Source organism: Rhea pennata, chromosome 10 (genome assembly GCF_028389875.1).
Source record: "Rhea pennata isolate bPtePen1 chromosome 10, bPtePen1.pri, whole genome shotgun sequence".
Classification (NCBI taxonomy): domain Eukaryota; kingdom Metazoa; phylum Chordata; class Aves; order Rheiformes; family Rheidae; genus Rhea; species Rhea pennata.
The window spans coordinates 9,051,835-9,171,437 of NC_084672.1; the positions used below are offsets into that span (position 1 = coordinate 9,051,835).

The following is a 119,603-nucleotide window of genomic DNA, read 5'->3' on the forward strand; positions in this document are numbered from 1 at the left end:
AGTGTGAAGAACTGTTTCAAATTTGTCTTTGTGCTCCACAGGGAAAATTGGATCACAAGAGAGATAATAGGAAAGCAATGTAGTAAGTCATCTATAATAACACTTAAGTCTGTTATGAATAACAGAACATTGTATTTATTTGTCTGAAGGACTGATTTCCTGAAGCAAGATGCACTTCAGGACCATGTGCTTCCCCAAGGCCCAAATTTCACTGCCAGTCACGTACAGGAATCTTGAGGGGTGACTGAAAGCATTATGCAAATGTGTTAGCTGCTCCCTTAGCAGCATCCACATCACCCTATTCTATGCTGCTGTGGTCATACAGCTGTCTTAAAACCTTTCTCTCTGTGTTTCTTGCAGGTAAACTATGACCACTTTACTATTAGTGTTCGTGTGTTTGCGAGTCGTCGCTGCAGCCGTCTCTGTGGAGCTCTCAGGTACGTGCTTCTAGGAGCAAGACACTGGAAGTGAGCAATGCGCTGGCACTCTGGTCGGCTGTGAATGACTACCATAGATAAGCATACCCAAGATTTGCTCTGTACATATACAGGGGCTCTGTCTTTGGATGGCTGTTACACCATAATCTGTCACTGCTCTTGTGCTCGGGGAGCAAGGGAGACACCAGACAAGGGTATATTTATAGGGAAGCTAAGGGAGCTGAAGCTTTCCCCTTTCTTAAACACTATCAGGTGTGATATCATATCATATTGTGTAGTAGCTATACTGCAGCAGAACCCTTCACTCCCTTCATGTCTGTGTCTAGGACTGTTCCCAACTCTGGAGGGTAGCCATGGTACAAGGGTCACTGTTGCAGCTTCCATTTATGCTAATTATCCAAATAAAAAAAGGCTACATCTGAATGCAGGCGCAAGCTTTCAAACTGGATAGAGGCACTGGAACATTGAAAGCAGTGGAGATTTTGGATGAAGTGTGTTACTGATGTAACCATTGCTTTGTTTGGGCACTGGCAGACAATAGTGATGGCCTGGAAGTGAAGATACCTGAGCAGTCTCCCCTGCGTGTTGTCCTGGGAAGCTCCCTGAACATCCCCTGTTACTTCAACATCCCAGAGGAAGATGACACCAGTGCTCTGCTGACCCCACGGATCAAATGGAGCAAACTCTCAAATGGGACAGAAGTTGTCTTGCTAGTGGCTACCGGTGGGAAAGTCCGACTCAACACTGAGTACAGGGAGGTGATCTCTTTGCCCAATTACCCTGCCATCCCCACAGATGCCACCTTGGAAATCAAGGCACTAAGATCCAACCACACTGGGATTTATCGCTGTGAAGTGATGTATGGGATTGAGGACAGACAAGACACAATAGAGGTCCTAGTGAAAGGTGAGATCTTGCCTTTGCTGTTTCCTTTTAGGATTAGACTGTCTGGATTGGGCAGAAAGAAGTAAGGAACTATGGGAACAAGAAAGGTGCTGTTGTCTCCATAGGTCTAAACCCTTTCAGTCAGCTCACAGACAAGGCCACAGTTAGGTGAGCAGAAGCCATGGGCCAGGCATTTGATTTAGCAGGCTGGGGCCAGACTAAACAAAGCAATAAAATGACTCAGTTGGGCAGAAGCTGAGTTACAGAGTCTGCAAGGCCACACTCTTGGCAGGAGGTGCTGCTGGATAGGCCATGTTATTGCTCAAGGAGGTGAAACATGCACAGGGCTATTATGAGAACTTTTTGTTTCTCCAACCATTTTAGGAGATGGGATGCCCTCAGCTGGAGTACTGGTCCGTTTTCCCCATAGTCTTGCAAGGCCTGTCCTAGTAGTAGATGGATAAAATAACAGCAGTTATGTTTCCTACAATCTTTATCAAGGTTTTTACTTTCAGTATAGGTATTGAAGGAGAGGCAAGGGAGACAGCTTTCACTACAACCTTTAACCAGGAGGCTTTTTTGCTGGTCATGTGCACTGGAGGATATATCTCCTAGAGGGGGGGTGTGAGGCCCCTTCATTGTCTCCTGGTGAATTTTCACCTTGACTTAAGCCTGCTCATACCAGACCTGAGTGTACAGATAGCTATCCTTTATTTGGTTTGATTTGCCTTGGTACAAAATATCATTATTGTCTCCTGGGTGTTTGTATGGTGGCTAACATGCTGCAGGCCTTGGTCATGAGCGGGACCTTGGAGCATTGCAGCTTTAAAACCTGCACAACAGCACAGTCCCTGCCTGTTGACCCCATTGGCCAGTTTCTGCACGTTGCTACATCAGGAAAGTATTGGAGCCTTCTGACAGTGATATAGTCTGTGTTCTGGATGATGCATTTCCTCCCCCTATTTGCACTATCTAGTATTCGAATACTAGATATTAATAACTAATAAATATTAATGCACCATGATTTTGTTCCAGCATCACGGGAGAGCAGTTTCTATCCTAGGCCACCATTGTGTTCCACAGGGCAAGTGTGTGCTGTGAAGGGAGCCCACCAAATCGCCCTTGGCTTGAGATGTTCAGATAAAGATAATCACCATAAATAGTTCATTGTTCCTAGTTGAAATGCTAGGAATTCCCTTGCTTATGTGGAAGGAAAAGAGCTTATTCTTCTCTGGCAGACGTGTAGATCTGATGGCCTTTGTGTTTTTCAGGCATCGTATTCCACTACAGAGCAATCTCCACAAGGTATACCTTGAACTTCGAGAAGGCAAAGCAGGCCTGCATCCAGAACAGTGCTGTCATAGCTACTCCTGAACAGCTGCAAGCAGCCTATGAAGATGGGTATGAGCAGTGTGATGCCGGCTGGCTGGCTGATCAGACTGTCAGGTAATAAGCTGTGGAAGGGAAAGGAAAACCGCAGGACGGATGAGAAATAAATTGTTAGATAAGGACTCTTGTAATGAGGACACTGCTTGAGGACAGTTACTAAATAACAGTTGTTGTAATTAGTGTGTGAAGGGAGCTGGTGTATTTCAAGCCATTTTCTGCCTGGAAGGAATGCATGGTAGGAAAACACTGTGACCACTGTCCTCCTCACCTGGTAGTGATAGCTGAGTGGTCAGTGGTTTAATCCTGATCTTTCAACCTCCGCAAATGAAATGAACGCTATGCCAATATCAAAAAATGTGGCTTGACTATACTGTGCTGTTTGTCCCCCCATTAGGGAAGCTCTTGCCCTGATGTCTTTGGCTGGTACTCTCAGGGACCTACTGTGCTTGGGACCATGAGAGGAGAGACAGGATAGATCTTCTAGCCCTTCTCCATAACCCAAGAAAACACATAAAGTATTGCCCCACCTGTTTCCTCCTCGTTGCAAGAGCTGCACTGTGATCTGTGGCTCTCACCAAGCTTTGGATTTGGATGCGAGAGTCCTGCCCACCCCACGCTCCCTATGCACTCTCTTTCTCCCCATCTCAGGTACCCCATCCACCGTCCCCGAGAGCGTTGCTATGGTGACAAAGATGAATTTCCTGGAGTGAGGACCTATGGTGTCCGGGAGACAGATGAAACCTATGATGTTTACTGCTACGCAGAGCAAATGCGAGGTGATTTGGGGCTTTTCTTACTAGACACAGAAGCGGACAAAGCTCTGATGATATCCAGACTAGATAACAGTAAATACAGAGGAAGACAGGTTGAAGATGGAAAAGCAGATCCCCCAGCAAGGCCAGGCAATCTCTATAGTCTCTTTGTTAGACCAAGGACAATTTTCATGTCAAATGACTAACACATTGCAGAAGGTGGTGTCAGTCTAACCTACACCAGAGGACATGCTACCATACGTGTCACTAATCATCCATTCAAGGGTGTGATATTCAGAGGTGTCTGTCACCTATGCTTACAGCAGAGATCCATTGAAATATTAAGCACATCATAACTGAAGTTGTCCTTTATCTTCCTGTCTTGTGACTCCAGCTAGTTTTGTGTTTTGCTCCAGTTGATTCACTCTGTAAAATTCCCTTTCATCTGGTCTTTATAGACTGTCACCAACATAGAGTTGAAGTTCATCTGTAATATACAGGATTTTTCATCCTAGTCAGGCCCTTGAGAGAAAGGGAAGGGGAGAGAAAGGGAGTTGGGATTAAACTCTACAGCTAATTCTTGTGCTAATGGATTGTGTGGTTACAGGCAAAGTCTTCTATGCCACCTCCCCGGAGAAATTCACCTTCCAGGAAGCTTTTGACAAATGCCGCAGTTTGGGAGCCCGTTTGGCCACCACAGGGGAGCTATACTTGGCATGGAAGGATGGCATGGACGTGTGCAGTGCAGGCTGGCTGGCAGATCGCAGCGTCCGGTACCCCATTTCAAAAGCACGGCCCAACTGTGGAGGAAACCTGGTGGGCGTGCGGACAGTGTACCTGTATGTCAACCAAACAGGGTACCCTCACCCCCACTCTCGCTACGATGCCATCTGCTATAGTGGTGAGTGTATTACAGTTATGGGACTAAGCAACAGGTCTCTATACATGTAAGCAAGTAGGAGCTTCTAGTCCAGAGAACTTGTCCTAAAAGTGTCCTCTATTATACAATGCATGCTGCTTTGTCGGTGTTCACTAGCATTTTCTTTACTCTGATTTAAAAATGTCAGATGAAAAAATGGGACTACACAAATTTCCTTGCAAAGCTGTTCACCAGTCTAGTCTAGGAGCATGAATTAAATTCATAATAATTCACACAGAGTAGAGAATTTTCCACTTCTGGTTATTATTTCTTCTCAGGCACTTTGAGGTAAGAAATTCCAGCATAAAAGGCAGATCCACAATTATTGTTTGAGCTGCTTTCATCAACTGGTGCCTTTGAACACTTGCGTTGTTTGTCTCTCTCAGCGGTACTTACCTGTGTGATAGCCCTATTCCAAACTAACATGGAAAGGGGCCTTTATTTAAAAAGGAGAAAAAAGCAGAACTAGTAAAGGTGCCTGTACTTAGTCCCCACATTCATGCTCACATAGGAAGCAAAGAGTTCAGAATGTGCATGAACGCCTGCCCTGGAAGTGAGGCTCTGATAAGGGGCAGGGGGCGTAATACCACCCCCTTATCTCCAGTTCTCCCACACTTTCCACCTTTGATAGCTCTCCAGAAAGCAAGGAGCAGAGCTGAGGTGATTTATATGCAGGACTTTGAATGTTGAGGATGGAAGAGAAGGAAAAAGAGGAGAGATTTGACCCTGAAGATGTGTGTAGAATTGAACTAGCTAGAAAATGTTACTGGAAATAAATAGAGAGGGAAAAGCAGTATTAGGTGGAAGGCCTAGCTTTGTCTCCCTGTCTCTTCTCACCCCAGCTAAGACCTGTCTTGCAGCATTTGCAGGAGGTTCCCTCCCTTCCTGATCTGTTCAATTCTGTTTTATGCTGCTCTTTAAACTGCATTCCTTGTAGGATAATCTGTTCAGTAAGGTACAGAGGACTGCCCCATGTTCTCGTAGCTGCACGGGATGAGACTAAAGCAGGAAAGTGATTTGAGAGGAGGAAGGCAGGAGTAATGTATTTATTAGAATTTATTTATGACTGAAAGAGGCCTCAGCCACCGGTGAAGAACCGATTGTTTTTCTGTACCTCACTCAATGTCTCAGATCTGCTGTGGAGGTTATCCAAGTACCCCAACTTTCCTCTGGCCATTTTGAATTCCTTATAGCAGGCACTAGAGGTCAGTGCAGACTTGGATTTGGGCAAGGTGTTTCTGGGAACGAGTGCTGGGAGAACAGGGAAAGTCCTCCTCTCTAATTTACCAATTCTGTACGTGATGACTCACTGCCTCTAACTTCTGAATACGCCCTGGCATTGGGGTGTTTTAGAGAGCTACAGTGGAATAAGGAATAACATTTATTTTACAAAAATATGATTTTCGTGCTTCCTGTAGAGCCAGCAAATGCCCAGCTTCTTCTCTGAGACAGCAACCAGTCCAGTATATCTAGACCTTGCTAGACTGACCATATCCCCTGTAATCATTTCTTTGTCTCCTGATTTAGGTGATGATTTTGAATCTCTAGTCCCAGTGCAATTTACTGATGAGATAGGAAGCGAACTGGGCAGTGCATTCACAGTCCAGACTGTCACCCAAACTGAAGTTGAGCTACCTCTGCCAAGCAATGTCACAGAAGAGGAGGCTCGTGGCAGCATTGCTACTCTGGAGCCCGTTGAGATCACACCCACTGCCACTGAGCTGTATGAAGGCTTCACAGTTGTGCCCGATCTCTTCACCACCAGTGTCACAGTAGAGACAGCTTTCCCTGAAGAGGTAGAGAACGTGACCAGTGAAGAAGTCACAGAAGTGTGGGCTATGCCTGAAGTTGTCACAACCTCAGTTTCAGGCACTGCCTTCCCCACTGGAACAGCAGAAGTGAGCTCAGTGGAAGAGACCTTGGGGGTGACTGCCACACCAGAACTAGAGTCTGCCTCGGTGTTCACAGTGGAAGATCAGATTGTACGAGTGACAGCTTCCCCTGATGTCGCTCTCCTCCCTGAGAGGCCCACTTCTCCCACCGGTAAGTCACCAGGACTCCAAGAAGCCTGAAGATCTCTTTCTTCTAGGCTCAGCCATTCAGCTGAAAGCAGTCTGAGATTCCTCCATCTCAGAGTGCATCCAGCGCTCTGGCTGTTTGGGAGGTTGCTGTCAGAGACGGACTGAATGCTTTCTCCTGCAATGGAACAGGAATAGTGGGGAGGCTATGGGCTGCCTCATCATGTGGTAGAAAGAGTTCAGCTGACTGATGCTTGGAGCAGCAGAAGTCACACTCTAAAATCACATGTACATCCTGCTATAGGAAAGGGGATAATCAAGATAGTAAGATCCTAAAGGAGAGCTAAAGAGATGTGTAGAACATTGCCCTTGTGAGAACAGAGCTCAGTGAATAACAGATCTCCATCAAAGTGGGTTTGACAGACTCTCATCCTTGCAGGGGAAGATCCTTTCTGGTCACCAGCCTTAGGCATGTGGGGAGAAGTGTTCATGTATCCTCTGTCTCAGTGTTGCTTCTCTTCCCCCCAGGTGTGGTGTTTCACTATCGTGCTGCCACCAGCAGATATGCCCTCTCTTTCACCCAAGCCCAGCAGGCCTGCCTGGATAACAACGCAGTTATTGCCACCCCTGAACAGCTCCAGGCTGCCTACGAGGCTGGCCTTGATCAATGTGATGCCGGCTGGCTGCGGGACCAGACAGTCAGGTAAAACTATAGTGAATTGGGGAAAATGCACCTTTGAAATGAGTATTCAGCCATGAGCATGAGGCTTTACCCTGGTATACCCTGCTGTTCTGTTCATCAGCAACTAAGATTTTCCTTACCTGAGATCATCTACACACCATCATATTTAACAGTGACCGGTAGAACTGTTCTCATTAACACATCTAACCTCTTTCTTAATCTATATTTACATCCTGAAGTGGTCAATTCTACAGTGCAGTTTTGTGTTGTAGAAAAAAGAGGGAAAAGTTTGTATTCACTGTCCAGGTTGTAGGTGCAGATTAAACTTGTTTCCAAGTCATGCTAAGGGCTCTGAGCACCTCAAAATGCCAAAGTTTTACATCCTGTTCCCAAGTACACCACTGAGATTCTTCAGTTAAGAGTGCGTTAGGTTGAACCTCCACTTTTCTTTTCTTAGGTATCCCATTGTGAATCCGCGAAGTAACTGTGTAGGAGACGGAGAAAGCTCTCCAGGAGTGCGGTCATATGGCATGCGTCCAGCCTCAGAGACCTATGATGTATACTGTTACATTGACGGATTAAAGGGTACATTCTTCCCCTTCTGAGGATTGCTGCTAATCTTTACACTTGCATGACTCTGCGCGTATGTGTAAGGGTGTGTGTGCGTGTATGCGTGCGTGTGTATCAATAGCAAATATGTCCCCCAGGTGCCAGGCATGGAGAGGTTTGGGGGCTCATACAGGCTTTTTCTGTTTTCCCTCAGGTGAGGTGTTCTTTGCAACCCAGCCAAATCTATTCACTTTCCAAGAAGCTCGGGAGTATTGTGAGAACCAAAATGCCACTTTGGCCTCTGTTGGGCAACTCCATGCTGCCTGGAAGCAGGGTCTGGACAGATGCTATGCTGGCTGGTTAGCTGATGGCAGCCTCCGATACCCAATTGTGACCCCGCGACCTGCCTGTGGGGGAAATGAGCCTGGTGTGAGAACCATCTACCTGCACGATAACCAGACAGGCTTTCCTGACCCACTATCACGGCATCATGCATTCTGTTTCAGAGGTACCATCCCACCCTCTTTAATGTCCATGTTGTATAGACCTGCCCCCTCAGGAACATGATTTCACGAGGGAGGTTGGTCACCTAGGGATTCCAGTTCACACTAAGCAGGATTCACCAAAAAAAGCTGCTGCTTCTAGGGACTCCAAGGGGCATCCTCCTATTTTTCATAACTGTGCATTTATTTTATTGTCTTAAGAAACTCTCAAATGGAAATTCTTACTCAGTTCCCTCTGTCTTCCCATTCTTCTATTTAGCTTGTTTCCCAATGAGAGGCATTTTTTTGTCATAGCTCATTATCTTGATATCTAGAACGTTCGTGGAGCCATGTCATATGCATCTGAGAGAGATTATGAGTTCTTAGAAACTCTCTATAATATCTTTCTGTCCCAGCTCTGCCATCTGTGGAGGAGGAAGGGGTTACCTCGTTTTTTGAAGAAGAAATGATTGTAACCCAAGTGATTCCTGGAGTAGAGGGAGTACCTTCTGGGGAAGAAACAACTGTGGAGATGGAGTTTGCCACTGAACTCGAAAATCGAACAGCCTGGGGAACAGAAGTCTTTCCAACTGACATATCGCTGCTCTCAGGTGAGTCACTTTTCCCTGCCTCTCAAGTCACGCTTGGCTGGTGTTGAGCAAACTTAGGGCTATGGACACTCCTAATACAAATGGACTGTATCTTTGCTGAAGAAAAGTCCCTCTGAATCCAGCTGAGGAGGAGGGAGGAAGCTTACAGGACTATCTTTGCACAGAGTTAGTTCTTCAGCGTTGTAGCCTCACATGCACTTTCCAGTGGAGCATGCTGGGAAGTGTGGAGGCACACAGGCAATACATAGTGTTTTTTAGGGACACCTCACTCTTCACAGGCTACTCTGCAGCTGGATATAATGTGAAGAGGAAGGACGTACTGAGACTCAGAGGAAATGTGAGACTGAGGACCTTCAGTTACTTAAATTAAGGGAAGGACTTCTTGGTTTCCTAGCTTTACACTTTGCTGTATAAAAGGCCTTGAACTGAAGCACAGTCTCACTTTGGGAAACTGGGATGATTTTTGTTCTTTTGTTTTGTAGTTTTTCACTATATTAACAAAGTCTTGGAATTATCCTGTGATCTGGATAAACAAAGCTGCACGTCTTGGGCATGTAGCACAGTTACCAGAGGAGGAGCTGTGTATATTATTGAGCTTCTTTCTGAAATTGAACTAGATTAATAATCATCCTACCAGGATGGCACTTGGCAGCATAGTTCCTGCAGACCAGCACAGAGCATTGGCACCTCACACTAATATATGATTACATGTCTGAGTGGGGGTAGACAGGCTAGAGACACATTTCAGGTTCTGCATTCCAATGAGGATGGAGTAGGAGGATGTGGTGTGCTCAGAACAGTACTATTCTTCAACATGTTGTCTCCAAGGAAGCAGTAAATCTTTTTTAGCATCTGGGAATTAGTGTCACCATTGTCCTATATCAGAAGTTCATACATTCTGTCAGTTTCTCAAAGAAATTTAAGACATTAACATTATTTAAGATATAATCCTCAAATTTTGAAGGGATCAAAGGATTACTGCAAGCCCATAGAACTTTGTACCTTTATCTCAAAGGTTGTTTTATTTGATGTCAGTTTGGATGTAAAGTTGATCAGGGAATTTTTAATAACTTCTTTAAAATAGTTTAGTAAATCATTTTTCCATCTCCCTCTCTTTGTTCCCTTTTTCTTTTCTAGTGAGTCCATCTGCATTTCCTCCAGCTACTGTAATACCAGAAGAAACAAGTACTGACACTTCCATTGGTGTGTCAGGGGAGATCACTGAATCTGGAGAGCATCAAGTCAGTGGTGAATCTTCGGCATCTGGGTGGGTATCTGGAGTCCCAGATATAAGTGGAGAATCGACTTCTGGAATTTTTGAAATTAGTGGAGAACACTCAGGGATTGGAGAGAGTGGATTACCATCAGTAGACCTGCATACCAGTGGCTTTCTATCTGGAGAAAGTGGGCTATCATCAGGGGACCTAAGTGGGGTTCCTTCTGGCATTGTTGATATTAGTGGCTTACCTTCTGGAGAGGAAGAGGTATCAGTGTCTACTTCAAGGATACCAGAAATTAGTGGGATGCCCTCTGGAGTGGAAAGTAGTGGGCTGAGTTCTGGATTCAGTGGAGAAATCTCTGGAACTGAGCTAATTGGTGGCCTACCATCAGGCGAAGAAACTGAACTGCCATCTGGTTTTCCTACTGTGTCTCTTGTGGATTCCACACTGGTAGAAGTTGTAACAGCAGCACTGGAAAGGCAAGAGGAAGGAAAAGGATCGATTGGAGTCAGTGGTGAAGGAGATCTTTCAGGGCTTCCATCTGCTGAGTGGGACATAAGTGGGGAAGCCAGAGGGCTACCCTCAGGAGCTGAGCTCAGTGGAGAGCTGTCTGGAGTGCCTGAGCTCAGTGGAGAGCTGTCTGGAGTGCCTGAGCTTAGTGGGTTACCCTCAGGACTGGATATCAGTGGAGAATCGTCTGGAATACCTGAGATCAGTGGTCTGGTGGATATAAGTGGCCTTATTTCTGGTGTTGATGAAAGTGGTGAGGCCTCAGGCATTACCTTTATGAACGCCAGTTTGGTGGAAGTGACAACCCCCTCAGTTACAGAAGTGGAAGCAAAGGAGATCGTGGAGATTAGTGGCTTACCTTCAGGAAGTGAAGACACATCAGGCATGGTATCTGGCAGTTTAGACATTAGTGGTTCTGGGCATATAGATTTCAGTGGGAGCGTTTCTGGAGTGCTTGAGATGAGTGGACTTCCGAGTGGAGTGATTGACAGCAGTGGAGAAGTCTCTGGGGTGGAAGTCACGAGTGGCCTAACGTCTGGAGAGGAAAGTGGACTCACATCTGGCTTTCCTACAATCTCTCTTGTGGATACCACATTGGTTGAAGTTGTTACACCAGTGTCAGTTGCACAAGAGGTGGGAGAGGGGCCATCTGGGATGATAGAAATCAGTGGCTTTACCTCTGGAGACAGAGCAATATCTGGAGAAGGGCCTGGAGCTGTGGAGACTAGTGGGTTACCTTCAGGAACAGAAGACTTCAGTGGAGAGCCATCCGGGATCCCATATTTCAGTGGAGAAGTTTCTGGAGTCACAGACCTAAGTGGACAGTCTTCAGCAGTGACTGATATTAGTGGCGAGGTCTCAGGGTTTCCAGAAGTCACTTTAGTCACTTCTGATTTAGTTGAAGTGGTGACAAAGCCAACAGTTTCACAGGAACTGGGTGGGGAAACAGCTGTCACATTTCCCTATAGTTTTGGGCCAAGTGGTGAGACCTCTGCATCTGGTGAACTAAGTGGGGAAACATCTGCATTGCCAGAAACTGGCATAGAAACATCCACAGTTCAAGAAATCAGTGGGGAAACCTCTGCATTGCCAGAAACTGGCATAGAAATATCCACAGTTCAAGAAATCAGTGGGGAAACATCTGCATTGCCAGAAACTGGCATAGAAACATCGGCAACTTATGAAATCAGTGGGGAAACATCTGCATTGCCAGAAACTGGCATAGAAACATCCACAGTTCAAGAAATCAGTGGGGAAACATCTGCATTGCCAGAAACTGGCATAGAAACATCCACAGTTCAAGAAATCAGTGGGGAAACATCTGCATTGCCAGAAACTGGCATAGAAACATCCACAGTTCAAGAAATCAGTGGGGAAACATCTGCATTTCCTGAAATTGGCATAGAAACATCCACAGTTCAAGAAATCAGTGGGGAAACATCTGCATTGCCAGAAACTGGCATAGAAACATCGGCAACTTATGAAATCAGTGGGGAAACATCTGCATTGCCAGAAACTGGCATAGAAACATCCACAGTTCAAGAAATCAGTGGGGAAACATCTGCATTGCCAGAAACTGGCATAGAAACATCGGCAACTTATGAAATCAGTGGGGAAACATCTGCATTGCCAGAAACTGGCATAGAAACATCCACAGTTCAAGAAATCAGTGGGGAAACATCGGCATTTCCTGAAATTGGCATAGAAACATCCACAGTTCAAGAAATCAGTGGGGAAACATCTGCATTGCCAGAAACCGGCATAGAAACATCGGCAACTTATGAAATCAGTGGGGAAACATCTGCATTTCCTGAAATTGGCATAGAAACATCCACAGTTCAAGAAATCAGTGGGGAAACATCTGCATTTCCTGAAATTGGCATAGAAACATCCACAGTTCAAGAAATCAGTGGGGAAACATCTGCATTTCCTGAAATTGGCATAGAAACATCCACAGTTCAAGAAGCCAGAGGTGAAACTTCTGCCTATCCTGAAATTGGCATAGAAACATCCGCAGTTCAAGAAATCAGTGGGGAAACATCTGCATTTCCTGAAATTGGCATAGAAACATCCACAGTCCACAAAATCAGTGGAGAAACTTCAGCTTTTCCTGAAATTAGCATAGAAACTTCGACGGTCCACGAAATCAGTGGAGAAACTTCAGCTTTTCCTGAAATTAGCATAGAAACTTCGACGGTCCACGAAATCAGTGGGGAAACTTCTGCATTTCCTGAAATCAGCATAGAAACTTCAGTCCATGAAATCAGTGGGGAAACCTCTGCGTTTCCTGAAATTAGCATAGAAACTTCCACAACTCAAGAAGCTAGGGGTGAAACCTCTGCATTTCCTGAAATTAGCATAGAAACTTCAGTCCATGAAACCAGTGGGGAAGCTTCTGCATTTCCTGAAATTAGCATAGAAACTTCGACGGTCCACGAAACCAGTGGGGAAACCTCTGCATTTCCTGAAATTAGCATAGAAACTTCCACAACTCAAGAAGCTAGGGGTGAAGTATCTGCATTTCCTGAAATTAGCATAGAAACTTCAGTCCATGAAACCAGTGGGGAAGCTTCTGCATTTCCTGAAATTAGCATAGAAACTTCCACAGTCCATGAAACCAGTGGGGAAACATCTGCGTTTCCTGAAATTAGCATAGAAACTTCAACAGTCCATGAAACCAGTGGGGAAACATCTGCGTTTCCTGAAATTAGCATAGAAACATCCATAACTCAAGAAGCCAGGGGTGAAACATCTGCATTCCCTGAAATTAATATAGAAACATCCACAGTTCAGGAAGTAAGTGGAGACGTTTCTGTGTACCCTGGAATTAGCACAGAAACTTCAACAATGCATGAACTCAGTGGTGATACATCTGCATTTCCTGCAATTAAAACTGAAACATCTACAAGTCAAGAAGTCAGGGGTGAAATATCTGCATTTCCTGAAATCAGCATAGAAACATCCTCAGTCCATGAAACCAGTAGTGAAACTTCTGCATTGCCTGCTATTCATATTGAAACAGCTACCACATCTTTAGTTGGTGCCGAGTCCTCTGGAGCTCCTGAGGAAAAGGAAATTCCTGAAGTAACAGCTGAAACTCTGACACACTCGGTCACAAACATTCCAGGGGAAACCTCTGTCCCAGACATTGTAATTAATACCAGTATTCCAGACATTGAATTAACACAGGAACCCAAGAATCCTGAAGAAGCTCAGCTTGAAACAGAGTTCTCCACTCCCACGGTGTCAGGACAAGAGACAGAAACAGCTGTTGTTCTAGACCCTCCACATCTGTCAGCCACCGCTACTGCTATCCTGCCTCAAGTATCGCAAGAAGCAGTAGAAGCATTAAGACCCACTACTGAAGGTACTGTGCCTTGTTCTTCTAATCCTCACACACTATAAAAGGGAAGGCAGGGAGGGGGCATAGCTGTTACTTTTTACATGTGGCAAAAAATAAACACAGAAATAGGCTTGGAAAGAACTATATCTTAGTAGGAAACCATAAACATATGGAGTTTTCCACCTTACAGTAAAAGCTGAAACCTCAGGGTTTCAGTTCACCAAGCATTGATAAATGACATCCCTGGAGAAAGCCATGTTTACTGCCCTTGGCCCTTAGGGCAGGTCTACACTGGGAATATTCCAGTGTCACCTGTATTAAGACAAGTAGACAGGGCCCTAAAACAGGTCATGTTCAATAGATTCTATCCTAACAAATGTCTGTGTGTGTGTAGGTAATGCAATTATTCAGCCACTGTAACAGCATCCCCAGAAGCCTTCTAGGCTTCCCATCTCCCTGCCCATGGCAGTTACATTTACCTGGGGAGAGCAGCAGAGGAAGACAACAAGGGAAGCACCAGGCAATGCATAGTTGGACTCCCTGCCACTGAGCTGTAGTAATAGGCATCAAGTCACTACTCTAAATTACTGTCCTTGGCGGTTGCAGCTGCACCCCAGACATGTGATGGGCAGCCCTGTGGAGCTGGCACCTGCCAGGAACGAGATGGGGATATCGTCTGCTTGTGCCCACTGGGGTACACAGGTGACCGCTGTTATGTAGGTGAGCTCTGTCTTCTGCTGCTGGAGATAGGGGGCTAGAAAAAGAGAGTAGTTTGTTAGTTCTCAGTGAGTGCTACTGTGACCAGGTCCCTGTGTGAGATACATCTGGGGAAGGCATTCACTCTCCTTCTAAAATTGGTCTTAGCCATTGCTCCAGTCTAAAGAAGGCAACACATATTTCTTTTGCTGTGGAAACAAGGACAAAGTCAGCTGTACCTGCCAGAAACATTCACTGTGGCTAGAGAACATGGCTGAGAAGTTGGATAAGACAGGTTGCAAGTCTCTGCTGTTTTGTTTCTCCTTTCTGTGGTGTGTTCACTTGCTACCTGTATCCCCGAGTGTTTCATAGCACTCGCTAGGGAGTAGAGAACTGGCCACTAGCACCTTCTGCAAGCCAAGGGGCTAAAGGGGCAGGGGGGAATCCAGCCTTGGAGAAAACTCTCTGCTCTCACTGTTGCTTGTATTGAGTGCAATGTTTGCACAGGGCAAACTGTGTGTCAGTCTTTGTGTTGCCTTTTGGCATACAGCTTGGACATCCTCAAGTCAACGTTGTGCTACTGTCTGCAGCTAGAATTAGCTAAAAGATCATATGTTTGAGACAATGCTCAGAGCAAGCGAACTCTACCTTTTGTCAGCTCTGCTGATAAATGCCATTCCTTCCATCCTGTCCCTTTTTGGTGCATTAGCACTCTCTGCTTTGGTACTCCATTGCTGCTAAGTATAAACAGATACAGTATTTAAATTTGAGTAACCTTTTATGGTGAAAATGCTCTGCTAGCTTTCTGACAAGCCTCCCCCTGAGCAGTGTTCACATGCCGTGGAGGCAATAGGGTACTATAATAAGAAAAAAATGAGATGGGGTGTTGTTTTGCTTGACAGCTACTGCTTCTTGGCCAGGGAAAGAACCCAGTCCCAAGTAACATAGGATGTCCCATGACACCCCAGGCCACGGCTTGCTTTCACTTTGCTGCAATTAGGAGCAGGCTCCACACACTCTGGATGGATAGACTTAGTTTCAGAACTGTTAAAGCTTGTGCCATTGTGAAAAGGTCCTACATAAGCTTTTGGGTGCATCACAGTTCTGAACAGGCTACACATTCACATAGCCCTGTTACTTCGCTCAGCTCCTAGCAAAAAAGTGGTATTATTTCCAGGTTCCTTCCCATGTTACTTCCTGATCTGCTGCTTCTTGCGTTAATTTACACTATTCCGCACAGGTTACACTGGATTTGGTAATAGTCTTTAAGTGCAGGTCTTTGTGAAGCTCAGCCTGGTTTCTAACTTCATTTCTATTCCCAAGTGTTTTGAATGAGTCACTGTATTTCTCTCTGCGTCACTTCTCTCACCGAGAAAACAGGGGTAAGCGTAAACCTTTATTCGTTCCTGCTTAGAATACATTTGAGGTCCGTCCTTTCTCTCTTAAGCCTCTGTACAGTGGACGTCACAGGAGAGCAAGTCAGCAGGGTTATTACTGCAAAGCTATTCCAGCTTTGTACTGGGCTTGGGGCTCGGCAGTATGCTGCGGGAGTTAACTGCGCTGCCCAGTTAAATACCCGAAGGCCACCTTTGCACCAGGAACAGGCTTTGCTTTGGGGCCACGCTTGCTGCCACGTCCTAGCCTGAAGGTAAAGACAATTCAGTGAAGGCAGGGAGCAGGAAGGGAGGAAACTAGCCAGTAAGGCTCAGCAAAAAAAGAAAAATTGGCCCCAAGTGTGGTTTGATTTCACTACTTTTTCTTTTTATAAATTACCCCCAAGAATATTGCCAGATTCTTCAGAGCATTTGTTAGCCAACATTCTTGTGAAGTATTTTGAGAGAAAAGCATATGTTTGTGAGCTCATGTGTGAAGTTTGAAAAATGTTCTAAAATTGGGACATGCTTTGTATGAGTGAGTCGCAGAAATAGAAGTGTAGCAGTCAGGGTTTCTTAGCAGGTAACAGAAAGAGGTAACTGCATAAAGCTTAAGCGTAGATTCATTATAAGCTTGAGATGGACCTCAGAATTTATGCTTGGTGGATGTTCTCACCAAGGAAGGTATTCCAAGGTAAAACAGCTTTTATCTTGCTATCTTCTTTATCTTCTTTGCACAGTACTCCCATGAAATGCAGTCTTAATCAGGGTCAGAACAAGGCTCATCCGGGCTCTAAAATGTGTATGGACCATCAATGTGCAACACCATTGCAATGAGGTGAACTTCATCTAGAAAATCAGAGCAAAGTAATAAAAAAAAAAAGAAAAATAAAAGTGCTCACAGATTTGGGGGTTGGGATTTTCACTCTGATTCTACTGGAGAGAAAGTCTTCGAAGTGCTCTGTGAATTGGGAACTTGAAAAGTCTACAAGGAAAAATTTTATAGATTCTTTATAAAAAATCTATAGAACCAAAAAAGAGATTTCCTAGTTTTTGACTGCCGTCCTTAGAAACTTTCTAGTCTATAAATCTAGCTCTTGCAGAAACATCAGTTAAACATCAGTTAAAATATGTGTGCCTTGCTCTGTGCTCAGTCTTTGCAAGGTGTAACAAATGCCTTTTAAAGGAAATTAATTTAGACTAACAGTAAAGCAGGAGTGAAACTAGTTCAGCTTATGAGAGGAGCCTGAAGTGAGGAGCAGGGAGGCATGTGGCTGTTGTGCCCTAGTCCTGCCAGTCAGATTCTTAAGAAGAAGGATATTTGTCCTCTTTGCTATAGGATCTACTTCTCTCTGAAAGACAGAGCCAGAAGCACAAGAGGCATGAAGATTAACCCTTGGAATGCTAGTATTTTTTGGTTTTAACCAAACTGAAGGCTCTTTCATCAGCAGTTTGAGTACTCCACAGGGACAGAAACGTTGCAAGCCTACAGCTTGAAAAATTGTCCATAGACTTGGCCTCTTCATCCAGAGATTTGTCAGCCCACTGGGACTTTTTTACTTCTAGTAACATTTGAAAACAAATTATTATTATCTGAAAATAAGTATGCTGGCATTTCAGTGAAAAGCTGTGGTTTGGAGCACTGTAACCAGCTGATGACTTAAAAATCTCACTCAGGTCAGGGGAGAAAAACAGAAATGTGCTGAAATGGCAGCAATCTTTGCTAAGTTTTGCTCGTCTCTGGTGGAATGAGTCCATGAGTTCTGCTGCCTATGGCCCCAAAACAGCTAAAAGTTAGAATCCAGATGGGAAAAGGTCTTTATAGGGTTTCATGCTTCTTCCTACCCTATCCAAGCGAGTGGTGTTTTTTTTTTTTTTTTTTTTTTTTTTTTTTTTGGTTCAAAGTAGATAAACAGAATAAAGCAATCTCAAAAAAAAAAAAAAACACTATTTCATAATGTTTCACTTAGCATGGCTTGGAGAGTACTTTCTGAAGAAGGCAATGAAGGCAGCAGTCCTGCTGAGAGCCAGGCAAAAACAGAAAACATTTCTGGCTGATCTGATTATTTATCTCCTGAGTTTTCTGTGCATTTTGCATCAGAAGTTACTTGCTTAATAAAAACTTCTACATAAAGAGGCAATCTACAGTCCTGGACTCGTGTTTACTTCTTATCAGTTTACTTCTACACATAATATTTTGGAGGTAGAGATGTCCAGATTTCCTGAGCTCTCCCTCTAGGAGAGTGTTGAACAAATAGAAGATCCCTCCAGATCAGTAGGTCTTCTTGAGGACTGACTGTTCTCAAGATTAATAGAAATTTTTAAGGCTATGGCAAAATCTGCCCCTTCTGCTGCATGAAGGATGTGATTAAATTATTTTCGTAGTGTTAAGTCATTAAAATAATTAATTGTTCATTGGAACTCACTAGTTGGCTATGCAATGGCCAATACTAGTAATTTTATTTAAATGTAAGAGAATTGTTTTCTTAGACTCCTCCTATTCTTTTCTTGTAGTAATCAGTCTAATTGCTGAAATGTTTTTCTCCTCCGTCTGAGCTATCATCTTGGCAGTTCAAAATTCCCAGGAGTCTCTGAAAAGCAAAATTAATTTCTAGTTAGATTTTTTTTTTCCTGCAGTCTCTATAAGACAATTATCTAAGTGGTCATCTGAGACCCTGTTTTGATAATCACATTTGTAAGAATGCCTGTTTAAAAAAAAAAAAAAAAAAAGAGAGAGAGAGAGAAAAAGAAAAGGAAGAGTGAGTGACACAACATGGACTGTTGTGTATCCTGAAAATGTCTTGCTTTTCAGTCTTAGCTTTTCCACTTTGCAGGGGAGAAGCAAGAATTTGGAAGCTAAAATAAATTTCTAAGCTAGTTACTCACAGCTTCCATAAAACTATACAGTTTGTTCAGTGTTTGGGTGATGGCATCCTGTCTGTTTGCAAGCTGCTTCTCCTCCGTAAATATTCTCAGCACAAAGCTAACCTTGTTTAATGGATATTCTTACTCATCATTGATACAGGCTGTCATGGACAGAAATGCATAGACTATATTGTTTTGAAAAGCATTAGCTCTGTTTCTAGTATTCTCGGTTTGGGATGAAGGGTTTCAAAAGTATTTACTTTTCACTGTGTTCGCTTTTGAGTGTCATTTGCCTTTTGAGCAAAACCAGGACCAATCTATTTCTCTTTCATTTTCAGTTGATTTCTCATACCAGTTTTCGTGATCACAGGTATTACCTACAGAGGCTACAGAGGCTCTGTGCAGAGGTACAGCACGTTGCCTTCCAAGGTTTTGGGAGAACACTTACGTTGTGTTTAGCTGCACAAAATAAAATAGTACTACTGAGTAATGTAGGGTGTATTTGACGATGTAAGAGAAAGCTTAGGAAGCAAATGGTGAAACATATTCAAGACTTGCGTTGTAGCTCTGTAACTGCCTTTGCTTTCTCCAGCCAATAGTTTACATTTCCCTGATGCAAGACCCTGTTTACACTGGGTTTTTTGTTTGTTTGTTTTACTTTTTGGTTATGAACTTTAAAAAGCTTTTCTTCCTAAAAGTTAGACTTCAGGTCATGTTAATAACATAAGTGAAAAATGTTGTGACAATAGAATAATCTTTTACAACTTCTAAGTGATATTAACTGAAGTACACATTGCTGGGTTTGCTTTACCCCCGAGAAGTGAGTTAATACATTTTGCAAGGGCTTCCTATGCTTAACACTGCAAGGCTTTTTTTTTTTTTCCTGGCTCTGCTTTGGAGCTGAAGCTCTTGAAAGCAAGGGCTGCCTCTGTTCCGCATCCCACAGCACCTCACCTGTCCTTTGTTAGCACGCGTAGTAGTAGTAATCGTCTTTTCTTCTTGTCTTTTGACAAATGCTTGAGTTGCAGGATCGCCACAGTGCTGTGAGAGAGCAAAGCTGACTTTTTGAATGACTGTTTACCCAAACAAATAAACAGCTCATGCATGCGTAAGAGTCTTCGGTGTTAAGGAACGTGGCAGCCGGCTGCTGTGGAAGTGGGGGCTTACTCCGTGCTGCGCGTAGTGCACAGGGCTGAGGAGTGCCTCTAGGATGTTGTGCTCGGAGAAGCTGAGCAGAGCTATCCCATCTAGGGTGCTGCAGGCTTTTAGACTGGATGAAGATGTGTACAATGATTTACTAACTCTCAACTCTGTGGGTGTATACATTTATGGTGTCTAAAAGGTTAAGAAGAGAAAAACTCAGCTTTGAGTGATAGACAGGATTTTTTGTTTGTTTGTTTTACTGGAGTTCTCACCCCCTGTAAATCCTATGGCTGTGATGTGATATCCTAGAAATACCTGCAAACCTTCTTGCCAGGGTTTCCAGAGCCAGCATCATCACCAGTTTTACCTTTAGGACTTAATTTTAGACAAGTCCTCTAAGACTCAGATTTTCTGGGAGGAACAGAACCGGCAAGACTTCCTCCAAACAGGCTGATGTGTATGAGTTTCCTGGTGATTGGCTCAGTGAAGCAATTCCTACATCCAGTCAGAGGCACAGCCATGGCCCAAAAAACCAATAGGCTGAAGGGAAAGTTTGGTATTTATGATCGTTATGTGTTTAAAATGTCATCTTTCCAGCAATTTTCAGCGTGCTTCTGGGAAAAATATGTCTATGTTTTTCTGTACACCAATGCACGCAGCATGGGGAACCAACAGGAGGAGCTGGAGATCTGTGTGCAATCGCAGGGCCATGATCTCATTGCAGTCACAGAGACATGGTGGGATAGCTCACATGACTGGAATGCTGTCATGGATGGCTATGTGCTTTTTAGGAGAGACAGGCCAGGAAGGCGAGGTGGTGGAGTTGCTCTTTATGTGAGAGAGCAACTGGAATGCATCGAGCTCTGCCTGGGGATGGAGGAGCAGGAGGCAACTGAGAGCTTATGGGTAAAGATCAAAGGGCAGGCTAACATGGGGGACACTGTTGTGGGTGTCTACTACAGGCCACCTGACCGGGAAGAGAAGGTTGATGAGGCCTTCTGTAGACAGGTGGAGGTAGCCTCAAGATCACAGGCCCTGGTTCTCATGGGGGACTTCAACCACCCTCAATGTGTACAAGTACCTGAAGGGAGGGTGTCAAGGGGACGAGGACAAACTCTTTTCAGTTGCCCCATGTGACAGGACAAGAGGCAATGGGCAGAAATTGAAGCACAGGAAGTTCTGCCTGAACGTGAGGGGGAATTTCTTCACTGTGAGAGTGACAGAGCACTGGACAAGGTTGCCCAGAGAGGTTGTGGAGTCTTCCTCTCTGGAAGGCCTGTCTGGATGCAACCCTGTCTAACATGCTCTAGGTGACCCTGCTGAGCGGGGAGGTTGGACTAGATGATCTCCAGAAGTCCCCTCCAACCTTACTGATTCTATGATTCTATGTCTCATTTGTCTTTGTTGTCTGTTTTTCCAACAGTGTCTTCAAGTACACACCCTTTCTCTTTGTGAGATATTTATATATATGTATGTATATGTATGAGTACATATATAATACATACACACACACACACACACACACACACACACACAGATTTATTTTTAGAGCATATGTAATATGTGCAGTCATATTATATACAATATCTGTAAAAGGAAATCCTGTTCCAGTGTTATTTCCAGATGGAGATTTTAGCAATAAATTTGCATGTGTTTGCTCCATCTTCCTCCAAGATTGAGAATGGCAACTCACAGCAGGTCTCGTCCATCACAGAAGAGATCTTGGATGCACCAAGTTTTAGGCTACATTGCCGAAGATGACTGAAGACTCTCTATTCACTGCTAAACATTCTGCTTTAACTCTTTTATGTGGTTTATTTCTGTGGTGTACTTTCCACTTCATGAAAGCTAATGGACAAAGGGGAGAGCCTTTCCTTACTTGTTCAGCAGGAGCCCACTGGAATCAATACGAACTTCTGCTGCTACTGCTGTTGGGAAGCCTGGGGGAGCCTCTACGGTTGTAATCAACCATCAGGACGCTTCATTTTTCTTTATGCTTTAAACCTTCTAAGAATTCCAAATGTGACTTATAAGCGGTTGCCCCCCTCTTTTACTAGATCTGCGACTCCAGTTTTGTTCTGGAAAGTCTCAAAGTATTTATGAGTGTCAATGGAAGCAAGATCTCTGATTTCCTTCATGTTGCGGTGAATATAGTAATCCAGAAAACATTCAGGAATACTTAGAAGGGCAACTTAGAGGAAAAAAATCCTTTTCTCAGTGAAAAACTAATTGCGAAACTGATGTAAGTGGTTCATCAGCCAGTTATGGAATAATCGCATTTCTCACAGTGATACAGCCTAGAATAACGATGATAATGCTCATGCTCCAAAGCACGAACTGATCCAAGGTCAGGAAATTTTTTTTCCTGACCAGCATGTTACCGAGCATTTCTACTTTTTGTTGACATATCAGACATTGGCCACTGTGTGATAGTCACATGAGGTAAAACACATTCATGCTCTAATGTGTCTCGAGATATTGAACAGCTGGGCCACTGTTCTGCAGGAGATAATATCAGGCTGAACATACGCTCATCAGAAGAATACAGAACTTGAGGAGTCACTGTCTGCTCTGCTCTGGTATGTGTATTTCCATGGCCAGCACTCTCATCATCTGTGAATGTTTTCTCACTAACTTCTCTCAGCTACAAGAAGAGCACTGAGTGTTAGCCAGCATCTGTAAAACCTTACATTTCTTCCAGGCTCTGGGGCAAGAGTGTGAAAGACAGAAGCATTTTCTCACACAAGGATCTAACCTAACCTGCATGAATTTGTTTCCGGTTGCTTCCTTAGTCTTGTTCCTCGTTTCTTGAGTTGAACATCTCTGAAATCTTTTCATTCTAAATGATTTTTCTTCTGATTCCAAAGTTCCATAATAGGATTAAGATTCAAGCTGGAGAGATGCGAAGAAAACATCTTTTCCTTCCAGCAAGAGCTGGATTTTACCATATATAGCTACAAACTGGCTATCTGTGGCCCTCTTTAAAGAATCCATGCTTCCTTCCTTCTGTCCCCAAGATGATAGCTGATGGAAGTGCTACCAAACAATGGCATTTACTACCCACTGTGGTGCTAATTAGCAAGTTGAAAAACACTGGAGAGTTGTGGGTCAAACTCTTCCCATCCCAACTTCTCTTTTTATCTCTGGAAATTCAGAAAGATGCTTTAGGCCTACTCAAGATGGGAAACTAAGAATAAATTCTTCCACCATGAGGGAATCACAAGTAAAAGAGCACATGGCGAGGACATGTCTGGATAAAATGGCACTGCACTCCGGCATTCTTTGCCAAGGAAGAGGCTCCTATGGCCCACCCTAAAATCTTCAAAAGGAAAAGGTTGAGGGTCTTTGAACCATCTTTGACCTACTTCTTTTCTCCCTTGCAATTAGCTTCACCAAGGTGAGGTGTCTGCCCTGGACCTTCATCTGAAACTCGTAAGGAGCTTTGGCCCCAAGCAAGAGATAAAGCTTTACTTCAGGATGTTTCCCTCACTTGCGAGAAGCCCGCATTCTTCCTTGTAGACACAGCCTCAAGTTTGCATATTTGATCCACCAGGCAGAGACAGTCGACAAGGAAGAGTCACCACAGATGTTAAAGATACTGTGTAGTGGAAATGTTTCTGCTGAGGTTGTCCTGATATCTCCAGAGGGACGTTCAGCCATCAAATGGCAGAACAACATCTTCCTCATAGGGTGGATCTGGTCTCTTGCCTTCATTCCTCCAGCAGCAGCAGTGGCAGTACGTTTCAAAATAAGACCGTAACAACGCCCAAGTTTCCTCCAAACGACTGATATGCCCTTCTAAACAAGCAAGGAAACAAGTTCTCCTGTTGGTGGACTTCTCTGCCCAGAGCCCTAATGGAAGCCCTTGATTTCTTGCAGACATTGATGCGTGCCACTCAAGCCCCTGTCTGAATGGAGCTACCTGCGTTGATGGCATCGACTCTTTCAAATGCTTATGCCTTCCCAGCTACGGAGGGGACCTGTGTGAGATCGGTACGGCCTCCTTGGCTTCAGCTAATCTTACTAACAGCTGCATTACCTTGTCCCCACCCTACACCCCAAAAAACTGATCCCAAGTGCACCCATCAGTCATGTCCTCATCTCAGTAAGCTAACCTCTAACAGCAGATTTAAATACATCACAGTAGGGAAAAGCTTTGAGTCTTTTACTTATATATTTTGGCTATTTTGTTCATCGCAGCACTATATCCTGTAAGATTCCTAAGCAGGAGCTTCCAGGGTCATCTTCAGCTTTCTCTTTGTTTGTAAGTTTCTCTTGTGAAGCTCCATGCAGAATGCAATAGTGTTGATCACAGAAGTCACTATCTCTTTGGATACAGGGTCTCTTCGTTCATCTGTAGCAGTAGCAAAATGTCTAAGCGAATCTTCACCCCAGGCAAACTTTCTCTGCTAGACTGGAATTTCATGAAAAGATGCTTGAACTGAGCCGTGTAAAATGATTGTGTTTCACTCTGTGAAGATGCAGCTGAGAGAAGCTTCATTCACTCCAGGCATCCCCACCGACTGGACTCAGCATGACGTTTTTGTCATCTCTTGAACACGAGTTCTTGTGGCAAAATCAGCAGGGAATGTCTATCTTTGAGGAAATATGAAGTGACCTATTTTTCCATCAAGATAAGGTACTTTGACCCACACTAATACTTATTTTTGTTTCTACAAGAAAAGAAAAAAGTATTTTTTTCTTCTTAAAGCTTATGAAAGCCCAGACTTCTATCAGCTTAGCAGTGAGGGTAAGCTCTCCTGCCTTGCTCAAACAAAAAAGGAATAAGATTACAATTTCTTCTTTACTTTGACATGGTAATATGTATTGGCTTCTCCCCTTTTCTTTCTTTACATGTCTCTCTCTGCTTTTAGTACAAACATACAGCATAGATCACATGAAAAAGGATGTGGATTGTTGGACTTGTCTGAGCAGAAATTGTGCTGTCTTCGCTTCTCTTTGCTAATGCAACCTAATCAACTCCTGATTTCCCCATCCATGCCACCTGTTGCTCTCCCTGTAATAGAAAAAGAGATTTTCTACCCTGTGGTTGCTCATGACCTTGCTTGGTCCAAGCCAAACTTAATTTCCTCTTTTCTATTATTAATGGTCTCATGACAGCTAGAGCCTATAGCCTAGGAAATATGAGAGGAAGTCAGTACCCTAAATTCTGTGGCAAATGTAAATCTTTATTCCCATGGGGCAGATTTTGCCTTCTCTAACATCTATCACTCTCCAGGAACAGCAGGGACACTGTAAGTGAACTCTGCTGTCTGTGGATACAGTCAGTCCATCTTTTCACTACAGAAGTGTCAGTGCCAAGGACAGGCTTTTTGTGAAATGATCCCTGCCATATTTCTTCATAAGTAAAAGCTATGTAAGAAAGAGTGGCGTTTCTACTAAGCAGTGTCCTGCTGAGGTTCTACAGCATGTTCCATCCACTCCACATCCCTGTGATGACAAGGGGTGACATTCAAACAGCAGGAGAAAAAAATTAGACCTCAAAAAACAGGGCATGTTCTCTGCTTATCTTGTGTAAGTGGTCTGCATATAGAGAGGAACAAGGATCCTTAAAGCTTCAGCTGCTTCAGGATAACCCATTTAATGGGTATAAGAAAATGACAGAAAAAGGTTTAAATGCCTCGCCGAACTATGTACCCCTCCAACAGCTATGAGATGTTGGTAGTCTCTAGCTGGAAGAATATCAGACAGGTGGATTAGGAGGAATTTATGTGACTGAAGGTGACCTACCAAGTTTTAACAGTGAAAGAAAGAAATGGAGTACAGAAAATCTTACTAGAAAGTGAGAGAGGCATAAGCACTAATGAAAAAAGCACCACTGCAAAACAGCACCACTGCAAAAACAGCAAGTGACTGAGAAAAGGTGGTAAATTGAGTCTCTGAAGGGCTGAGCTTAAACACATTTCAATGTGTCCTAGAATTCTGCTTTCACCTGTACTGGGTCTCTCTCCCCACACACAGTTTTAGTGTTCTAGTGTTCTGTTCCCCACTCATAGACTACAGAGAGAAACTTGCCCCTGTGACTTTATGCCTGAGCCCTCGCGAGTACACGTGGTGCTGGAAGAGCTAATGTGAGAGAGCAAACTCATGGCCCTGAAAATACAGTAGCTCCAACAGGCGGCTGATCCAGCCCAAACAGTAAGTTCAATCACATGTGCCACCATGGTGCCATTTCTGTATCTGCCTCAGTTTCCTTCCAGCACATGAAGCAAATGTGTGTGGTACCATGTAGCATGAGAGTTGCTGAAGGCCTTTTTTGATGATTTCTGCATATGGCTCTGCTGTACCCCATCCGTGGTTTTGTTTTTTTAATTAATGGGTTCAAATCAGCATTTCTCAGGTAGTAAAAATGTTTTTACAAGTTGAAATATTTTTGTACTTTTCTAGTAGTTTCTAAGACCTTTCCTTGAGATTTATTTTTGTGTTTCCCCATGGTAAGTTTCTGCCCTCATCTCTTTTCGCTTGTCTCACTGAGTTTACTTTTCCTTCCAGAAGCCTCAGAATCACACTACGCCAGCTGTAACCAGCTGAACCCTAGCCTCTCCTTCCCCTCTTTCTTTTGTAAACATGAGTGTTAATTCTGGGCATCTGAATGCAGGTTTCAAGATTGCTTTCCAGAGCAAGAAAATCCTACAAGACAGCACAAGTGAGAAGAGAAGGATTGTTGCTTGGGTCAGTTTCTCAGAAACAGAGTCCTAGAAAACCACTTGGGGCCTGAATTGCTCAGGAGTCTGTCCGTCTTACTCAAGTTTTCCAATAGCGTTGATGATCTTACTATAAACATATGGTCTTCAGAGCAGCCTCCTCCCTCTGAATGTTTCTTGGATGCCTTCTGATCGTTTTCCTGGGATGTAGCAGACAATATCAGCGTTTGGTTTTTTAGTGGATGTGACTATGTGTCATCCTCTGTGCCATGAGTGTGTGAACAACCAGGAGGTGAGTTGGAAGGCTTCCAGCCAAATGCAGCAAACTCCTTTTCATTCCTCCTTTGTGTGTTCCAGACCTGGAAAACTGTGAGGAAGGGTGGACCAAGTTCCAGGGCCACTGTTACAGGCACTTCGAAGAGAGGGAGACTTGGGTGGATGCAGAGACCAGATGCCGAGAACATCAAGCCCACTTGAGCAGTATCATCACCCCAGAAGAACAAGACTTTGTGAACAGTGAGTGTTGAGGGCAGCCTTGAAGATGTGAGGATGGGCAGAGTCAATCAACCAAACTGCAAGTCTATTGGCAGATATTTCTTGTCAAATGATGCCCTACCTTTGTGTAGGAGAGGAAGAACTATCAGGCTATAGGATAGGAGAGGGCCTGTTAATGACCAGGACAGATCTGTGATCCTGCCACATTGCTAGTGTGGTTTGCAAAATGTTCACTTGGTATAATAAGCCCAGAGACTCATGGCAGTGTAGACGGCATGAAAGATCTTGTGTTCATGGCAAGGTTAGCAGGAAGAGAGATGAACAAGCATAATATGGGGGGGAAAGGTGGATGGCAGGGACTAGTGACTGAGATGGAGCGAAATGAGCCCAAGGTATCCTGGGGGGAGAGACTCCAAGGCCCAAAGCAGCTGCGACGAGAGAGAGAAACCTGCGTGAAGGGGGGGGAAGCCACAACAAGGTGGGCCTGCTCCTTCTCAATCTTCTCTCCCTATCCGGCTTTTCTAGACCACGCGCAGGATTACCAGTGGATTGGTCTCAGTGACAGAACTGTTGAGAATGACTTCCGCTGGTCTGACGGGCACTCCCTGGTGAGTCAGTGAGGAAGGACGTGGGGTGCTGAACCTGGGAGAATGGAAAGGAGGGGAGATACCTCTGTGCAGACAGGTGTTAGCTTTGTGGGCAAGGAGAGAGACTGCTCTTGCGGGGCAGAGCTGTGCAAGTTTTGTACCGAGAGCTTGGAACAGGTGTTGAGTGGAGCCACTCAAAACTCTCTGGAGTAAGGGCTCTTGGTTTCTCCCAGTTTTTCCAGCCTCTAATAAAATAGGGCCTGACTTGTGACTAAGCTACTAGGCATCATCGCAATACAAGTAACAACTGTAGTAGCACTGCTGTTAATATATGCTGGTGAAGGGACCGGAGAGGCAAGAAGAGGCACAGAGGAGGGGGAGAGGGAAGGACTCAGTCTTAGGGGAAGGGCTTTTCTCTCTCAACAGCAATTTGAGAACTGGCGGCCCAATCAGCCCGATAACTTCTTTGCTGCCGGTGAAGACTGTGTTGTGATGATCTGGCATGAGCAAGGCGAATGGAACGATGTCCCGTGCAACTATCATCTCCCTTTCACGTGCAAGAAAGGAACAGGTGAGCCCTCCCCCAGGTACCAGTAAAAATGGGGAGAGTCGATATAGGCTCAGGCAAAGGCTGCAGGGCGGGACTGTGCGAGCAGCGAGCTTTCGTCTTCAGAAGCCGTCGTGCTCTCTGGGGAAACGCTCAGGGCACATAAGCAGGAGCTTGTTGGTGACAAGTCCCAGAATGTAGTGGGGTTTTACAGCTTGCACAGAGGTATTTTGCATGTTAGCCTGTGCTGTGACCCTAGCAGGTTCCTGGAAATCTCCCTCATCCCTTAGCTGTTCTTACTGGAAGTTTAATTTCTGCACAAGAAAATTAATAGAGGGAGCAAAGATGACATAGATTTGTCACTGCAAAGGGCACTTAAGGATGTGGGATTAGCGTTAGAATTTGGCTAAGGCTCTGGGAAAAAGGTCTCTGAGGTCTTGAAAATGAGTAACACAAGTCACCAAGATCCAGGGGTCATGTTCCCAGTGATTGAGAGCAAGGCAGATGCGCCAGTATGGCCTTCCTCCCGCTCGCCCCGCTCCCTGCCGTGCGGCTGCTGTTCACTGTCACAGCCAGAGCTGTGCCATCCCCTCGATGCCACCCTCCCCGGAGCTACTCCCAGCCCCTGCTAACTGGAGCTTCTCTGCCTCTGCCTGCCTTCTCCATGCACATGCTGGCTGCACCCCAGCATGGCCTGACCGCAGAGGCAGGGGAATACTGTGGCAGATGTGCAAATGGGTAATGCCCTTGCTTCCATGCTGTGAAGCAGCAGTTCCTCTCCTTCCTTCCCTCTCCCACCAAAATGTACTCGCTCTCTTCACAGCCCCACCTAAGACACATTTCTTCTGCCATCAGCTCCCACATCTACATCTTTTCCAGCCTTGTAAAAACCAATTTTCATTATTTTCTTCCAGGTGAGCCAGTAGCCCTGAGAAAAAGCCCAGCCCTGACCGCGGCCTTGCTCTTGCGTACCAGCTCCCTGCCCTCCCCAGGCAGCGGGTGGCAGTTCTGATGCCCGGGCTCCAGTGCCCAGCTCTTGCTGTGAACCTGCTTCTCTGGAAGGCAGAGATGGAGCCTGAAGCAGACAGACAGAGGCAAACACAGCAGATTTTGCTGTGGGGAGGGAATTCAAGCTTTTAATCACAATTTATTTTGTATTACCTCCATCAAAGGCAATGATCCCTCCATTGTCAGCTGCTTCTGTAGCCGCGGACCTGACTCAGGGATGTGGCAAAAAAAAGTTCGTCAGCTTAGGTGATGGTGCTTGCCCAAATGGGACCTGGAAACCTTCTGCCTCAGAGAGTTATTACTGGTGGGGGGGGGGATCGCTCCCACTGCATCTCAGGGATGGGCAAAGATGGCTCTGTACACGGCTGCCTCCTTCCCCTTCGAAAGGGGCTGCATTTCCAGGGCAGACTCAGCAGCCGTCGCGCGTTCTCTCTCTCCAGCGCTCGGAGGTCCTACGGGACACAGTGCTGGGGAAGGGTGAGTGAGCGAGGACGTCTGCGTGCCCAGCCTGCCCCGCGGCGGCAGGGCCAGCCAGGGGCTGTGCGGGCTGTGCGGGCTGTCGCCCTGGGCAGCTGCCTGCTCAGCCAAGCAGGAGCCTTCAGGCTCTCCCTGTTTTTTGCCTATCTCGCACAGTTGCCTGTGGGGACCCCCCTGTGGTGGAGAACGCCAGGACCTTTGGCAGGAAGAAGGACCGCTATGAAATAAACTCCATGGTGCGGTACCAGTGTAACCATGGCTACATCCAGCGCCACGTGCCCACGATTCGGTGCCAGCCCAATGGGCAGTGGGAGGAGCCACGGATATCCTGCATAAACCGTAAGTCTCGGCCCTTCCGCTTTCATGTTCGCACCTCGGTGTTAGCCAAGGGCACCACGCTCTGTTCCTGTCTGGGATGAGGAAAGAGAAAGTTTGGTGCTGGCAGCCCGAGGCAGGAAATCCTGCAGGCCCAAGCAGAGGTTTGGGCTCAGAAGAGCTCTGGAAAGGGATGTCCATGCCCAAATCCTTCTCCTCACCCAGATTTCCTGGCTATGGAGGTTTAGGACTGAGGCATCTCTGCATCTGGGAGGAGGAGCTGGGAATGAGGGTGGAACAAATCATCCAAAGCATGGAAGTGAGAGAGGCTGGGAGCGGGGAGGGGTCCTGCATCGCCCTGCACCACCCAAGCTCCTTAGGGCACAGGTTAGCTGTGAGCCAGGCAGAAGGGGCCTTTTGCCTCGCTTAAAGCTTCCTTGTGATGGGGCCATAGAAGCTGGCATCTTCTGGGTAAGTCTGGACCATTAGGACCTGCTGGAGGGCCAGCCTGAGCAATTCCTGACATGGAGCCATGCCAAGATGCCAGGGGTCTTCTCCAAACACCCACCTCCCTGCTGAGCCCAAGGCTCCTCCATCTAGGCAGGGCAGCACAGCCAGTAAAGTGCAGAAAAGAGCTTAATATAACAACCCAAACAACTTAAACAAAGGAAACGAAAAGAAATAATTTCTGAAATGGTGAGTTTGGGCACTACCTGCAGGACAAGGAAAAGAAAAAAAGGATAGGAGGGAGGGAGCTATGTGGTTTCCCCCAAGTCCTACCAGGGTCCACCTGTGTTTCCCTGCCCTGGTGAACTGCAGAGAAGACAGAAAACCCTGAAGAAGAGTTAACCTGAGAGACAACACTGGACTCTTGACCCTTCTTCTGTCAGGCCTCCAGCTGAGAGCAGCCAGCCCTCTCAGCAAGGCGTCCCAACCCATTCCCAGGCCTGCCTACACCCCTGTCCCATCCCTGCTTGCCTGGAGCTTTCCATTAGTTTTATCTGCCTTAGCCAAATCACATCTGTCAAGTGTCATCAGCCTCCTTGCCAGGGTCTGGTCCAGCTGGGTAATTCCAACTAAATTAACAGTCCTACAGCCAGAGGAGATTGATGCTGACTATAGGGACAAAACTCTGAGCCAGGGAAGAGCTGGGAAGAAGGAGAGATGGAAGGAGGTGTCAAAGGGCAGCCACGGTTAGACGCTGTGTTGCGCGGACCAGGCTGCTGACTCCCTTGGCTCTGCTACGGATCCTGAAAGCTGCAGGCTGCTTCCAGCATCGCTGAACCAGCAGTGATCATAGCACGAGACTTAGGCTGTTCCCCAAAGCTTTTGCTGCTTCCATCAGATGCCTCCTTGTAAGCAATGCACAAAAGTGATACCAGGTTAAAAGGAGATTTGCAGCAGAGAACAGGAAGAAATCTTGTCCACCACCACCCCAGGTGAAAAAGTTTTTTTGTCTCCTCCTGCACATCCCACCTCAAAGCATGGCCCACCACCGATTTATATTTCCCTCCCCATCCCTGCGGGGACCAGCCAAAGTTGGCTCCTCTCGGCAGACAGGCAGAGCAATGGGACGGGACCAGCAGGGCAGCGAAGGCTGAGCCGGACCGCTGTCCCCTGCCTCTGCCTTCGGAGCAGGGCACCTCGGTGCCGCGGGGAGACGGAGGAAAGCAGCTTCCCGCATTCATCCCGGTAGCGGGGCCGCCCGCCCGGCTGCGCGCGACGCAAGGGAGGCACAAAGTGCACTGAAAAAAAAAAAAAAGGAAAAAAAAAAAAAAAAAGAAAAGCCCACTCCCAGCCGGGCGAGCGGGTGGCGGCGCAGCGGGGGCGAGAGAAGGCACGACTGTGCGTCGGCGAGCGGCCGGCGCCACGGCCCGCGCCGGGCGCCCCGCGGGCTGCGCTCCCCTGCTGCCACCCCCGTGTTTTTCCAGGGAGCGCGAGGCCGGGAGCCAGCCAGGCCGGGACAAGCAGCGGCTCTGTACCCTGTTCCCGCTAACAAGGTGTCTTTTCTTCTCCTCCTTCTTCCACAGCCTCCACCTACCAGCGCAGACTATACAAGAGGAGCCCCAGGACTCGGTCGAGACCCAGCGGCAGAGCCGTGCACAGACCCACCCATTAGAGCGGGGCCAGAGAGACAGAGGGGAAAAAGAGAGAGAGAGAGAGAGATTTTACAGAACAGTTATATTAACAGAGTTGATTTCTTCTTCTTGTTGTTGTTGCTTCTTGTCATATAAGGAAAAAAAATTATATTAAAGAAAACCCACCTTTGTGTATATATAATATATATATATATATACAAAAAAATTAATGTTTTTTTTTCCAAGCACCAAAGCAAAGCAAATTAGAATTCAGCATTTTTACTAACCGTCCGGTTCCAATTATCTTTGTGCCTTCGGGGACAGGGAGGGGGGGTGGGTTTGCAGAGGGCAGGGGGTTAAGTTAAATAATAAAGATGATTATTTTTTCCTGATTTTATCCACGAACAATGTAATTATTTCTGTTATTTAATCTCCGGGCTGGACAGCACCTTTAGGGGTTTATTTTGTTTTACTTTATTATTTTTTTTTCCAGAATCCTCCTACCGCTGCAGCGCGTCAGGGCGGTCGGGCAGTTAGGGGCAGTGAACGTACCGGCGGCGCGGGAGGGCCGCAGGGCTCCCCTGGGAGGAGGGACGAGGCGGGAGGCTAAAACCGGGGGCTCGGGGCCGCGGCTCCTGCTCCGCCTCGGCTGGTTCCCGACCGCCGGCTCTCCCCGCCGCCCTGCGACGCAGCTCCCATCCCGGGACGACGTGCTCTTTCCAGGGGACCGTGCGGGGCACCAGCGTTCCCTGCACCTATTTATATTTTTGAACATATCCTATTTTGAAAGAGTAATAAATAATAAAGAGAGTGAAATCGGAACGGTCACTTTTTTTTTTGGGGGGGGGGTTGTTTCTTTGGAGAAGGAGGGGAGATACGTGGCCTCATGGCATCCAGCCTGGGCCCGGCCCAGCACCCAGAGGTGCTGCCAGCGGCGCCTGACGGGGTTCTCGAGTCTTCGCCACCCCAGGAAGGACCTCAAGGCAGGACACTGCTCTCAAGGGCCAGGTCCTCAGCGGGGCACACCAGGAGCCCTCTCCCTGCCCCGCGGCCTGCCGGCACCCCTTCCTTTGCCTGCTCCCCTTGCGACTCCGGCAGGAATGCCCTCCGGCATTTTTTAGCGTTTAGCAGCCAGGGCTCAGCGCGGACGTGCCGGGCAGTGCTGCTCCAGGATGGAAACTGCCCGTCCTGCTCGCGTGCCGCGCCGTGGCCATCCCGGGCATCCGGCTGGGGCACCCCACCGCGTTCCTGCTCCTCGGTCCTCTCTCCGGGGCAGACCAGGCTCTTGCACCAGGACAGAGATGGGGGCAGAGCCACATCGCTCCAGGCCTTTCTCCAACGCTTTATTAGAAGAGGTCCAGGAAAATCTATCTTTTCATAACAAAACATTGGAAGAACAAGGCACCAGTGTTCAAGTGGCATCCAGGCAAAGGGCACGTGGTGAGTAAGGCACTGGGTGCTCCCGCCTGGTCCCCCCGCCGCAGGACCGGGGCAGTCAGCGGGGCTGGGATGAAGCGGACAACACCTGCTCCCACGAGTCCCAGCCTGCGTCCAAAGCCAAATGCGCCTCGCTGCACCCTGCGAGCTCCTGCCAGGGTTCCTGGGAAGCCGGTGAGGGCCAGCAGTGGGGCTGGGGCCCCCCATATATGTCTGGGGACAGGCATGAGTGGGGCTCGGTCAGGTGGGCTGCCGCAGCGGGGACTGGGCCACCAGTCCATGTGGGTGGAGGTGGCCAAGGTGGGGAGGAAGGGGAAATAGCCCCCACTGGGGGCTGTCTGGTGGGACCAGGCACCGGCACTGCCAGTGCCACCCGCTCGCGCCCAGCCCCATGGGCCCCCGCTGCGCTTGAGAAGTGTGAAAACGTAAAGCAAGAAAACAAAAATGAAACAAAAAAGAAGTCTCCTCTCCCCTCCCCCCCCAAACACACATCCCCTCCCCAGTCCAGTCACCCCAGAAACGGCCCCGGGAGACACCCGACGCCGGGCACCGTCAGGCTGAAACATCCTCCGGCCGAGCGGGCGCCGAGCGGCTCCTTATCTCGCCTGGTAGCAGAAGACCCCAAAGCGGCCCGTGGTGGGGAAGCCGAAGCTGCGGACGCCGGGCTCCGCGGGGCCGCAGTTGGCCCTGGGCTTGGCGATGGGGTAGCGGACGCTGCCGTCCGCCAGCCAGCCGGCGTCGCAGCGGTCCAGCCCCAGGAACTTCCAGGCGGCGTAGAGCTGTCCCACGCGGGCGATCTCGGCACCGGTGTCCTGGCAGGCCTGCTTGGCTTCCTCCAGGGTCATCCCGGCCGGGCGATCCAGGTAGTACACCTCCCCTAGGAGGGAGAGGGCAGCCTCAGGCGGGGAGCCCCCAGCCCGGGGCATCGCCCGGAGCGTCCCCGCCTGGGACGAGCAGGACGAGCCCGTGAGGGGCGGCAGGGCACGCGGAACCGGCCGGCCGGCCCCGGACCCACCTCTGAGCGCGGAGGAGAAGCAGAAGACGTCAAAGCGGTGCAGGTGCCGGTGGCGCTGGCCGTAGCTGCGGATGCCGGGGGCGAGGTGCAGCCCGCCGCAGGGCTTGCGGGGCAGCCGGATGGGATACTGCACCGTGCCGTCGGCCAGCCAGCCCGCGTTGCACCAGTCCAGCCCCTCGCTCCAGGCCTGCAGGAGCTGGCTGAAGGTGGCCACGACGGCGCCCTGCTCCTGGCAGGCCCGCTCGGCCTCGTGGAAGTTGAGCCGGTACTGGCCGCGCGGAGGCTGGTAGGGGAAGACGATGCCTGGGGAGGAGGCGGACGGGCAGCTGAGCTGGCACGGAGGGATATACACTCCCCTGCCCATAGCCAGGCCCACCATCACCCTGGCAGGAGTTGTGGGGGTCCCCACATCTCATCCCAAATTCCTGCTGCTGGGACAGGAGACGAGCCCCAAGGCCCCCAGCGCAGCCCTGGGCTCTGTGCCAGAGATGCTCAGGAGGGAGCAGCCTCCAAACTCCTGCACCAGGGCAGCTCCAGGTGCTGGAGCAGCTGCCAGGGCAGAGCAGCCGCCAACGGCGAGTTGCCAGCGACATCTGGTGGCACAGAGACACATGGTCCTGGGGACATGCAGACTGCCGCTGATCAGGAAGAACGCACCACTGTCATGGGGACACAGGGACTGTGGTCCCCAAGACACAGGCACCCTGTCACAGGGACACGAGGGCCATCATCACAGGGGGGATGTAGTGACCATCATCCCAGGGACACAGAGACAGCAGTCCTAGGGACATATGGACCACCATCCTGGAGATGCAGGGACCACCATCCTGGGGACACTGAGGGATGCCCAGACTATGCTAAGAGGGCCACAAGGACCACAACCATGGGCACATGTGGATCACAGCCACCGGGACCAGCAAGGACAATCCACCGTGGGACACAGGGGCCCAAAGTGGCCAGGGGCACCTGGATAGGAAAGCTCCTCCAGCTCCAAACTTGTCAGCAGAGCTGAGGTCTGAACAGGGAGCTCCCAGCCAGCAGCAACAAGTCACACAGTGCCCTGCAGCATGGCTCGACAGCTCCAGCACACCACAAGGTGCCCAGAGCAATCTGAGCTGGGAGGCCAGAGCTGGGTTTTGGACCATTCACTGAGAGACAGACGAGAGGAGCCAGCAGCAGGGAAACAGCCCTGCAAGGAGGGGGACCTGGCCCTGCTCAGCCCAGGCAGGTTTCGCCAGTGGGCACTGCACCAGAAAGACTGGGATGGAGATGCTGGTGCAGGGGGCGATGCAGTCCCCACTGAGTCCTACCTTGCAACCGCAGGTCCACCACGTCGCTCTCATCCTCCAGCCCATCGATCACCTCGCAGCGGTACTTGCCATCGTCCTGCAGGCGCAGGTCACTGACCACCAGCGAGGCCTCCCGCCGGCCGGCCTGCCGCAGGCTTGCGCGGCCCTGGAAGTCCCCAAAGGCCACGTAGGTCTTGCCGATGGCCACCAGCACGTCCTGCTCCTTGGTGTAGTCATCCCGCAGTTTAGACCACTTGATGCGGATCTTGCGCTTGGCCTCCTGGTCAGGCTCATAGTGGTAGTGGCAGGGCAAGGTGACGTTGGCACCATTAAAGCTGTAGACAGGGTCTTTGGGGGTCTCCACCACCAGCTTGGCCCCATTGAAGTAAACTGCTGGGGACAGGGAGGGAAGGGCTGTGACAGGCAGGCTGGGAGCCCCAAAGCCAGCAGCATCCCCCCTTTTGCTCCTCCTAGCCCCAATCCCCCCCCACCAAGGCGGGCCCTGGCCCAGGGGCCGGTGGGACGTTCAGCCCCCGGCGCCCACCCGCCATGCCGCCCACCCCTGCCAGTCCCCGCTATACTTTTCTCGTGGCCGTCGCCCTCGTCGCTCATGACGCGGTTGTAGTAGAAGCCGTTGTAGAAGGGGTGACGGGAGGAGCCGCCGCCAAGGCGCAGCAGGGCGGCCCCGAGGAGCAGCGGGAGCAGGAGCATGGCGGGGCAGCGAGGGTCCGGCCCCAGCCCGGGCTGCGGGCAGCGAAACCTGTGTTAATGCCCGGCCTCGACCCCCCCCCCCCGGCCCGGCCGCGGGGTAACAGCCCCTTCTTGCCCAGCCCGGCCGCCCCCCGCACGGCAGGGCGATGCCCGAAACGCCCCGGCCCTCCCCACCGAGAGGCTCGCAAGCGCCCTGGCGGCGTCCCGGCCGCTGGGAGAGGAGGGCGCAGGGGCCCGGTCCCCCCCCCCCCCGCGCGCTCCTTCCTCATCCTCGACGGCAAAGGCGGCCAGCGCGGCCGCAGCGGGCCCGCTTGCAGGCCTTCCCCGAGCCGGCAGAGGGGGCCCGGAGAGCCGCCGGAGCGCCCCGCACTCCCGAGAGCGAGCTGACACCGCTGCCCCCCGCCCGGGCACGGGTTACGGGCGCGCCGGGGCCGTGCCAGGCAGCCGGGGGACGCGGCCGCCCGCCCTCGCCGGGGGGACGTGCTGCCGGGCCCGGCTGCCGCCCCCTCGACGCGCCGCTCGCCTCTCCCCATCCCCGCTCGCCCCGCAAAGACCCGCGACGCGACGCGCCAGGCCGGGCGGCGAGCGCGGCCCCGGGCGCCCGGCGCCCCTCGACGCCGCGGGAGCCGCGCGCGTGCGGCCGGCGCCGTCGGGGCTGCGCGCCCGGCTCGACGCCGCGGCCGCCTCCCCGCGCCGAAGGCAGCCGGCGCCCGCGCCGTCGCCGCGGCTCCCGCCGCCTCCCCGTCCGCCCGCCGAAGCGCCGCGCCCGGCGAGCGCGCCGAGCCGCGGGCTCCCCCGACGGCGGCGGGGGCGAGCGGGGCGCCGGCAGCAGCGGGGGTCGCGGCCCCCCCCGCCCGCCCCCGCGGCGACTCACGCGGCAGCGCGGGCTGCGGGCGGACGCGCTGTGCCGCGGGCTGCGGCCGCCTGGGAGGGACCGCGCTGGCGCCGGCCTCTTAAAGGGGAACGCGCGGCCGGGCGGCCCCCGCCCGCCGACCGGCCCCGGCCCCGGCCCCGGCCCCGGCCGTGCCCTCGCGCTTCTTCCGCCTGGCCCCGGCGGGGGTCGGCGGGGAAGAGCCGGGCGCCCCGTCGGGGCTGTTGGCGACGAGCAGGGCGCCCCATCGGAGCTGGTGGGAATGAGCAGGGCGCCCCGTCGGGGACTGGCAGGGAAGAGCCGGGCGCCCCATCGGGGTCGGTGGGGACAAGCAGGGCACCCCGTTGGGGCTGGTGGGGACAAGCTGGGCGCCCCGTCGGGGACTGGCAGGGAAGAGCCAGGTGCCCTGTCGGGGCCGGTGGGGACCAGCCGGGCGCCCCGCTGGGGACTGGCAGGGAAGAGCAGGGCGCCCCATCGGGGCCAGTGGGGCGAGCCAGGCACCCCGTCGGGGCTGGTGGGGACAAGCAGGGCACCCCTGTCGGGGGTCCGTGGGGCGTCACGCTCGGAGCCCCATGTGAGCTGCCCGGGAAGCTGCACCAGGAGCCGGGGCGCCAGCTCGGCCACCTTCGGGGCTGCCAGCACGAAGCCGGGAAGGCAAAGCCGAGCTGGGGGAGGGCGGCCGAGAGCTGCTCTTGCAGCAACGGGGGGACAGAAACCGGGGGCAGGGGGGACCAGCCCCGGGGGCGGGGTACCCGCCGGCCAGGGTGTGGGCAGCCGCTCGCACCCGGGGACATGCAGCCCCAGCTCTCGTGGCTCCGAAAGCCCCAGATTGGGCGCTCGGGGACCCCCTTGGCCGCCGGCGAGGCCGGGCGCGCGGAGGAACTGCCGAGCGGCGGCGTGCGCCCTGACCCGGCGCCCCCGGGGCCGTCGGCCGGCCGCCCCACGCCGCGGCTTTGTTTTTTCCCGGTGAGGAAATGAGGCACCGGGGCCCAGACCCGGCTCCGGTCGCTGCGCAGGAAAGAAAACAACCGGTGCAAAAATAAACCCCTCGCTCTTCCCGGCCGGCCACGCGCGCCCGCGGCTCCGGCTGCAGGCAGGAGGGAGCAGGGCAGGATCCAGGGGCAGGATCGCGGGCGGCACGCGCTAGCCGCGGCCTCGCTCGCCCGCCACCGCGACGCCGACGATAGCGAGGAGCCGGCAGCTCCCCAGCCCGGAAACGCCTCTATCTGCCAGCCCAGCCTGGCCGGCTCCGCGCAGGGCCGGGGCCCCCGGCCCGTCCCCGGGGGGGGGTGAGCAGGGACGGCGGCGGTGCTGCCCAGCACCGATTTCCCTCTGCAGCGAGCCACGCAAGAAAGTAACGGAGGGGCCGAAAGCGGCCAGGCGCTCGCGCTGCCGCTCTCGAGGCGGCCGGGCTCTGCCCCGGCCCCGAGCGCACGTGGCGTCGGGCGCCCCAGGGTGCCGTGCCGACCGAGGGCCGCGGTGCGTCATGGCCCGGCGCGCCGCCCGCTTTCATCGCCGGAGCACGCTGCTCCGCAGCCCACAATGCGGCGGCGATTACATCTGCCGGCGCGACACGGCGCGGCGGCGCGGGGCCGTCACGCTGGCTGCCTCCCGGCGGGGCAGCACGGCGGGACGCGGCTCGGCCGCGGGGGCGGCACGGCTGCACCCCAGGCGCTCTGCGGCCCGGCGAGCTGCTGGGCGCGATGGTTTCCCATCCACCCACCCCCCCACCCTCCGGGCCAGGCTCGCTGCACCCTCGCCCGGCACCGAAGGGGCCGCCACGTCGCTCCGGAGGCAAGGAAAAAGCTTGCCCGGGCCTGGCGCGAGGAGGAAACGACGGTCCCCGGAGCAGTGGAGGCCGCGACGGGCGCAGGGTCAGTCTGGAGGTGCCCGGGGAAGGGGCAGGAGGGGGCTCTGCCCGCGCCGGGGGTGGCAGCGGGCAGCAGGAGCCGTGGCCGGGGACGTGTCCCCGCTGGTGCGCGGCAGCTCCCCGTCCTGCCCCCCGCTCGGGGCGCTTCTGGCTCCACGCTGAGTGAGCCGCTCTTATCGCTGCCTCCGCTTGCCCCGGATAAGGACGGCACGTCTGGACGCGAACAGAGCCGGGCGTCCCTCCCCGCTCGGATGCTGCTTGTCACCCGGCAGCGGCAGCGCAAGGAGTTTGGTCTTTGGGAGCAGCCCGGCTGGCGGCCGGGGCACGAACCCCATGGGGCCGGGGGCAGAGCGCACCGCCCCGCGAAGGGCTGCGCCTGGCACCGGCACCGGCGGCAGCAGTCCTCCTCCTCCTCCGGCACGGCCGCCTCGGCGCCCCTTCCCTCGCCGCGAGGGCAGGGATGCGGCGGGGACGCGGCCGCAGGCCCCGGCGCTGGTTTGCCGGTGGGGAAGCGGGCGAGGGCAGGTTGCGCCGGGTGAGCGCGGGCGGCCCTCGGCCGAGCCTCGTGCAGGACGGGGCGCCCGGCGGCGGCACCGCGGCTCTCCCCGGCGGTGCCCGTCCCCAGCGCCCGTCCCCCAGCCCATCCCTCCAGGCCACGAAACCGCCGCCGGCCCCGTTTCTAATCCCAGTTACTCCAGGCCCAGAGCAGGAGTTTCAGGAGGTACCGGGAACTGGGAAGGGAAGGGGGCAGCGCAGCAATAGGGATGGGAGAGGGGCTGGCAAGGACGGGGCTCCGCGGGGGACGGCTGCCGCACAAACAGCGCGTCCCCGGTGTCAGCGCGCGGCAGGGACGAAGCCAGCAGCGCACAGCAGCGAGCCGACAGCCCCAAGTTTTCAGCTGGTTTTAATACTGCCAGAGACCCCCCCGGATGGGGGCCGCCCGCCGCCGAGCCGCGCTGCCCCCCGGCCGTCGCACTTTCCAGAGTGAACCCATCGCCGCCGCGGGCACTTTGCACGCCAGCAGCTCGGGCGAGACGCGTCGCCGGCAGCGCTGCCCTTGGCGCCGGGGCCGGGGCACAAACGGCGGCGCCGCGGGCTGCCGGCACACCCGGGCCGTGCTCTCACGCGCCGCGGGGACCGGCTCTCCTACCGCTATTCCCAGCTGCTCAAGCGTCGCGGGAGGCTCCCCTCCACGCCCCCCCAAAAAGAAAAGTCAGGTTACAGAAAGATCAGCGATTGGGCTATTTGCCTACTGCATTTGGGTTACTTCACCGCTTTTTCAAGTTTTTCTCCCTCTTTCCTTCCAGCAGCAGCTGGCAGCCCCTGGCCGCCCCTTCACCACCCCCATCGCAGCAAGGTCGGGAGGGCTGGTGGCAACGCAGACACGTGGAGGAACTGGTGCTGGCACGAAGGCAACGCGAGGGGGAGCGTCTGCCTCAAGAGCGGCCAAAAGAAAGGGAAAAAATGCCCCCGAGGTGCCCGCCCCCCCCCCGGCCGCACTGCGCCCCGGGCCTGGCGCGAGGCACGGAGAGGATGGGGGCACGCCGTCCTCGGCAGAGCCCCAGCTGGAGCGCGGGGCCGGACCTCCGTCCGGCTGCGAGACTGGGGGTAGCCCCACGGCAAGCGCCCGCAGGGCAGGTCTGCGCCCAGCTCCCCGCGGGTGAACCTCCGCTGGGGTCTGCGGGAGCCGGGACGGGCTCTCGGCTGCCAAAAAATCCCAGAGGCGCGGGGCAGCGCCGAAGGCCCGGCAGCGCTCGCTACGTGCCGCAGCCCCAGCCCCTCTCATCACTCCCCTCGCACTATGCGGAGCTGACACCAGCAGCGCGCGGGGCCAGTGCCTGGGAAAGGGGGCTGGGGAGGCTGCCGAAGGGGTTTCAGCGCCCCTGATCGCAGCAAAGCAGGGAGCAGGAGGGAAGGTGGAGGCCGCGAGCCCCGGGGACCCACCCTAGGCCCCCCAGAATCAGCCGAAACGGTGAAGGCAGCAGACTGCCACCGGCCCTGGCTGCTCTGCTGAAAGTAGAAGCGAAAAGGGGGAGATAATTTGTTCCCAGGCTCGGCTCGAGGCTGCAGCGAAGCCCAGTTTGCAGGAGGGCATCCCACAACGAAGCCCCTTTTGCAGGAAGAGGCCTCGCCGCTGGCTCGTGGGGCGACTGGGCAGGAGGCGCCGCCGTCCCCCACCCCGGACGGCCCCATAAAGTGCAGGTCTGCAGCCCCCACGGGCAGCCCCCGTTCCGGCTGCGACTGCCGCCAAGGCAAGGCGGTGCCGGGGGGGCCAGAGCCTCCCTCCGCCTTTCTCCCGGTCGCGGCAGGGACGGAGGCGCGAGGTTGCAGCAGGAGGTGCGCGGGGAGGGCAGGGAGCGGGCACACGACGGGGAGGAGCAGTCCCGGCCTCGATCTCCGCGCCGGCCCGGGCGCCTACTCGTCGCAGCCCAGCAGCTCCACGCGCAGCGTGATGCGGTTGTGCCAGGCCACAGGCAGGATGCGGACGAAGCGGGCATAGAAGGGCACATCGAACACGTTCTTCTTGTGCGAGTAGTTGTCGCTGTTGCCGTGGAAGATCTGCGGAGAGGCCGGGGTTAGCGTGCGAGGAGCACGGCAGAGAGCCCATGAGCCATACATATCCCTGCCCACCCCTTCCCCGTGGACCAGCTGGTACCCGGGCACCCCAACCTCCCCGAGAGAGCTCTCGGGGCTCCCTGCCCTCCCCGCGCACCCTGCAGCGCTGGACGCCCCTGCCCTTCCCCGCACACCTTGGTGCTGTTCGTCCGGCTGTCCCTGTACACGGTCCAGGACGTGCCGTTGTCGCTGTAGGCCACCTTGTAGGCTGCCACGTACTGGATGTGCCCAAAGTCGCGGGCGCCTTGCGTGACGATGCCCGTCACCTTCTTCTGGTCCCGGAGGTCGATCTGGCATAGAGATGAGGCTCGTAGCCAGGGGCGGCGCCGCGGGCTGGCCGGGCTCCTCGCAGGAGCGGCCGCCGCGCGGGGCCAGCAGAGCCCTCCCGGTGACGGCTCGCAGCGCGGAAGCCCCTTTCCCCACCGCCGAGCCGGCCCGGAGCATCCCTGGAGGCAGCCGGGACGCGCTGCCGCTCGGGGTCCCGCGTGCCTGCAGCTCGCCCAGGCATGAAAACGCGCTGCCAGGACTACAGTCCCGGGAGAGCGGAGCAACTGCTGCTGTCCTGGGCAACCCCCAGCCCTGAAGGCACAGGGACTAATAAAACATGCCGGCGAGGAAACATTTGACCCTTTAACACTTGTGGCAGCCCCCAAAGCAATTCAAAGTCAGAGCGGCTGAAAGGAGACCTTCGGCACCAGAGAGGCACAGCGCAAAGCCGGCTGCCGCTCAGGGAGGGCCCCCTCCCCGCTCCCCACCGAAGGCACTTCAACGCCTTTCGCCAAAAAGGCCAATGTGGGAACAACACGAAAAAAATCCCAACTCAAGAAAACGACTCCCAGAGAAAATGCATTTCAAAAGGGAAGAGATTCTGGCAGAGAAAATACACAGATCAGAGTCTGGCATTGGGTTATAGCTGAGATGGTTTCTATTACATTTATTGTACTCCCTGCCTTGCCACGCTGCACTATCGCTACTCATGTGTCGCAGGATAAACTAGCTAATGACCTGAAAGTCTCTTATTTTAGTTTTTATTTTATATTTGTACTAGCTATATATGTGTGTGTATATACATATTTATATAAATGTATAAATATACACTATATACACACACACACACACACACACACACACACACACACACACACACACATACACAAGCATGCAGTCTTCAATACAACAGCCTGACTCCATGTGTCATCATGACCCCATCAGGAGACGTTGTGATAAGCTGGTTTATTTAGGGCCAAGGAGCAGCTGCTTTTAATCATTTCCCAAATAAAATAAAAAAATGGGACAAATAACTAAACTGCTTTGTCTTATTATGTCATGAAATCATGTGAAAAGTATAAAAACAGGGGAGGAAAGGAAATTGAGAAGGAAATTTCAAAAGTATTTGTTTCCATTCCAGACTGAGGAGAAAAAACACAAAAGTGATTTTTTCCTGTAAAACAAAAATGTGGCGTTCTGGGCAGCCAGAGGACTTGTGTCCTTGGCACAGGTCTGGGATGGTCACCCTGGCTGGAGCTGGAGGTTACCACAGAGGTGGCACAGAGCCAGGGGTGCTGCAGCCTCAGGGTACCCCACAAATGAATGTCATGCCAGCAGGGAGCAACAGCTTTTGGACCATCTGATTTGGAAAAAAAAAAAAAAAAAAAAAACACCTGGCAGAAAAAACAACCCAACCCAAAGCCCGCTGTGGCTGGCGTTCAGCCGGAGCAGTCCCCCAGCCTCGCTCGCGCCGCAATCCTACAGCCCTTTGAGCCAGCACAGCAGGGAGAGGGATGGGGAAAGGGGAGGGAGGAAAAGCTTGAGGGGAAAGAGCTCCCAAATTTAGGGAATCCCCTGTAATCCCAGCTAGCGAAGAGCACTTGCAGAGCTGCTTGCCAACAGCAAGGTTCCCACTGCCACCTCCACACACTCAGTGCTGAGAAATCAGGTCACAGAGGCAGCGAGGGATGTGTCTGGGTTCTCCTATGTCCTCCCCGCCTCCAGGGAGGGCCCCGGGCGCCAGCACCCACCTGCAGCCACTCAGACTGGTCGTTGTTGAGCGCCGTCCAGGCGTTGGTTTTGCCCGTCTTGTCCAGGCGAGCGTAATGAGGGTGCCAGGTAAAGGCGTCGATGCCCCAGGTCTTGAAGACGCTGGAGGCTGTGATCTGCTGGTCAGAGATGAGGCGGGATTTCATGCCCAGAGGCTCCGAGCAACCTGCCGTGTTGAAATACACTGTAACACAACGGTTTATACACACAGTGAAAGGGAAAGAGTCCACAGCACCATCATCCCCGATCAGACACGGACCCCCGAACCCCAGCAGTTAGGGTCCCTGATATTCCGAGATGGATTAGCAGACACAGACAGCACCGCTTCCCAGAGCAGAGAGCAGGACCAGAGAAGGACCCAGAACGGTGCAGGGGATTCCTGAACCGCTCGCTGCTCCGGGAGGCCGGCGGCAGGACTGTGCCAACAGTATTTTTATCCGCAAGTCATTCCTTGCCTCACAGTGCCTCCTGCTGCAGGGACTGCACTGACATCTCTGCAATGCAGCCCGAGCACAGACCAGGAAATACATTTCTAAACCCAGAGCTGGCTTGCCAAGAGGGACACACCGGCAGCCCCCGCAGCGGCAGCGAAGATGAGGGCTACCCTCCCGACAGCCACATGCCCCCCTCACCCAGCACGCGGCCTAGAGAGGCCGAGCGGCGTTCCCGCAGGAGGCCGCTTTCACGGATGCGGCGTGCAATGAGGAGACCTCCCCAGCCGATGTCACTGTGCTCCCAGCAGCAGCAGGATGCGGCCCAGGCTCGCGCCCCGGCCGGCCGGTCCCGGCCTGCCTGGCCCAGGCGCGCTCCCCTCCCCGCAGGGCCTCTCGCATCCGTGCTTCCCCTGAGCCGGCGTCCCGCTCGGCGGCCGGAGCGCGCCGGGGCTCCCGCGCCAAGCGCAGCCTGGGACGAGCCATGGGCAGGAATGCAGCAAGGGAAGGGGAAAGCCCAAGGGCTCACTAATCATCCCTCACGGTGCCCAGAGGACTTTGATCCTCAGGCATTTTTCAAGCTCTCCCGCAGTAAAAGCAGTTGTTTCACAGCTCAGATCAGGGTGGGAGCACAACGAAAAACTCTAGCCATGAACGGGGACGGCTTAAAGGTGTTAGGAGGGCGAGCCGGTGGCATCAACGGCCTGCTCTCCCCCAAAACACCCATGGGTATTTCCAGTCATCACTAGATGCAATGAGAAAAACAACAAGCCCTCACAGGACAGAAATCCCGTGCCCCAGGGATCAGAACTGGTCACAGGGGGGATATCGCATCCTGTGTCACCTGTACCAACCCCGGACGGCCACGGGGTCAGCCCCGGGTGGCGAGACTCACGTTACCTCACCTCAGTAGAAGATCTGGACTCGTCACACCCACACCCAGGCCAGCCCTGATCCAAGAGCGATCCCTGGGGAGGCGACAGTGCCCTGCACCCAGGTGCAGCCCCCGGAGGTCACAGCATGCAGCGGGCATTTACCGTTCATCTCACAGCCAATAAGCTCAAAGCGGAGGGTGCAGGCCCGGCGGCACATCACGGGGTAGATACGGATGAACTGGGCTGTGATGGGAGGGTTGAACATATTGGTTTGCATGGTGCCATAATCCACGTTCCCCGGGAAAACCTGCAACAGCAAACAGGGCTGAGGTCCACAAGCATCCCGCAGCCTTTTGCAGAAAAGTCCCTTGCCCATCAGACGGGCAGACTTCAAGCAAGCGTCAAGCAGCCTGGACGCTCACGTTGTACCCCGGAGGCAGCACGAGCTCGCTGCGGCCCTAACACTCTCAACCCAGCTGCACAATGCTCTGTGCTGTTCCTCACCCCACACAGCTGTGCACACAGCAACTTCCATTCCTTCCACGACACTGACTCAAAAAACAGAGACATACCTTGCTTTTTTGTTTCTTACGCAGCAAATACAGAATATAGGCAAGTCACGTGCGCGTGCATTTTTTCCACCACTGCATAGATGCAAAACTTTTCCCTTTTTTAAAAAAGCAAGGCAGATAATCCTCAGCCATTCCCCGAATGCACAAAAACAACCAGGGGACACTTGCAATAAAAAAATGAGATTGAAGAGTGCCGTATTCAGTGACTACACACACCCTGAGGATCAGACGCTGTAGCTTCATACCTGCTACAGATACAACACAGAGCCTTGTAAGCCACCAGCAGTTCCAGACCGTGCCCAATTCCTACAATGCCACAACTGCAAAGATGTTATCTCAGTGACCTAAATAAATCAGCGCTGCTTCTTTGGTTATGCTTATTATGGTCAATTAAACAGAGCCAGAGAACACTGCCTGGCACTAGAACCGTCCACGTTGTGACACTGTCATACAGTCCCTGACATGCCTTTGACCCAAGTCAAAAGCACTCTCCCAAACATGGGCACAGCTCAGGACTCGGCACACAACCACCCCCTGCGCGCACACAACACCCTTCTCCAGGAACGCAGATGTCAGCCAGCAGGGTACAGGTCTTTCTCTGCCCCTGGGCCAGAGACCAGCCCAGGCATGTCTAATTTACCAGCATGAACACAGCCCAGGAGAGTTTGAGTCTCTGTTTTTTCATCTGGTACACAGGGTGTCTGCTCCTGCATGGGCAGTACTAGTGTTTTAAGGCAGATGAGCAATGGACAGCCCATCTGAAGGATGTGCAGCATGTTCTCCAGGCATGCTGGAACCGCGATGCACAGGATGGAGGTCAGCACTGGCACGCAGAGCCCACCAGGAATAACAGCAGCAAAGCCTAGCGGGAGCTGTCACTGTGCAAGGACACTGCACGCAGCCATGCTGGGGGCTCCTATACGGTAGTGTTGTTGGTCACCACTGTGAAGCCCCTACAGTCAAGCTCTTCCAGGCAGAGAGCAGCCTGTGCTCAGGTCCCACCGGCCGCCTCCCTCTCGCCAGTCGATGCCCACCACACGGCCTCAAGGAACACAGCCCCACGCACAGCCAGCACAGCCCACCTTGTCCGTGTCCTGCTTTTCATCCTTGCAGAAGACGAACTCCCGTCCATCCAGGCTGTAGGCCACTTTGAAGGCACGGACATACTCTGCCTGGCCCACGCGGCGAGCACCTTGTGTGATGACCCCACTCAGCCTCATCTTCCTCAGCAGGTTGGCCTGCGGCAGAGAGCAGGAGCAGGACACAGTGAGGCTGGAGGTGCGCAGCACCCTGCGAGCACACCCACCAGCTGCAAGCATGGGCTCACGGTCAGCATCAGGCCTAGGAAAGGGGCTGTCTCGTCTGTCCTGCCTCGTCTGTCCTGCTATATCCTCAGTGCTGAAGCCCTCCATCCCTCTGGCCTTTGACCCTGGTCCCATGGGCTGGGAAGGGAGGAGGACTTGTGGTTTCTGTCTCCCTTCAGGGATCTCACCAGCTCTAGGGCCACAGCTGACATCCCCTGCTCACAGCAAGAGGCCACCCCAGGGCAGGACACTGGCTCCATGCAGAGATTCAGCCCTTCTTTTACTGACAGAGGCAGAGCAATCCCACAAGAACAGCCCAGCCAGATCAGCACCAGCTAATGGTGGCTGCCTGCTTCACCAGTGCTCCCACGGGTACCTGGATCCATGGGCTCTTGTCGTAATTGCTGGAGGTCCAGGCGTTGACGATGCCATGATTGTTGAGGCGGGCAAGCTCCGGCCCCCAGCGCTGCAGGCCAAGGAAGCCATAGTGGACAGAGGAGGCGGAGAGCTGAGCATCGGAGATGGCCCTCCCTTCCATGCCCAGGAGAACAGCACAGCCTGGAGGGATGGGCCAAGGAAGGCACAGTGGGGACATGAGTGTCAAGGAAGAAGACAACGCGGGAGTAAAACCAGGGCGGGAACCAGCCGCTCACCCAGGACTGTTTCCTCATTCTCCCCACAAAAAACTCCACTTGTCTTGAGGAAAGGCATGAAATGGAGGACAACATTGGGACCTCTCTCACGGATCTGGCTGTTCACAGAACAAAATGCCAGGCATTTCCCTCCTCAGCCTTTAGCCAAAAATCACATTATCAATCAGCACCTCTCACAGCACAGAGGTACGAAGGAGGGAAAGGGCTGCCCTGTGGCCCTCCAGAAAGGAGGCAGTGCCTTCCCAGTGATGCTCTCTCCACCACACCAAGGCTCATGGGCATCAGCCGCCAGCCAGCACACAGATACCTGTGGCTGTCTTCAGGTGGCTTTGCCTTCCAGCAAGACCTCTTTTGCACTCACTAGTGGAGGCAGACAGGACAGGATGGTGGGCAAAGGGAAGGAAAGGGATCTTTCTACATTATTGGCGTCAGGGACTTACGGACGTGACAAGTCTTCCCCAAGAATGGAGAAGGGCATTTGCAGGTGTAGTCGCCATCCAGGTCTAGGCATGTGCCTCCATTTTTGCAAGGCTGGGAGTAGCACTCATTCTTGTCTAGGAGCAAAGAGAGAAGGTGGGCTCAGGAAGAGACCTCAGAGCCATTCCCTAGAGAAGAAACTCCTTGCTCAGTACTGTGTGAGGAGGAGAGAGGCACCTTCTGAGCAAGGGCCATAGCAGGATCCTTGCTGATAACAGCAGTACTGGCTGAAACTAATCCAAGAAGCGGCGTAGCTGCATCCCCTCTGACTGGAGCTGTGTGTGGAGCATATCAAGACATGCAGCTTCAGCAAGGTTAAGAGCCCATCAAGCAGACCAGGCTTTGAGGTATCCATTCTCCCATTCCTCCACGCCTTCCAGGCCACAAAGGAAGCACCATGCCCCTTCCAGTGCAGGCACAACAGGCCCCGAGGAGATGCAGAGCAAGACTCAGGCATGGTCTTGCTTGCACTAGCCTCCCATTCATACCATAGTCCTTTCCTTGTCCTTTCAACATGGTCCAAACCAGCCCCAAGCCCCTAGTACACGATGCTACCACAGCCACAGGTGCACACATCCCCAGGCTGCCCTGCAGGGCTGCCTCCAGTACCCTCCAGCCCTCTGGGGCAGAGCAGACTAAAGGGATCGTGAATCTTTGGCTTCGTCCCTCCTGGCCTCTTGAGTGTGTACTCACTGTTCTGGCAATGGATCCCATCATACCCCACAGGGCACTTGCAGATGTATTCAGTGAAGACATCCCCTCGATTAGGGACCAACTGGCACTCGCCGTTGTTGTGGCATGGATTAGGGTGGCAGGGGCCTGGGGAAGAGGAAAAAAGGAGATACAATTCTAATAGGACACAAGTGGAAAATAAGAGCATCCAGTAGGTCTTCACTCCCCAAGGATGGGACACAGATTGTCCCAAGCAATGCAGGTCACCATGTCCCTGTTTGCACACACATTCTACACATCCAGGAGCAGGGCTGGATCCCCAGGCCAGCCATGCAAGCCACCATAAGGGCATGTTGCCATACCACAAGGCTTGTGAGGACTTAGTAGCTGCCTGCACTTCACTAAGCCGTTGTTGATATCTCCCCTGTGATGAGGGACTCAGGTCCCTCCCCAGCACCTCACCTTTCTCAGTCTCATTGCAGTCAATCCCAACGTAGCCTTCAGGGCAGATGCAGAAGAAGGGGGTCTCATTAATGCCAGTCAGGCACGTGCCTCCATTCTGACAGTGGTTGACATCGCAAAAGTCACCTGGAATCAAAACTACATGTCACTGCAAGACATCACAGAAGTGGCATCTGCCACAGCCCTGGCTGCACACACAGAGCTGGCATCAGGCCTGCCCCAGCAGGAAAGGTCCAGTCCAGCCAGCCCAGTCCAACCACATTTACTCCTCTCTTGGGGATGTCTCAAGAAGGGGAGTGCCTGGGCAGAGCCGGGTACAGGAGCAGTGGGCTGTACCCAGGGGCCAGGCAGGACAGGCCAGCAGAGTCATGCACAGGACTGCAGATGTTCAAGAGCAAAGATTGAGACCAGGAGCATGAGAGAGCAGTCAGAAGCTGCCCTGCCCCAGCCTCGCAACCTGCCTCCCCATCTCTCCCATGTTCTGCTTCTGCCAGGGTTATGGAAATGTCATGAATTGACCCTGCTGGCTCAGAAAGAAGTTGGTTTGATGGAGTCTGGACATCACACCAAAGCCCAGGGAAGTCCCAGGTCTTCCAGTGCACCAAATGTTTTAGCTGCTCTTTTGGGAAGCAGGGGTTGGCCAGGCTGGGGCACACTCAGGAGTGAGCAGTACAGGATTATTGTAAGGAATCAGGCTGGTCACGTTGATGGGTTTTGCTGAAGAAAGTATTTGCGGGGAGACAAAAAAAACATTGTAGGGGGAACCCACGTGCCTTGGCTCAAAGATTCTTGGGACAGGAAAAGAGTATGGGCTCTACTCATGCATGGTAACACCCTGCCTCAAGAAAACCTTTCCAGCCTGAACAAACTCTCAAATACATCCTGTCTCAGTTTGCCACGTACACGAGAAATGCCCTTATGAGGGGCTTTCAGAGAGTGCAGGGGAGCAAACACTCACAGGACCCATTTCTTGGTGAGACCAGTCTGCCCAGTGTTATCTTCAACATTCTCTAAGCAACTTCCAGGGAGCAGCCCTGGCCGACAGGGCAGGTCCCCCCAGTGCCGCTGGTGGGACTGGGGCTGGCCTGTCCTCCCCGTCTATGCACCCACTTTCAAGGTCAAGAGCAGATTCTCTTATTAACCTTCTGCTCCCTTCTCCTGTGATCACCCAGACTTTAAGAGATTCCTCCCACCACTGGTTTACTCTACCCAAACAGCTGCAAGATGGCAAAACCCTCTCCATAAGCCTAAACCTGATTCCCCACAGACCTGGCTGAAAGTCTTAATAACTCCTCACCAAGCACTGGGACAGCACATCTCCTGATGTTAGGCTCTTCTCTGCCATGTTGGAGGAGTTGCAGCAAGGGCTGAACTCAGGCGAACAGAAATAACCCCCCACCACCTGCATACCTGGGAGAAGGTGGAAGTTGATGAGCTGCAGGCTTGCTGCCTGGACTCACACCAAACAGTAAGGCTCTCATTCGCCTAAGCTACTACTCAGAAAGCTCCTACTCATTAGTCTTTTAATAGCAGGGCTCCTTCAAGTTAATCCTCCTCTTCCTGATGTTCTGTATCTGTAGGGTATGCACTGGTGACAGATAGGCCAGGCAGGGCCCCCTGTTAAATGAGGGTTTCCAAAAAGATGCTGGAGTTGCCTCAGCCCAGCCTGAGGAGGCAAAAAAACTTGGGCACCAGTTCAAACTGCTGGCTGCACTGCCCAGCCTGTTCTGCATGACCTCATGCTCCATCAATGCGCTGCCATGAGCTACCGCGCGGGAGGAGCGAGCTCATGCTGATAGCATGGGCATGCCTCTGCCCCACGCTCCTCCACAGGTCCCAAGCACATCCAGGGGCTCCATCCCGAGGATCCCGGCCAGCTGCTGGCCAAGGCCCTCTGCACAGAGCTGCTTCTGTACAGCAGCAGGAGCTGTCTGCTCCCAGAGGCACGGAGGCCGAGCAAATTTGCTCCCCGGCATCTGCCGCTATGCTGCTTCCAGCACAGGAGTTTCTGGGGTTGGGAGATGGAGGCAGGAGCATAGGCTGTAAATCCCTCTGCATTTCTTCCCAGGGTTGGCCCAGCAGGGGTACCAGCATAAGCTTTGCATTTTCACTGTCCCAAGTAACCGGACTGCCTCTTACGCCCTCTCAGGAATAATTTCTTGTATGGTGGTCACAAAATGGTCACATTTTCCACTGCGGCAAGTAGTTTCGGATGTCCCATTTCTTGGATGTTTCGGGTCTGGTGTCAGAGCAGTTCAGTATCTCCATCCTCCCCCCACATGCACCTCTCCAGTCAGGGGCAGAGCTGTCACAGGCTGGACAGTCAGAAACCAAGGCAACAACGAGCAGCCACCGTTTTTGGAAATGTTTGCTTATATGAACCCACAGACTGGCTGAAAGGCAAAAATAACATCCTCTGAAAACCGTCAGGGCTTGTCCCTGCAGGGCCGGGGGAGGTCGGGTCAAGCCTGCCTCTGTGGGGCAAAATGGGAACCTCTCCCCATGGAGAGCAAACACAGACAGAGCCTTCCTCTCCAGCACACCTCCTCACTGCCCTTTGTCCCCTGGCCCCGGGCCTGCACTTGGGTTTTGCTTTCCTTTTTCTGTTCCTTTTGGGGTGACCCACAGATTCCCCAAATACGGCCCACTGGGTGATGGAGTTGTGAGTTCTCCCGGGGCTCCCTCAGCCGTGCCAGCTCCTAGTGCCTGGCGTGCTGTGTCAGCCCATCCCAGGGAAGCTGTTTACATCTTGGGCTGGGTTATCTAAGCCTGAAAGCACGGGACAGCCTCGCTGAGCTATTCCCAGCTTGGGAGTAAGGACAGGCAGATCCAAGCTGCACTGTCCTGTCGGCCAGCCCCTCTGCTCCTGGGGGGGGGGGGGGGCCACGCTGGGGGCTGCACCCTAGCACCCCCAGCCCTCTACCTCAGCGCTCTTTGCCTTTTACCCCGGTACCTTACAGCCCTGCACCCGGCTCCCCTCGCTCTGCACCCCGCCTCCCCTCGCTCTGCACCCCCGCTCGCCCGCAGCCCGACTCACCGGCCGCGGTCAACAGCAGCGACAGCCCCAGCCCCAGGGACAGCAGCGCCCGCCACGGCCTCGCCACCTCCATGGTGCACGCCGAGCCGAGCCGAGCCGAGCCGAGCCGAGCCGAGCCGCGCCGAGCCGAGCCGCGCCGCGCCGCTCCTCCGCGGGGCTCGGGGCGGGACTGAGCGCGCCCGGCGCGGCGCGGCGCGGCCCCACGTGCTCCCGCCGCCCGCCCACGGGGCGGGAGCCCGGCGCGGCCCGGCCCCCGCGCCGCCGCCGCCGCCCGCCGCGCCTCGGGGCAGCTGCGAGGGCGCTGCGGGGTGGCGAGCGGGAGCCGCGGCGGGGTGCGGGGCGCCCCGCGGGGGCTGGCGCGGCTGCGAGGCACACGCCGGCCGCGGAGGGCAGCCAGCGCGAAGAGGCTGGCGAGACAGCCCCAGCCGCTTCCGAGCCGCGGGAAGGGAGAGGAGCCGGGCGGAGAGGCGCCGCGGGCAGCGCACGCCGCTGGGGCAGCCGCCGCTCCGCGCTGCTCCCGCCGGGCCCCGCTTCCCCTGCTCGCCCCACCTGGCAGAGGAGGCGCCGGGACAGGCTGGTCGCGAGCACCTTCCCGACCCTGGCAGCGCCCACGGCCCGTGCCCCTCGCTGGCTGCCGCGCGCCAGCTGGCTGGGGATGCCAGCCCTCGGCAGGAGGAAGGGCCTTTGCACAGCCTGAAACTCCTTTTTCTCTCCCTGCGAGGGGTGAAAGCAGGAAAGGGCTTCACTACTCCTCCAAGCTGGGGCAAACTGCTCAGGCACGTCTGCTCCCCAGCCCTGCTGGCACAGCGGGGAGGGATGCTGCAACCCAGAGCACTGCCATGCACAAACAGCGCCTGGCATGCCAGCGGCGCAGGGCTATCTGCAAGGAGAGCAGCATCTCCTAACCAGCCTGGGGGCAAGCAGCTTGCAGCAAGGTTGGGTTTGTGGCTGTTGGAAGAGCTGCTCAGCAAGATGCTGTGAGCAAAGCTAAGAGGGGACCCACAGCTCTCTACCAAAAGCAAAACACTACATATCTGTTGGGTCAGTCCCAAAAAGCTCCCCTTTGAGTTGTGTCCATTTTGGCCTCCAGGCCCCAAGGGAGTCTACTCCGGAGGGCTGGCAGCAGAAAAACCCAGCCATGCTCTTGAGAAGAGCCAGTGCCACGTGAGGAGCCTTGGATCACAGAAACTGTTGCACTAAAGCATGTGCAGCTAAGTTCATATTCAGCAGCAAAGGGGACAGGAAACCATGCAGCAAATGAATGTAAGATAATTTGCCTCCCCACTGGAAATCTCCTAAACCCTCCTCCTAAATATACAGTTGATTTTATCTCTTCTTGCAAAACCTTCCATTTTAGTATTAACTAATCTACCTCAGATATTCCTGTTGCTCATAGTTAAATGTTGACTCTTTCTCAGTGTTGCTACATTTCTGGTTTTGGCAACATGGCAACCCCAGAAGGCAGCGAGTGCCACAGTCCAAACATGCACTGCGAGCTTTGTTCAGTCTTTCCACCTCATTTTCCATCTCTGCTCAAGCATCCAACTACCAGTTTTCTTGGACAAAATCAGTCAATCCCTGCAAAAGCACTTAGGGCAGTGACAACCTCAAGGACTGACCTGTGGGCCAGGTCTAGCCATCCCAGCAGAGCAGCGTGACAGTTATTTGTGGGGTTATGAGGTTGTCTTCCTTGCCCCTGTCTAGCTGCAGTCTGATCCCTGTGTGGTTTATGAGGTGCAGCCAAGGCCCCTCCCCAAACGCTGCCCATCTCCCAGGGGACCTGCTGTCTCCCCAGCTCTGCAGAGCAGAACATGGAGCAAGCTTGCCCACACCAGTGAATAAATCCATTAACTTATCCCCAAACCACAAGCGCAGAAAGAACACAGCGAGCTGGTCCCATATTGTCCGGTCAGATCCTCCATCCTCATTGCTGGTTATTTCCTTCTGTTAGTGTCAACAGAAGCTAATGCCAGAAGGTATTCAACTCCAGCTAATGGAGAGACAACTAGAAAGGAGGGAGTGAACAAGGCACAGCATTGCTTTCAAGTAACCCTTCCACCTCAGGGTAATTGCTGCTGTTGTGTTCAGCGGAAAACAAGGTCAGGAAGAGGAGCAAGCAGGGAAAGATTCCCAGGACTGTGCACAGGCAGCTAGGGCAAGGGTGTTTGTTTTGCATTTTGAGGGGCTACTGCCTGGATTTGTGTCAGAGAGGATGCAAGACCCAGAGGGACCTTCACAAAAATAAGCAGTCTCTCTAAAAACAGAAAGCAGAATATTTTCCTTCTGTCCCTAGAGGCATACATGCCGATGTCCCTGGTAATGTGCATGGGAAGGGATATTAAAAACTACGACGTGGAAGCTAGGCTGAGCTATGTTCTACTCGGAAACTCAGTCTCCTGGCGGCACCAATAGCACTTTAAATGGAGACCTGCAAAAGAATGAGGGATCCCAGGACAGCTAGGAAATTTGAGCTGAGAAGATCCCACATTGTCCTAGCTGAAAGAGGTAAAATCTTGCTGCAAGAGACACAAGAGAGAGAAAAACAACCTGTTAAACACAAGGAAGCAGCAATGAATGGAGAGAGCCCTCACAAGCGTTACACCACACCCGGGTTTCATATAGCCGCCAAGTTTTTGCAAGGGATGGCTCTACTTAAAAGAGTTTGGTAGGTCGAAGGTCAGGGATAATTTCACTCCCTTCTGCAGGGACTATTTAGACCTAGCAAGATTTACCACTGGGCTTGGTTTCTGCTGCATGAAGGTCTGCCAGGCCAAACTATGCTGTAACTCTTTCCGAGCCGTGCTGATAGCCAAGATCCTGAGTCCCATGGGTAGGGTGATAAAGAGGAAAATATGTGATGGGGCTGCATGTTTCTGGGATACAATCCTCTTTATTTCCCAGCTTATACAAAGTTGTTGTCCCTTGAAGGAGGGAAGTGAACAATGCATGGCCTTCCTCTTGCTCAAGTCTAAAGCCCCCTTCAGCGAGCTCTCAGACCATAAAGCACTCTAGGTTTTGTCCCGCGGACAATGTATTTGCAATGACTGCTCTGTTATCTCTGTGGTTTTGTGCTCCTCCTCTCCACTCCCTCTCTTGCACAGACTCTCACCTCTGATCCACAGGATCTCTCCCCACATCAGAGAGCAAGGACCCCTCCACGACCAACTCCCACTCAGCTCTTGCACAGATCTTTATTTGTGTGGCAGCCCCTATTGTTTCACCTATCTGTTCCATAAAGAAGCTCAATAGTTCAGGTTTATCTTGAAAGAAAGGCAGTCATTACACCCAGGAGGGACTCAACACTCCCATAATCCTCCCTATGACATGGTTTTCTTCCCTCAGCCCACTCTGTTTTAAAAAGACAAGAGTCTGTCTCAGAGCTTGAGAGCTCCATCCCCTCCGGGCACACGTCTTTCTCAGGGCGGCACCACACTAAATTGTGGTTCTGGCCACAGTCCGGGTCCCAGGAAGGTTTCCTGCCCCATAGGATTAAGCCTCCCATACTGCCACCCGTGCCACACACGTGTCTCTTACTCCAAATGGGGAGGGGAGGCTGTCTGTCTGCAGCACTGCCTCAGAGGATTAAGCCCAAGTCTGCTCCTAATCTTTCTAACAGGATAACCAAGCTCTCATTGCCAGTATCTCTAAGCAGTCACCTCCTATGGCCCTATTTGCCTGATGTAGTCATTGCCAGCTCATGGTTTCTGACGGCTGCAGAATATATCCAAGGGTCAGGACAATCCTCACACAAGGCTTGACTCTTCTGTTTCTATTCTGAAAAAAAAGAGCTTCTTAAATTCTCTGCCCCTTCCACCAAAAGCGCCATAGTTTCTCTAAATTAAGGCTTCACAGAGATGCTAGGTACCAGGAATTTCAAGACTGAAGAAGTTTTTAAAGAAACCTAGACACTGAATATCCTCAGGGCACGGAAAGCTCTTTATATCTATCAAGTTCCCTTCAGGGTATGTAAAAGCATGTGATTTAAAAGGAAGAAAGCAAGGGCCAGCACATTCCCCCAGTTTTGCTCTGTTCCCACTACTGATTGTTTCAGAGCTCAGATGAGATCCCAGCCAGTTTAACTTAAAATCCTTTGCTCTAACCTCAATAAACAAGATTATATCCAGATTAGAGCTGATGTGTCTGTGTAAGGTGCTTACTATAAGCACCTTTATATAACTCCCTTTTCTGAATTTGAGTGCTGTATCTCTAAGAAAAAAAGGTGTTGCTTTTCACCTCCATTTTACAAATGGGGAATCAAGGTCTGCAGGGGCTCGGGGGAAGGGCAGATCTCCTCTTACTTTGCCCATCTACAAGATAGGCATGTGGGCTTAGCCTCTTGCACACACATCCTCAGCAGTCAATGGCAAGAAAATTATTTCCAGAGGTCATTCATGTCTGCTGCAGGAGGAATTACCCTGGGAAATACCTGTCTCTCCATTCATGACAGGTAAGCACAGACTAGCCAAGACAAAAGCAACTGTTGGTGGTTCCAGTTTGGTGAGGTCAATCTCTCATAGAGTTGTCCAGGAAGGAAAGAGCAGAGCCCACATCCCAGACTTGTATTGCCCCACTCTAGTCTGGTGGTTGAAAGCACCAACCCTACAACAAGAACTGACACTCAGTGGTACACCATAATGCACAATCGAAACTGGTTATTGATTAGCAGCGGTGAGTGGCCCAAACATGCTCAAACACAGAGCAGATGCCACAGGCAGATATGCTGTGGCTCTTTTCTTGTTTTTAAGGAAGCTTTCAGCAAGCTTCTGCCTTGACACAAAACACTAAATTGTTTTCTCGATAACTTTATCCTCAAGGTTCCTGATAATTGAGGGTTTCCTGGTAAGGGACAGATCCTCATCCTCTTGTTAGGTACATAAGAGCCCTTCTTTCTCAAACCATTCATCTAACGCATGTGCCTCCAGATTACACCAGATCAAAGGTTTTTCTACCCTTTTGAGAAGAATGTAGGGCCCAAGACATGCTTTCAATCTGATTAAACATCCAGGGCCTCATAGAGCTATATGATTACTAACAGTAAGAATGAACTCTAATGCGCTGGCCCAAGGGTTTTCAAGGAGCCCAGAACCTGTCTTACCGGCTAAATAAGAAGAGGCAGATTGCTCGTTACAGCATGCTCCCCTTCGCACTCCCCTCCCTCCATCCCTCCCTCCCGTCCGTGCCAAGGAGAGGCACTGCCTAGGCCTTGGCCTTATTAATTTGTGAAGTTCCCTTTTGATCTCTGTATCTTGGAGCGTAATTAGAAGGTGCCTCAGCCCCCCTGTCTGTGCCTCCCACTTGCTCTGATCTCCCAGAACCTGGTAGGTAAGGTGAGATTTGCCACAGCTCTGAGATCTGTTTATTCCTGAAGAGAGACATATTTGGGGCCTTTTAAGTTACATTTAAGTAGCCACATCTGTGGCTGGTTGTAGCTGGAGAACATATGCTGTTCAGATCCCTGCACACCTGCCCTCTCTGGCACACACACCTGACCTTGCAGGGGGGCATCTAGGGCGATCAGACCTCAAACCTGGTTCATCATTGCTTTGTTTTCTGGAACCCAAAGTGGCTCTTGGAGGCCTCCTGGAGCTAGTTATGTCCCTATGTCAGGTAGCTGTTGACTGCTGATGCAGTCTGAGGGCATGACATTCCCCCCCAGCCCACCTCACAGCCCACCTCACAGCCATCCCACGCTGCCGGGGGGGAGGCACAGCGTCCTGGCAGGGGGCTGCTGTAGCACCTCTGCCCTGAGGGGCAATTTTTGCAAGCTATCGGCCTGATGCCTTCAGCGGGAACCCGTCTGAAAGCTAATGCAGGGGTTCTGACGCAGAGGCACAGCTGTGTAGCGCCGCCCCAGAGACCAGGCACAGCCTCCCGTGTGATTACAAGCTGTGTTCCTGTCACAGATAGATCCTGGCATCTCTGGCACGTGGTTTGAAGCTCCTTCCCAGCCACTTCCTGCCTCTTGGGCTGCAGCCTCCAGAGCCACAAGGGAAACCACAGCAGGAGCTCACTTGGCACTGAGAGCTCTGTCCAGGAGAGCCGGTTCAGCTGCTCAGTTACTTCTCTTCTACGACTCCTCCTTTCCTCAAAAGGAAATGAAAACAAATTCCAAGCCAGATGTGTCCTCAATGAAACCCATGTGTGAGCCATGGTCAAGGCCTGAATGGGGGCTGCTGCTTGTCCAGGGACCTGCTATACAGTGAACAGGAAGATGAGTGCGCATAGCCCACTCAGGGCTATGTCAGTGTGCACCCAAGGGGACACGAAGCCTGAGCATGGCACACTGCAAGACTGCCAGGGAGGCTGCGTCCTTGCCGAGTGCTCTGCTCACAGCTCAGAGGGCTGGTGACTCTACAGATTCCACCTGGGTCTGCGCTGTGTCTTACCTCATCAGATATCAACAGTCTTATCTCAACAGTTCCCATGTGGGAAATCGGCTGATAGTTCCACAAATCCAGTTTCAAGCAGCTAACACATGGTTTTGAGCAGCAAAAGCCTCCTTTGCAGCAATGAGAGTGTCCTGAGAGGCAGGAGTATCCACCCATCCCCTGGCTCCTTCATAAATTTGCTTCAGAGGAGATTTCCTAGAGTTCAGTTTTGTATCAGACCCTTGTAAAGTCTCCCAAGCAAGAAGGCATTTCTCCCTCTCTGCCAGGAATTTTATACTAACATACTTTTAAGACATTCATTCTATTAGTCATACCCCATGTGTTCTCTGCAATCATCCCTCCTTCTCTGTGGGAACTCCCACCACACCAATTATCTTGTCCAGCCTCTGTTGGTGGCTTTGTAAGGACTCTGGAAGCTGTAATTCCTGCTGCAGTAGGTGTGACACTGGGAGAGCACCCCAGCACTTATGGCATCTACTTCAGATGTGCCCATGTCAGTCATCACAGCAGCTGGACTGCACTGGGAGAACAGTGTGAGGAGAAACAACTGAAAAAAAGCAACTCATTCCATCAGGCAGCCAGTCCCAGCCAGCTTCTATTCCCTTGGAAATGTCTTTCTTACTCTCCTTGCCATAGTGACAGGAGATGTCATAGTATCTTGAGAGAAACATTTCTGGCCAAGATATGAATTTGCCTTCTGCCTTCAAAACTCCTTTAGGCATTTTTGTGTTGCTGTTCACTCCTTGCCATCCTGCCCCCCAGCCCATTAAATACTGCCTGTAAATCCCAAGTATTCTGCATCCTCATGATAGCTCTTGAAGGAGCTCCAGTGCTGATTCCCCAGCTCTCCTCAGCCTGCAGTGGGCTGCTGCCCCGACAGCCCTCCTGTGGTAAAATCAGTGAGTCTCACTGGAGATGTCCAGAACAGATACAGAGAGCTAAATAAAATGCGTTTCACAAGCACTTGTCAGCTCCTAATGGTGCTTCACTTCCCCCAGAATATTCCCTGCCCTGACGTTCTGGGACAGGTTTTTTTCTGTCTTTGCCTTTTAACTGTACACTGCCTCGTGGTTAGCAGCCTCAGCACTAGCAGCCTCGGCACTGGGGAGGAAGGAGGAAACACTATGGATACAGAATGACCTCACCTCCTCTCCAGGCAGCCATGAACTGAGCGCCAGCACTTCCTTCAGAGCAAGTGGTGGGGCCAGCACAGCTCTTAGAGGCTTGTGTGATAACCTCTCATGTCCAGTTGGGGATGCTCGTTTCCAGTCTCTGATAAATCACCTAAGGCCCAAGGAGGAAAATGGGAAGGTCACCTAAATCTAGGCCTGATCTGGTTCATTTTCATTCAGTGTAAAACATTCACTATGTTTTACAGATGCTTCTCACCATAAAAGAAGGCCAGCACCTCCTCATCTCCTAAAAGTGGGCGCAGTCCCTTCAGGGTTGATGTGAAATGAAGTTTCTTCATGGTTTTCCTCTTCCTTCCTCATGTCAGTATCTCCTCCTGGTTTTGGAACGTTACCTTCTGAGATACCTAGTAACGTACGGAAGCATCTACTTGTGCTTCCTCCTCTTCTAGCTATTTATGCACATTTGCATTGCCTGTTGCAGGCAGTCAGGCAGACCAGATCTGCCTGCCATGAGGACAGCAACCCCACAACCACAGCTTCGAGGTAGCAGGTGTGTGTTTTGAAGAGCACATGCAGCTTGACACTAGTAGGCATGTTTGCTCTGGTTGCCAATGGTTAGCTGGGGAGCAGCAATGTACTCGGAAGGCAGGCTAGAACACCACATGTTTTTGCCTGACCTTGCAGCTACCTGTCAGCTGCTGTACAGATCCCTGTCTCTCATGCCCCCTTGCCTTTTCTGCCTCTCTGGTTCCACTTTTTGCTGAGCTCCAAGATCAGCCACACCTCAGCTAGGTAAACACAAGCTCATTCTACCCCATCAGCTAAATGCTTTTCAGCCTTAGCCACTGCAAGACTCAGAGAGATGGCACAGAGCAAGAAGAGCTCCTTGATTTTTCTCCCAAGCAAATCTCACTTTTCATTATTAACACATCTACAGCCCTTAAAAGGACACAGCAGATGATGTGATCCTCTGGTTTCAATCTCTATTTTCTTTCTTCATTCTTCTATTCTCTATTTGTTTTGTTCCTCTTTCAGCTTCCTATCTTCTTTTTTGTTCCTCATTTTCTCACTCTTGTGTCTTTCTTTCCTTTTTGTTTTTCTATTCATTTTTTTTTAATATTTCTTCCATTCTTCTGTTTCTTCTTTCTCATCTGCTTCCTCATCTCGGGACACTTCTGAGTAACACTTGCCAGCTCCTGAAATGCAAATAGCCTGGCTGTCTCCAGGACACATCCTCAGAGCACAACCCAGCAAGAACTCCCCACGTGCTGTAATGCATCTCACAACCCTGAAACCACACAGCCCTATCCTGAAGAAACCCACCCTTTCTGTGCTGAAATACATCATCTTCTGGGTGCTAACTCATGAGCACGATGTAGCAGATACTTTATCACAAAAAAACCCTTAAAGACTGTTAGTAACTACAGCCAGCCAGCACCTTGTTCTCCCCCCTACCTCAAAGATCTCTCTTGAAAACTCTTTTATCTGCCTTTGAAGAGATGATGAGTGGGGAGGGAGAAGGACACCCATTCCCTGCAGCATAGCACCCTCTAGCCTCCACTGGGGCAGCAGCTTCTGCTAATCAGGAAGCAGGACTGTGCCTCCTCCAAGCCCTGCACCGGTCCCTATCCATCCAGCCCTGTGCCAGTGCAGCAAAATCCTCCTGCAGCATTACTAGCATGTGGGTCAGAAGTGATGCAAATGGTGGATTTCATGGGATCTTCTTGATCAGGATCTTAAAGATGCAGCTAATCTGTTCTGAATAGACATGTGGTAGATCAGATGTCATTTCTGAGTGGCTGAGACACCAGCTTTGCAAGGTGGAGCATGGAATGAGCAGATACATTGTCAGCTTGCAATGTGGTGGTTATGCAGTGTCAGCTGTGGTGTTTATTTCCTCCAGCCCAAGCACTAATTTAACTCAGTGGTACAGGCATGATTTTCAAAAGGGTAATGCTGCCCTCACAAAGCCAGGTAAGGCTAGTTAGAAAAGTGATATGGGTTCAATGATGGTAGTCGCTTTGCAGATGCTGTCTTTTCCTGGAAAACTGTTCTGCTCCCTACCAGGTCCTTGTGCATGGGAAGCAGGGAGGGGTCGTTCCCAGTTCACCTCCAAACATGGCAGCAGCACCTGGCTGTGATTGCCAGTGTAACCCCAGAAAACATCTGGCAGATCAAAGTGTTCCTTCTTCTGGAGTAGCCTTCATCCTGGCCAGTCCACTGCTCCTTGCTGCCTGTCCCAATCTGCCTAATCCCCAAATCATGCTCCCTTGCTCCCCACCAGTCTCACACAAACCCACCGCCTCACATCAGAATCAAACCTGTTTCCATTTACTGCTGCTTTCTTTCTACACTTCCACCAGAGCTCTGGCTCTTTGCACTCTAACACCACCACTTTTTACCCCAACCCATAACCATAACCTTATTCTTTGTATTCACCCTCATCCACACACAGTCATGTGCTCCCTACCTCCCAGACCTATCCCAATTCCCACTGTTTCGGCACGAGGCAGTGCCTCTCACCCCCACTCACTTCACTTCCATAAATACTGCTATCTGGGATGAGTCTCTTCCCCATTCCTGAAGCAGAGGGGGCGTGTAGTCCTACCACTTTGTTCACTGAGCTTTTCCGTTTGCAACCTTTGGCTTATTCTTCTTATTCACCACTACTTATATGGCAACTTTTCCAGAGAAAACATTTCACGAAAGAGTCATTGAAAGAATGTGGCTTTAGCAGGCTCTCTCACTGGCTTTCTGAGGCTGGATAGTCATAATCATGCCAAATTTCAACCACAGGAACACAGTATAATGGCAAACGTCAGACAGGCCACTCAGAATTAAACAGAAGACAAACAGTGTTCCTTACTCAGTATGACATCTTGGAAATACTCCAGGAGAAGCTCATAACCTCCTTGACTTTACTGCATTCGTTCCAATCCCTCCTGCTTACCACTGATAGCTCCTCTGCCTGCTCTCTCATCCAGACCCCCTGTCTATAGCCCCTCACACGTGCAGACTACCTCTGGGACACGCAGCACTCTAAAACACAACTGACACCTATATCTGTGCCTTGACTTATCTAAATGTGTAATGAAGGGGCAGAAAGGGGCTCTGAGAGAACAAGAGGTGGTATCATAGGTGGGTCCTGTTGGGAACAGACAGAAAACAGCTGGGGCACTGTGAGATCTCATGTGCATTCGAGGTCTAAGGACCAGTGGCAGGGTGGTTGAAGTGACAGTGTGTGTTATACTCTGCCCAGGTCTGTGGGATATCTGTCTGTGTGGGGTTTAGGAATTTCACCTAAACAGACTCCCTGCTAAATTCAGGAGTATCGTGGCATGGATTCATCTCAAGGAAATAAAGTAGGATCCTTAGAAGTTACAAAAACAAAAACGAACGAACAAAACAAATTTTCCCCTGCAATGCTGAGGCTGCTTGTGGAGACAGGCAGGGTTAAAGTGCCAAGGAGCAGCCAGCAACAGGATCTAGGCCCTTTCCTCCCCAGAGCGCAAGACTCAGGAGCACTGCTGATGCCAGGAAAACTCTTTTCAGATGCCTCTTCCTCCAGCCAGCAGCTGTGGCTGGACATGGGGTAAAAGGAGTGACCTTGTGGTTGGGAACTTGGGGACAGAACGGGCTGAGCAGAGCCTGTGAGATGCTCAGCTCAATAGCATCTCTCTTGGCCTGGAATAATTGAAGAATGCAACAGCCAATCTGCTCTGAAACGACCAGTGACCTTCCCTGTATTAGCAGGCAGAAAAACATAAAAAGGAGAGCCAGAAAGTCTCTGGCAGCTGGGTAGCAGAAGAAATGACTTCAGCCATAAGAACAGATCAGGGGTCTCTGGTCTAAAAGTGGACAGAAAGGTGGAAAGCAGTAACCCAGCAGGGCTGAGGTTAGTCAGAAAGGTTTATAGTTAGGAATTATCTAGTGTGCTAAATAAGACCAGTGCAGAAGCTTTTGGGGAGGGCAGCAGAGCTGAAAGTTGGCAATGAACAGCTGAATGAGTACATGATGGAAAAATACTGAGCAGGTGGGCCATGTGCCACCTCCACGGCTGGTTTGTGTGATACAGCCATTCTCTCATCCCTGGTATTTGTTTTCTTACGCTGTCAGCTCCTTAGGACAGACGCTGGTCTATTTAGAGATCTGCAAAGTGCCCATTAGGCTTTTAGACACCATTTTCAGCAAATACATAAGAGTCCAAAGAGCACTGCAAATCCAGATCCAGCAGGCTCTCAAACACCACAGTTCTGCAGCCTGCAAGCCAATACCTCTCCGGCACTGCAGGGAAGGCAGAACAGGCAAAGAGGAAAATTCATTGCCTTTATTTCCATCTATAAAGCATTTTTGTCCTCACGTGTCACTAACAGGCACTATGCATATTTTGAGCTGGCAATCAAGCCCTATCATAAGAGATGTTTTCCCTTTTGCTCCTGCTACACTGGCAGAGATCAACACCTCAATGTTTCCTCCAGCAAAAAGGAAGGTTTCCTAAGAGGTGCAAAGTCCCTGGAAGTCATTCAGTGCACAGTAAGTTTGCTGAGCAGGAGAAAAGCTGGGCAAGAGGAGATAAAGCAGAAAAAGAATTAGTTCCTTGTGGCAGCAACAGCCAAGAAAGGGATGTAGAGAATAAAAGGTGCCAATGTCACCAAGTGGTTGCATAGCTGTGTCTCAGGCTGATCCAGCACTGCACCCAGTTCTCTCTGCCTGGCACCTTTTACATTGCCAAGTTTTAGAAGGTGAAATTATAATCAGCCTTTTATGGTTCTAGTGTACAGAGGTAAATGTCTGCCCAAAGCACAAGGCAAAGCTATGTGTTTTTCCAGTAGCTTCAGCTTCCAGTGCATATATTTTGCCTTTTTTGCAGTATCCATACCAATCACAGAGGGATCCCCTTGCCTCCAAAGCACCAATGTTTTTCTGGATGCCCCCCCACACACACTTCTGTGCAGAAACATCAGTCTGAAACTGCTGGGCTGGAGTGGCCAAATCCTTCCTATGAGGCAAGCAGGCTGGAAATGAAATTCGGCTCTTCCCAGCACTTTTCATTTATGGGATGGTTTAGGCTACTGCTCAGATGGCATTTCCTGAGCATGAGCTGTTTGCTGTGAGTGGTACAGACTCACTTCTGGCTCCTGGCCAGAGCACTCCACCTACTGCACACACCACTGCTCCCAACACGCACAAGCCGTGTCATGCTAATCATCAGATGGGTTTGGCCCTAGAAACGTCAGCTCCCTGCACACTCAGAGGGAGGACAGTTTCCCTTACAAGCCAAAACTCAAGAGGCTGTTTTAATAGCCCGCAGCCTGGTTTGCACTCACAAACACACATGCTCACTCCCAGCCATTTCTGCTCCTGCACCAGAAGGTATAACCAAACCCCCCTGTCGTTGTTCTCTGTAACAGGGAGCAAAACTCCCACTAAATTTCACTAAATTCCTTCTTCCCTTTCTGGAGATGCAGCACTTTCTCCACCCCTTTCCTTCTTCATGCAGTAACCTTGAAAGCTCAGCAGTTTGGATTCCACTACCATATCCACCTGGAAATTGGTACTGTTACCTATTCAATTTTATTCTACTGTAGTTCTCAGATCTCAGCCCTCACTGAAATATGTATTCTAGTATGAAAAACTGCCATAGGTCTTTTTTCCCCCCTCCTGGCAAGAAAGGTGCAGCTAAGTGTTTTGTTTGGTTTGCCACATGACATGGGCCAGACATGGTAAAGACAGCACCCTTCTAAACACCTGAGCTTCTTTCAGGCCACAGAAGTCTCCAACAGCCCCAAGAATTTAAAGTAAAGAACTTGCCTAGAGCTTCAATATTGTTTTGCAGAATTTTCCTGCAGTTTGCCTGTGTCTAGAATAAACCACCATGTTACAACTGGAATCAGTTCAATTGCAATTACCAACCAAACATGTTCTTCAAATGCTTTGATAAGAGGCTAATACAGGAAGTGCATATAGTAAGCCTATCATGTACCTTGATCACAAGCATAACTCAGCTATATTCAGACATACCAACCCTTGACCCAGCAGGGTCACCAGTGAGTTTAGTAACTTGGTTGACCAAGTGCTATCAGCTCGTATCTGTAGTGTGAAGAGACACGATGAGAGCTGGCTGTGGGAGTGTGGTTTTCTGTTCTGACATTTTCATGCTCAGTCCTTCCTCAGAGCTCTCATCTTTTCAGTGACTCAGGCTATGGAAGTTAGTCATCTGTGTAGATATACAACCCTCTGGAAAATGTGACTTGCTCCTTGAGAGCTTTCTCTACGTAGGAAGCTCCAACTCCCAGTAAACAACAGAAAACAAAATGTCTGCGATTAGGGAAAGGATTTTTCCATCCAGTTATATAAAGTGACCATTAACATAGCCAGATGATACTAGGAATACAACACGTGGTGCTTTTGGGATACTACCAGAAAAGGAAGTTTATAAACATCACGTTGCAGACTTTTTTAAGTGCTGTTTGTTTTCCTCCAGTGCTTCCAGACCTGCAAGGTCTGCTTATCAAGAGCACATTTTGCTGTCCCTGTTACATGTCGCACCCGGTGCAAGGAGCCAGATGGGCCCCTCTGCGCCCTGCCCAGGGCCAGGGGCATGTCCTGCCCGCTCCTGCGGAGAACCCAGACTCCAGCTCGCAGCCCAGCACAAGGCTCACGACACCCAAGTAATATCAGTGCGTCAGCGCCAACAAGGCTTCCGAGCATGGAATAGCAATGCTGCTGACCAGCATGAGGGCTACGCAGCAACTAACATCCTTCCTGAATGACCAGCCTTCGGGCCTCCCAGCTGGTCAGGTTCGCCCAGTATCGCTAAGGGGTGAGCAGGCCCCACAGCAGGAGTGCTCCGCAGGGTTTCCATGTCGTGTTCCTCCACAACGATCGGCAGCAGGAAGGCAGCAGTCACCCTCCCCGGTCACCGCCCGCGCCGCCCTCCCAAATCGACTCCAACCCCACCGGACAGCCGCGCTCTGTCATGGCGCCGGCAGCCTCGCCTCCCCACACGCGCCGCCCGCGGACGCCAATCACCGCCCACCGTCTGACTGAAAGACGGCCCAGCCAATGGAGCCTCAGGGGTCCGCCCCCCTGCGTCACAACCAGCCAATGGGGCCCGTGCCGCTCTGCTGCGGCGCGCTTCCACCCTCAGCCCGCCTCCTGGCCAATCCGCCAGCGAGTTTGGACGTGAGTGGCGTGGCGACGCGGCCAATCGGGCGCGCGGGCGGTTGCTAAGGGGGCCGCGGCCGCGGGGCCCGGCCGCAAACGGGTGGGAGCGGCGGTTGGAGGCGCGGGCGGCCGCGCCGCCGGGCCTGCAGGTGAGGCGCCGGCGGGCGGGGGCCCTTCGCCGCGCGGGGGCGGCCGCCGCCTCGGCGGGCCCTGCCGGGCGCCCCCGGCGCCGAGACGGGGGGCGGCGGCGGCGCGTTTCCTTCCCCCGTGGCCTGGTGGCGGGGCGCGGGCCCTCCGCCGTGCCTGCGCGCAGCAGCGCGGTGACCGGCCGGGGCTGTGGCCGCCGTCGGCGCTGGCCGCGCTCCCCTGCGGGCGCCTCTCCCCGCCCTCGCTGGCGTTTAGAGGTTTGCCCGGGGCCTCTCCTGGGAGAGCAGCAGCGGTGCTGGCGGCAGCCGCCGCTCTTCGTGGGGATCAAAGGTCCGCGCGGGGGCGGGGAGCGCCTGGCCGGGGGCCGCGGCCCCCCGCGGCAGGGCCGGCGGTGCTGGCGCTCGGGTGAGCTAGAGCAAGGGCAGTGGCAGCCGCGTTTGGTGTGGCGTCTGACAGCCCGCACCGCTTCCGCTCCTCGCAGCGGTCTCCTGGGCCCTGACAGTGTTTTGCAGCAGCTCTAGCCTCGAACACTTGTTAAAACCTGCTGTTCAGCCTATGTGACAGTGCTCTGTCCACTTTGTTTTATACTTCTGTGTGTAACTCAGTGATTTCTTCCAGCATTGTGTTTGTGTATCACAGCTGATGCATGACAGCTGGTGAGTCCATCACCTGACACTGTAGCCATTTTTAAAAGGTATATTTGCAATGGCTTTGTTAGTGCTCTCATAGCTGGATGAACTCAGTTCTGCAGTTGCATCCTGCCATAGATCATTTCAGGAGATTCTCAATAGCTTCCTCTTATTGCTGCTGTACAACTGTCACTAGTGTGGTAAGTACTAGGATTCCTGTCAGTCCCTTGCAGATTGCTGTTCTGCTTCTAGACTGCTGGTATGTCCTTCTGGAATAACTGATTAATAAGGAACAAGCAATTAACTGGTACAATGTGTTCATTTGACATACCCTGTTTATCAGTGATTATCTTACTAAGTGATATTGTTAATGCTGCTTCTGCTGACACATTCTTTATTTCCTTACTGACATCATGGTCATAGTTCAGTTATTTGAGTTTTTAATATCTTATTTTCAGACCTTCTCTTAAAATTCTTGTTTCCTTTGCCTATATGTTGGGGGGATTTTTGTTACTGGCAACTAGTCTTTGACTATCCCATTGTTCTCTTTTCTTGTTTTTTCTACTTCAGCTTCTTTATGCTTGTTGAGCTCTCATATCACAAGAGGAGCTTGAATAAATTCTCTTGTCACTTCTTGGATCAGTGGGTGTGCAGCCTCTTTTATTATTCCAGCCATCATTTATTTTGATCTTGAAGTCAAAGGTAAAAACAGGAAGGATATTAAAGAACTGCAGGCTAATTTATGGACTTCTGTTTTTCTGCTTTATACTTAAATGCTTGTAATTTGACTGTATTACCTTGACAGTTCAGTATTATTGAGTGAGTGAGCCTGGAAGAGGATGAGGGTGTCCTAAGACTGTGCTGGAGGTTGTCTTATGTAGGAGTGAAATAGATTTTCCCCTCTAGCCTTCAGAGATGTGGAGATCAGGGGTTTTATCTTCCATCTTGCAAAAACTGTTTCTTAACAAGTTAACTGAACTAACTTGCTTCACTTTTCTTGTAAGAGCTATATTTTTTTGTTCATTAATAATAGTAGCTTAGGCTTTTAATGTTCATAAAGCTGCTCTATCAGTTTTTTCATGGGAATAGAGGGGGGAAATCCAGATATTACAGCACAATGACCATTTCAGTGCATTAATGTTGTATAATAGGGAAGTAAAGATGACAATGATGCCAACATGATGCCTCTTTGAGAGGCATATTGAGAAGTTACCCAGATCTCCTACGTTCCAACTCTTCTTTTGGTTGTAATTTGATACACTGTAGAAAATGATGGCTTTAGAGCAGTGATTAAAACCTTCCATAGTTTAACCTCACTTGATAATGGAAGTGTTCTGGGTGCTGCTGGATTCATGGTCTCCTGTTACTCCTCTTTCTTGCTCTCTACCTCCTACTTCTCCATCCTTACTTCACTCTGCCAGCTCTGGCAATTCCAGAACTTGGATTAAATTAAGAAACCCAGCAGGATTTGGCAAAGTCTCTGTAGGGATCTGTGCATTGTAGTCTTTGCTTCTAACTCATGGTGTATGGTGCTGGTGCCACCTGTAGCTGTCTCTGCTGAAACTCAGCAGAGCTTACTTGCTTGGGCTTTGGCAAGCACATCAAACACCATGGAAGCCAGTGTCATGTAGTGACTAGTTGGGTGTGGAAGAGACAGCTCAAAACAGATAAAAACTAGCAAGTACAAACCAGATTCTTAGCTCTAGCTGGCGTTGTTGAAAGCTCTAGTACCTGTGTCTTTCTATAACTGGAACAATTTAACATACATCATTAAATGCCAGTTTGCCTTCCTGGTCCTTCTCTTGACAACAACTTTAGATTAACATTGCTGCTGGAATATTAGAAACAGGGTGAGTTATCATGGAAAAAGCAAATTGACTTTAATTGTTACATTAGAAATAACTGGTGGCTTCAGGTGCTCTGAAACTAGTGTTGTGGACTCTCCAGCAAAAGCCTAAGTCTGAGTTCTGTTTGTGTTAGTCTTCATCTGAAGTTTTGAATTTGTTTTGGAAACTTTTATTTTATGTGTTAGTGTAGCTCTAGCTAGCTATTTTTCATGAGCACTATATAGCAACTATTTCTATATGAAAAATGGATTTGTATAGAAGTGCTTGCTCTTCAAGAGCTATTTAAGTTGGAAGTTAAGCTTATATGCAGTTAAAAATATCTGATCAAAAACAATTGACTGAACTGAGTACTAAGCAATTGATTTAATTTCAGTGTGCACGGACAGTCTGTCCTTTTTACAGAAAAGACAAAGGTCCCACTTACCCAATGTATGTGGGTGGCAATGATGCTAACCTAGTAAGGCAGCTGTCCTAGCCTCTTTCAGATGTAGGAAGGTTTTTTTTTTTTTGCCCGGAGGCTTGTCTTTTCTCCAGTTTTATCAGTTGACTTGATGGGGGAAAAAAAAACTCTGACTACTAGCCTTACTTTGCCAGCATCAGAGAGCACTAATTAAAAATGCTTTGCAAGACAGTTTTGCACTGTCCTTGTGCTCGAAACATCTGTTGTGCTTGCGCTCTGTTAGAGATAGCAGCAGTGGAAGGAAGTGTCATAGTCCTCAATGTAGCAAAGGCTGTTTTTCATCAGTATCTGTAGGCTCACCAGGGAGAATAGTTGCCTAAAGCTGGGAGGTTGGCTTTACTGTTGAGAAATACTTGAGTTTCTCATTATCATTGGTTCAGCCTGACTACAATAAATAGCACATACAGCTTCCTCTATCAGTTTGGACTGAATTCCTGTAAACACTAAAGCCTTCTGAAGCTTCTTATGTACTTGCTGCTCAAATATTTGCTATTAAAACTGAGTGCTAGTCCTATCCAGGGTGTTGAGTACTCCAGAAATATAATATGGACTCCCTGCAGAAAAGGATCAGCTGGGAAATGGCTGGCTGCCAATGAGATGTTCAATTTTTAACAGTTAATCCTAATTCTCTCCTGGGTTCTAAATTATTTATCTGCTTCACATTAAGATGCAGGATCCAGAAAGATTAAACTGAGGATGTTCAGGTCTGGCTGTCCTTTGACTAGAACACCCTCTTTTATGAAGTATTGGTTGGGCATGTGTTAATATAAAAAGCTTGTGCTAAATGAAGAAAGCAGATTAGCAGTGTCTGTTAAGGTGAATATGCTTAGTGGAGGAGAAAACTTCCTAAAATGTATGACACATCCCTAACTGCTATTCAGATTCTCTCCCCTCAACTGGAAGGAAGAGAATCTAAATTTAACTGTTTAAACTTGGACTTGCTGATGATTGCTAGTGTGTCAAAAAAAATCTCAGCTCACTTTAATGAGTGTTGTATTAAATCTGAGTATTCTTTAATTGGTGTAGGTGTGTATTGGTCTTTGTGTTTAATTGTGTAAAATACTGTTGCTTATTTTCAAATGTAAAGATGTGAACTTAACTTCACTAGCATCTGTCATGAGCAGACTGAGTGAATGACTGTAGATCTCTTTACACCTGTGCAGCAGAGTTTTCTGTGGCCAGAAACAAGTTAAGCAGCAGGTTCAAAGACTTCAGACTGGAGTGGCACATCATCTTTTGATAATGTATTGATGTTTTCTGACCAATTGATTTTTAGTTGTCTGTTTAAGCACTGCTTGCTGTCTTGGCTTGTGCTTTGATGCTTTTTCTCTGCTATAGCCTGGCATGGAGCACGCTCCCCATTTACTCAGCAGTGAGCCATGTTGCTAACCAAAGAACAGCTGTAGTGTGCTTGGACTCCAGACTCCCGGTACTCATCTGAAAAATACATCTGAGCTCTGTGACAGTGTGAGGAAAGGAATGATTGAAATCTGAGGACAAATGAGACTTGGATAGTATGACCCTGTATTTCAAAATATGGTGAAGGAACAGAATAAACTCTTAAGTCTATAATACATTTAATGTTATTCCATTCAGCTATTTGTGGCTTAATGCTAGCAGCATCTTGCCTGCAGCTTTAGCACAGTAGCGTTCAGCCAGCAGTGCTGAGCGTGCACTGCTTGGTACTCTAGAACTTGTTTCTTCAGCTTATATTGAGCTTGATGCTACCTGCTGACAGAAGGTCATGCGATAGGTAAGTTGCATCTGCTTAGGCTGTAAGACCATGGAAAAGTGTTGGCCAGTATTGCCTTTCTCCCCTCACCTCAAAAAAAAAAAAAAAAAAAAAAAAAAAAAAAAAAAACTTTAAGCTTGAGCTCTTCTGCAGAAAGCAGAAGAGCAGAAGACCTAACCTGTAGGAGACAAGGAGCAGTTAAGATGTTGCAAAGTGGTACATCCTTGCAGTAACAGATGAATCGTTTAAATAACGTGAGCCTTTTCTTTGAGATAAGATGCACTTAACTGATTTCTGTGGAGCAATCAGAGCCTTAATGGTCTTGCCTAAGTTTAATCTTGTACATCAGAGGTGCGTGATAAGTTAATGCAGTGTTTTTAGTCTGTCTGTGACAAGCAGGAACCAGCTATGTTGCTATGTAAATTCCAGTATATGTATTACCTTTCTTGTAAGATGAAGTGCAAAAACTACATGTCATGCATTAGAATCATTTTGATCAGTTAAAATGATCCTGTGAAGAAACAAAAGTAGTTCCTGGTAGTTGGAAGGAAGTGAAGTTTTCAGGGTTTGTTTGACTGTGAATTAGCCTTCCTGGGGAAATGAAAGAACAAGTGTTTTTGGCCCTGTGACTGTAGAATTGTCTTCAGGTGCTTTCTCAAGCAAACTGCCTCGGAATGCATACCCACACCTCCCTGGTGCTTGACATCTACTCTGAAAGTGTCAGACTTCTCAAAGTCGCCGAAAAAATGTTGAAGGCACCTGTCTGTTGCTGTAACATGAGGCACCATCAACACAAACTTTGTCCCTGTATCCTCAGAGTACCCCTAAATTTAGTACATGAGTCAAGTATTGTATCTGTAAAGGTCATATTTCAGTGAAGGCACTAGCCAAGAAATTCTTGTTGGAATGTGGTGTAAACAGTACCTGCTGCTTGCCAACCAGGCAAATCCTGGCCTGGCTGCTAGCTTTGGCACAAGGCAGAAGAGGGCTTAAACCAATGAGTTCTATGTGCTGTCCAAATAATGTTTTGTGATAGGACATGTCACTGTGCCCTGTTTATTTGGAGATAAAATCATCAGATATCAGATGATGAAACTCTAGTGGGCTTGGCGAGACTCTTGATGACTCTGAAGGAGGCTATACTTTATCTCTAACTTTTCTTTGAAACCTAAGACTAAATGCTTGAAGTGCTCACCTAATTCTTATTAGTTTCCTCTAACTGTTTTAAAGTCTGAGCCTTAATTGGTTGTTTAAGTGGCCGGAAGCATGGAGCAGTATCGTATGATCTCGGTATTTGCTTTGCACCTGTTCTCTTCTGAGCTACTACTGAAGATAATAGAAGGTTCTTGATGTGTCAAGCATGTTTAGGTTAGATACTATATTGAAATAGTGTGATGCTTTGCTTTGTATCCCTAAAACTATGGGGCTACTGGTAGTATAGCCCTAAAATACATATATCTATAACTCTTTGCAGAGCTTGGTAGCTAAAGTAGCAATTCAGGCTTAGCACTTCATATAAAAATGCTTTTTCACTTTTACTGAAAAATGCTGGCAGAAGACAAGATACTGGACAGTACAATAAAGCTGTACTGTTTAAAAAGCTGGTACTAAACGTGCATGCCCCATGGAGCAATGGGAGTGAAGTGACTTCCATCTGTGGATGAGCCTTGTCTCCGTAGGAAACCTGCAACTGTGTGCAAGTCTCAGATTTGTCCATAATGACTCCACTCCACATTCTGATGCGTATCTTAGTGAAGGTACCTAGTGTCCTTTAAGGGTTACTTGAGGAATTCCCTGTAGCTCTCCTGGCTTTTGTAGTACCCATTTCTGTTCTAATCTGAAAAAGTAGGATGTTGAGTTTTTTTCCTCACTACACTTGTATAGGTGCTTTGTTAAAACAGTGCTAAAATGATTCTTCCCTGTAGAGTGACTTCCAACTTTTTTCCTTGATGAAAGGAAGAATGAGAAGACTTCATAAATCTAGCACTTTGCAAGTTAAGTTTGGAGTTAGCCTCCAATCACAAATAGAATTAAATATATCAATTGAAACATCTGTTGCTAACTTCATCTCGCTTGCTAAAAGTGAATCCAGTGTTCTGTACACAAAGAGCAATTGTCTGTTTGTTCGTATTAATACTGACCCACTTAGAGGAGATTCTAGATTAAATTTTGACTAGCTGAACACTGTAGTTATCTGTCCTCTTTTTGTAAACCCTGAAGTTATTAGGTCAATGCAAGAAGGATTTAACAAAATGGAAGGTGACCTCATCTGTGCTTGAAAAAGGGGAGGTATTTGTCCTAAGTGATTAGAGGCAGAGCTCTCAAATCCATTTTATATGTTAAACCTTTAAAATTTCAGAGCTGAGTACTCTGGCTCAGCTCCTGCAAATCTGCTCTGGCTGAGAGAAGTCCGCCTAGGCATTCAGAAATGTCAGGCAGCCGCTCTAGGAAGTGCCTTAAGTGTCACAGTTGAAACTGTGGGACACTTAAAAATTTAACCTCACAGGCTAGATTAGCTGCTTAGTTAATCACTACACATACTTGATAAGCAGATGTAACAGCAGCAGTGCCATCTTCATTTATGTACAGACTAACCTGAAGCTTTAGATAAGATGTTGACAAATGCCCAAGTCTTAAGCACATGTGAGGTGCTTCAAGAACTTCTAAAATGCATTCACTTAATTCCCTCTAGAAGAGGAAAAAGACTAAGTGTCAAAAGGATAGCGCTGTTTTATTAGCAAGTTGATTTTTGTTCTCGGAAGAACTCCAAGCTAGTATGGTTTGGTTCTAATTACAAAAGAAATGGACAAAAACTGGATATAGAAGTGTCACAATGTGAGGTGTTTGAAGTCTGAAGACTGGTGGGGAGAAGAGTTGGAATTAAAACTTCGTTTGCATCAGTTATATTGAGTCATTAGTAGAAAATGTTAATGATTGGTCATGCTGAATTTTAACTTTAATCAGTGATATGAAAGCTGTAGAACAGAACTATCATAAAATCCAGCTGACAAAGGTCTTGGAGATGCTAATATAAACATTACAAGTAATATTTCTAAATGAAACAGTGATGGAAAGATAACAATTTTAGATGGGGAAGCGCCTGGTTGTCCTTTAGTCACTGACTATTCAGGAGCTTACTCTTTCTTCTGGCACTTTCAATGAAAAGTCAAACTTTATAGTTTGCCTCTTGACTGTTGCTTCTAAGTTGGATGTAATGTTGGTAAACTTGTTTTAAGGGTGAAAATAAGAACATTGTATTAGAATAATGAGCATTTGAATTCTTCATTTTGACATGAAGCTGATAATCTCTTGATCAGAAGTATAAATGTTTGCTTTTATAGTCTCACTCTTTTGGTGAAGCTCAGAGTTGGAAAATAAAAGCTTCCAAATTCTCCAGGGTTAGTGTCTCTGCTTTCCTCACCTCCGTTCTCCTACAACACAAACAGCTGTGGTGGCATAAACTTCCATCCAACATGCGGTTAATCAATAGCTGATGTTGGACTTACTTTCTTCCAAGGGATTTTGGTGCAGCTGCATTGGGTACAGACAGTACTTCTGAGGCTTCCTCATTCTTACTGGCAGAAGAGTAAGGCTTTTGTATGGCCTCTTATTGGCTTATTTTCTGAGTCAGAAATACAGGTCTCAAAGGAGCAGATAGAGCTCTGAAGCTTTTGCCTGGAAGCTCTGATTCCAAATCAGCTTATTATGCCTATAGGGAATCAGAAGTGCTAACTGTAAATATTGCTTACATTTTAGTTACAGGCCTAAAGCTATATTGTGTTCATTGGCATTATCAAATTTTTGTAATAGTCTTTGTATGTGCACAAGTGCTAATTAAGCAGCTTTGTCTGAGCCTCCTGATGGAGGCTCACCATCTTGATGTGTGGTGATAGTATAATTTCTCGATGCAAGTGTAGAAACAGCAGAGCCTGTTATACAAGGTTCTATTTATAAAAGTTACACTTTTTAATCGTGTGTAAAAGTAGCAGGAAACTTCTGGTCTGACTTAGCATTGCAGTAACAGCATAGATGCTATCAAGTTGAGGAGAGCAGTGGCCTACCACTTCAAGTCCTTTAAATATTAAGAGATTTGAGGTACCTTTTTGTAACTAGGGACAGTTTTACTGTATTGCTAAGACTCTGACTATATGCCTTTCTATGAAGTCCATAGCCCTGCTCTGGTGTTCTGTAGCAACCTCATCTGAAGTTGTACCGATTCTTGTTACTACTTCCTGTATCTCTTCTCATGAGGATATTTGCCTGCTGCAGTTGAGAGAATTAGTATGCTATAGGCAACTGATATAATTTGAAATTTGTCAATAGGCAAAAGATTTGTAATCATGAGCATATCAAAAAGTGGCTATGACTGAATATAAACCAATTAAAATGTCTGTGATAGGACCTCTACATAAATTTTATGTTCTTATCTTCCAATAGAGATTCAGCTTTATATTAATAGATTTGCATGCTTTGTCTTCCATCTGCAGGTAACTTGACTAGCAGGTGGAACCAGACAGTAAAAGCTGCATCTACTGAGACCTACCGATTACTACCTTGAAGAAAGTGACACTGGTAAAACTTTGCTTGTTAATTACTCTCATTTGGCTTAACCAGGTAGTTGAAGAAAGGTGAAGACCAAGGCAAAAACCTGCTCCTTCAGTGCAGATGAAATCTAACTGTAGCCAGTTACTTGAGTCATCTGTGTTTTTCAAAAGAAACAATTTTGTGAGCTGATCCAGCTATCAAAGTGGAAGGATGTTTTAGTTCTGTGACTAGATTTTCTTTTTTTCTCTCCTTTACACTGAAGTCCTTGAAGGATTGGATATAATCCTAGTTCTTTAGCTGCAGAATTGCATTGAATTAAAATATACAAGTGACTGCCTTAAATACCTGCAGGTGTTAGTACCAATATTCTCATTGCCTTGCAGAAGTCAGACTGAGAAAATAGCACAGTAGTCCTTTCAAGTTCCCCTTCTCAGCTTGGCTTGTACATCTGGGAAGAAACACATCCGAAGCTGCTGATCTTACCTCATAGAAGATGAGTGGAAAGCCAGGTTATTTGGGTTAGACACTAGGGATCCTGGCCAAGATTGACTGACTAGAGACTGTAGGGTTTGACACCTGAGACACTGCTGCAATTCTAGTGCAGTGCTGATTAGGAATGAATCTGCCCAACTCATCATCCAGTCTTTATTTGTTGTGATGGTCAGAGTCTTCAGAGCAGTACAGAATAAACTTTCTTTCATTTAAAAATTGCTCATAAAAGGTGGTATCTAGTATTTTTGTAGTAGTGTTAACTGACAACTTAATGTGTCTGGTGTGGTTTTATAGTTAACATGGCAATTGACATTGATTCTAAACAGTCTATTGCAAAGATTAAAGATTTTTTTTTTTAATCCTCAGGTTCAAAATGAGTGCAATGTTGGAAACCCCTGAGCTGCCAGCAGTATTTGATGGGGTGAAGCTGGCTGCAGTTGCTGCTGTTCTGTATGTTATTGTTCGCTGCCTGAACTTAAAGAGTCCGACTGCTCCTCCTGATCTCATTTACCAGGACTCTGCTTTGTCCCGCTTTCTGCTCAAATCCTGCCCACTTCTGACCAAAGAGTAAGTAGCATCTCTTTAGCATGTTGCCTTGCACCACAGGGAGAAGAGCTGCACTTAACCTTCTCCCTAGGGTGTTTCTTAAAGCTTGGTGCAAATGAACGGCAAAGTATTCTCTGAGAAAATAAAGAGATTCTAGATCTGGAAACCAGTATATTAACAGTCAAATATTTTACTATTGCTAGTGTCCTGGCTGCCTGGATTACATAGGACCAAGCCTTGTTCAGGACTGTCTGTGGATACATGGAAAAGTATACCTGCACCTCAAGCTTGCTCTGAATTACTAGGATCTGTATACTGGTATTGCAGTGGACTGTGCTGTACAACACTACCTGTGGAAATGAGGGAGGGAGAAATACAATCAGCATTTGTTTTTGATCACATTTCCTCTGTTCTAGTAGGGAAGAAATCTGTTGGGGCTCACAGTAGTAAAGACTTCAGACACTGCTAATGAACATAGGGATAGCTATTGGTTCTATAGTGCCTACTTTTTTTGAAGTGCCTTAAGTTGTTAGACTAGTGATGCACTCTGTCCAATAATAGATTTCACAACTAATTTATTAAAGTAATGACATCTTGGCCAATTGTAAGAAAAGGCTGTTTAATTTGCTGTGAAGTCAACATCAAGGTCAAGTGTATTTGAGCAGACTGGTCCTTGACCTCATTGTAGGGGCTCCAGGATCAGTGTAGCTGCCCTTCACTTTAAATTTTAGTAAATGCTTCATACTATTAGGTAATGAGGCTTTTGGTGTACTTTTTATTACAGTATTTCTCTCTTGCAATCACCGTAAGTCCTATTTAAAAGCTCTGAGTTAATTATCTAGTAAGCTCTGTCAAGTAAACCTTCCTTTTGGATCTCGGGTGTTGAACTGACTTGATAGTCATTCTAGTGAAGACGGGAGGCTTTTAGCAGTGTTATGTTACGTGCTTTGATTGCAGAAGTGTAAGATCTTAGGCCATCAGGTTCCTAAATTGTTAGAGGCAACAAAGCATTATTCCTTTTGAAGCAGATTCCAAAGAGGATTGCCTGATGAACTGGATCTTGTGGTAACATAGACCTATGCTGAAACTGAGTGCTGAAATTGGACCTTAATTATGTTTGGTGCCTTAACTGCAAAGCAGTTGCTTCTATGTAAAAGACTGCGGAGGTTCTGGTTACTTGGTATCTTAGCTGCTTGACACCTCACTGTTGGCATTCCAGGTTCATATGTCCCTAGTCAGTGAAAGAACAAGCAGGAAGCTTTACTGATTACCAGTCTTAAAGGCATATTGATCTCAGATTACTCAAAGCTTAGATGCATGTACTTACAGTAAGCTAATTCAGAGTCTGTGCTGCTTCATTTTCATCTCTGCTCTCATAGCTCAGGTTCCTAACTTTACTATTAGAGCCATGTTTTGGACTCTAGCACAGTTGAAGGGGAGGAAAAACTACCTAAAGGAGTGAAACATGTCTGAAGAACTGCAACACATCTGTTGTACACTGATTCCGCAAGCAGTTCTCTTCTGTAGCCTTAGTGCTGTTACTAGTGTGCAGTCTTGGACAGTGTACTCTGTCCTGATCGAGTCAAACTTCTCCGGAAACTAGCAGTGATTTCCAATGCGTGGTCCTTAAACATTGCCTGAAAGGCTTCTATGGCTACGGGAAAGAAATGCAACTGAACGAATGGCTAGAATCAAATGTGTCAATAGTTAACTGCTCAGTCTTATCCCCTGGAAGGGGGAATATAATGGTTCTGGGATTTTGAAAGTGTTTAGAGGAAGGATAATTATGTTCTAACATGATGTATATGCGACTGCTTTCCTGTTGGAAGTATCACAGATATCTAAGTATAGAGATTAAAGAAATCAAAGAAATTCTGTCTGTCTCTAGTCTCCAGGTGACTCTCCTGTCTGGTGGGGAACAAATATATCTAAATTCCTTCAATTATGTGTGAATTAGTTTGTAGGGCTAATTAGCTGGAGACAGCTTGTGCCATACTCCACTGAAATCTTAAGGCTTTGATTACTTCCTAATTTTCTGAATGTTAGGAAAGCTGATTAAGCAGCTCTTTTTGAACTCAAGCGTGAATACAAAATAAATAGCCCAACAGTCCTTTCTTTCATATCAGTACTGGCTTTGTGGAGATGTCCCACTGATTCATCTGTACAGCTGTGAACTGGTTTTCTGAGCTGGTCTGTTTGGTTTCCATATACTCAAGGGAGGAAGGGGAAGAAGTTGGTCACCCTCCTTAATGGTAAGGGTAATGCTGAAAAGCCTGGGTGGCAGGAAGAGAGCAGAAATGAATTAAGTTGTTGTTCTACCTGTGCAGCTATTCAAAACCACCTAAAATGGTGTCTAGGGACCATTGATAATTTGCCTTTTGACCTTTGAACTGCAGCTTTGGTTACGCACATCAGCAGGGAGTAAATGTTTTTTTTTTTTCTGAACTTGTCTGTAGGTTGAAGTGTGGAAATTACTGAATCTCTCCTAACTTGGCTGTGTCTATTTCAGTTTGAGCTAGACCTGCCACTTGCCTGTATGTTTCATGAGTAAACCACTTCAGTTTTTTTCACCCCTCACCCTCATAACACCACCTTTACCTATGGATTTATTGAGTAAATTGTGAACTTATCTTAATGAAGCTAAGTGGTGGGTAGATAAAGAGCTTTGGGTAGTAAAACTGCATGAGATGACTACATGCTAGATACCTTGTGCTTGTAAATGTTAGTACTGCTTTTAACAGTTAACTCTTTACTTATTTTAAGAATTGTTATCTGTCAAACCCTGATAAGCAAGAGAATTTGCCTACCTAGATTTCATGTTTTTTCCTTTGTTTTCCTTCTGCTACTGTCAAGCTTGGTCCTTTGGCTTACCAGGTAAATTAAAAATCAGTCCCTCTTTTCATTTAAAGAACTGCCTCTTGCTCGGAAGCTCTTGTGAGTCAACACAACTGTTGGTATCCTTGAATACTTACTTGCCTAGCCACTGGCTGCAGCTGTCTCCTTTTTCTGTCTTCTCAACTGGTACAGAAAGTCTGCTCTCTTTTCCTGTTCCTATGGAATACAGCATTAGCTCCTCTGACCCTAAAATAATCTTGATCAGTATTTACTGTGCTAGGATACTTTTTTTTGGCTGTTTCCAACTTCTACTGTCAAATGTGTGTATCATTATTTTTAATGAGCATAGTGCTTATACTGCAACTCTATGGGAAACAATTACCCTTGTCTCCTGCATGTTTATGTTCTTAACAGCAAGCTCCTCAAGACTGAAGCAAGTGACTGCCAAGCCTCTTAGTAAATGCTGTTGGAGAGCCAGCTTACTGCACAAACAAAGGATAAGGAGGATGTAACTTACACTGATAAGTAGGCTGCCTAGTACCAGAATATTTTTCTGTACTGTTGTTGTTCTTCCCTAGATGTGAGCATAGAAGCAGTCAGAAAAGCTGACTTCAGTCTTTTAAGTCTTCCATCTAATGAGTGTTTGATTCCTACCAGCTCCTTAGTGTTTTATGCTGGATGGAATAAAGTAGAATAAAAATGAAACAGTATTCTGATGCTTTGGCATGTGAACATCTTAAGAGGTAGGGAAATGGCAGCTTGCTATAAGTGGGAGCCTTGACCTTAGGGAAGGAAGGTTTTTTTAGCTTCCTCTAAAACACTTAGACTTGTTTGTGAAAGTCAGCTGTTGTAGTGCAGGTAGTAGTACTCAGGGCATCTTGTGATTTTGGCAATTTCTAAACTCTGCTTTTTGAATTCGATGTACAATAGCACATTAAAGATGATATAAGAGTTGATGTTTAAAGTGTTACTCTCCAGTGAAATGATATGTTCCTGGAATAAGCCTGTTGCAGGACTTCCATTTCAGATGTTTGAGCATCTGAATGCTGATGACTGCTAATAAAAATAGCACGGTTCTCATGTGCTTTGAGCTGCTTATACAGCTGTTGCCTTCCTAAATTCCTATATACTGGGTGATGAACATGCTCTGAAATCATAATCTGTCTGATGGCCACTAAAACATAATCTACAAGCATCTGTTGGGATTATTTTCTAATATAAATTTAGGACAACATTTGAGCACCTGGGAATTCTCTTGTTCTTATGAACTGTTCTGTCACCTATCAAGATGTGGGGCTGGGTTATATAGCTGAAATGGAGCATTTGGGATTAAATTTTAGCATTTGTGAACATATTAATATAACTGGGTATGAATTTACTTAGGTAGTTAAGAGCAATAATCTGAACTCTGTACCTGCATCATGTCACAATTTAGTTGCCATATTAAGTAACTGGTAGCCCTGCACTTGTATTTCAGTAACTGAACTCTGACTGAAGGCAGACAGGAGAACATGAAACACATGAAGTTGTAGGGCTAGCCCTCAAGTATCTGTCCTTCGTCAGAATATCTGGTGTCTCTGACGAAATCAAAACAGGGAAAACACTTAGGTAAGTTCAGTTACCAGCCTTTTTATCTAGAGCAGGCTGAGAAGCAATTTTTTCCACAGAAAACAAGATTTCTGTATCGAGTGTAACATGATCTTGCCTCTAGCTCTTTCAGCTATCAATACTTGAATGTCTGATTGTCCTGCATCATCCTCTTCGTTGTGTGGACGCACAGATGCCTTGTCTTGAGCCAGAGATCATCTTGGCTGCTGTTTATCGCCTACCTGGCTGCTCAGGCTTCATTTTGGCTAGCTCCTGAGAATCTGTAACTTTTGGCTATTGCAGAGTAGTGAGTATGCTGCATGTAGATGTAGTTCTGCTGTCTCTGCTTGGCCTCTCGTGCATTTGAGAGCTGCCTAGCTGGAACAGCACACACTAGGGAATGTATAGTGGTAGAGAACAGTCTCTGCTGAGTGGAACCTGTTACCCTGGGATAAGCTCTATGGGAGTTTTTCAGAACTGTTTTGGCTTACAGCAAGCGTTGTAGAGAAGCTGAAGAAACCTCTATCGCGTCTTTGAACACTTCTGTTCCTACTTAATACCAATGCCTGAGGGAAACTACCTCACTTCATAAGTAAAAGGCCATTTTTTGGAAGTCCTGGCTAAACTTGATAGTAGTGACTGCCTTTGCATAAGATCTAAAGGGTAATGTTTGAATGTTCCTTAAACTGAATATTAAATTGCTTCTCTTAAAGAGTCCAGCCTGCATGGTGTTGAATTTTCCATGTGTCACATGCTGTGAGCTTATTTTCTTAAAGCTTACCTTAAGAAAAATAGACTGGATGCATGCCCTTCTGACAACAAGTTGATTTGTTTAGTGGAGTATCCTTTTTTCAGCTGTTAGCCAGGAATGGTGGCCTTATTGCAAAGCAATCTGTGCTAAAGCCATAGCTATCAACACTTAAGTAACTGAATTCTTAGGTTTGTCAGCTGGGTTGAGTCCAAAATGTCTCCTAGACTATTTTTCTCCAGAGTGTGGCATGAGTGAAGAAAAGTAGCTTATCTGATATTTGCTTTTATAGGGTGGAAACACTCATAGTTCTTGGCTGTGAAATATTGCTGGGGAGGTGCTTTACATGGGTTTGTAGGTTAGACTGAAAAAGCAGCTAGAAATCATGAAGTTTATACATTAGACTGTAAGTTAGACAAGCAAGTTTTCAATTTGAAAAGGTGAGTTTAAATGTCTTCCCAATTATGGAAGACTTACACAGCCTTTCCCCTTGAAGTTTTATGATATTCAGTCTCCTAGATTTGGGTGCTTAAGGGACTTAGAATATTTATCTCGTAAGCCTGTTGCTTAAAGGTGGGTGGATGGTGATGAAGCAAAAAGTAGCTTGAGATAGCAGTTATCAGTCTTTGAAATACATGAAAATTATGGTGTGAACTTGCTAAGTGCAAACTGCAGAGGCATATAGATTCATGTAGGAGTAATGAGTACTGCCCAATATACACTACTCATGCTAGATCTTAACCTTTGAATAGTACTCTTAAAGTGTAGCTCCATGCAGAGTGAGTACTTTAACCTGACTCTACTCAGTAGCTTAAACTGAATGTTTTTCTTGGTATGCTCAGAAAATACCTTGTGCCCTCTGAAGGGAGGAGAGTAGTGAATGTGCACTTGTTTGTAGGGCTTTACACAATCCTAGCTTTCAGATGGGAAGCTGGAATCCATAGGCAGCCTCTGTTTGTTGTTATGGGTGGAGTCATAGGATTTCTTGACTCTTCAGTCTGTCTCTCACTGAAGCACAATTCAGTGAAGCTGCATGTTCAATTTAGCTTTGTTAAATGGTATATGAAGGTCTGTTCTTAGGTTACTTCAGATTTTTTTGAAGGCAGTCCAAGGGACTTCTTCCAAAGAAACTAGTTGCAACCTGAGGAAGCAGGCTGTGGTAAATAGCATGCTGATAAGAGTCTGGAATCCATTTGTCTACATTTAAGTTCTGGTAATAGTGAGGCCTTGACTGTTCTAGTTTCCTTTCAGAGTAACAACATCCTGGGGTATGTGCTGCTGCATCTACTGCATCTATTGCATGGTATGACTAACTTGTAACTGGGAACTGAATTTTAAATGAGTGGGGGAGAGATTGGAGCTTGCAGAGTTCTTGGATTTTTTTTGTTGAGGTGGTAGCATTAATCAGGCACAGCTGTATAACTTAACTACTGAGCTGGATAAATAGCTTTCCTGCTACCCTATGAGACAAGACTCTGAATTCTACCTGCGATCCTCTTGATAAACAGTGCTCTGTAGAAACAGTCACTAAAACTTTCCAATTCATGTTCTTCTCCTGGGATTAGAGCCAATGCAACAAAGTTGACATGCAAATCTCCAGAAGAGTTGCACATTCTACTATAGACTGTATTTTGCAGCTCTAACCGGGGAAGAGCTACCTGCAAAATCCAGCCACAAAGGACTTCTATAAAAAGCCAGTCAAGCACTCTGTAGATGGAATATAGTTACCAAACTGAAAGTCTTAAATGAGTGGGGTGGAACTAGCAGCTTTTCTAATGCTGGAACGGCAATGTCTCCTGTCTGGCATGGCAGTCCTGGGAACTATCCAAAACTTGATACAGTGAACTGTGTAGAACCATCAGTCCTGTTTTTGCATCCTTTTTTAAATGACAGTACTATCTTACATGTCATCTTTGAATCATGAATGTGTCGGCTAATTTTCCATCTCTACCAGCAGTTGTTGAGAATGACCTTGGGCAGTCTGTATCACTGCTGGCAGTCTTTGCATGGCTGATACGCTGCCACACTGCTTGGCAGGTACCCAGGTGCAGTGTTTAGCTCTGAGTATAGCAATACTGAGCTGATGAGGTTGATAAATGCCACTAATCCTCATGTAGCTTAATTTAAAAGCTTTATAGTTGGACAACAGAATCCAAGATACACTGAGGTCCAACTTACAGGGTTACAAGGCATCATTTGGCAACTCCTATAACTTCTATTGAAATGGTATCTACTTGCACAGAAATCTGTTTTTAGGTCTATTTAGGAAGTGAACTTAGAACTGAGTGAATCTGTATAATGAGCTACTGTGTTGCTTTTTTTATTTTTTTTCTTTGAAGTCACTCTCTTGTGGGACTCATGAGGGAAGTTGGGGGAGGGGGAGCAAGGGGAGAGAATGGGGAAAAGGACAGACCCTGTCAGAGTTTCTCCAGGAACCTGTGTCAGGTCAGCACCTTGACTTCTCTGTAGCTTCTCCTGTTAGGTCTAGCTGATTCTTGCTTTGAGCTGAAGTTCCATTTGGTCTCTGCCCTGGAGTGCCCCTTTGCTTGTCCTGAACTATAAGACACTATCACTTCCTGATGAAGCAGCCTGAAAGATGATATGGGTGAAACTGTTTTAAATGAACACCTGTCTTGAGGTGCTAGAGCTGGGAGACTTCTGTCTTCTGAAAACATAGTTCAAATGGTCCTTCAGCTATGTAGTAACTTTGAATCTCTGCCTTGTGAGTACTGGTGAGCCTCAGTCTCTGCAGCAGGATTAATTGCCTTCATCCTCTGCAGGAATATAATTCTTCCTGCCCGTTCTGAAAGCCAGAATGCACATTATTAAAAAATGGTAATTCTGTATTTCCAGTGACTTTTTTCTATGCTGAGTCTAGAAACTTGCTAAACAGAATAGCACCTGCTTTAAGCTATGTATCTTCAGGTTAATAGCTGAGAATAGAAGCAATGGTCTCACTTTCACCCCCTATTTGTCCCCTTTACTATGCCAAATAGCAGACATGTTTGTCTCAGGCCAGTTGGCAGTTTGACATCTTTGCTTAAATCCCTTGCCAATTTAACAAAACTCCTGTAGGGCTTTAGACTTTTAGCCTGGCCTAAAGAAACAACTCCAGGCTTCAATTAAGAGTTTAAAATCTCTCACTGCATATATTAGAGTTGAGAGACTGCAGGCATATTAATATTGACATATAATACTCACACAATACTTTAGCTGGAGCCTCTTTCTTAATGCAAGTTATCTTACTACAGGCAGAATCTGCCCTTCTCCCTTGTGCTGGTGTATGCATATATGTAAAGGCTTTGGTCTAGCTTTATACTGACTTACTTAGAACTGCTGCTTTTGTCTTGCTAAAAAAGCCTTGGCACTTATGTCTTAGAGAGTCCTATTTTAAAGGAGGAGGTAGGGACAGAGTTGCGGATATGGTACATGAAGCTGATGTGGGAAAGATGTGTGGACAGTGTCAGAGAATAGAAGACTCCTATCCAGTCACATTCCAGTGGGTTATGGACTTAAATAGTAAATTTCATAAGCTCCAAACTGCCTGTTTTTTTCATGAACAGGGAAAATGGGAAAGAATGGCATTTCTGCTTCATATGGTCTCAAGCAATAAAAGGAAATAATTGAAGTGCTGAAAACAAGAGGGAGATACTGATCTCTCAGGTTCTAAGGTGATGTCAGCAGCTCTCAGCTTGCTGGGGATAACGTGCTCTGTAGTAGAGAACATGGTTCCTTAATTGGAAGCATGTCTCCTGGGCCGGCTGTTCTCCCAAATAATGAATCGTTCATGCTTTTGTGATGAGAGCTGATGTAACTATCTTTTTCAAGGCATCTGCTCAGTCTGTCTCCTCAGCAAAATGGCCAGGTGACTGCCCCCACCATCACTTGGGTGGCAGTATGCCTCCTCCTGTTAAACAGTTTGGCTAATATGTTTGTACTAACAAATTGGGTAACAAACTTTTAACCCCTTCCAGCTAACAGCTGTATTCTATCCCATTTCTTCTTGAGAAGCAGTATGCTAGAGGGGCAGAAAGTCTGCTTTGTGACCTAGCTTCAGTGCCCTTGATAAATATGGTTAGTGGAGTCTCCCTCTTAATCTGATAGTGTGTTACTCAGTGGAGCTCAGCTGACCAGTTTTTATGGGTCCTTTTCCAGTTCTCTGCTTTATTCTCTCCACTTTAAAAGCAATGTTGACCTGTGCCATATTTCTCACTTAAGTGAGAGGCAGTGCTACATAGCAGTCCCAGCTAGCATGACTTATGGCTTTTCAGTCTTCTAAGACTTGGTATTAATCCCATACAGTTTCTGCCACTGACTTATGTAGTCAAGTGCTTATACAAGTTTCTATGTGGTTCAGCCCAGCAGGCTTCAATATTTCAATTAAAACAGATTTACAGCATTTGACAAGTTTTGAAGGTCAATCTGGTTGGCTAGCAACATGCTGTCCCAGTCCTATTAAGACACAAGACATCTGGCTATTGTGAGAAGCATTTATGCATGTAACACTTCATTATACAGGAATTCCTGAACTCTAGCCTTTGTTTTGCTGCTGTGTGTCCTGATTCCTCAGCTTTGAGAGCTTGTTTGTGTCCCCTCCTTGGTAAGTTTGCAAAGATCAGTGCTACACTTCAGTCAAACAATAGAAAAACATGAAGTTCTTGCTAACTGGTAGTGATATGGGGGTGGGGGAAATCCTTTTACAGGGCTACTTAGATGTTCTCAGTCTTGGTAATGTCACAGGGTTATACAATTAAACTGCTACCTCTTTCAGGTACATTCCACCCTTGATCTGGGGAAAAAGTGGACATATCCAGACTGCCCTCTATGGGAAAATGGGGAGAGTAAGATCACCACATCCATATGGACTTCGCAAGTACCTTACAATGCCAGATGGAGCAACAGCAACCTTTGATCTCTTTGAGCCACAGTCTGAGCACTGCATTGGAGGTCAGTCAAACAGCTGCCTGCTGCATTTGCCTGCAAGCCTTGATTTTGTGTTTGGAGGTGGAAGGAGATGGGCAAGGACAGTGCTACCTGATCTATCAGAAAGGGTAGATGTTGCTTCTGGTGATAAGAAAGGGGTTGCTCAGCAATATTAACCCACAATTGGAGACTGAAAGACTATCTCAGATGTCGGGGGAAGCCTTGCTGGACTAACCTTAGTCCAGTGGCAAGAGTGGGGGCTGAAGAACAGAAATGTTCTGTAACTTGTGTCAGGTGGAGAGTCTGGCAAAGAAGCTGGTGCTTAGACTTGCATTTGACACATCTTTTACCTGTTAAAACTGGGATCACAGAACAAATGCTAGTAATGCTAGCATAGATGTCTATGGAAGAGAAGCTGAACTTGATTACCCCCTTTAAAGACATATGTGCTAGTCTTTATTCACAATATGGTCACAGTAGCTGTTTCAAGGTCTGTGTGAAATCAAACTCTGTATATAGAGTATGAGAGAGTACAGACTTGAAAAATTCTGCTTTAAAAGTAGAAAAGCTTGATTCTTAGTTCATTAGGTAGGTATTTTCAGAGTGAGTGTCAGCTTTAAAACTTGCTGTTACTAGTAGTAACAGCAACACTTAAAACTGAGTTACTGTGACTTGATTTCAGAAGTACAGTTTACCTTTGCAGTAGCTGATTAATTTTAAGGCTGTGACTCTAGTTTGGCCTTCAGAAAAGGCCAAGTTCTTTTCTTAATCATGCCAGTTGAGATCCTTGTGGTACGATGTTGCATAGTAACAGTTACTGTTATCTGTATTCCTGAAGAGAATCTGTTCAGTGCTTTCCTCAAAAGGGAGAAATTCATAAAAGCTAGAGGTGCTAGTAAATAAATAGCAAAGAGTATGCTGATTGGAAGTCTGTATGCTAATCCTGGACAAATCAAAATAATAGGTGGCTTTTCATATAGGAAAACTGAACACTCTTAATAGAGCTATCTTTGATAAAGCCATGAAGCAGAAGATTAATGACACTATTTCTGTGCTTAACAAAGCTTAGTGTTAAGGATTTGGTCACACAGAAATGTGCAAAGGAAATGAGGGAAAAGTAGTCTAGTCAATCTATGTGGTACATGAAGGAGAAGCAGGCTCCAAAGCTTGTGGATACTTAGCAGTAGCAATAGGCTGTCAGAGGCAGAACATGTGTAATGTCAACTATTCTTGTTTTGAAGAACAATGTGGAAGATCTCCTCAGCATTGGTCTCTAGGCAGTGCCTATAAAACTGAACAGCTTTCCCTGGAGTTTAATTCTGACTGTCTCTAACATGAATTACTTTCCCATCTTTAGCATGATAGCTGCTTAGTCTCCTGTCTTAGACTGGACTTACTTGGCAGCACAGTAGGACTTTAGCTTTCTTCTGGTTGATAGTTTCGCATGGATCTAAAATAGAAAGTTTCTGAATCTCTACATCTGCATGAAGTGACATTTACTTATCTTCCCTCCCTTTCTACTCACAGAGGATGTCACAATGGTCATCTGCCCTGGGATTGCGAACCATAGTGAAAAACAGTATATCCGCACTTTTGTTGACTATGCACAAAAAAACGGTTACAGATGTGCTGTCCTGAATCATTTGGGAGCCCTACCAAATATTGAACTGACTTCTCCACGAATGTTCACATATGGTAGGTACTTTATGACAGCTGGTAACTTTAAAGTTTGATGTTTCTAAGGCTTGCTGATACTGGCCTCATTCAGATATGGCAGTGGTGTTACGTTGAAAGAGTCTGAAACAATATAAAATGAACATAAGAACTGAACTGAAGCTGCGTATGAGAAGAGGCTCATACTAGGATCCAGTTTTCCTCATTGTTTCTCCCAGCTCTTACACATCTATCCTAACCAAGCAGATGACTTTGGGAAGATGTTGGAAAAGGCACTTGTGACTACTAAGCCTGCTCAAACAGTTTGAGGTGCTCAAATGTCAGTGCAGTGGTAGACTAAACAGTCTTTCAGCACTGTAGGATAAATGTTACTCCTAAGACCATGTAAAATGCAAAGTATGGGGGGAGATTGTACTAAGCTACTCAGTGTTGTCAAGGACATATGAAGACAGGCTTGTCCCTAGATGTTACAAGGAAAGGAAACAATTATGTAGTTTCACTGTCATACTGTAGAAGTAGTGCTTAACTGCCGTGATTGAGGTTTCACCTTGAATATAAGGGAATGTCTGTCTTTTCTTAACCTAGGTAATAAAAAGAATAAAAACAGTTATCTTGAGCTACACTAGCTCACTGCTGTATTCAGCACCAAGTGCCACCAACTATTATCGGCCTTGCTAGTATGTAACAATCTCAGTAGAAAGTGACCTTCCTGCCCGAGACATGATCTACTTGTTCCCAAGTTCTTTTGAGCCCTCATGTCCCTTTTTTTGCAAGCATATAAGTACATTATGTCAGGAGTCTGGGGGTTTAGCGGACTGCTGTTAGAATTTTTTCTGAACAATAAATGTCTTCATTATCTGTTTTGAGTTCAGCTGAGTATTTATCTCCAACAGTTGAATTGCTGAAACAGTGTTTTGCACTTTGAGACTGCAGGTCTGGTAGGCAAGTAGCCAATAATGCTTTGTCGCTTGTTTTATAGTTATGACCTCCTCATGAGTAAGAAAACACTTTAGGCATACGGAGTGCCTCAATTTGTCATGAAGTCCTATGCTGTTAGTGACTTTAAGGCTGTCAAGCTTGGTTCAAGACAAAAGCTCAAAGTATCAGCCTTTCTCTTGAGCTTTCTTCCAAAAATGATACCTTCTTAGGACTCTGAATACAGCCTCAGAAGTCACTAGTTGTTCTCTGAAGCCTTTGGTACAGTGAGTTTAGCCTGACACCAAAAAAAAAATGCTCTTGTCTAAATTATTACCTATTCTAGCTCCTAATCACTCCACAAAGGATGTGGGAAAAACATCACAGATTATGAATCTACTATAGCTTTGTCCAGTGCGGTTCTGAAATCCAGACAGTGTTTAGCTAGTGTCAAATGCTGGAAGTCAAGACTAGACTTCTGCAAGTTTGCTGAAGTTGATGGCAGACTAACTTCAGAGCTTTGCTGTAGACCTCAGTAGCATTCTGTAGTACATATCTGAAGATGTGCCTTTCTAAGTCTTTTATAGCCCTTTAGAAAGGACAAGGAATGTCTAGCACTTCGTTTGAGTAAGCCAGTAAATGTCACTTAAGTGATTCTGCCAAATGGAGTGGCCAGACAAGACTGAGCAGACTTGACTTTGCCTCCTACCCAAATATCCCAGTCTTATTGTAGCTTTTGCTGGGTTCCTAATGCTGTTTGTGGAGGGAATAGCCTAAATTCAGCACTCACTAACTCTTCCAGCCTTTATATCAAACTTGACCTGTTGCTAGTCTAGTTTCAGGTTCCTGAAGCAGCTGCTGGCTGCTCTCAAATCATGAAAGTCACACACCAAAATGTTTTGACTGCTGACTTCTAGAGGAAACTAGAACAGTGTGGGATTTCTTATCTTAAAGAAAATTGCTTATTAAGAATATTCACAGTGAAATTTCCAAAGCACTTAGAAGCATATTTCATTGAAATAAATGCAAACCCTACTCAACCTACCCTAGAACTAGCCAAAATCCAAGTGTCTAGCAAGGATGTTTAGGGTAGGGGCACAGTGGGGCAATGTTAATTGGCACAGTTCAGAATCCAAACTCTTAGAACTAAAGTTCCTGGGCATGTTCCACTGGATAGGACAGATTCTAGCTCTAAACAGAAACAACTGGAGTTTTATATGTTCATGTGGTGCTTACTGTGGGATTTGCAATCTTAAATCTAATTGGAAAGTTAAGGTGTATAGCCTGTGGATTTTTTTTTTTTTTTTTTTTTTTTTTTGATGCCAGTGCCCTAATACCATCAGTTTTGGAGGTGTTTCTCTTCAGGGGATTCTCTACTTATTTTTTTTTTTTTTTTCAAACTCAAAGGTAGGAGGAAAAGCTGCAGATACTTGTTGTGCATGTCTGGAGGCCTTCATATCTGTCAGAGAATATTAAAGGACTGCAGTGCTGCCAGAAACTGGATCCCTTAGTGCCTGAAGCCTGTGGAACGCAAATATTCATTAGCAGTGAGCAAGATGAAGCTGAATGGAGGCAATTATTTTTTTCTTGATGAAAAAGACTCATCCCTCTAAGCAGCTGCAGTATTTCTACTTCTGCAGTGATAAAGGGCTAGCTTCCTTATGCTTAAATCCTCCCCATCTTAATCTGGAGAGTACCTGCTTTAGTCACTCTGTAACTGTCCGTTGAACACTGTCTTGAGAAGCAAGCTCTGTTTCCACTGCCACTTGATTGTTGCAGATGTAAGGGTCCATAGCTGTCTTGCAAGAAGCAAGTTGCTTTCCAGACATCCCCCTTGTTCTTGAAGTGACCAACTGCCTTCAGGAAGGTAGTAATATACTATATGCAGTAAATAGCAGTGCCAAGCGTATAGTCCCTTGATTTTTCAAAGCCCTTTAGGGAAGAGTTTGGACTGTCAAATTGGCTGCTCCTGTGATTCCTTTTTAAGCAAGGAATTTCACCTCTTCAACAGTCTTTCAGAACCAGGCCTGAGCTAAGGTCTACAAGATTTGAAACGGGCGTGTGAGCATGTGTGAGTTGGAGCTCTTAAAGCTTTGAGGGTGTTTAAGTCAAAGGGTAAGATGAAGCTTAAAGCATCCAGTTGAATTAAGGTGTGAGTCTAGGGCTGTTAGAAGATGATTCTTGGTATCATTCTTTTTCTTCAGGTTGTACCTGGGAATTTGGTGCTATGGTTAATTACATCAAGAAAACCTACCCTCAGACCCAGCTGGTTGTAGTAGGCTTCAGCCTGGGTGGAAATATTGTGTGCAAATACCTTGGAGAGACTCAGGCCAACCAGGAGAGAGTCCTGTGCTGTGTCAGTGTGTGCCAAGGGTACAGCGCGCTGAGGTAAGTTTAGAGGTTCTTAACTCTGGGATGACCTTCTGGGGGAGGTAGAAGAAAGGGAAGGTTTGGGGGAGTGTAGTGGGGGAAGAATTGTATGAAGGAGAAGCAGTGTAGTGTCTATAATAGTGTGCAGGGTGCCACCCAGCTAAATTAGCAGCCAGAGCTTTGATTTGGCAGTACAAAACCTGTCAACAATAAACACTTATGGGCAGGCAAATGCTGTTTGCTTTTTTGCATGTGTGATTTGGCCTAACTTTGTGCCATAGTAGGACTGCTCTGGTGCTCTAAGACCTGTGCAGTCCTGGTACAACAAATCTGAGAGGTTGGGCAGCATGAAAAACTACTGAGCTGATGCCACTTTTAAAAGCAGTAGCTTTGGTCTGAACTGTCCCTAGGTTCAGGTTCATAATGACTGTTTTCTGCCTTCAGTGTGCAGTCTGATTCAGCAGTTCTCAGCTGAGAAGACTGGAAAGTACAGAGCTCATGCTGACACTACTCTCCTTTTAATGGTTCCCGAATGGGAAGGCAGTGCTGTGTGCCCATGAGGGGATGGAGAGACATTAGCAATAGTGCTCTAGCCTGAAATTTGAAGGTGAGAAGAAGGTTTATAGCTCTAAGGCCTGTATAAACTACTAATCTTTGGTTCCCTACTCAGAAACTAAGGCTATAGCACTTCAAAAGAGCTCTAACAGCTCCACCTAGTGCTAATACCTAAGCCTGAGATCTGGCTATTGCACTGCTGCCTGAACTGGTTGCTCAGCTGTGTGTGTAAACTTTCCATGCATGCTCAGTTAATGAAGATTTAAATGGTAACTGGCTAAGCTAATGCTCCTAGTTTTTACTGTCCATCTGGGCAACTGCTGGAGCTTAGCTGACTTTACTGTAACTTCACTGCATTTTTAGGCACTGATAATATTTGTAAGGTGAAAGTCTATTGAGACTAGGGTACTTGGGTCAGGGTCTTATGGGAGAGTAAAAATGGTGAAACTGGGAGCCCTACAGGAGACTTGCTGTGAAATTTGGCTCCTCAGCTGGTGAGACTAGAGCGTGATATTGTTTAGGCTCTACCAGTACAGCAGTTTGAGAATTGGAGCACATAATACATAATAGCTCGGAAGTGGTAAGTATGGTACTCAGTCCAAAAGGTGCTTTTATGAGTAAGCTCTTACAGGTAAGAAAGAAGCTTTTTCTGGAAGTATTAAGAAATGACTAAAAGCTTTGTATGCAGTTCAATAATAATCCAATGTACCTGGTCTATTTTGAGACACTACCTCAAGTCTGACTGTTGCTAACATAACTAAGTCTGAGTTCACTCCCTTAATCTGAACAGATGCTTTAAGGAATGGTTTCCCCCCCCCCCATAAAATTTTTTTTGTTCTGGTATGGAGCACAAGCAACCTTTTAAGGCCAGCCCCCCCCCCCACTTCAAACTGTTTTTGCAGCTATGAAGCAGGGTTGCAAGGATTGCATTTGGCCCTTGTTCACTTGATTCATTTTCTGCAGTTATGCAGTATTGTGGTTCTAGTCTCAAATGATGTGAGTAATGCTGTTCACTAACTGGTTTCTTTAGTGATATGTCATGATATGCTGGTAAACAGGTTGTCCTTATGCTGTCAGTTTAACAATACTGGACTTGGATTTCTCTGTGGTGGGGGAGCAGGAAACAGCTGCCTGTCTTGAGTTTGTTCCACACAAGAAGCCACTGAAGACTTGTATTATTGAGCTCTTGACTCCACCTGCTGGGCAAATGTTGACTGGCAAGTCTCTAGACACAACATCTGCTCTGCATTACTGTGCATTTGACAAGAAGGCTTTTCAGATCTTGTTTCTTCTTACCTAATCTCTACCACTGCTTCTAAACACTGATCAGCCAGATAGCTGGTGAAAAGCAACAACAGTAAATACCCACTAAGAAAAAAATGGGGTAGAGGGCCTTATGCCCTTGGTTATAGAAGGGGGAGGTACAAAACATCTCCAGATGGAATTAATAAGCCTTAACTTTCCCTGACTTTGTCTGGTAGGCTAAAATAGCTGGCCTCTTACCTCTGAGCCATGTAACAGTGGATTACCCTAGTAGACATGACCAGTTAGCTTAGAATTTAACTTTAAGACAGTTTATACAACCTTTTCCCCCAAAATCCTTTTAGGAGGTGAAGGAAGAAAAGTGGTGGGCAAGATGAAGCATGGAACTGAAATATGCCAGCCTTTTCAAGGCATTAAGCCTGCGTCCCATATACAGATGTAAAGTGGCAACAGTACAAGAATCTGCCAGCAGACTGGAGCTCTTGGTTTAATCAATAGACATGTAGCTTAGAGAACTTACTTCCTGAGGCTAAATGGAAACATGTCTCCTTATTCCTTAATTTCTGCCTGTACAGGTTTGGTTCTGCTTCTTGATCTTGTGGAATGTGTCTTCACTGTAGCTACAGGCTATGGGGAAGGTTCCCAGTTTTGAAACTTGTGCAGTCAGCTTCCCCAGCTGTGGTGGGGAAGTATAGTAGCTTTAACTTCAGTCGTCTTGAAATGACTGAAGGTTTGCTTGGAAGGTGTTAGCAGAAGAGAATGTGCATCTTTCCATCTTCATGCTTTCTCTCTCACCACAAATGTAGTAGAAGTGGTGGGTGATCTTTTTTGAAATTAGATATTTTACCAGACTGTGTTCTGACATGGCTTACTAGAAGAAAATACAGCTTATGCTTTGCTAGGGAACTTGCAGGTCATGACTTGGGAAGCCATGTTAAATCTCACTTAAACATTGATTTGCAATGAGAAGTAAAGCAGGAATAGTTTAAGTAGCAGAAATTCTGCTTGCAGCATTTTTGGGTTGCTTGGTAAATGATAGTATGTTCCCTCAGTAACAGCAAACCTTGTTGAGAGTAAAGCTATAACCTGGCCATGACCCTGCATAGCAAAGAAGTACTTGTATCTGGCAGAGCTCACAAGTCTGGATGACTTTAACTCTGTTTTAACAACCAATAAGCTGGGAAGTGCTATTCTGTTTCAAATCTGATACTACTTGCAGCTGCAGCTAGTATTTATTCTTACAGCTCTTGCCAGTGAAGCTGACAGTAATCTAAACACTGAAAACATCTGCACAAATTTTCTTCTGCAGAGTTAACTCATGCCACTGAGAGTGTTTTTCTGCAGCAACAGGCTTAAGATGTAGTCCTTTGCTTGGTAGTCCAATTAGGTAAGCTAGATTCAACTTAGGCAAGGGATACTAAAATCTTGTTGGTGTTGTGGATCTTGATTGATGGCTCTTAGCCGTTTTGCTCAATGGAGCATTTAATTGCATTGTGCAAAATGAGACTGCAGATGAGTATTCTATTACTACTGACCTCCATCAAAGTGGAGGCCATTTCCTGGAGGAGGTTAAGCTGTAGCAGGGAAAGCCTGGAGACTGTTTATGCAGCCTCTAGGCTGCCAAAGGTCCTATGAAATTACTGTGATCTTTCAAGATCGTTAATTGCTTTATGTTCTCTTCTAGGGCCCAGGAAACCTTCATGCAATGGGATCAATGTAGAAGATTTTATAACTTCCTCATGGCAGACAACATGAAAAAGATCATCCTTTCCCACAGGTACTGTAGTTTGTCACTTGGATTGATGGTTTTGATTGGGTTAGTTGCTGTTCAGTAGTTTGATTCTAAAGGGCTGAGAAGAGATTACAAACACAGAAGACTTACGCACATGTTCCTTGCTTAAGGGTCTTTAAATGAACTAATTAAGAGAAGGGAGCTCATCCAATCTCATTCATGTGTTAGAAGAAAGCAAGTTTTGCTGTTTGTCTTCCAAGGAGACTTGCTTAATGAGTAAACAAGATGAGCACAGGAAAACAGCATAATTAAACTTCAAAGTGGAGTATTCTGTCTCTTTCACTTCTAGCCAAAGAAGTACTTAAGGAGCCTCTTGTTCTGCTGCATTCCTGAGGTAGGATTAATCCTCAAGGTGAGGATCTGCTGCATGGGGCTGCTGCGTATCGCGTAAGCAGTCAAACTGTAGATCTAGCTTCTAGCTCCTATTCTAGAAAGATCATGTAGCTAGCAGAATATTCAGTGTTGCTCTTGGAGTGCAGCTGTACTTAGTATCCCTGTGCTACTGTTGTGATCTGTGGCTCTCGCATACTGAGGGAATGTGTTAAACAGGTGGCTTGCTCAGTGTTCAGTTTTCTCCATCAAAAATTCTCTAGGTACTTCTCAGGCAATGAATATGTAAGTACCTCGTCTGTGTGTGTTTGAAGGTCTGAGTCAAGAGAAGGGGGTAAATAGCTACTTTTGACCCATTCTAATTAAGTGTCACTTGTGGGCTTTCAGTTAATTCCTGACACTCCTGTGCAATGTGAGACTTGCAGAAGGAGTTAGGGAAACTGTGTTGTATGGGGTAATCCATCTAACTTGCTTTAGATGGGGAAAATATTTAGACACCTTGATCAGACAACATGTGGAATTATATAATCCTCTCTGCACTAAATGGTGCTTAGTCATAACTTAGAGAAATCTAGTGCTGGCTTGGAGAGAGAATCTGTTAAACTAAATTTTTTTTCTATAATGAATCTTCTGTGCTTTAGGACAGCTCCCAAAAAAAACAAACCTAGTCTCCTTCCTGCTTTGCCCTGCAGCTGTATCTAAGAGGGAACAAAGCTGGAAAGCAGGGTTTTATTCCACTTGTTAAGGGAGTGGTTTGTTCTGGTAAAGAAACACATCCTCTCCTGAGGGTAATAACTAATTATGACAAGCGTCCATAGTAAATAGCTTTCTGCTAAGGTAATGCCCCAAGTAACTTGAGAGATGAGCTAATCTAATCTGTGCTGCAGGACTTCAGTACCAGATGGCAAAGGAGATGGTATGCTCAGGACTGTTGGTGCTCTTGCTTGAGCCACAGCCTGTGTTTTGAGTACCCTTAGCATTGTCTATTCTGGGAAAAGCTTAGATGTCCATAAGGTGTGGGTTTTGGGTTTTTTTTTTTTTTTTTTAGTACAACAGCAACACATAGGGAGATGAACAAATAAGCTCTGCTTTTTCCCAGGAAAGCCTTATGGCTACAGAGCCCACTTCTATCTTGTCAGATTTGGTAAACTCATTTTCCCTAGAGCTGGTCACAGCTTTGCTGCCTTTGTTTATGGTACCTGGATCTCTGTCTTGATATTACTCTTTCAGGCAAGTTCTTTTTGGAGATAACGTGAAGAAGCCACAGAGCCTGTCAGATGCAGATCTGAGCAAACTCTACACAGCAACATCCCTCATGCAGATTGATGATAACGTCATGAGGTATGAATGGAGATTCTCTGATTCTCTGTAGCTCTCTAAAAGCACCTTCATTCTCAAGTGTTGTTCTCACATGCCTCTAGCTATGCTGATGGGAATCTTCTGAAATGCAGTGCTTACAGCCTCAGGACTCCTTTGCCTCTGAATAAAGCTTAGCAAAAAAGTCAATCTCAGCTTCTGTAAAACCACTTGAAGTATTTGCTGTAAGTAACATCTGAACTTGCAGCTTGGAATAATCTAGGAAGAGGCTAGACCTAATGAGCTGCAGCAAAAAGCTGAAAGTATAAAATGTAGAAAGCGGCTCAACTATTCAGGTATGTCTGTAGCCCTGCTTTAATTTTAACTGAAAAAAGCCCTCCCAAAAAACTGTATTACTGCCTTCTCCGTTAGCATTAAGGTCTACTGAAACAGCAGCCTTCTTACTGGCTGTACTAACACCCAAATTAAACTTTCTGCTTTATTAAGCAGCATTCAGTTACTCTTGTCTTTGACACAGTTATTCAGTGACCTTATTTTCCTGTACTGTGGCATGTTCTACATCAGGCATTAATACCTTTCCAAAATGTTTAAGCTATAAACTGGCTGTGCTCTATAGACTTATATGATTTTTGAGAGACTTGAAAGTATTGCATTTTCCTGCCTTCCTAATAATGCTTCATAATTGAATTTTCCTACTTGACCCTAATCCTGGAGGCCTTTGCTTTGGGCTTACTGCAAAATGGGCACTTTTCTTTCCAAAAATAAAGCTAAGTGGATTCAGTGAACTCTTGGCTTGGGAGAGAAGGCGAGGGAACTGGTGACTAGGGAACTAGCCGTAGTAAATAACGAACTACAGTGAGTTCAGAATGGCCTGTATTTGTCCCTTTTTAAGGTTCATAAGTAGTCATGTTTTTACCTTTGGAAAGGCTTTCAGGTGAAGATGACAAGATAAACTTTTCCTTCCATATATATAAATTACTAATAAGTGAGGAAGGATACCTTTTTAAAGCCCTGAAGGCCACTAGGTTCCAACTGGTGTGTTTAACTTGCCCTCTACAGAACAAATACAAATCCTGCTATTGTAGTGTTTGAGTAAGCACACAAAGCATGAAGGCATGTGCTGCCAAAGAAGGATGTTGCAGGGGTAAACTAGACAATTTAGTCTACAAAAATCCAGGCATCAGTTATTCTGTGAGAGTATCTTTTATCTGGGAGTAAGAATCTTTTGGAAGTCAAATGGGTACTAGAAACAGATAACTGCAATGTTTCCATTTCAGGAAATTCCATGGCTACAGTTCCCTGAAGGAATACTATGAAGAAGAAAGCTGCCTACAGTACTTGCACAGGGTAGGCTTTTGCAGTTGAGACTGTTCCTGTACCTTAATTTTCCTGCTGGAGGGGAAATGGTCAGTGGTTTCTGTATTGCCGATTCCCAGATACAGCTACTCCTGGGCAGAGTATCTTGGAATGGAAGTTTAATTCTTAACTCTAATACTTGTACTAAATGCTCTGGGTGCTGCTAACCCCCATGGGTAGTAGCACCCAAGTGGTCTAGATAAAGCCATTCAGCTGAACCCATCTGAGCATACATGGGTAACGTAGAAAGCAAGGGGTGGAATACAGCCTACAGTTTTCAAGGAGGAATAACTTACTAGATATTCTGGGAGAGGCTCTTGGCCTCTCATCTCCTCATGACCTCATGTCTGAAAGGTAAATAGCAGATCAAAGTGCTGCGGATGTAAAGATGAAAGGTAATTCTCTGATCTGCAGAATCAGAGGATGGAGGCATTCCAAAGGAACTTTAAGTTTGAACTTCAGTAACAGAGCTGGCACTAGCTGCCAGGTATGCAAAGTAATGCAGAGCAAAGACTGTAGGTATCTGAGTTCTTGGGAGTGGGGGATTGCTGACTCTGGATCTGAATCTGCTCTGTTATATCCTGTCTGTTTTCATGCAGTTAAACTGAAAAATAATTACTACAGAGCACTTCACTGGTGAAAAGCCACTAGTCTTAATTCTAACTGTCCCTGTTTTCACAATGGTTCTGCAGGTGCAGAACAACCCTGAAATAAGATGCTTGAGTAAACTCAAGTTGAGCAGCTATTTTTGCAGTTTGAATGAAATTCAAATACCAACTCCTTACCATTTTTCTTCTCTCATGTTTCATGGCACAGATCTATGTTCCTCTTCTGTTGGTTAATGCTGCTGATGACCCTCTGGTGCATGAGAGTCTTCTATCAATTCCAAGAGCTCTTTCAGGTATGTTGAAGCAGTCTGCTCCAGCAGTGTGTACTTATGTACCTTCAGCTTCCTTATTGCATAATGGTCCATGATTACAAAGCAGCTTGACTTGCCTTCTTACATCAGTAATCCTGTAGAGATGTACTGAGCCTCTTTAAATCACCAGCTAGAACCAGAAAGGCTATCCTTGAGCAGAAAGAACTTTTGAGCATTCCTTCCAGGGACCTTCTGCTCTTTCTGACTCATGCTGATAGCCAGGAGGCTGTTTTCAGGTTACAATCTTTAATGCAAAAAATGCTTCCTTCTCTTCACTCCTCATTGGGAATTAAGTGGGTTATTATAGTGTTGAGATAGTCTTGAGCAACTGTAGATGAACAGCCTCTTCTGCTGATAAGGGAGAAGGTGCTTGGTTAGGTTACTTCCTAGTGGACTAGGATTGCTGACTTGAAAGAAGAGTTGAAGACAGACAGGCCAAGGAAAAGGCAAATGACCTTTTGAAAAGGTCCCTCCTAGAAGAGGGTTGGTTGTCGTTTCTTCAAACGGTTGATGCATAGGAAGTGTAGCAGGTTCATCTTATTGAAAGATGTGGAGGAGGATTAATGAAGACCTCCCAGACTGAAGCAAGCAGAATTTTTCTCCCTGGGTAGAACAAGGTGGCTGCTGTACTTTCAGAGCTTTAAACTTACAGTCCCAGTTTCAGCACACATGAGTTAGCATTTTGGCAAGGATGTGACCTGTATTGCCACCAGGGCCCAACCAGTAACATTTGTTGGGCAGCTTTCTAATACTGGCTAGGATTGGTTCCTGTGGACTGACCTGTTCTGTGAAGTAACACTGACTTTAAATTAGCCATGGCCTTTGCCAGTGTTCCTAGTTCTTCAACAGAGTTCTTCCCTTGATTCAGATGCTATGGCAAGGATGGAGATGGTTGTCTTAACTTAAGATGATTTAGTTCTCAGCTCTAAACTACTAATTTTCTGGAATGTTGTGATTCTTGTTTTACAGAGAAACGGGAAAATGTCATGCATGTGCTGCCGCTTCATGGAGGCCACCTGGGCTTTTTTGAGGGGTCTGTACTCTTCCCAGAACCTCTTACTTGGATGGATAAGCTTGTGGTGCAATATGCCAATGCCATCTGCCAGTGGGAGAAGACAAAGTCTCACTGCTCAGACACAGAGCAGGCTGTATCTGGCCAGGAGTAACTGACCCAGCGACTCTGGATCACTTCAGTATCTCTCCCTTTGGGGAAAAACTTGTTCCCTCACCTGCTGCTTCAGGTTTCCATTCTCCTTGATATCCTAGGACTGGGGTTTGATCACAATGTTTCTTTCTGAAAAGTGGAGTTACAGCAGAACTTAATATCTGATCAGAGCATCTTTGCATATATAGTTATTTGGGCTTGTAACTTATTGCTCTGCTTGAATTGGGTTGCTAACTGTGGCCTTCTACAAGGTTGTTGGGCTCAAGAGCTTGTTCAGAAGTTTCGAATGACAAATTCTTCCACCAGCTGGTCAAACTTCATGTTTGCAGCATTTATTTAGATGTAGATGACAGGCCAACTACAACCCTCCGACTCTGTTCTACTCTGTCCCAGTGCTGGAAGAACTCTGTACCAAGCCACAGCCAGTGGTTCAGCCTAGTATGTGGCCTGCAAAAACAGATGCCTGACTACAAGCTGAGTTCCAGCCTTGCACCATCTCAAGAGAGTCTTACTTCCTAGGAATGCACTTCCAAAAGTGAATAGGTTTTAAAATACTTAGCTTTTCCATATTTCTGTCTGTAGGTTGGGATATTTCTATGCTGGGATTCCAGGTAGAGAAGAGCTGCAGGTTGTTAATACTGGTTAATACTTTTCTATGTAAACATGTTCTCATACCAAGACCAGGTCAGTCACCTTATCGTATTTGCTTCTTTATTTAAATGTAGTTGTATTTTTTTTAAGTACTGGATTTGTTTGACCTAGGGCTTTTTAAAACTGGCTCTGGCTTCCAAATGGAAACTGCTGATTATGAATCTGTGGGATCTTTCTGTAGGGTTAAATTGTTTCCAAGTAATTCATAGAGAATGGATGTACATTGTTAGAGGCTGGTTTGTAGGGAGGAATGTATGTGTTTTTTCTTAGTCTTACAGCCTACCCTGGCATAAGGGGAAGTATCAAAACTCTTCCCATTAACCTTCAGAGCATTGAATGGTTTTAAGGCAAGGTTCTAAGGGAAATTATGTGCCTAGAGGTGATGGGAACTGTGTAGCTCTAGCCCTGCACAACTGAAATAGTACCTTCATATGGCTAACTGCTTCCATATCCATGTAAATCCTGTAGGATTACTGGCTCCAATAAGACACTGCACTGGGCTCTTCCTCCCTTGAATTCCTTTTCCACGCTCATACATCTGCTTCTAGTTTAAATGTGCAAAGTGAAGTGTGGAACTATATATGCAGGAAAGATGCCTACTCTCTTGTGCTGTTCCCTCAAGTGGCTGTTAGTCTGTGCCAAGGCAGTTATTCAGAACTAGTTTCTCTCCTGGAAGGGAAATCTATCCCATGACAATCTGGAGACAAACTTTGTGATCAAAATCTTTGCTTTACTGTTTGTTCTATCAGTGTTGTAATCTTGTTAATCCATTTTTAGGATGCAGTCTCAATGAATTTTTTTTTTCCATCATACTTCCCATATCAACCAGCACTTTATTGCTTTAGCCTTGGTTTATGTTCTAGGCACTTTAGTTTATAGCTTAAGAGTAAAACAAGCTGCAAGACTTCAGTCCAGTGACATAGGGAAACAAACCTTCTGGGCTGCCCAGTCCCTGAACTTTAGTAGGCTGGAGCAGTGGGTTTTTGTTTTAATAAAGCAATAATTAACTATTGTAGCAAAGGTGCATCAGGAAATTCCTTTCAGTTTGCCTTAGGCCAGCCACTTTGGCCTGTTAAATGAACTGTGGTTGTCTGCACATTCCCTTTGTTAGTAGATCCAGGTTTCTTTTTTCCTCTCAAAGAAAAGGTATGACCAAGTAAAGCTCCATAGTGATACTTGGCCATGCTTGCGGCTGTATCTTAGGGAGTATTTTGGGGCATCAATAAGCAAGAATATTCTTAAATGATGAATTTGTGCTATTGTCTTATTCATACTTGCTGCATCTGTGTATCACCAAAATTTGTCATAAAATCAGATTTTTCTTAAGTAGCTGTTTATGTTGTAGTCATTGGATGTGACTTAAATATCTTTCCTTTAACAGAGGTGGACTGTAAGCAACACCTGCATACATCAAATAGTATAAATGTATAGGGATGTTTTCCATTTCCAGTGGGTTACAGCTTCAGAATTGTTTGAAGTTTGAACTTTCATAGCAAATTCTTCAGCTGTAGCTGACACAAGTCATAGTTGCCTGCCTTGAAGGTACAAAGCTGCCCTTTCCATGGCAAGAGATTCTGTCTCTGGAATGCTTCATCCTTCTTCCAGGTGAGTAACAACTTCAGACAACTCTAGAGAAACAAATTGTTCTTGATACTAATACTAATGGAAAGAGCCCAACATGTGGATACCTATAGAAGGAAGGAGTGCATATATCTAGTTACTTTGAGAGCAAAATACCTGCCTCCCTCAGGTTTGAGAACCTTAAAGCAGAGGCTCTCTTCCCCACTTCCCAAGTGGTTAAAATTCTGCCTTCCTTCCCAGGATCCCAGACTTCCAGAAGCAGTTCAGTGGTTGGCCCAGAACATGAAAGCAGGAAATGAGAAGTGAGAATTGTTTGGGTACTATCTGGGAAGGCAAAGCAAGTGTTTTTTTAACTTCTGTGTTCACGTTAGGTGACACACTGCTCTTCAGTCAAGTTATGCCAGTCTAGCTGAAAATGAAGCTTTGTTCTGCAAGCCTTTCTTCAAAGAGCTTTTCTTCATTGCTCTTCCTTTTCTTTTAAGGAGGCTAGTACTAACCAGTCTTGATGAGCAGGTTTTCCTGCTTCTGAGGTGTGAGGAAGTTATGTTCTCATTAGCTGTAACATTAGGTCTGACTTCACTAGCAGATGCCAGTCAATGATCTCTGAGCAAGTGTCTCCTAAGATGAGGTGAGCAGCTAGGGTGCTGACCAAGCAGCAGGAGCTGTATTTTTGTCAATTCAAGTCTGCTTTAAAAATCAAAGAGGGATTTTTGGGGGAGTAATCCTTCCTGCCCCACAACATGAGCCTTCATATTTCAGGAGTGCCGATACTGTGGACTTCTTGAACCTGGCTAGAGAAGCAATATTAATAATGGGTTTCTTGATCCCTTGATCTGTTTTTGCACTTGCATCTATAGGTGTTTGAACTGCCTGTATCTTGACTATTTGATTCTAGCCTGTTTGGGGAGGAATTTTTGTCATGGTTTAAACATTGTGCAAGGGTTCTGAGACCTAAAATGCATCCCAAGCTTGTTGTAGATGGGAGCAGTAAAATCTCTCCTTGTCCTCCATTCCCCCCACCCCCCCAGTTTGACAAGGCTTTTAGAGCCAAGACTAGCAGTAATAGCCTAAAGAGACCTTGGGAGTAGGAGAATAGAAAACTACACAGCATGCACTGCAGCTTAGAGACCTTCAGAGAAGGGAATTCTGTATCAATCTTGCTGCTGCAAGTGACTGGCAGCTGAAGCCTAGTGCCTGTACTCAAAGATGAATGGGACTTTCTCCAATTCTGATCTGGAATACTCTTCTCCCTCCAAATAAGGCAATGCTAATCTTGTGGACAGGTGCCTTTCATTTGGCTAGCAAACCCAACCTCAAATGCACTCAAAACTTTTACTGCTTTCTAAAAGAAAACTGAAGTTTTCTGTGTGGTTGAGTCTTTAATCTCTCTGCAAGACAAGTGCACTTTTAAATCCTTATTTTATAGTCTGGTAGTGCAGCTCTTCAGGACTTTGGCATGAAAAATCTACCATGAACTCTAAACCCACTCTGAAACTAAGAAAAAGCATTAGTAGAGCTCTTTGGCGTTTGGTATACATTGAGCAGTGGGGAGAGGGTTGTAAGTAGCACTTGAACATAAACCCCAAGGGCACTCCCCATCACACTGCAAGTTGTGTGATGTTAGGCTGGTCCAACTGTCATCTTTGGAGAGATCTGAAGGTTGTAGGTGAGCAGCTGGGGCTTTGTCCTACTGAACATAAACTGTCAGCTTCCATCACATCAGATCTGTTGGCATTTTTAATGGTCACTTTCTAAGCTTCTAAACTGAAGGTTCTTCAGATGAGTCTGACTGTTGTAGTTGCACTCTGAAGACAGATAATTGAACTGCCCTGAAGTTGTCTTCTGAGCACTATTTCTGCAACTCTTGTTTGTGAAGATGCAGGTTACAAAGACTGCATTAAGCAAAGATGGTAAGAACTGATACCTCCAATACTAAATTTAGCTAAGCTGCCTGTGTCATCTATCCTGGGTCTGTCACAAGCTCCTGGACCACAGCCCTTTGACATATGGTGCCTTGCCCTTTTTCTTCCTCCCTTGACATCAGCATATCTAGAGACTTCAGTAACAGTTCTGTCAGAGCTTTCAAGTTCTGTTTTTGTAATAAATTTCTCAACTCTAATGAGACATTTCCCAGGGGTGTACACAGTACAAGTGCTATTGTACAAGTGTTTGACTTAAAGGACCTTTATGGGCAGCATAAAACTAGCTACAGTATTTTAAGGCTTAAAATAAGGTGTATTAGTAGTGGATCATCCTTCAGCTGTCTGCTCCTCAAATCTGTCCCCAGCAGTAGGGATTGAGTCAGAGAAGGAGTTTAAGTGACTTGCTGCCTTGAAATCCCAAGATTCATATATCTAAATCCAGCAACATATAGCTGGAGGTAGATTCTCTATATTTACATCTGAAAGAGCAGAATGGCACTTCAGGAGTTAATTGCCAAACAGTTTAGTCACCTGGATTTTCTTAGAAATATTATGCCTATCTGGGGCTCATTGAAGTTCTTCGGCCTTTTTCAAGAAAACCAGAAAAGGCTCTGTCATTCTGCTGCATGTATAGATCATCTCTCATAAAGAGCATTTTGCTGCTTCTGGTTTGAGTCATACTCTGTGAGTCCTTGTTCTTTTGGCAGATCTGTAGGTTGTATAGTGTCCAGGGCCCACTGTGACTCAAAAGTGTCTCCTTCAGGAGTACTAGTTCTAGGCAAAAACCAACAGTTCTTGGTGGGAAGGTTTTCAGATTTTTTTTTGCTGAACTTAAGATGCCTTAGAGCAGCACAGACCTAAGGAAGGGGTGTTTTGCACATGTACCCCTTCTGTTGTGGGGCATGCTTAGTACTGTTGGCTTGGATTTTCTTCTGTCCTTGGGAGAGTGTAGGTATATATGCCACCAATATATCCAAGTGGCTGCCAGATGTTCAGTTCATGCTGGAAGGGCTTCTAGGGTTATTCTGAACTGCTTTTCAAAAACCTGGATATTTGGTTTTGCTCATTAATGACTAGTGCTGCAGTCCAGGACAGCATTTATTTGGTTGAGTTTGCTGATATTGAACAGTCTTTTTTGAGTCTCTCTAACTTTTCAAAAACTCCAGCCTTACATCCCCTGTGCGTAAAGGCCATGTCTCTCTCCTTCTCACTGGATGGTCTTGCCGAAGCTGGGCATCTTAATGCCAGTAAGGAGCCTGATCCCCTTGAGGTGGCTCTACCCATACAACTTCTCTTGCTTTTTTGTAAATGACAAGCTTATGTTGCCTGTCTCTAGTCAAGCCAGTGCTTTGAATAGAGAGATCCTAGGAGGCACTCATATCTAATGTCATGACTCCCCTGGGGTGCTGACCCTTCTGATGGCCCCTGAAAACTAGGGAGTCTTCAAAAACAAACCCAACAACTGACACTTGATATAACTAAACCCTACTACTTAGCCCAAATGAATACCTGTCCACAGAACATGGGTGTTTTTCACACTATTTGACTCATCTGACAATCCAAGTAGGTTTTAATAGATTCTTTCTCAAGAAAGCACAACTTCTTTTCAAGAGATACCTTTCTCTCTGAATAACCCCAAGGTGAAGAGGCAGGTGGACACCTCAGGAAGCCAGATCTGTACTGTTCTCATGTTGTTCCTGCAGTTGTGTTAGAATGGGCTAAGTGATTTCTAATGTTCTTGGTAAGCAGCACAGTTTACTGTGGAAAATAATTTGAATTTGCAAACTTATACTCTGGAACCATCTCTAAATGCTGCCCTGAAAAAGCTTGTATCGAGATACCCTCCCAGCTGCCAAGTTCTGAGTCAAATTCTCTGAAGCTGACAGCTGCAGGGGAGATGATTTGCAACTAGCAATGCAATTTTTCTATATCTGCTGATGTTTACCTTTAAAATTATATATATAAATATATTAAAAAAACAATGTCTTTGATTTTTTTCTTTTTGTTCTGTGTCGTGTAAAATGGAGGTCACTGCGAAACAATGTAATTTTGTTATCTCTGATTCAGTGGGATTTCTTATTTAAAAATAAAGGACTTATTGAAGTCAGTGTTATATGTAGTGATTGTGTACAGTGTCATTGGGTGATTGGGGAAAAATCTAACTCACTTCTGACAGACAGCATCAATATTTTCTTACACATTTTCTCTGTAGTAAGGAAAAGATCATCTGACATGGGAACATGTTGAGCCAACAGGGTATCTCTAAATATCCTCCCTTCCCTTTGGATTAGATAAATGCCTTGGAGCAGGAAGAATCATTTAGCTCTAGGCCTCAAATGTGAATTTAGTATTAGAACACACATGACCAGAAATGTTAACATCTAAAAATGTGACTGCCTGGAGAAAAGGTAGTCTTAACACTATAGTATATTCTAAGATATGAGTTGGCTTCTGTTTTCCCTCATTTGTTTGCCAGGCAGGACACCCTTGTTGCGAACTCAAATTTCATAAACTCTGCCTCTGTGTTGACTCCTCTGGTGTTAAATGCAGAAGGTCTAGGAAGTTCATGTAGGAAATAGGAATGACCTGCTCATTTCAGCAAGTAATATCCTTATCTTTCCTGCTGCTTTTAGGGTTGGGGATAGCAGTGTGCGATTTTGTTGGTTTTGTGAGTTTCTTGTTTTTCTTTCACCTTTTTGTTTCTTTATGGCAGTCTGTATTTTTGTGCCCTTCATTTGGAATGTTTAACTCAGCTGCTTGCTGAAGTGAGCAGTATTGTAGACACTTGGGCCTACTGCGTAGGGGTTGTACATAATGATGGATGGTGTGACACTCCTCCCCCACTCTCTATTCTAGCTGGAGTCTTCCTTGCTTTTTTTGCATTCCAGGGAGCAGCACAAGGAATGGTGCAGCCACATAAAACCTCTGGGGGGAAGTTAGTCTGATGATTCCCTTTGTGTAGGTGGATCTTAAACAACTGCCTTGCCTGTTAAGTCAGCTGGGATGTTACTTGATGGCTAAGCACTGGGTTGTCTAGCAGACCCTTGAGCAAAGCAGTGCATGGCTTTCTTGGCAGTTGAAGGTGCTTAGCAGCTCAGCCTTCCCTGAGGCCTTGACTTAGGGCCAACTTGTCAGGCTTTTGCTACTGCATGATCCCTGCCTGCAGCTTTGAGCGGACTTGGCGGTGTTGGACAGTGACAGTATCCTCATCTCACTTGGGAGGCTTGTTGCTGAGAGAGGTCTCTGAAGCATCTCTTGTGGAGAATAGAGATGTTGGTTACCTAACAGGCAAAGTGACTGCCCTGAAAACTGTCAATATGCAGATTCCACCCCCCCTGCCCCAGGACCTATTAGGTCGTAGGCACCAAGAATTTTCTAGAGATGGTCTGTGCCAAGACTAAGGTCCTTAAGTGGGCACAGAAGCTAGCAGCCCTATGCTTGCATTGCATGGAAGGACTCTTCTCTGGGATGGCAGAGATTTCTCTGCAATCAGCATCAAAGTGTTTAGCTCATGCATCTCTGCAGAAACTGGGATTTGCTGGTTTTTCCCTACTGGACAGTGAGTGAGGGCCCTCCTTCAGAGGGAGCAGTACTGACTTACATGCAGTTCAGGTACCTGAGGGCAATTGTGACTGGTGCTCGGAAAATGGCACTCTGCCACATGATGGAGCTGCTGGCTGTGAAAGTACCTTACCTGGGCATAGCGATATCCGATGCTGACTGTTTTCTGCCTGTCAAACTCCTGGCTCACCAAAGGCTTGGGAGATTTGAATAGAGTCTCCTAATCTTTCAGTGGCTGGCAGAAAAAAAACATACACAGCAGACTTTCTGGCCAGGATGCTTTGAAAAGGGGCATATATAGAGTTAATAACTTGTTTGAGCCTAGGGTGGAGAGAAGCACTGCCAGAACAAGTGTTTTACTGCTACTAAATGCTCTCCTGCAAGCTTGGGTTTGTTTGTTTGTTTGTTTGTTTGTTTTGTTTTGTTTTTATTTTTTTTTTACTTATATCTGTCTCATTTGGTCTGTAAGCAGGGCAGTTGAGACTGGTGAGCTGTTGGGGCTGGGGACAGGACTGTCACTACTGCTCCTCTGTAATGAGAATTACTCTGTAGGAGACAGTGTTTTGGGCTTTATGTCCAGTTTATCAGCCTTTGTGGTTTAGCCATTGCATCTGCTTCAAAACTCCCCAGGTGGGAGTCACTCTGGGGAAGCAGCAGAGGTCAGCATGGATCTTGCTTCCAGTTTTATTTGCAACCTGTGGGGAGCAGCCACGGGCATCTTCCAAAGGCTGTAACTGTCCCAGTGTGAATCTCAGAGGCAGGAGCGTGATGCTCCTGTGTCTGCATGTAGAGTGTTTTTTTTTTTGTTTGTTTTTTTTTTTAATCAGTAGTACAATTGCTCAGTCTCCTAGGAAGCTCGGTTATTGTCTTTGCACTAGCCTGATAGCTGTACAGCTCTCCTATATGGCTTCCCTGAGACTTCTCCAGATGCTCCCTGGCCTCGTAGAGAGCACAGCATAGTAATGAGCCAAATGGAGCTAAGAAGTGCCTTTGGGTCTTCCTCTGGGCTCCTGCACAAAGTTGAGCCAGCCTCAGGCTAGGAATCCCAATGCTCTGTGGTTTTTGGTGAATCAGTGGTGCTGCTGAGGTTAGAGAAAATTGATTTAACCCCAGCCATCTCTGCCCAGACAGGCCCCATCCTCCCTGCAGCTTCAGAGCCAACATCCTGTTTGGTTTGAGTCTGAGCCAGTGTCCTGGTGAATGCAGCTCTTGTCAGCACCCGCCACCTCAGACAGCTTCCAATGGGGTTCTGGTCTTTTGCTTTGCTAATGAAAGGCACCTGTGTGTAACAGCAGAGCTGGGAGAAAGAGAGGAATGAAGCATGCTGCAGTACACCGAGTTGACAGAAAGGAAGGTAACCATGAAGTCCTGGACAGAAATTGAGGACTTGCTTCTCTGCAATCCCTCTTGCTCTTATACTAGGTCACCAAGGGAGGAGCAGGTGGTCTAAGACTAGGTATCTCATATGCTCCTTGGATGAGCTGCTTTTTGCTTCATCACCTATGAACTTCTAGTTCATAAACCTGAGACAGGGCTGTCACCCATTACAGGATCATGAATAGCTCTTGTGTTAGAAGAGGGTCTTCCTCTCCTCAATTTGGTTGATTTTTGTGAGGCTTTTCTGGCTGAACTGCTTAGATCTGGGTTCCTTCTCATGATGCAGTGCTAGGAGAAAGACAGTGGTGTTAAGGTGTTCAGGAGGCTGTGTTCTGCTTGGCTTTCACTGTACTGTGGCTAAAGCCCATGTATTCTTAGAGGTTACTGTAGCTTCTGTTCCTTATCTCTTGCTGCCTGGATGAGTGGGGATTAGGTGGAGCCAGCTCCATTTTGATGCCCATTCACATTCTTGGTTGCATCCTTTAGGCTGATTTCTTTTTCCTGGTTAGAGCAGAGGACTGAGAATTCGGGGTCCTGGTTAGGCTGGGAGGGGGACCTCATTCTAGCATTCGAGGAGGATGGAGAAAGCTGTTTCCTTGGACCCTCTGCTACAATAGCCTGTTCAGATGCAACTGTCAATGAAACCGGTACAGGGATTTTCCTCCCAGATGCTGGCACTTGTAGCCTCCTTAGAAACAGCAGCATAGCCAGTGCCTGCCTGTGTCCAACAAGCTGCACCTCTGTTCCTTGCCATATGCCACAAGGGACCCAACAGCTCTACTGTTAAACACTTTTTTATTTCTCTGCATACATGTTTCAACCAGCCCTTCAGGGGGTCTCCTGCAGTGATGGCCTCTGGCTGTGTTATCCACAGTTGCACAGAATGCTTCAGCTTTCTGCTGAGCTGGGGTTGCCCTCCTGCTTTCCCAAAATGCCAGTCCTCTCCATGCTGCCTCCCATTGAGCTGATAAAGCAACCCAGGAGCTTTACAGTAAACAGCTTTAGGTATACAAACCTGGCCATGGAGGTCCTGCTGTTGCCTTGCCCCACAGAAATACAGGCCAAGCCTGGCTGAAGCAGAGAAAAGCATGTTCTAGCCGCATCCTGACCTCTGCGCTTCCTGGTGGGCCCTGGAGCAAAGGAGTTTGTTCCTTGCTGTAGCCCTCCCTTCACAATGAAATCACTCTCCTGCCATTCCATTGCAACCTCAAGATGTGCTGTGAAAGTGCTGGTGGTCTCCTTTCTCTGCTACCTCCTGAGGAAAGGACACTATTCCTGAGAGAGACAGTGCTGCTAGGCAGCCCACTGCCAGGTTTGGGGTGGAGAGCGCAGGCATGGAACAACACACCCAGAGAGCCTGATCACGAGCAGTCATTCAACCAGTGCTACAGTAAGGAGGTGGCTGGGGTTAGACAGCCACTTCTGATCCTATTTTACAAGGGAGAAAGAGTGGACTCCAGTTTAGAGAGCTGTGTCTTCAGCCTCGATGCGGGGCCCAAAGAGCTTCTCTGCAGTTGCTTTGCCGTCATACTTGGGCAGATTGCCACCAAAGTCTGCTGGCAAGATGTCAGCATCGATCTCCTGGTAGAAGGACTCCAGTTCCTCCCCGTGCACAAAGACCTGGTGCGAGATAGGAGCAACCCTCAGCAGAGGAGATGGGCAACTCTGCCCAGGGGGAAGAAGGAGGCCAGGGGATGCCAGCACTGATGGGACTAGGTTGGCCTCATTTCTGATTAATGTAGCCACAGCCTTTGTTGTGCATTGCTGCAAGCTCGTTTTCCCAAATGAGCTGACAGCAGGCCCCGTGGTGCGCTGAGACATCAGCCTTTCCCACTGGCTGTGCTCAACTGCGAGCTTGTCCCCACCCCATAGAGATGTGCTCAGGCAGGCTGGCAAAGGCAGACGTTTTTCAGACACTGACTGGATGTACTGAAGGCAGCAGATTTCCCCTCAGCTGTTCTATTTTAACTAGCTGTGGACAAGGGATGTGCCTTTACCCCCAATCCCCTTTCCCACACTCACCCTCTCCAGCAGTTTGCTCTTCAGGAATGGTTTGACCACATTGTAGGTAGTGGTGAAGTACCAAGGCTGGTGGATGAAGTGGACAGCCTTGAATCGTGCTGGGAAGGAGTCCTACAGATCCCAAACACATACACAGCAGGTTACACACTGTGCTGGCCACACTGAGCTAAGAGAGGAGGTAGGCAGCAATGGAAATGCTGTGACTCCCTCAGCTCCCCTTTTCCAACCCCCCTTTCTCTCTTTTACCCCTGTCATGATGGTCTCTTTTATGCTCTGATCCAGAGGGCTGGACATCTCAGTCCAATGGGATGCCCAGCATGGGAACACCAGGGAAGCTGAAGAGCCTGCCAGATGGCTCGTTGCCTTCATTCTGCAAGAAATACTGCACCTATGCTGTCCTCTTACTTGGGGAGAGCTGAACATCTTCAGCCCCTGGTCCAAGGGCAGAATTCCTGGAGTATGCAAGTCTCTGTCCAGCCTGGGCTGTGGCTGGGCTGAGAGGGTGGTGAGGAAAGGCATCCTTGCCATGCTATAGGGTGCACAAGAAGTGGTGATAACACTTCTGGTTGGGCTTTTCAGAGAGGGGAGCTGGAGCCGGAAAAACAGAATCCATCTCGCAGGATTAAGTGAATTAGTCAGCAAGGGAGGATGCATGGGATGGTGAACAGCCTCTCTACAAAACTTTCTCATGGCATCAATGCAGCAGCAACCCCAGACCCCTGCTAGCACTGCCTTCCCCCTTCCCTGAGCTCTCTGCTCCCTCAGAGCACACTGCCACTGCTCTGAGCTTTGCCTGGCTGGAGTCCTTGCCACCTCACCTGCAGCATGTCCACCATCTTCTTAAGCTCAGAGGGTTTGATCCCTGATGCCTGCTGCATGGTGAAGCCCTTGAAGTTCTCAATGATGCAAAACCCATTGATCTGGGTCTCTTCATTTTCCAGAAGCTTCTCCAATATAACACAATAGGCACGAAGAATCTGATTGAGAGACAGGAGGATGTGGTATTAGTGTGTGAAGGCAAGGTCTCCTCTCCTCTAGACGCCAGGAGGTTCCCAGGAACGGTCCCAGGAAGTGTTACCCCTAGTCTGCCCAACTTCAGCCTGCTCGTCACAGCAGCCCCAGGCCTTGAGATCAGGGAGGGCATTCCTGGAGGATGCTCAATTGCTACTGCATTCCCCTTTGCAAGTGGGTGTGTCTCAGATCTGGGTCAATGATTCTCTCATGTGCAAGCAAATTCAGAGCTGAACAGAAAAAGGAGTTGGGAGGACTTGTGAGTTACATACCTGGAGATCTCTGCCAGCAAGCTCTTTCCTTGCTGTATGCCTGTTTCCTCCTCTGCCCTGAGGGCTCCTTCCTTTATAAAATGATTTAATGATGAAGTGCTTTTCTTCAACCTGTATGTTGCCTAGGCTGGGAAATGCACACCCTGAATTTGACCTGCAGCCTGCACTATGTCAAGAAGAAAGGGGAACTCTGGGATGCACCACACTCTCCCAGGCTCCCTTGTCAGTCCCTAAAAGAATAAATTCAAAGGGCTGCAGTTTTGCTTAAATCTGGATGTCTGGTGTATGTGCATGCGTGTGTGTGTGTGTGTGCACGCATGCATGTGCATGTGTATGGGGGGGGGACGGGACACGACACTGTGTTCAGATGTGCCAAGTGGGACAACCCAGGGACTGGGTTGCTACTGGAGCAATCAATGGCTGGGCTGAGCTGACCTCATCGAAGGTGATTTCCTCATAGTCCCAGTTCTCGATGTTGAAGAGCATCACCACCCGGCCATACTTATCTCTGCTGGCCAGGATGCCGGGGTAGCCTGCTTCGATGGTGCTGCGTACAGCCTCGGGGGTCAGGTTGTCAAAAAGCTCAGGGTACTGTTGACGGAAGTTCACATAGCCTGAGGAGAGACAGAAATGGGAGGGGAGCAAGACTGGCCCTTTGCCCTGTCCTCAGGAACCCAGGGGAACGCAGGGGAGCTGCCAGGGGACAGGGCAGGTTAGTGATCATGAGACATGTTCCCGATTAACAGCTTTGCTCTTGAGGGTTTCAGGCTTCAGATAGGCTGTGCCTCAGCTCCAGGTGGATCTGGTCTCATCCAGCAAGGGGGCCAAGAGGAGCTCTGCAGACCAGCTGGCTTCAGTGTAATCCTCCCCGTGTCGGGAGCTAGAAACTCCCCACAGAGCCAGCTCACAATTACATTCTCTCTGGCAATTCCAGGTGCAGATAAAGTAATTTTTCCCCTCATTACCCTCATCCCCCCTTCCATATTTGGATGACATCCTCTGCTACCTGCCTCAGCCCAGCTCCACTTCCCCTGGCACCCAGTGGCCACAGAGAGCTTTCAGGCATGAACTAAGGAAGCTTGCCCTGGGAAAATATCAGTGAACAAAACCACTCGTCTCCAGAGCCAGCACTGATAATTGCAACTCATTATTCCCCAGGACGAAACAAAGGAGACCAGAGCGGAGCCAGGCAGGACCCAGGCCCACAACCACCCCCTCCAGGCTGCTTCCTGCTCCTCCTCCATTTTTAAAGCATCCGAGTCCCTGCTGAATGAGTGAGAGAGTGCTTTGGGAACAGCAACCACCTAACACACAGAGGAGACTTTCAACATTCTACTTGTTAAACAACCAAAAAGTGGGACCATCCTGATTTCGCTGGACACACAGCAGCTCCTTCTGCCCATCCCAGCCTGGCACCACCCTGACTTCTTTGCCTTCCCTATCTCCACTCTTTTCCCTCTGCCCCAAGACCCCTGGCCTTGCCATTTGTTGTTTGTCCTCTCTCTCCCACCCTTCCCTGCCGAGGACCTACTCTGCTGGCAGAGCCCAGGCACGGGGACACTGGGAAGCCCTGGCAAGCAGCAAGGAGCAGCCAAGGCGAAGGGGCTCCCCATCCTTGCTGGGAGCTGGCAATGTGACGGGGACGTGGGGGTCCGCACCACGGGAGAGGCAGGGAGCTCCCACCTTTCAGCAGCTCGTAGGCCCTGTGGACATCAAACTTGCGGGCGCGGATGAAGCGGAGGAAGAAAGAGTCGTCTTTGCCCTGCACCTTCTCGGCCACTGCCTTGCACACGTCCTCTCCGCTGCCAGCCCGCTCCTGCACCAGCTCCCGCAGCTCTTTCACCGCTACCTCCCGCTGCTCCTCTGTCTCGTTTAGCTCATCTTTTGCCTGCGGAGGGAAAAGAGGCCCTGCTCAGCATGGTCTCGGCACCCTGCAGCACATCAGGGAGCCGGAAACTGGCACCAAGCTCAGGGGGTATGTGTCATTCTGGCAGCAAAAAGCAGTTGGTTGCAGACCTGCTCACTGAAGGTGTTTTGCAGCGGGGTCATCTCAGTCCTGCCCCACTATGGGCCCCACTTGCCCCCAGTCTGTCCCTCCTGTGGGGTAGTGGTTCCCTCACACTTGCAAGGCTTGCAAGGATTTCTTCTGACCCAGATCATGCTAATCCCCGTATCCTGAAGAGAGAGCATGTGCTCTGGGCTGTGCCTCCCCCCGACGCCCAGCACCAGCCTCACCTTCTGCAGGGTGTGTGGTGGGATCTTCTCACAGTGCCCGAAGACAGGGCCATGGTCCTTGGTGGTAAGGCGCTCCAGCTTGGTGCGCAAGGCCTGCTCCTCCTCAGAGACGATGCGAAACGTGCCCATCTAGGGTCAAGGAGAGGCCATGGAGCCAGTATCACCTCCACGGCAGGCTCCCCACACCGAGCCTCCCTGCCAACACAACCTCTCTACCACCAGTCCCACAGCAACAAGGGTCCCTGCTAGGGTGATGGGGGCTAAGCTGGGAGCTGGGGGGATGGGGAAAGCCTCCATGCTGCATCCAAGGGGATGCAATGGGATGGGGTCCAAGATGGGAAGAGCTTTGTGCTGGCTGAGACAGGGCAGTCGCCAGTGCTTCCCTGCAGTGCCCAGCTGAACATGCCATGGCCTGGCAGCAGCCACTGGGCTGGTGGACGAAGGGTGCTTGGGTGCCCTGTGCACAGAGAAGAGATGCTCAGAGCCCAGGGATAGGGTGATGTGGAGGCTGTACTCACAACTGCAGACATGTTGTCCTTTATTGGCCTTGGGACACTAGAAGACAGAAGAAGAAATTCCATGTTACCTAGAGGTGAGCAAAAGAATCCCAGAGGCCTTCAAAGCCCTTGCAGAGCCCTGGTGCCACCATCCTGGGCCATCCAATGCCCTGGCCAGATCTCCTAACCCTTCTACCCAGACTCCATTCAGCTGGGACGGTGACAACTGTGCTAGGAAGAGGGCAGATTACCAGCAGACACCACCCTCAGCCTCCTCTTGGCTTGGTCACATAGTGCTTGTGTCCCTTTGTGCCCGATGGAAGCTGGGTGTGTTTGAGAAACACCAGGGATGTTTGCAAAAGCAGCTTAAAAATGTGGCTTTTCGTCTTCTGACTCCATCATTTGTTTCAGGGACTGCATTTCCGCTGGAGGTTGTGGGCAGACACATCCATGGGTTTCAGTGAGTCACAGGAACCCACAACCCCCTGAGCTCACCCAGTGCAGTTTCATCTCAGGCATATTCATACAGGCAGACATAAATGCCCAGCTTATGGCACATGGGAAGCAGGAGAGGTTGCACATCAGCATGACCGACACAGGGGCATGCTGCTCCAGAGACATCACACAGGTTTGGAGAGTTCTCGCCTGGCAAGTCCTCATGGGATGACCCATCCAGCCGTCCATTGCTGCCCACAGTACCTAGCTGAGCTGGTGGGAGCAGGATGTTTGCACCCACTTCTGAAAGGCTCTCCTTGACTCCAGGGCTCTTTGCACTCTAGTCCAAGGTCTGCGGTAAGGACCTCTATCTGGAGTCATTGAGGATGATGCAGAGATATTTCAGGCAATGCTTCCTCGGCACTTTTAGCGCAGTGTGACCCTTCAGGCTGGCTGGTGGTTTTATTATCTTTAATTTCTACTGATATATTATCACCGAGGTGTTTCATAAACAGTGAATCAAACACCTGAGCCCCTGCAGCTCCAGTCTCAAGCCCATCACTAGCTGTGAGACTGGACCTCTAGCTGCTGGGCGATGAAACAACTTAACCTCTTTTTAACACCTTCTGGGTGAAATATCCTGATTTTGCAGGCAAAGATCACCCCAGGTGCCTGATCCTACTGCAGAGACTAACGGTCTCCTTCCACACAGACCCAGCTCCTCTACCGCAGCTGCCGGATTCCTGCAGGAACTGCCGTCTCTGGGCAATTTGCATGCTGAGGTGGTCAGGAAGCAGAGGAACGGCTCTGGAGAGGACAGTGTGGAGGCAGAGCCCTATGCTCTTCCCGGGCCAGCGCCTGTCCCACCACGACAGCAACTGCAGGAGCCGAGGCGAGAAGCGGAGCCACACAGCCCCTCGCTGTGCTTGCCTGCACACCCACAGATCTCCTGGCCGCCCTGAGCCTGTCCTGCCACCAGAGATTGGACTCTAGCGCGACCAAAAGGATCCTAACACCTCCCGGGGTCTTCCTCTTCCTCATCATCTCCCATGCCAGGAAACTTTCAACCTGGGAAGGGAGGGAGGTCCACTTTTTTGAGGTATTACGAATTAAAAGCAAACGCAGCCCTGGAGGGGACAGGTTAAGGGGGGCTGGATTACAGTCTCTGAGGCAAAGTAGTTAAGATGAAAAGACTCCCAAATACTCACCAAAGACAGGAAAAGCTAAATTGTCCTCAAGGCGTCAGCGCGTGGGGCTGGGGGCTGCTGGAGCAGAGACGGACACACGGACAGCGAGGCCGGAGTGAAGCAGCAAGAAAGCCCAGCAAAAGCTTTGTAGAGTCACCAGGTTGGGATTAGGCCGTCACAAGGCATCAACTCACCACAGCTTTTTAATTAAGTCAGCACAAACCAGGCAAGAAACCCCATTAAAACATTACAAAGGACAGATGAGGAGAGCGAAGGAGGGAGCCAGAGGGCTGCTGGCTGGCTGGAGCATGTGCGGAGGGGAGGGGGGCTGGGGTGTGATGTTGGCACCGATTAACGAAGTATAAAAGCTTCTCATTGTGTAACTCACTCATTAGCAGTGGGCAGGGGGAGAGGCATGGTGGGGGGAGCCGGTGGCAGCCTGCCACCCTGGGAAAACACCCGCTCCGAGATGGGGCTCTGCAGGAAGGCAATCAGATGAGCCGGGTCTCTGGTGGCTTCTGTCCCTCAAGCCCCCAAGGAGCCTCTCAAGATCCTGGCGTGAATCTGGCCTCCCTGCCAGGGCCCGGCTGTGAGGATGGGTCCAGGGCAGGGGGCTGGCGGATGCTTCCACAGCCTGTCTGCACGCACCATGCCAGGTCCCATCGGGATTGTCCTCCACCTCAAGCATGTCCCATCTGCCAGCTCCCTCCATAGCTCACCCAAGCAGCTTCAGCTTTAAAATGCAAGTGCAGACAGATGCAGTTCTCCCAGTTATGGACGCAGCCCTCTGCCATTGCTGCACAGGAGCTGCCCCACAGCACAGTGCAGCACAGTGCATCAGGGTAGCATTACGGGCGCAGGAAGGGGCTAGCCTCTGACCATGCCACTGCAAATACACGCTGGCAGCATCCCACAGAAGGAGGGGATCACCAGGTTGTGCCAGGACAAAAATCACGAGGGGAGGCTCATGCTGCACCAAGGCATTACCAGGTTGTGTTGCTCCCAGCTGACCGCAGGGCTTGTTTGCTTTGGGAACTTGAAATGAATCCACCCCCTAAACTATGCTGTGGATGTACAAGTGAGGGGAGCCAAGGGTTATGGCAGTAAGAAGAGGCTTCTGGGGGTGTCCACCATCCCAGTGTGCCGCGTGCCGAGGCTGCAGCGCATTGGGAAGCAGCACAGATTTAATTCCTCACTGTCCTGAGACCTAAATGAGGAGCTGAATGAGGACACAGAGTGGATGGTGCTGTGCAGAGCTCCTTCCCCATATTTCTGCATTTCACATATGACACAGTGGGTCTCTTTCCTTTGCCATAGTGCCATCCGCCAGCCAGCTTCATTTGCCAAGCGCAGTTCCACGCAGGCTTATGCTGTGAAATGGAGCCTGCTGCAGGTTTTACTCCCTCTCTCTAACAGCTGCATGTCAGGAGCCTCCTGTGGATGTGGCACAGACATGCTGCGGCTGAGGAGGCATTGCTGGCCGGGGACTGCCCAGCTCCGTCCCAGCACGCTCCTGGCCCATTTCTTCATTCTCCCAGCCCCAGCAATGAACCCTCAAAGCGCTGGCCATGATGGGCTGCATGAGACAAGTACCCCTCAGCAGCCTGGCCTCAGGCCCAGGCTGGCACGGTGAGACCCTGA

The 119,603-nt window shown here is 48.3% G+C and overlaps 5 protein-coding genes across 7 annotated transcripts; 2 read left to right on the forward strand and 3 right to left on the reverse strand.

The window, feature by feature from the left end:
• Positions 1–367: 367 nt before the first annotated feature.
• ACAN (aggrecan) lies at positions 368–32,360 on the forward strand. Its single transcript, XM_062583723.1, has 18 exons — positions 368–437; positions 972–1,343; positions 2,594–2,768; positions 3,360–3,487; positions 4,071–4,364; positions 5,910–6,425; positions 6,929–7,103; positions 7,540–7,667; positions 7,846–8,139; positions 8,530–8,724; positions 9,862–11,593; positions 12,254–13,821; positions 23,754–23,867; positions 26,897–27,055; positions 27,560–27,642; positions 28,048–28,192; positions 29,810–29,992; positions 31,999–32,360. Exons 1-18 carry the CDS (start codon positions 368–370, stop codon positions 32,085–32,087), a joined length of 6,420 nt encoding a protein of 2,139 aa, XP_062439707.1. The 3' UTR covers positions 32,088–32,360.
• A 1,616-nt stretch (positions 32,361–33,976) lies between these two features.
• Positions 33,977–37,413, reverse strand: HAPLN3 (hyaluronan and proteoglycan link protein 3). 2 transcript variants are annotated; one of them, XM_062583725.1, is made up of 5 exons: positions 37,373–37,413; positions 36,369–36,531; positions 35,809–36,177; positions 34,499–34,801; positions 33,977–34,360 (listed from the first exon to the last, which is right to left on the reverse strand). In XM_062583725.1, exons 2-5 carry the CDS (start codon positions 36,496–36,498, stop codon positions 34,080–34,082), a joined length of 1,083 nt encoding a protein of 360 aa, XP_062439709.1. In that variant the 5' UTR covers positions 36,499–36,531; positions 37,373–37,413; the 3' UTR covers positions 33,977–34,079. The 2 variants fall into 2 exon arrangements, with proteins under 2 accessions (XP_062439709.1, XP_062439708.1); XM_062583724.1 differs by having other exon boundaries at positions 35,809–36,180.
• Positions 37,414–40,468: 3,055 nt separating this feature from the next.
• Positions 40,469–52,533, reverse strand: MFGE8 (milk fat globule EGF and factor V/VIII domain containing). Of its 2 annotated transcripts, none has more exons than XM_062583503.1 (10): positions 52,376–52,533; positions 49,339–49,464; positions 48,898–49,023; positions 48,168–48,281; positions 47,451–47,632; positions 46,853–47,008; positions 45,361–45,505; positions 43,874–44,058; positions 41,990–42,145; positions 40,469–41,798 (listed from the first exon to the last, which is right to left on the reverse strand). In XM_062583503.1, the coding sequence occupies exons 1-10, from the start codon at positions 52,446–52,448 to the stop codon at positions 41,655–41,657; spliced, it is 1,407 nt and encodes a 468-aa protein (XP_062439487.1). In that variant the 5' UTR covers positions 52,449–52,533; the 3' UTR covers positions 40,469–41,654. The 2 variants fall into 2 exon arrangements, with proteins under 2 accessions (XP_062439487.1, XP_062439486.1); XM_062583502.1 differs by having other exon boundaries at positions 43,874–44,076.
• A 14,604-nt stretch (positions 52,534–67,137) lies between these two features.
• On the forward strand, positions 67,138–107,478 carry ABHD2 (abhydrolase domain containing 2, acylglycerol lipase). The gene is made up of 11 exons (XM_062583748.1): positions 67,138–67,213; positions 76,367–76,451; positions 77,283–77,483; positions 87,404–87,579; positions 89,083–89,250; positions 92,349–92,532; positions 96,017–96,109; positions 97,685–97,795; positions 99,049–99,118; positions 99,944–100,028; positions 101,016–107,478. The coding sequence occupies exons 3-11, from the start codon at positions 77,290–77,292 to the stop codon at positions 101,210–101,212; spliced, it is 1,278 nt and encodes a 425-aa protein (XP_062439732.1). The 5' UTR covers positions 67,138–67,213; positions 76,367–76,451; positions 77,283–77,289; the 3' UTR covers positions 101,213–107,478.
• A 4,286-nt stretch (positions 107,479–111,764) lies between these two features.
• On the reverse strand, positions 111,765–116,373 carry RLBP1 (retinaldehyde binding protein 1). Its single transcript, XM_062583968.1, has 7 exons — positions 116,362–116,373; positions 115,844–115,972; positions 115,292–115,496; positions 114,044–114,222; positions 113,144–113,302; positions 112,326–112,436; positions 111,765–111,923 (listed from the first exon to the last, which is right to left on the reverse strand). Exons 1-7 carry the CDS (start codon positions 116,371–116,373, stop codon positions 111,765–111,767), a joined length of 954 nt encoding a protein of 317 aa, XP_062439952.1.
• Between the last annotated feature and the right edge of the window lie 3,230 nt (positions 116,374–119,603).

Coding starts and splice junctions, on each gene's coding strand:
- RLBP1 (XM_062583968.1), bottom strand. Junction 115,497..115,843: donor CACCACACACCCTGCAGAAG/GTGAGGCTGGTG, acceptor TTCCCTCCGCAG/GCAAAAGATGAGCTAAACGA. Junction 114,223..115,291: donor GGCCTACGAGCTGCTGAAAG/GTGGGAGCTCCC, acceptor GTCTCTCCTCAG/GCTATGTGAACTTCCGTCAA.
- HAPLN3 (XM_062583724.1), bottom strand. CDS start 36,498: ATGCTCCTGCTCCCGCTGCTCCTCGGGGCCGCCCTGCTGCGCCTTGGC. Junction 36,181..36,368: donor GGGCGACGGCCACGAGAAAA/GTATAGCGGGGA, acceptor CCCTGTCCCCAG/CAGTTTACTTCAATGGGGCC. Junction 34,361..34,498: donor CTTCTCCTCCGCGCTCAGAG/GTGGGTCCGGGG, acceptor TCTCCCTCCTAG/GGGAGGTGTACTACCTGGAT.
- ABHD2 (XM_062583748.1), top strand. CDS start 77,290: ATGAGTGCAATGTTGGAAACCCCTGAGCTGCCAGCAGTATTTGATGGG. Junction 87,580..89,082: donor GTCTGAGCACTGCATTGGAG/GTCAGTCAAACA, acceptor TTCTACTCACAG/AGGATGTCACAATGGTCATC. Junction 97,796..99,048: donor ATTGATGATAACGTCATGAG/GTATGAATGGAG, acceptor TTTCCATTTCAG/GAAATTCCATGGCTACAGTT.
- ACAN (XM_062583723.1), top strand. CDS start 368: ATGACCACTTTACTATTAGTGTTCGTGTGTTTGCGAGTCGTCGCTGCA. Junction 3,488..4,070: donor CTACGCAGAGCAAATGCGAG/GTGATTTGGGGC, acceptor GTGTGGTTACAG/GCAAAGTCTTCTATGCCACC. Junction 8,725..9,861: donor TGACATATCGCTGCTCTCAG/GTGAGTCACTTT, acceptor TTTCTTTTCTAG/TGAGTCCATCTGCATTTCCT.
- MFGE8 (XM_062583502.1), bottom strand. CDS start 52,448: ATGGAGGTGGCGAGGCCGTGGCGGGCGCTGCTGTCCCTGGGGCTGGGG. Junction 49,024..49,338: donor CTGCAATGAGACTGAGAAAG/GTGAGGTGCTGG, acceptor CCTCTTCCCCAG/GCCCCTGCCACCCTAATCCA. Junction 47,633..48,167: donor GGGGAAGACTTGTCACGTCC/GTAAGTCCCTGA, acceptor CCATCCCTCCAG/GCTGTGCTGTTCTCCTGGGC.